The sequence below is a fragment of the Aythya fuligula genome, chromosome 14 (genome assembly GCF_009819795.1).
Source record: "Aythya fuligula isolate bAytFul2 chromosome 14, bAytFul2.pri, whole genome shotgun sequence".
NCBI classification, from domain to species: Eukaryota; Metazoa; Chordata; class Aves; order Anseriformes; family Anatidae; genus Aythya; species Aythya fuligula.
Window position 1 is genome coordinate 19,447,532 of NC_045572.1, and position 104,495 is coordinate 19,552,026.

General features: G+C 46.7%; 1 protein-coding gene across 4 annotated transcripts; it reads right to left on the bottom strand.

Annotated features, from left to right (window-relative positions):
- Positions 1-555: 555 nt before the first annotated feature.
- Positions 556-96,026, bottom strand: PPP2R2B (protein phosphatase 2 regulatory subunit Bbeta). 4 transcript variants are annotated; one of them, XM_032196714.1, is made up of 10 exons: positions 95,855-96,026; positions 95,640-95,717; positions 25,996-26,093; positions 24,271-24,436; positions 22,113-22,225; positions 11,376-11,553; positions 7,933-8,097; positions 3,096-3,265; positions 2,861-2,952; positions 556-2,089 (listed from the first exon to the last, which is right to left on the bottom strand). In XM_032196714.1, exons 1-10 carry the CDS (start codon positions 95,862-95,864, stop codon positions 1,810-1,812), a joined length of 1,350 nt encoding a protein of 449 aa, XP_032052605.1. In that variant the 5' UTR covers positions 95,865-96,026; the 3' UTR covers positions 556-1,809. The 4 variants fall into 4 exon arrangements, with proteins under 4 accessions (XP_032052605.1, XP_032052603.1, XP_032052606.1 ...); XM_032196712.1 differs by lacking the exons at positions 95,640-95,717; positions 95,855-96,026 and adding an exon at positions 90,691-90,910; XM_032196715.1 differs by lacking the exons at positions 95,640-95,717; positions 95,855-96,026 and adding an exon at positions 63,347-63,515.
- Between the last annotated feature and the right edge of the window lie 8,469 nt (positions 96,027-104,495).

Genomic DNA, 104,495 nt, shown 5'->3' on the forward strand with positions numbered 1-104,495 from the left:
CATCCTTTGTAGTAAATTTATAAGCCAGTGCATATTATTTTTCCCCACCTTGTACTTATCTCTTTGAAGAAGGCAAATGCTCCCTGCTCCTGCCCTGTGCAGGCTGGCTGGGTGGGGGCAGAGTGTCAAACAGCACCAGCCCAGGGACTTGAACCACATCTTCCTCTCCCCCCAGAGAGAGAGAAATGCCAGTCCCAGCCTCTATGCATTTTTTTTCCTTGTGGTACCTATGTTCCTTGACTAAGTGGCAGTTAGTCTCATTTGTAAGGTGTAAGAGTTGGTAGGTCCTTGCAGAAACTGCTTGAAATCCCAATCGTGCCTTATGAAAGAGACTGTCTATGAAAGAGACTCTCTAAAGAGTGCATTTTGTCCTTAAAAATTTGTGTAAACTTCCTTGCAAGGATGCAGGCACTGGTGGGATGCCCACTGCCCATAGCAGAACAGATGCACAGCAGGGTTACCCTTATGGATCCATTTCTCAAGTGACAGTGTTGATTTATTTTTTAATTGACTTTATTTATCCTTTTGCTTTTTGTTGCAGGAGCAGGTTTCAGATTGAAAATTCTTTAATTCTTTTTTTTTTTTTTTTTTTAATTGAACAGTTGCTCAAGTAAATGAAGGATCTGAACACTCTTTACAGTAGAAAGGGCAGCCTTGCCATGCAAAGAGGAAGAGTGATGTTTTTATTATTATTGTAATAATAATTATTATTATAATGTAGGACCATAGACAGCCTCTCTCTGAAGCAGTCAGCTGCTAACAGCAATATATGGTTGTATTGTTTTAGAATGTCATAAATTAGCAACATATACTTTATCTTAAAAACAAAACAAAACAAAAATGGAATAAATAAATAAATAAATTAAAAAAGAAAAAGAGAGAGAGTCACAACATGCAAGAACTTAAACTAGAACAATTAAAAATGACCAAAGCAAAATACAAGAAACACAGAAAAAAAGCGCCCAGGTTCAATTTGGTTTGCAATCAATGCATTTTGGAAGCATCATTTATAAAGGTATTTCGTATAGCAAAAAAAGGCACCACAGTATCTACAAAGCCAAATCCTTAGGAGAGTTTCTGTGGGGTGAAGGCGGAAGGCAGCAGCCTGGTTAGCGCACACATCTCGTGTGCAGTGCCATCCCTCCTCCTTTGAGCCTGTCTATTGCAAATCTGAGCTTTTCCATTTTATGTTTGGTTTTGCTGTTGCTGTTGGTAAAAATATGAAGTAAGAAAAAGACAAATGTGAAAAATAGCAAAGGGGACAACATTCTGCTCTTGCAAAATAACAAGTGGAACATTTCTAGGATAAAGTTTTAAAAAATCCAAACGGGCTGCTGTAGTTAAAACCCCAACCACACAGTCCTACACACACACACACACGCACAACCTCCCTTTCTTTTCCCGCTGCAGCTGACGCGATACCCCACACTACTGTATTACCACGCTTGAATCAGCAGACAACTACAGCCATAGCCATGCCACCAGAGGACACTGGGGTAATGAAAGCCTAAACATTCCCAGCCTGCTCCACGTTGTCTTAGCTCGCGACTCACAAGTAAAGGAAAACCTGGTATCTACTCGGTGCGCCCACCCACTGCCCTAGGTGTCAGTGAGTGGCGGATAGTGAAGCTGGTTTGCTTGCCCCTGCACAACTCCTATATGCAGAGCAGTAATTAAACAAATGAATAGGAAGGAAAAGGGAAAGAAAAAAATAATAAAAAAAAAGAAGAAAAAAAAGAAAAGAAACATTTGAAATCTTGTGTTTACTAGTATTCAGTACATGAGATTCCTAAAGAATAACTTATCCTCCTAGTTAACCTTGTCCTGGAATATATACAGGTTATTTGTTGCTGCCACAGCAATGATATTTTCTGAAGGGTGCCAAGCTGTATGCAAGATCTTTTTGCTGAAGTCCAGACTGTCCACACTAATTTCGTCTTTTCTCCGCTTGCCGCCCACGCAGACCTTGCGGGGCTTGAGGATAGCCCGGGGCTTGCTGTTCTCCCGCGAGGCCTCCAGCGTCACGTCGCGCTTGGTGTTGCGGTCGAACATGCGGAAGAAGTTGTTGTAGGAGCCGGTCATGATGACGCTGGGAGGAGGAGGAAGGACGAGTCAGCGAGCGCGGCTCCATCCCTGTCCCCACGCACCCCTGGGCTCTGCTCTGGCCGTGCCGGGCCCCGCTGAGCGCCCGGCCATGGACACCGCACCCCGCGGTCAGCGCCTGCCCCCAGGACGTGCCGGCGCCTCGTGCCGCGTGCCATGCCAACCGGTTCTGGTTCGGCCAGAGGAACCAAGCGTTTACTCGCATCTCCTCAAGTCTTTCCCCTCCTCATCTGAGGGAATATTAATACCAAAGACAATTTCGTTCAGGATAATAACTCATATTGGGATCCCTCCATATGAGGATATTTAGCTGGCCTGAACCAAACGATTTTCACAGTTTTTTAGAGGCAAACTGCCTTGTGACTACAGGCATATTGAATATCCAGAGGTGTAATGAGGTTTAGATTAGATTTTGAATTTGGGCTTCAGGCCAGTTGTGTCTTGCTATTTGCTTTGATGTTACAGAGAAAATATCACAGCGCTCCTGCAAGGTCAGCTGCTCTTGGACATTTTCTGCTGCCTTGGATAGTGTGATTTCTGCATGGGTAGCTCTCAGCCCCAGACTGCTGATATCTGGAGCCAAATACCTCGCCACATCCCCTTGCACCCCACTCCCAAGAGCAGGCTGGGCGCAGGCCCCGTGTCCGGCCGCCTCCATGTCAGCAATGGCGACGCAGCGCCGGGGCCGCCAGTGCCAGCGCCCGGGAGCAGGGAGGAGCCGCTTGGGGGGGTCCCGCGCAGCCCCGCCGCCCCTCACCTGTCGGAGCCGTTCCACACACACTCGAACTTGTCGAAGATGCAGTCGTTCTCGTACAGCGAGCACAGCTTGCTTCGCAGGTAGTCGTGGACCTGGTGGCAGGGGATGGGTGGTGAGGCCAGGGCCGTGCCTGCCTCCTGAAGCAGTGCGGACGGCAGGACGCTCCCACCCGTCACGGCGTGCGGTCCCCTTGCTGCCAGCCCCGGCTGTGCCGGAGGCAGTGCTCCTCACTCACCTGGTACGTCTCGATGGGCCGGTTCTCCATGTTCAGGTCCCACACTTTGACGGTTAGATAGTCCCTGGTCATGATGTACCTCCCACTGTGGCTGAATTTGACATCGGAGATCGAGGAGATGATCTCAGAAAAGAACGACCGGTTACTTGGGTCTTCAGGCTCCTCAAAAACTGCAGGAGAGGAAGGGACAGGTCCTGACATCAGCGGTCCCTGCGAGACCTGCTGCCCTGCCTGGGATAGCGGGTGGGAGAGCAGCGCCTGCAGCACGGGGACGCAGCTCCCACTGCTGGGCATGGCATAACACAGGCAAACATCCATATTTCACAGACTTCACATGGTGCAATTGAAGCTCCTTTGTTTCTAATGAGTGCAATAAGCAGGAAGGATCATCAGAGACCCATCTATCAACAACACAGTAGAAGCCCAAAAGATTTAGAGCTTAGCATGCCTATTCTCTCTAGAAATTAATGTGTAGCATAACCAAAAGTCAATGTAAATATTTTATAGCCACTGCAACCTACAGATTTCATCTGATCGGTCTTGAATAAATAATAGTTTTAACCGTCTGAAGGATATCACTGAAGTTCCAAATTCAATGCATTTTCAAATTCAATTTCAATGTAACATGTATGGCTTAAAAAAATAAACAGAGATGCATCAGCACAGAACTTATGCGCTCGGGGGAGCTCTGCCTAGTCTTCTCTTTCCATCTCTACAGACCCCCTTACTACCTCAGCATTAAAGAACATTGCCAGTAAGAAGGAGAAGCTCCTCCTGCTTCATTTCTGTACTGGGAAAACAAAGCAGTTCCCAGCCATGTTAATCCAACTTTTGCCCCAGCACTGACACTGCTACAACAGCCTCTGCTGCATCACCTTTTTGTTCTGACCCACTCATACCTAGAAAAGGAGAGTTTGTGAGGAGCCAGCCTGGCTGCTCCGTGAGCCAGGGATGGGCTCACCTTGCATGCCACACTGAGCACAAACGTTTCCTTGGTTTTATTATCCCCTAGCTGAGCCCTGTGCTACGGATGCCTCAATTCTTGAATATGGTGGAAAGAGTGCCTGAAGTGCCAGTATAAATGATCTGTCTACAAATCAGAAATGGCAGTCCCCGCAGCAGGACCCAGATTTGGCTCTTTTAATCACCAGCAGGAAATCTGCTGATACATCAGGTTTTTGCTTGATCGTTTGTTTTTAATTAGAGAAGTAACAACAAGAGAAAATAAATATCTTTGGCAGTCTATGGAGAGCATCCAAATTCCATGACTTGTCTTCACTGTAACCATTACAGGTTTTCTCATACCAGGCCAGTTGCTTCATGAGGCTTTTTTAACAGCTGCATCGTTTTTGTCACAGCTGTACGCATGTGAGCTGTCGTCAAGGCTAGAGGTGTTAAATTTATAGTCCATGAGCAAGAGGAAATTATTGCTGATATTGTAGAAGTAAAAAAGTTAAATTGCAGATTTACGAACAAACAATAAAGGCCTCAGAGAATGAGCCCAAGAGCTGGTGGCAGCAGCAAGACGAATGAGCAAGAACAAGAGGGCAGAGCCAGGAACAGGGACGGGAGCTGATTTCTGGCTCCAGGCAGTGCAGCACACTTCTCCTGGCCTGCTGTATTTTCCACAGGCCTCACTGCTCGTCTGCAGTATGAGGCCATGACACCTGCAGCGCTGAGCTACCAGAGCCCAGGAGAGGTTCCAAGGCACCCCCGGCTGTCGATGCCCGAGCACCTGCCCGGGAGCAGCCCTTGGCCAGAGGCACTCTGCTGGGGCAGCCTCAAAGCAAACAGTTTCTTTTCACTCAGCAACTAATTTAACCGCTCATCATTAAATTTAACACCAATTTGAGTACTGTCTTTTCTTTCTCACTTCTTCATTTAAACCCTAATCATGGCAATTAACCACGCATACTGGAAAACTGAAAGCACAGCAAGGCCACACAGGGCACTGGCACCGCGTGCAGCCCCGGTCCCGGCCGTGGGCAGGGTGTCCCCGCAGGGCCGCAGCACCCGGTGGACATGGCTCTGGCCCTAACCACCCCTCTGCTAGGGGCAATGAGCAGCCAGGTGGAGGTTTCGATTTAAAATGAAGACAAGAGAATATTGCAAAGGCAAAGAGGTTTCCTGGCTTGCTAAATGAGCTCAGGGTGGCACACGAGGCTTGCTCTTCATCCCCCTGGAGATTTTGCACAATCGGCTAGTTAATTTTTAGCTCGAGGTCTTGCCAGGCTTATTATTCTGTGCAGCAGGACATCATTAGCTGCTGTGTGGGGCTGGGGGAAGGAGATGATTCGTTTCTGGGGGGTGACACCATCAGCTCGGTTCTGCACCAGCTATGTGCCTGCTGCTTCAGTCAAACCCAGCAGACAAGGGGAGCTCGTTTCCACTCCCAGAGCCTCAGTCCTGCACAGGATTAGCTTCACCTATGCAGAGAAGTGAGGTGTCTCACATGAGATCAGAGCTCTGCGCTCTATTTATGCAACTTTTTTCCTCTATAAAATGCTTAGGTGAAAAACTAGGTAAATAGAACTCACTGCTAATAGGAAAGTGGAAGTGAATGTTTTTTCTTTGCTGGAGCCTGAGGTGGAAACCTGACAGTACAGTGGAGCAGAGCTTTCACAGGAAAACCCAGTACTTTCCTGCTTCTCTTGCTTCAAATTAAAAGCCAAAAGCCCACTGATAGTTCACCTAGGCACAAAATTCATCACAATCATAATTGAGGAAAAGCTACGCTGGTGCAAGCAGAGAAGCCAGTTTTGCTTTCTACCAGAAAAATCAACTTTGCAGTCCAGCCTCAGCCCAGAGGCACAGGAACACTGCAACCATGGCCTAAGGACAGAAATCGCTAGTCTGGTGCCAGTCTCTCCCGAGTAATTCACTTTTCTGCCTCATTCCTCCTGCCTGCAGCGAGGCAGCAGCACCCATTTCTCTCCCTCACAGACAAGGTGCAGATTAATGAAGTGCTCCTGTCCAGGTGCTCTGAGTGCCCACGTGGACAGGCGCAGGCAGGATCAGACCCAGGGTCCCCGTCTGCAGAGCACCGAGGGGCCAGGCAAAGGCTGGCAGCCACCAGGACAGGCAGGGCTGGGGGAGCAGTATTTTGCTGCTCCTCCAAAGGGTTTTGTGTGGCTTTGCTTCTTCTGCCAAGGCAAATTCAGGCTGCTGAGCTCACAGGGAGGGTTTCTGAGGCACTAGTTCTGTGGTCAAGTTGCAGCAAAGGAAAGCCAGAGCTCCGATAAGCGGTGCTGGCAGCTTTCAGCCATCAGCCTGGCACTCAGCTGGGTTGCTGCTGTCCCTCACCCCTCGCAGTGCCCCAGCTGCCACCTCCTGCTGACTGTGCAGGGAGCCGTGCCCGGGCCAAGGCTGATCCCAAGCACAGATGCTCTATCCTGTGTGTGACGCCTAATGGGTTTTTTCCTCCCTTTTTCACATGGCTCTTTAGAACAGAAAGACTTTTGCTAGTATCTCCAGCTGCCCATGAATTCCAACCTCCCTTTTGGCTTCCTGTGGCACTTTGGACAACTTGAGAGGTTTCTTTGTGCACAAACTGCCCATGGAGTTACCCCTGCACCAGACCTTCTTAATATTGTAGCCCACCACTCTTTAAATCCCCGAGGAGCAGACATTTATATGTAGAAAAGGATATTCTCCCATAAGATAGCTACATGGCTGGAGGTAACATATAAAATGTCACAGCTAGCAGGAGCCTCAAATAAAATGGGCAACCAAAATTTAGTAAGAGAAGCACATAAGTAAAAGCTGGCCCCAGGCTGCAAAGTGCATCTACCTAAATAAACATGACTGAGATGTGCAGTGCTATATTTTGCATTTTTATTAAATATTGACAGTTATTAAATATTTCCATTGGAGAATTTGCTTCAAAAAGCCAATGTTGCTTTTCATTTTGAACTGTGATGAACTGTCTCAATTTCAACTCACACATCTGCTGAACTGCAATTGACTGAGGCTGATGCTTCAGAGGGATAGAAGGAAATCAATATGAAAATGTCAAGGGAGAGGTCAAACCGAACTTGTATTCACTGTTGGTTGGTGTGTTCACTGAGGACTAAAAGCACCCAAACAAAGGGAAATACCATGTGAGGGCTTCTGCCACTGATGTGTCAGGAAAAGGCATGTCCTTTGCCCCTTAATTGTACTCTGATTCCTGGCTAGGAGCTGTCACTGTAGGACTGCGAGACACAGTCGCGAAACCCAAGAACAGAAGGGTGTGTTTTGCTCAGTATTTGGGAAAACAACCATTCTGTATTTTCAGACCTCCAGACAATAATGTAAGCTTTCCTCTCTGTCTTCTTTACTTCAGTTTAAAAACAGGTATCAGACTGTAACCACAGCTCAAAAGCCGAACAGCAATAGCTGGTGTGTCATTCCCTACTGCCTCTGCCAGAGGCCTGAATCTGAAATACAAGCCAGGTGCTCTCTGGATGTAGATTTCTGGCACTAGGCTTCCGTTAGTTGCACCTGGTTTGTGTGTGTCATTCCTGTAACATCACCGTGTTTTAGATGCTTCAAATCTCATTAATTTCCCCCAAGACATTGGCCATTTTCTGAAGAAAAACTAGTTTTAGCAGGAACCAAAACGCATTTGCTGCTTCACCAGCAGCTGCCTTGTCACGTCTGCCACGGGGGAGGACAAGGAACGGACTCCCTGGCTGCCCTGCTTCCTGCGGATTTTAGGGGGCTTTTTTGCACTGACGCAGGCTGCCTCAGCAACGCTGGGACAGGGGGAGCACAGCCCTGCGTGCCCCGAGCACACAGTGACCATCCCTGCTGATCTCCGCACTCCCTTTTTGGGCCCCGGCCCGGCCGTACTCACACTTGGCGTGGCGGTCACAAAGGGCGGAGGTGCGCATGTCGCACAGCCGGATGGTGCCTTTGCTGCTGCTGTAGACAAAGGTGTTGCAGTGGTGCGGGTGGAACTCAGCGGCAGTGATCACCTCTGTCAGCTCCTCCATGTTGGCCGGCTTGATGTCCACAATGTCTGGCAGGACGAGTCAAGGCTCCTGGCACCTGCCGCTGACCTCTCCACACCAGCTTTTTCCATCCCCTGCACAAACCCTGCAATCCCCACAGAACAGCGCTGCTCTGCAGTGTGTCAGCACCACGGCTCCATGGAGCTGATGCAGCCAAACACGCACTGCAGCCGCTCCTGCCTCCTGGCATCCACCCACTGCACGCTGATGTCCCTGCAGGCCTCACCCCGTGGGGATGCTGCCTGCCGACACCTCAGCTTGTGTCCACTCCCAGCCCTGAGCCCATGCTGAGGGCTCCATCCCCCTGCCCCCAGCCCCAATCGGAGCACTGGGTGCATGGAAAATCCTGTTCGTTCCCGTTATCTGCCTGCATGGAGACTGCGGCTCTTGCCCTGCACGGCCGGGAAGTGCTGACTGTCCTCTCTGTGTGGACAGGCACAAGGCTGGACCCCGATGAATTCACCCTGGCCAGAATAAACAGCTTGTATTGCAGTGTCTGGGCAAAGTGAAAAACCCCACTGAAAGCAACTGAGGGAAGGAAAACAAAACCCAGATGACATCGACAAGCAAAACAACAGACCGGGGTGCCTGGCTGGGGCTGCACAGTTTCTTGGCTCAGTAAGATAATGGCTGAAAGCTGAGCCACAGACCCCATCCCTGGGCCCTGCAGCTGGCCAGGACGGGAGCAGCCCGTGGTGCTGTGGAGGATTCAGATCACAGAATGACAGAATGGCCAAGGCTGGAAGGGACCTCTGAAGACCATCCACTGCAACCCCCTCACCTACAGCACCTTGCGCAGGATGGCATCCAGGCAGGTTTTGAATATCTCTGGAGAAGGAGGCTACACATACTCTCTGGGCAACCTGTTCCAGTGCTCTGACACCCTCCCAGTAAATAAGTGCCCTCTCATATTGAGCCGAAACCTCCTGTGCTTCAGTTTGTGCCTGTTGCCTCTCATCCTGTCACTGGACACACCTGAAAAGAGTCCAGCTCCATCCTCTTGACACCCTCCCCTCAGAAATCTATGTACATTAATGAGGTCTGCCCTAAGTCTTCTCTTTCCCAGGCTAAACAGCCCCAGTTCTGTCAGCCTGTCCTCATATGACAGGTGCTCCAGTGCTCTGATCATCTTTGTAGCCCTTCACAGCCCAATCCAAACACCCAGCAAGGGGCAATTTACCCACTGTGCAGGGAGTGAGAGAAAAGAAACGGCACCTTTCATCACCCCCTGGAAAGCAAATTAAGGCCGTGCTGTTCCTGGCAAGATGAAGACGTGAATTTCTCAGTTGTGCAGGGGTGATGTAGCAAAGTGACTAGAGGAAAATCTCCATCTCCTGCGGAGGAGAGGGCAAGGACGTGTCAGCAAGAGGGGGGCTTCCTGCCTGCTACAGGAGGGGCAAGTGAACCTGGTGCTCACTGCAGACACTGTGCATTCCTCCTAGCCCACACCGCAGGTCGACAGCAGAGCCTGGATTAGAGCTCAGACCAGACCTGAGCCCAGTGTGTGGCATTACAGGGCAGTAAACTGCCTCTCAAACTGCTTCAGGTCCAGCTCTATAAGCACTGGTAAAGCCGGCTGTCGCTGTCATGCCAGGCAGTGCAGGACCGCATTGTGTCACAGTGCCCCTGCGCTCCCACGCAGTTTTGTAGCTGTCCTGCACTCTGATCTGCAATAACCCTTTTACAACAGCCCCGATGCTTTGCTAAGCAAAGGTTTCAAATCACATCGAATTGTGCAGCAGCTGTTTGATGTGCACAAAGTTACAAAAATCCAACCACAGGACTATGTCTTCTCAGCTCTCAGGGGCTGGATTTGGTCCTGACCAGCAAAACCCCAAACCAGCAATGTGCCCTTCCCCACACGGTGCTGCTGTGGTTCTTCTACCCCAGAGCTCACCACAGTGCCCGCAGCCGATGCAGCCTGGCAGGGCTGGGCACAGCTGCACCGGGGACCCCCAGGACAGTGCTGCTGTGCCGGGCAGGGGGGCAGCATGCCAGCGGGACAGGGCATCTGAGTGGACACTGCTCTGGCGATGACTTTCCTCCATCAATTCTTAGCAAGCATTTTGGGTGCTGCACTTCCATCTTGCCCAAAATCCCTCAGGCCATCTAGACTTCCTGAAGTTTTACCCAAATCCTCGCCTTATTCTCCAAAAACCAGCACACACTGCAGCACTGCTCAAACATACAGACTTTGAGCCTCCACCAGCCACATGCCTGTGACTGCTGAAATCCTTTCCAGCTGCCTAAATTTGCCACATGCCCTAGGGATTTCTCAGCAGAAAACACTACATAAATATCACTGATGATTAGTGTCCCATTGTTATTATTTCTGATGCAGCTGTTACAAGGGTGACTGGCACGATCTCATTTGTGTGACTGTGAATGGCGGCCTGTCACCCTGCTGCAGTATATAATGGAAACAGTGCTATTAATATTTCCACTCCTCGTCTCCCCCAAGGCATCTGTCTTCTAAATCACCTGAGGTCTCCCCTCTCTCCCTCCCACCCCCGACTCAGGCCCTGCAGGCAGAATTCGACATGGTGTCACACAGCCTGGGAGATGGCAGGGGTGCTGCCTGCGGCGCTGCACAGTGCAGGGGGGGCTGGTGGGATGGGTGAGCACCCCAAACACAGCCTGGCATCCTGCTCGCAGCAAGGCTGAGCCCTGGCAGAAATGAGGGACATGCCCTGAAAGTCACTCCTGGGAACTGGGTTTGCCAGAGCTGTGCACCAGGACACCGCTTGGTGTGGCAGAGCACCGAGCGCCTGAGCCCCGTGAGCCCATCCCAGGCGGTGCAGCTCCAGTTCCAGCTGGGGCCTGGGCATGAGCCAGGCTGTGCCACCTGCACAGTCACTGTCAGGGCAGATGTGGCAGGAGCTGGACCCTCACGGGTCCCTGCTCCACTGCTCACCTTCACCAGCACCTGTCTCTCCACCCAGCCCCACACCGGTGCTCCATTCTGCTCCCGCTCTTAGGTTTCCATCCCACCTGCATGCTCTTCCTGGCAAGAAACCAGGTAGTCAGCAGTAATAAAATGGTAATGAACAGGGTTTGTTATTAGCAGTCTTTCGTAAAGAAAATCGTAATGGGTTAAACCTTTACCTCGATCCTCCCTTTCCTCAGTAAGAAATAAGCTCCACATCATGCCCTCAGCACCAGCCCCATGATTACAAGCCGAGAAGCTGGCAGAGGAGGAGCACAGGGCCACCACAGGCAGCCCTGGTTGTCACCCAGGGGTCTGCCCGCTGGGTCCATCCCACATGGAGGGGGCACCAAAGGATACTGAAACTCTGATTCGTGATTTCAAAGTTCCACAGGTTTATCCTCAAGTCATCTGCCGACATGTAGGTCTCATAGTCGCTGTTGACGGATATGGAGTTGATGTGGTATGTGTGAGCGTTGGCGAACACCCTCCTGGGAGTGGCCTCCACCATCAGGTCCATGGGCCTGAGCACGGGCACCTGCGGGGTGGGAAGCAGAGCATCAGCACGGGGGCATGGAGCTGCGGCTGGCCACGCTGCACCCCACCCTCCTCATAGCACTCTCACCCAAGAAAAACAGTGACTTTGTAAGAACATGAACAGAAGGGAAAGCCAACACAAAAGCCTTTTGTTTCTGGAAAGCTGGTGGTGGTGTGGCTACATTTTGGTGAGGCAGCAAGAGCCAAGTAAACCAGATCTGTTCTGCAGCAACAATTCCTTCTGTGGCCAAAGAACAACAACGTCTTTGTTTTGTCACTCGTAAGTGGAATTTGAAATTCCTGGCGTGTTTCTAAGAGAAGAGTAGTTTTTAAGAGCCAGGTCAGCACAGATTTTTCTTTCAACTTTTCTGGATTTGCTTCACAGTGAAATGACAGAGGTAAGATGTGAGAAGAGATGGAGAAAGTGAATGCACAGGGCAGAGACATAGAGAAATGAAGAAGCAGAGCTTTTAGATTAATAAGCACAACTTATGTAAACATCAGGGGATGGAGAGATGCAGTCAGAAACAGCATATGCAAGGAACAGTGTAAGCAACCACTTCAGACATAATGTTCTTAAGGCAACTTAATGCACTATAAAGGTGTCAGTCTGTGCTCCTCTTTGCCAGTAAGCTATTCCCTCAAGCTACTTCATTACGGTGTGTATTATCTGTGTGCTGCCCAAAGAGATTTCCCATGGCTGCAGAGGTGGGGACAGGAGTGTGACAGCCAGATCAAGTGACACTAGAACATAGGAACTGCCAGCTCAGAGCCTGAGCTTAATGTGATGAGCCTGCTTTCTAATTCAGCCTGACATATTCAATGATGCACCGTTTGCTGTTGAAGGACTTTGCTCAGCCATCTGGGGACATAGGTTCACATTTTGCTCAGAGACTACAGGAAATGAGCTCTCATTAAGACCGTCAGAAACACTATGGTTTTGCAAAGGGAAAGGGCTCAACTGTTACACTGGGCCACTCTGGATGCAAAAACAAATATGGCAAAAGCTTTGGTGTAAGATTTCACTCAGCATGACCACAACGTGCAGACCAACCACGTCTTGTGGTCAGACCCCTGACAATGCCCATCCCCAGAGTAACACTGCAGCCAGGGCTGCGATCCAAAGGAACAACACAAACTGGGGCTGAGCAAGTGCCCTGGTGGTGATCTGCAACTTCCACTGAACCGACGTAATTATCTGCCTGTTTTTTATGCGGCTAGCTACCTGCAAACACATTTTTCTTGAGATAGGAAGCTAAGGTAATCTCTTCAGGCAACAAAATTCTTCCCACCTTACTTCAGAAACACATGCCTGGAAGTTGTTTTCACTGAGTAAAACCCCCCAAAATGAACAAACCTGGCCATATGTGAGTATTTCATTATGTCAAGATTTCTTACCTGCTACAGTTGTGAGAACCTGCACTTAAATATGGAAAACAGCAAGTGTCCGTGCCTCTTTTCAACATGCGCAGTAAGCTTTTGCTTAACTGTACCAACAATGAGTATTTAAACCTGCAATAAGCATTTAAACCTGAAAACACTGAAATTTCAAGGCAGGAGCAGCTGGGAGCACACACTGGTTCAGGGCTTTCATCCCATGACAGCAGACATCTTGCAGCAGAAGGAAACCCAGCAGCTCTCTGGATGGTTACAGACAGAAAAGCACAGCACGAGGGTTTTCCAAGAAAACTCAGGAGCAGGAAATCCAACCCTCTAATTTTGTTCAACATGAAAGTGAAAAGAGCTTCTGCTCTTTCCTTCAGGAAGAGTTAAATCCACAAAAATTGTAACGAGAAGCTGCTAGCAGAAGAATCACAGGTAGAGAAAAATCTTCTGTCTCACCCGTCTTCTGTCCTCTCATTTGCCACCATGGGATTTTTCTCAGCTGCATCCTCCCTAATGCGCTGTCTGGTCAGAATTCAAGGGTCTCCAGAAATCTGTCTCCTACCTACCCCGGGACCCCTTCCCACAGGCTGGCAGACACCCCCATTACATTTCTGCTTCACTTACAGCACAGGAAAGGAGACAGTGGTCTAAGGGAAGATCTCCGTGGATTGCTCCACATGCTACTGCGTGACACTGTCCCGGGCCTACACCACAGAAAAGTGGAAGGCAGTGCATGGCCCGGGACCGCAGCATTCGGTGGCTGTTAAGGGAAAGTGCCTAACAAAACAGTGCCAATGTGGTAGCAACTGAGCAACTGAATCATGGGGTTTGGGGGTGTTTTTTTTTTTTTTTTTTAAGCATGCAGAACCCAAGCTTATATCTGTCTGAACCACTGGCATCGTCATGGCAATCCTGAACAACAGAGAGAACTCCTAAATGCATCCCTTCCTCAATTACAGAACCAACCTGCAGGGCAGTATCTGGTATTATATATACCCATTATTAAAGGGTAATTCAGTGTAACAAACCGCATCAAGTACATTGAAAGGCTGTCAAATAAAATAAACCACTAATAAATTAAATTACTTTCTCTTTTCTGGAAGGGGGGAATGCCAGTCATTTTTCATTTTAAAAATATATGTCTTAATTTTTCTTTTTCTGCCTTTGAACAGGCACCCCCTGCAAAAAGAGCAGGTCCCACCCAGCCAATACACGAGCCACTATATTCCTCTCTCTTGTCTGACGGAGGCTTCCCCTTTCCACAATTAATGAGGCACTAATCCTCCCTTGAGCTGTAAAACTCATTTTCTTTGTGGCTTGGTGCTGGAGGTGCAGCACAAGCCAAAGGGGCCTGAGTGCCCCGGCCCCTTCCCACCCGCCACCGCTGCGTTTCCTCCCACCACATTCAGCCCCTGGTCAGAGATCACGGTGCAGTTAATGAAGTGTGTGCAATTGTTGTCATTCTGCTTTGTCCCCTGGTCTCATCGGGTTTCCTGCTTCTGTTGCATGTTCTGTCGGCTGGCACCAAATACTGCCTGCTCCCGGGGGAAAAGCCTTGTGGCAGAGCTCTTCCTTGTCGTTCATGGTGCTGTGACAGATGTGGTCTGAAAGCATGCGGAGATCCGGTGCTTCTGAGGAAAACCTCATCCTCTGCCAGAGCTGGCATACAGTGCTCAGTCTTTTCAAAACACGAGTCAATAGACAGGGAAAAAGGCCCAACTTGCAGCTCCCGGTGTCCTGAGGTCACGCTGCCTCTCCCAGACAGCAGCCCCCCTCGTGCCAGGTCCCAACTGTCTCCACTGCTTGGGGCAGGCCCACGGCAGCCCCAGCAAAGCCCTACACTGAGGCTCGTGGCTGCTCCTAAAGGGACATCAGAAGAAAACTGAGGCAGGAAACCCTCTGCAGAGGTATGTTCTCACTATACAAGTCTCCACAGCTCAGATGGAGAATATTTAGAGGTCCACAAATTCAAAGAGGGTGAAAGCTGCTGCCCTAGCCAAGGGGCTCCACCATCTCCACCAAAGCACTGTTTCCTTGGTGGGAATGTCTCCTCATCAGATGCCGAGATCCAGATTTGACCCAGAGAACTCCCTGCTGAGTGCACAGGACCCGCAGCACGCTGGCCTGGCTGCGCCGTGGCTACAGTGCTGATTTTATTGCAATTCCCACCCTGATCCTCTCCGTGAGCACGACAGCACCGCTGCCGAGTGTGGTGCTGGCCGACCTGCCGGCAGGGCAGATGCCGTTCACATTCCTCACGCGCGCAGGACAGCCTCTGCCTGTTGCAGCTGAGCCGCAGCAGTGAGGGCAGCCAGCGTCAGCTCCACTCCCCCGGCGCTTTGCTCTGCCACCCTGCGCACTGCGCCAGCCGGCAGGATTTGGCCAAGCAAGATTAGTCACAGCCGAAGCCCAGATTAACCCCAGCCTTAGGTTTATAAGAAGGAAAATGTAATCCCGTTACTGGCAAATCGCTGCAGTGCTGGCTGCTTGGGGGTAAATCCTGCCAGGTACTTAGCCTCCTGTCACAGCTAAGCCCCTCTCAGAATATGCTCCCTGATGTTTATTTTTTACCTCCCAAATGCTCATATTCTGTGCTGTCAGCACCAGGAATAACTGGCCAACACTATTTGCAAATTAATGTTTTGCAGACAAAATATACATCAAACACCATTTTCATGGCAGACTGACAATTTCATGATCTTCAGGACTTTGTCTTGTTGGACTCTCCCCATGACACATGAGAAGATTCTTTCCTGTGTGAAGATAAACCTGCTATCTAATTACTAGCCCATGTAGCTGATAGAGCTCCTGGTTTCATCTGTTTTCCCTAGACATTTCCGTCCCTGCTAAGCTTTACCCTAGCACTGTTTCTTCTGTTGCCTGTTACAGAGTGCTTTCCATGCACCAAAATGCCAGCACAGGCTTCCCACCAGCCAAAGATCCCCTTCCTGTTCACGGGTCCCAGTGGTACGGGCTGCCCCAAAGGGACTCAGGTGCCAACTCAGGGGCAGAAGGGGGAGGACTGGAGTCACTAGGGTCTGCAGCTTGGGGCATGTTCTCTGACATTACTGCAGTCCAAAGTAGCAAAAATTTAATTTCCCTACATTTAGCCTTAAATTTGATGTCTAAAACAAACTGGAGATACTGGGTGCAACTTTTTAATCTCTTTTCTTGTATTTCCCCTTGGGACAAGGTGGGTTCAGTGATGCCACCAACCTCAGAGCTGCAGCATGCCCCCCATCAGGTAAAGCGCAGGAGCCATGCAGAATTTCCACTTTCGAGTTCCTGGTAATGTGTGCATGCCTGACCCCCTTTCCCTCTCCAGCTGCCCAGATGAGATGAGATGAGTCCTCGGACTCTGCTCTCCACCAGCGTGGCCATGGCTGCAGCTCACACAGCGAGGTTTGCATTCATGAGCGTGCTCAGCGCAGCCCAGCCAGCCTGCTGGAAGGAGCCTTGTTCTGCTCAGCTACTGCTGCGCCAGGGAGGCTGCGGGCACGCCGAGGGCTGCAGCACCAGTGCTGGATGGGGACACGGTGTGGGACTGGATCTGTCTGCTTGCTGAGCTCTGCTCACAGGCTGGGCTCACAGCCCCGCACTGAGCTGTCAGCCACCAAGGCACTCCCGAAGATCGCTGCCCATCAGTCCCCACCTTGAGGCCCAGGACAGAAGGCAGCAGGACAGTGGCTTGTGGGCAGAGGCCCCAGCTGTGATGGGAGATGTCCTCATGCCAGGCCAGGAGGAGCCGAGTGCCCTGCAGATCCCATGTGCCCCTGGTGGGAGCAGCACCCAGCAGCTCCCCTCCATCATCCACCCACCATCACTCACACGACCCCACCGCGTGGTCAATCCACCCCAACACCACCTGCCCCAAAAGGGGACCAGTTCAGGAGGAATATTTTGTGCAAGTCTGACAGCATTCATAGCAAACGTCACTTCTTGCGCATCCCAGATTTCCCCTTCTTTGTTTATTTTTATAGTGTCATAGGATTCTTTTCTTGTTTGTAACTGAGAGTCTGTCCCAGTTCCATTATTACATGTCAGGATGACTTTCACCATCTGTACCTAAATTCTGAAATAAGAATTCAAAGAACAAACAGAACATTTTTTTTTCTGAAGTTAAAAATCCTCAGCTCTTATTCAGACTCCTTAAGAGTTACATTTCCCTTAAAGATGTGACTGTTTACAGTAGTATTTTTTAACTTATTTCTCCCACTCAAGAAGGGCCCGTATCAGTCAAATCTCATCTGACAGTTTACAATTTTCCTACTTTCCCATGGAGAATTATGTAAAAGCACAGTTCTGTTAACAAACACAAATTCAGAGTAATCTAAACCCGCTTGATAATTCTGCCCGGCACATTGTTTCTACAGTACGTCTAGACAGACACCAACTGGACAATTGCTGTGGAAAAAGGGATGAAAAAAGAATCTGAAAGGTCAGTCCTGGTCATCAGCATTCTGAAGCAAGTTTACTAGTATTAAACGGATGAATAATGAGATTACACCAAAAGAAAGAAAGCACCTAATGACCTAGGAAGAAGGAAGAGTGAGATGGGCAGCGACAGCCAGGCTGCTCCCTCTACTCTGCAGGGGCTGGAGGCAGGACCTGTGCTGGTGGCATGACCAGGGGCACTGCAGGAGTGGCCTAAAAGGATATTCTTTAGAAATAGCTTCCAAACAGTACATCGCTGTGTCTTTCACTTGCACGCCTGTGCTGGTGCTGCTGTTGGATATGCTATCTGCAGCCAGCTGGGGTGCCAGCGGGACAGGGAGTACACACGGGTTAGCAGTGCACCTCTGGACATTCATGGTCTGTCTGGGCAGCAAGTGCTGTCCCCCTCTGCCTCAGGCATGGACAAAATCCCATTTGAAGGGGAGCTGAAGACTTTTTGATAAAGTTATGCACTGCTGGCGACATCTGCAATGCCTTTATCCCTTTCTTTTGGTATCACACAGAAAATAGAGGCAATGATTCCCGTATTGCAAGCCTTCTTGACATGTGGTGCACCTTGGCTTTCTCACTGGCTCAGAAGCTAATCAGAAGCTTATCTCCCTGCATACAGTGATGAGCTGCCTGCCCCTGCAACCTCCCCCACACAACAGAGGACACCGTGTCTTCCCTCAGAGACACAGGGCCCTGGCACTCTGTGCGTTCAGCCAAGGCCACCCTGCAAAGATCACTTGGGAAGCCCCTCCTGAGATGCTGTTCTGCAATCCCACCCTCACAGAGCTAACCCTCTGGGACTTTGCTGGGACTCAGAACAGCAATTGCCCATTTCTGAGGAGGTGGGCACATGCTGCACGGACACCCACCGTCCTCCTGAGCAGTAGTGCCAGGGAGCCAGAGGCAGGTGGGGAAGACGTCCCTGCAGTGTTCGGAGTTCAGCTATTAAATATGAAGGCAGCACTAGCAGCACAGCCTGCTGCTTTTTATTTATTTATTTACACAAGCAATGTGAAAATCAGACACTCTTTATTATGGAATGAGGCCCAGCAGCTGTTTCACCCCAGACGGTTCCCCCAGTTCTATTCATCAAAGCCCCAGCAAGCCCCCTACTGAGCACAGCAGCCAGGATGTGCACAGCCGTGCCCCACAGGGAGGGCATGCACACCCCTGCTCCTCTTCACTCTGCCTTGTACCGTGCGGGGATCAAAGCAAACACACTCCCTATTTAAAAAAGATTTAAGCCTTGGATATTATTTGTGTTAATTATTTCCTGCAAACATCCCACAGCGCAGGTACAACTGTATGCAGAGAAGCACTTGGAGAGCTCTCTGAAGCTGTTAATTTAGGCTTCTACACAGCTCAGTGGCCGAAGGGCTACAGCTATTAGACTGGGGGCCTATCCAAATAAGCAGAGCTCTTTTAATGACTGCAAAAGCCTTACTTCACACTCTGAGCAGAGTTAAATATTCCTTTTGCATTATGTGGGTTAGAAATTCCTCAGAGAACAATGCTCATCAAGTAAATTTAAACCGTTACGATGAATGGGTGAGAGATGATTGCAGCAAGGTGGCTTTAAAACCCTTTTTTGCTTGTCTGTGGTTGAAAATTAAACTGTGGATGGATGCAGCTTTACTCCAAAAATGCGAGTCATCACAGGACAATTAAAGGTCCAACATGCGCCAAGCTGCAGCAAAATCGTTAAATATGTAAATATCTGTCTAAGTAAAATCATCAAAACATTAGCTCGAACCAGAGTTGGCTGAAGGCTCCTCTATTTTCCATCCTTAGGGACAGAAGACATTACAGATGCTGATGCTAATACCTGTAATACCACGCACTTCCATCCTGTTTTACCTCTTCCTATTGCTGCAAAGCAGGAGCTTTGGGGGCCAGGAGCTGCAGAACTGCTGCTCCATACACACCAGAACCAGCACAGGGCCTGCAATGGCACCAGCACATGGCACGAACACAAATTACTTAATGATTTATCTAAAGCCTCACCTTTCTCTCACAGACAGTGCAAATGATTCACAATTGAAAAAAAAAAAAAAAAAAAGAAGAAGCCAGAAAACAAGCATAAGTGAGAATAGAAAAAGCCACTGACAGACCTTTCCCACCAAGGAGTCTGGTGTGGGGTCAGGAAGGCTGCAGCAGGGCTGGGAGGAGGGTGCCTTGGCCACAAAGCCCCGTACCACGCTGCCCGGGGCTGGACCTGGCACCAGCCACACCTCAGCACTCCTGCTCCTCCTTGGGGACACCGCTCCACGTGCAGGCAGTGGCAGGCAGGCTGGAGCTGTGATTTAAGGTTGAAGGCCTGCAAAGGATGCCCAGACTGATCTCTGGTTCCCCCGCAGCCCTGCGGTCGCCAAATCAAATGCCAGGATGTGGTCAAATGCAATCAGCTAACACCAACAATCAATAGCACAGATGAGTATGACGATTATTTATTTTCATAACTGTCACCTGCCAAGGCATCGTTACCCTCGCCTGGCCGATTGAGCGGCTCCCAGCCTGTGGGGCAGCGAGTGCAGAGGCGCCAGGAGCGGCTCCAGCAGTGATGGCCCTGACACGGGGCCAGCCCCATGTGCCCACACCCCCCGTGACACAGCCCTGCTCGGGGCTGGCTGCTCCCGTTATGCCACTAACCCATGCCAGAAAGGTGGCAGAAGCAGCAGCAGGACAGCTTCAAGACCCTCCGAGTGACACCAGAGCATCAACAGCTGCCTTGTGCAGGTAGAAGAGCGGCTGCATGCAGACGAGGGCCCTGTGCCGGCCGCGGGCTGTGCTCCGCAGGCTGTGCTCCCCGCACTCTGCGGCCAGCTGGAAGGGAGCCCAGCAGTGGCCCGCAGAGACAGAGCCCTGGCCCCTGGCACGTGGTGGGCCACGGGCACGGGAGGCGAGGCAAACATCTGGGGTGCACGGGGCACTACGAAGATGATGCTGAATGCCAGCCCAAAATATAAATCCTTGATCTACACCAAAATACGTCTGTTTGCTATTCAGGCCAGTAAGCATTCTGGATATTCAGCCTTTAAGAAAAGTCAAGGAAACTTTCATAATGTTTTTTCAAAAGGTTTAGAGGTTTCATTTCAAAATGTCAAAACTCATTGTTTCTATAATGAAATATTTCACTTAAGATGTTACATTGATGTTGTGTCAATTTTAAAGCAGTTTGTGCAGGAAAGAAAAGAAACAAGCATCACCTTTACCCTGAACTCGGGCTGCTCTGCTTCCCCCAGAAATTCAGTGTTCTTAAAGGATACATTAGAAATAAAAATAAATCAATATTAAAAAAAAGTAGCTTGTGAGAATGTTGGCCTGTCATTTTTCATTTTGAATTGTTTCCAATGGGCTGTTTTGGGTGCTCAGGAGACCCTGGGCATGGGGACAAGGGGAGGCACCAGCACCGATACCAGCACCCACCAGTGCCCACTGCAGAGCTCAGCACAGGCGCCAAGACCACAGACCCAGGAGGAAGTAGGACCTGCACTTTCTCTGTAAGCCCAGGGCTTTTCAATGCATGTAGACAGAGGAAAAAAGCAGTAACCACAGTAAAACCCCTTAACACTTGCTGTCTTTTTACAATCCACCTCCCATCCCGCTCAGCGTTGGTAACTACAGCACCAGCATCCAGATCCCAAGTGAAGTCCTCCAGCAGGCTGTCTGGGTGACAGTGTATTAATCTGGAAATGCTGCCTGAAGCATGACAGCAGATTCATATATACATGAAATATACGGTTTTCCTGCTCTGTAAGGAAAAATGCCTGCTGGCCCCAGGAGCAACTCAGTACGGAGGCGAGAATTAACTAGCTGTCTGGGGTTCTCAAAGGCTTAATCTGCAATGAAACTGAAAGCTATAAAAGTGAGCCAAGGGTAATCATACCAACAATTTTATATATATATAAATACAAAACCTGAGTACTTAAAATGCAAATTCTGACAGGATATTAATAAATGACAAGCTAGTATGGCCTGATTAATGCCGTGACAAAAATACTGAATATTTGGAATTTCTACACCCACAGGTTAAAGGAGCAATTTTCTGTTTCTGCCCTGAATATCAAGCAGAGGGGGGCGAGGCTTCTCCCAGCTGTCAGAGGGGCACCTGCTCATGACAGGGCTGCTCCTGCAGGGCACGGGGCTACGGGGTCTCTGTGCTGCCTGGACCTGAGCAGCCGGAGCTCCCGGAGCACAGGCAAGCTCTGATTGAATTAACGGGCCACGCACTGCCTCCGGCCAGAGTTGGCTCTTTATATGCAAATTAAAGATCAGAAGCAGACACAGCACGGCAGCACTGGGAGGAAGAGCAAATTTACTGGCATGCTGCTCTCCAGGTGCAATCATCTCCCAAGGCCCAGAGTGCACAGCAAGCCCAGAAGATGAGAACTGCAGCATTGCTGTGCCTTCCCTCTCCAGAGCTCCCAAACATGGGAGCACTCCCAGGGTGCAGGGATGGCTGGTTTAATGGGTTTTGTGCATGCATCTCCCTTGCAGTAAATGGAAAACGTAGCCTTGGGTGTTTAGGAGGCCAGTTTTAATCTACATAGGTTGGCAGGAAAATGAAAAGCGACTGAAACAGCAGCCAGCACCCCTGCCCTCAGAGACCAATCCCACCAAGGCAGTGTGGTGTGACTGGTACCGCTGTACACTGTAGCATTGGCAGTCATATTTTTCCAAGCCCATAAAAGAAAGATTTCCTGGCAATCCTGGTCTGACTTCACTCACCCGCAGTGTGGTAATCATGGAGGGGTCTCGGAGGCGTCCATCTTCATCCTTGAGGTTGTATCCCTCCGGCCTCTTGTCTCGCTCACTGACTTTCCACAGCTTCACAGTTTTATCTGGGAGAGAAGACAGAGTTACGCCTGGCTGCTCCTGGAGGAACATCTGACAGGAACGGCAAGGCCATGTCAGTTGGCTTCCAAGTTGAAAGTCTGCTACATCCTCATCTTTAACGTACTGGAAGCAATGCAGTTACATGGAAAGAAACCCTCCCAGAAAATGCAACTGTCACCATGCCACCTTACCCTGAGAACTTTTGTTTTCATACTCCTGCTGGACAACAGCTTGTGCACTTACTACATACGTAAGAAAATTATTGAACAAAAAAATAGAACCATCAGATGAATGTACAAATAATACAAAATGCGATTTCCCAAGGCAGGCAGCCTCAGCAATTATGCCTTGAATGCTGGTGTTTGACATATCAAGTGATGGGGTCTCGCTGAGCCCTGCACGAGGAGGTGACGAGGCACTGGCTATGACAGCAGGCCCCAAGCGGCGCAGGGAAGCTGGGCTGCGTGTCCCTGTGGCCGGCAGTGCCGTGCACACCTGCCCAGCTCTGCTCTGTTGCTGAGCCGTGTGTGCCTGCATGCGCCCATCTCCACTCGCCTGCACGCCCAGCCCGCCCCTGACAAAACACACAAGGAGGGGTGGGAGCATCCCCAGGGCTACCCTGGTTTAGGTTAGCCCCATCGGGTATGGGGGCCACCAGGCACAGCAGTGCTGTTGCTGCTACAGGGTGAGTACTGGGGAGCTGACAAAACTCATTAGGCACAGAATGCTTCAACGTACGTAATTTTGCTTCTAATGTAGTTTAAGCAAGAAATACAGCATGGGAAGAGCGGAACAGAGCAATAGATGACTCAAGGCTAGAGGCAAGCTGGCAGATACAGCAGAATTCTGAAGGAGCAAGTCCTTGGGAATGTAAGCTCTCTCTCCTGGAAACTCCCAGAGCAAGGTGAAGTCACGATATAATTTACTCAGAAGTCACTTGTGACTTTCCCCATCCAGAAACTGAACCAACTCCAGCACCTATTACTGACTCTGAAAGCAGCCCTGATTTCCCTCACCACCAGTGCCCCACCCTGTCCCTTCGGGCATCCCATTGATCCTGCACCACAAAGTCCTCCAGGCGGTCTTTACACTGAATGATGGTGCTTTCTTTCCTCTCTCTTGGCAGACTTCATCAATAGTTTATCATCACTTCCATCAGGTTTTACACACACATCATTCATCTTAATTTTCCCCTTTACACAGCAATTGTAACTGACTGCCATTAATTTTGTTTTTATTAACCCACTTTACTTCAGGGTGCTTCTACATATAATGTTAGTTTAAGAGTAAGAACAAAAAGAAACAGCATAACATGGGAATATTTTACAAAGAGCTGTTTTGATAACCTGCTAGTATATGAAACACCATTCCAAATGCAAAGATAATATCCCTGTTAATCAAAAAACTATTTAAAAACTCAATTAACAGAACATTATGCTCTATAATTAATCTTCATTGCATTTCGATGATTCTCCCCCCAAATGAGTTTAGTAAGTCTTTAAATTTTATTATAATGATCAATAGAGTCAATTCTACAATACAAAGTAAGTTGGTTATGGAAGATAATTAGACCCCTCCTTTTCCCCTGAAGTAATTAAGTCACATCCATCTTAAGGTCCTATTCATCCCAAGTAATATTCCTGGATCCTCCTGATATTTATCTGAACATAACACGAAACTGCTGAGCTGAACGCAAATTCAAACAAATCATCTGTGTTTTTTTTCTTTAAAAACCACCACCACCCCCAAAAACACAAAGAGTTCCCAGGTTCCAAAAACCAAAAAAAAAAAAAAAAAAAAAAAAGTCAGCAGTGGGAAAAGATTCACTCCTTGCAGTGAGTGAAAGCTGTGAAATAAAGACAAAAGCTGGTGCACGAGAATCAGACTCTGCCAGAACACTTTGGCCAGGTTCCTGTTACCCTTTTTATATTGGTGTTTGCTGTGAAGTGAGTCAACATTTTTAAAAAAAATATATTTCTCCAGCAGAAGCCTTACAGAGAAGCTCCCTCTGCCTCTCCAGGGCTGGGGAGCCATGGCCATGGTCACATACCGTTGGTGGAGAGCAGGAAATAGGCTGCATTTTGCTGTGGGAGCCATCGTATTTTATTGATCTTCTCTTCTATCTCCAAACTCTTCAGGTAATCGAACTCTGGCTCGTGGCTCTGGAAAGTGCTGTAAACATTGTATTCTCCCCTGCGGTGGGGTTGGTTTTTGCTCTGCAGGAAGGGGGATAAAGAGAAATTTAAGACACGGAGAGGAGAAAATATTCTGTTGACTCTCTTGTCCTCCAAGGTTGTTACACAGTGAGCACCTCACCGCAGTGACAGGCAGCAGCTCAGGTGAGAAAGCCAAGCTGCGACCCGCGCAGCACCCTCCTCCCGTGCCAGATCCAGCACGCTGGCAATGCCAGGCTGGGGCACTGCTTTCGTGCTGCGCCCACAGCAAGCAGAGCCCCCAGGCTGGTCACCTCCAGGAGAAACTTGTATGGAACAACGAGGGCTGACAGCAAGCCAGCCCCAACCGGCATGCTGAAACCAGTGCCAGAGACACCAACGGAATTGCTCCACTTGCACAGGATAAGGAAAATCCACCCCACAGATGCACAAATATAAAGCAAGAATAAAACAACCATGGAAAGGAGACAATCTCTGCAAGAATTAATACTGTATAACATGGCTCAGTGCTCAGTCTCACAAGGTATTGTGTATCTCCAAATCCCATGCAGTGAACCTTACAGCATCAGGCTCTGAATGGGGCTGAGGTAATTAAATGACAACTATTGTGCAGATTAACTTCCCGCACGCAAATGATGCATTTGGGTTGCTAAAGTCCCATTTGTCTCCACGAGCAGAGTGGAGTTTCAGGGCAGGAGGTGAATGAAATATATCCTGCATGATGTTAGGAAGTGGAAAGTTCAACAAAAGCGGTAGAATAATAAAATGAGAGATAAAGGAGAAATACTAATGGGAAGGCAGATGAAGTGTCTATGCATGTAACTCTTAATCTATCCGTTCATCCAGCATATACAGAAACAGTGTGGACATTACAACTTTGAGAAAAATTTAAACCATCATTGGACAACATTTTTAATGTCCAGGCCTCATTCATCGCTTTCCACCTTCAGAAACCACCCACAAAGGGAGCTTTGCTTCTGTCCAGGTCAGGCTGTGAAGCACCGTGTGAGCCACGCCAGACCCACTACCCTGGACAGCCGTGGAGATGCAGGGGGACCTTCCAGGCTGCCAGGGCCCGTGACAGCTCCCCTTCGCCAGCCACGTTTTGTGCACAGCTGGGCCACCAGTACATGCAGCAGCCTTTTAGTCTCACACTGAGCACCAAGTGCAAATGTGACTTCTGCAGGAATTTGGACAGACTGTGACCTAAAACTTTTAACAAAGAACTCAAAATTTCCTCCAGGGATGTGTTTTGGAAGGAAAAAGTGATCACCGATCCAACTATGCTTTCCTCAGGTTCGGGCAGTGTAAAGGGTGTTGCTGGAGGGATTTGTGCTCCAGTGCAGGGCCCCCATGACAAACTCAACAAATACCCCAAAGCACAGACAGGTAGAACACCAGCAGGAACAAAAAACGATGCAGGAAATGCCATATGTTTTTTTAGGGCGTTTTACAAGATCCTGCTTCTGATAATAGTCACTTTTTGGTTTTGAGTCTGCCAGGAGAGAACTGAAGTTAAGAGTGACACATACGGATTAGGAAACAGCAGGAAGCTTCTTTTAAAAGAATAAAATGGGCATTTTGCATTCACTCGCACTTACCTCCTGCTCACGCTGAAATATTACAACCCGACCCCCCTTGTCCCCTGTTGCTAGTAATTCTCCTGTGTGGTTGAATTCAACTGTAGAGATAATGTCAGCTGAAAAGAAAAAGACAAAGACAATTTAAGTAACTGTAGACTGGCTTTTCACAGTCGTCTAAAAGGCGCCATTCCCCATGCAGCTAAAGGCAACGTGTGGTGTCAGCTCTCTGTCTCCCCTGTGAAATTTCCTTAAGCCTCAGGTTTTCTGTTGTATACAGCAATGGTCACAGAATTTTGGAACTTCACTGTCCGGAGGGGCATGACCCCAGGCCTGACCTGACTCGGGGCTGCTTCCCACCCCTGCTGTGCTGGAGGCTGGGGGGGTGTGGAGCTGGGACCCCCGTGGCACAATCAGGAGAGCTGCCGCAGCGCGAGGGGACCAGGCCCCGGGGGACATGGCAGCGAGCAGCGCCCGGCCGGCTCCTTACTGTCCTCGCCTGTGCATGCTGGGCTGGCACCGCTGCCACCCCTCCACCCTCGGGCTGCGGGGCTTCACCTGCAGAGAGAGGGGGCGTGCAGCAGGTGAGGACCCCTCACCTCTGCCACCCTAACCCACTGGGCAGAGCAGCCTGAGGGACCACACTGATGGTGCCGCTTTCCTCTGCGCACTGCTGAATCTCCCTGGGTCCATCAGGACCAAGGGAAGCGATGCCTTTCATTCCTCCTTCATCCAGCAGCCACCGTGCTCTCGCCATTCACCTTCCCCTGGAGCAGGGCTGGTGCTCGCTGTCACCACCAGCACACAAAACTCCCCCACAGGGGCAGGTGCGAGGTTACTGCAAGGGCAGAGGCGAGGAACCGCTCACAGACCTGTGGCTTGTAAACGCTTTAATCTGCAGCATTTACCCTTGAGGCAAAGCAGGCAGGAGAACTGCTAATGATTGGATTTATTAGGGCTATTTTTAGAAGGATGTCAGAGGTTAATTCTGTGGCAATTATTGCCCAACTGGTGTCACTGACTGCCTTCAAGCGCAGCAGTCAGCAAACACAAAGCAGGGGTAGGGAAAAACGAAGGCAGCCTCAGGGACCCAGTACTTGGTGCAAGATTGATTTTGCAATGAAAGGCACTTAGTTATTATAACAGCCAGCTCATTTCTGCAAGGAAGGCTGACAGAATTTGCATTTCTATTCCCTTCTCATTTGCCCATACTCATGGGTTCATACAGCCTGCAGACGAAGCCTCCTGCACCCCTCAGACGCAGGCAGACCCCGTGTGCTGGCGGTGTGGGCAAATAAGTCTGCGTGTGCAAACGCCTGTGTGTGCAAACACAGCCACTCAGCCAGGCCACTGGTCCTGCCTGGACTGCCCCTTCTGCACCCTCCAGAGCACTCCGGCACCATAATGGCTCTCTCACTTATTAGCTGTGCCATGTGCCAGTGCGAGAAATACCCAAAACACACAGCCTGAGCTGTTCCTTCTCCCTCCTGTGATCTTTATCCTTCTTGAGCGCCCATTAGAAAGTCACCATAGCAGATCAGAAAAGACAAGAAGAAAAGGACATAAACGCAGACTCAGAGACTGGCACAGACTCCTGCAGCTGCTGCCAGTGCTCAGTATGGCCCGCGCCTTCCACGCCACCCACCGCGAAACGATGCTGCGGCTGTGGCAGCCCCATGGGGGTCTCAGAGCTCTGAGCTCCCACCAGCAACCACACAGCCCAGGGCTGCCTGCCAGCACAGCAAGTGCTCCAGCTGCTTTGCCCCTTGTCTTGGACTGGAGCAGCCTGACAACATCGTCATACCCACGTACATTACTTCTGCCAAGTTGCAGGCCTAATTCCTCCGGGCTTTATATCCCAAAGTCCTTTTAAAGCTTGCATCAGTCTGAACAACAGTGATGAGAAAACACTCAGCCGCACTTTAACAATGCAGTTGTACAAAACTGTGAGTCTTCAGGCTCCGTTGGATGGCAGATCTCCTCTCGTGGATGGCTCCATCCATAACTGCAACCCTCAGCCACCCTGCCACAGCTCCAGGGTAACAGAGATACCGGGGATCTTCATAAACCCTTCAGAGTGAGCAAATAATTTCTGGTGCTGGCAGAAAGAAAGCACCACAGCTACATGCTCCAGCCCCCTGTGCAGCCCCACAGCCACGCGCCCCATGCTGCACTGTGTCCATCCAAGGATGGTGCCAGAGATGCATGTGAGGACCAGTGGGTGAGAAATTTGGGGCAGAGACCATCTTCCATTCATTCACACTGCCCACCACTTTATGTCTTCAAGGGGACATCTCACTCACTCCCTGGATCCACCCTGCCCTGATGATGTGCACAGAGCCCACCACATCTGCTGAGCTGTGAAAGTCCAGATGGCAGCAGGCAGGTGAGTAATGAACGCCATGCTGCTGCTATTAATTTTCGTTCCTCTTCCCCGTATTATCCCATCTCTCCAGCATTAAGCATATTTCTAATGACATGCGAATGCATTCTGAAGTTTGTCTTAATTCATTTACAACATTTGGCTGCTGTGAATAGATTAAGGAGACTCTTTCCCTGCAGACAGAGGTGTCACTGTGGAGACAAAACCCAAGGGGGCTAGTGGTGAACATTCCCACCTGAACAAACAGAACCAGGGAGTGCATCGGGGCTGAGCTGTCTGCGCTGCACAGCTCTAGGTGAAGCACTTTGTCCTCTTGCTTGGAACCATTCAGCCTCAGCCTGCACTTGCGGGTAGCAAAATCTGCCAGGAAGGTTTTAACCATCTGTTAATAACATTAATGAAAGTGTTGAAAAGCATTGCCGAAGGGCCAGACTTTATTCTTTCTAGCACTGGTGAAAAGCCAGGCTAACAGCAGTAGAGTTGGCTGCACCACCAAGGAATGATAATATCTGTTAAGAATTTCAGTGTTTTTGTGGTTAGTGTCAAGCTACTGAATGGCTCCTGAGCTTCTCCAGATGCACCTGTTATTCCTCTCTTGACTGGGTTTGAATTACCGGTTAAATATAATCCTCATCTTCCAACTAGAAAAACAGGTCGTGGAAGGTTTTTGTTTGTTTTCTTCCTTTTCTGGTTTTCCTTAGGCAATACAATCTACACATACGTAAAACCTCTGGTAACAGATCACATCACTGCCAACAGGTTTACAATGCATCAATGTACCAGCTAAGGTGATGCACAGCCCATTACCATTTCCACCCAACACAGATCAGAAGCAACTAAGAGACCCAAGGTGAAAAAAACAAAAACCAAAACAACAACAACAAAAAACTCTGATCTTTCAAAGATTTATTGGAGACTTGGGTGGGGGTAGGTAGGAACAATACTTGCAAAAATAGCTGGGTTATCTGACACCCTCTACACTGCAAAACTGAGCTAGATCCAACAGCCTTTTCCAGCCTCGAGTTACCCTCCTGCACGATGACTTGGACAGGAGTTAGCCAGAGATTTAACAATGCAAGGAAAAAGTGCCAAGCATCCAAGTTGGGCCCTGAGAGAGAATCCAGAAGGGTTTACGGAAAGCAAAGCAAAGGGTGTGGCCAAGTGCCCCCACATCCACATAGCGCGGTGCTGGAGCCTGCAGCTTCCTGCACCCCTTCTACTAGGAAAACAAATCTCTCTGGTACCACCCACCCACTTCTGTCATCTCAGATTTGCCTGACTGATAGGCCGGAGCTGCAAGGATCCATGAAGTTCTTTGGATGAGGGAAGCCTCTGCAAAGAAGCTGTGTTGAAGCAAGGAGCTTACAAAGGAAATCAGTAAAACTTCAACAAACAAAACATCCATCTGATGTAATCTCTTTCATACAGGCACCCCACCCAGTGAATGCCTCCCAAAGGACAGGAGGGGAGTGCATTTTCAACATGTGTTAAGCATTGACAATGATTACCTAGACAGGGCACATCTCACCCATGCTGCTATAAAATCGGATGGACTTGCTACAAAATTTGAGGATCCTGCAGAATCAGAAACCAACCTGCAATTTCAGAGAAGGGATGCTGAGTACAACAAATGTAAGAAAAACATATCCCAAAAGATGTCTCCCGTTCTCACATGCAATTGCATCCCTTGCTGCAGACAGGTCTCGCAGCTAAAATTAAATGCTTAAGCACTGAGAGATTTTGTGTTTGGAGCCAAATCCAGTTCAGCAGCTTGAGGTAAACCCTAATTCAGACAGAAGTTTTCATTCATGACAGTTTCCAGTCAGCAATGTATGTAACAGGCACACTTGTAACACTAGTTTCCAACTACCTGTCCTCTGCTAAGTACTTAGCTCCCCCCCTCCCCAGCCACCCCTTTCTCTTTCGGGGCCAGCATCCAAACCCGCTGCCGTGTGCTCGGGCAGCCCGCAGGCCCAAGGGCAGCCCAGCAGCTGGCCCCAGCACTGCTCCCTGTGCCCTGAGGGTGCACTGGGCCTGCTGCAGGGAGGACAGGGAAGGAGCTCCCGGGATCCCTGTGGAGCTGCCCGCGGGTGCCCGAGGACACCTGAACATCAGGAACACACCCCGAGCAATAGTGAATAGAGAGCACCTGAGGCCAGCTGGCACGTGCCGAGCGGTGCAGGTGAGTTGGCCCCCGGGGTGGTGAGTGGCACCACAGCGTCCTCACCGAGCCCCGTGTCAGCAGCAGTGTCACCCAGAGAGTGCTGGGGACAGATTTAGAGCAGATGCTGCTGCAGCAGCCCAGGACCTGTAAAGGTCACACAGAGCAGTGTGAATGTGCACCTTACACTAGGAGGTATTTTTTTCCTTCTAAAATTACACCACTGAAAACGTACTTGCTTTGTGCTATTTAATCTTCTCCATCACCAGCCACTGGTTTTAGGTCACTTGGTTTTTCAAGGAATTAAAGTAACTTTCCTGGCTGCAGTGAGACGTTCTTCAGACCACAGCAGCTACCTGATGGGGGGCCAGGAGCAGGCTCCCTGAGCCAGGAAGCTCGCTCCTGCCCACAGCCAGGCCTTCCTGCAGCTCAGCAGCAGAACCTGGCTAACAGCACGATTTCATCCCTTAAGAAAATTAACCCCAAACCCGCACTCTCCCTCTTTATGGGAGACGGGTGTAAGTCTGGCTATGCAAACAGTTCTGCACCTGGCATGCCTCACGCTGCACAAGCTGTGGGCAGGCTGCTGAAGGGCTCTGCTCACCGCCCGGCACCAGCCCCATCCAACGCCCACCCACAGCAGTGGGACCTCTCCACGGACACAGGTGGGCTCACTCCTGCTCTTCCTAAACACCCCTGAGCAATAACTGCAGCCCAGCATTACATGGGAAAACACCTCCCACGGGAAAAAGGAAGGAGCTTTAAAAAGATTAAAATGCATCAGCAGGGTGTAGCACCAGACCCTCGTCAAAGATGTCTCGCGGCAAAGTTGTGGCCCCGGCGCAGGCTGGCTGGTTACAGGCTGCTGCCTGCCAATCTCCTCCTGCGGCGCTCGAGACAAGACCAGGCAATTATTTATTAAAATTCGCATTTATGTGTATTGAAATGATCAATAATTTATGTCCATTTCTCCTAAGGTTCCTACAGTAGTTTTGTGACCACAAAAAGGAAAAAAGCTTCTTTTTTTCTGCTTTTTCATTTCCTTCATCGTCCGCTACATGCTCAGTGCCCCAAATGCAAGGAATTTAAAGAAAACTGTTTCCATGGAGACCCTCCCCTCCGAGCAGCACCAGCCCGCAGCTCTCCCTTTCTGAGAGCATTAATGTTCCTTCACGCTTTCATGCTAAAAATATCGAAGACTGGATTTGATTTTCACTGTAGTGGTGCAGCTTTATCAGAAAAATAGGAAATTTATAATACACACACATGGGTACACACACGCTCAACAGCAGGTTTCCCCCTCCCCCTATTCTTTTGTCGAGTGAAGGCTCATTTTCCAGGTAAAGAGGAAACAAGCCAGCTATTACACAGAAAGAGGGCAAAACCAGAGGGCTGAAGTCAGTGCCAAAAGCTGGACCCCCGCAGCCGCCCACCTCTCTCGTGTGTGTGGGGTCCAGGCACCCACTTCTGGTGCCCTGTCCGTGCTGTCCCACCTGCCCTGGGAGGTGAGGACCGCCTGTGCCTCCCCTCTGCCTGGCATCATTCTCTAGGGCCTCTCTTGCACAGAATTGCTGAGTTTTCACCACTTCTTTCAACGTCTACCCCTTCCCAAGGGGCAGAATGATTTCTGCTAGGGCAGGATGGTGCGGCCCACTGCACATCACCAGCTGTGCATGCAGATTCTAGTCGCACCACAGGGCTGATCCAACGGGCTGCGAGGTTGTAAAGAGGTGCTCTGCGTGGCACAGTAAGCCAAGAAGAGGTTCAAAGCCAGTTAAGACAGGGAAAAATCTGCCTGCATGGTAAGAATACCCTTTCCAGCTGAGGTACACATGTTACAGCAACCCTTAGCAACAAGAGCTTTACTGGATGATCCAAAATTTTTTATTACCTTGTTAGAAACACTTGTCTTGTGCTTACAACACTTAGCACCTGCTTTTGGATGCCCTGGCAGGTAGGCTGGCAGGTGCTGGCTGAGAAGCCCTACCAGCGGCAGCAGCCACACGCTCCCAGCGCGGCAGTGCGAGAGCAGCCCGGAGACACGCGGGGAGTCTCACTGCAAGGGCTCGCAGCGGTGCTGTCACCAGCCTCGTGCTCACTGCCAAAGGTGTGTCAGGGCGCTGTCAGCGTGAGACAGAGGATGCATGAGTCAACACATGATCGTGTCTTCCTTCATTACCTCCGCTCCCGTTTCTTCTGCATCCTCGGGAGTCACACAGCCTTCCTGTGCACTGCTCTTCTCCATCTGCATGGCAGGACTATGACAGACACAGGTATTTTTGCAAAGTTTCATTCTCATGAACTGCAGAGAAAATGCCTTAGAGGCAGGAAGAGCATCACTGTAAGCATCATTATGATAAATTGGCCAGAGCAGCAACATTGTGAATAGCAGAGCTTGCGTCTGAGATCCACAAAAGAGTAAGTCACAAAACTGCAAAATTAGCTATTTCTAATCCAGCAAGACCCAGAGCTGACATCTCCATGTTGCCACGCATGGTTTCCCCCTGAAGCTCACCCATTCTTACAAACACCTCACACAGGCTGCTTATCTGCCCCAGGCCTCCGAGTCCTGGTGCTTGGTCACTGTCACTTGGCTGGGGACAAGTGCGGCAGCTGAAGGCACCCCCTGATTCCTGTTTAAGGGCAGATGTGCCCAGCCTCTGCATCAGACTGTGTGTACTGCCCAAAAAGCTAGAAGTGGTAGTACTCTTAGCAGATTGTTCAAACTGTAATGGAGATGTCTTTGCATAAAATGGTGCTAGATTTTCCTTTCCCAAATGTAAGTGACAAATAGGTGCTTTTTCTGTTACTTTGTTGGACAGACAACAAGCTGGCAGAGCTCTGCTGAAGCCAAAAGGATGTGTCCACCTGCAGTCATGGAAGATCTGAGAGATGCACCATATAGTAATAATCAGCAGATAAAAATGCAGAAACAAAATCTGAAAAAAAAATCCCCCTGGATATGAACCAACACTGGCTATACAGCTCCTGCCAGATATACAGAGCTTTGCTCTCGTTCCTTTCTCCCTCTACTTTTTCATGCACCTACTGGAAGCGCAACGCTTGCCCAACGCTCAGGCAGGACAAGCAGCAAGGCCCTGAGCCTCACCACTCATCTCTGCACCTCCTTCCCCTGTGGCTGCTCCCCCAGAGGGACGAGTCCCTTTTGGGATGGGTGCCCTGGGCAGCCCCATGTCCCGTACCCCAGCGCCCAGTCCATGCCCCATCCACCAAGAGGCTCCTGGGCACAGCGCTGCAGGCTGGGCACTGACCGGGAGCCAGAGCGCTGAGCTGGAGCAGAGAAGTGAGGCCACAAAGGGGATTTGTGACCTCAGCGTGGCACTGGAAGACCCTTTCTTTTCATTATTTGTATAAATCACTTCACTGATGGCACTGCATGCAAAGCCTCCAAATCTGCGGATGGCAATAAATTCAGAAGCACCATAAATAACAGCAAAACGGGTTGCCAAATGAAGAAGGATTTAGATCATTCAAATCCCAGGCTGAGTTGTCAAATCCAGTTTAACGCTGATAAGAGTGGGATAACAGCTCACTGCAAGCACATCCTGCCCATCCCAAGGCAGCCCCTCCGTTAATGGGTAGATAACAGAGATAACAGGGTATTTTAACAACCCTGAAATACACAGGATGTTAGCAATGAGACCTTCACGCTGCACATCAGAGCTTTAAACAAACCATGAGTTTTGAAGGAGAATTGTGAAAATACCAGTGTGCAGGCTTGAACACTGAAAGGCTTTTCCAAAGGAGCAACAACATTCTTCCAGTTTTGTATGATTTACAAAAGGGAAGGGAAAGAAAACAACACTCAAAACAAACAAAACCCAAGCCCCACATGCAAAGAGGCAAAGCATGCCTTTCTGTCACAGCATCAACTGGCTGACAAATTGAGAATGTTTTGGGACCAGAGCCTCCACGAGTCCTTACAACAAAGACTTCTGTGTAAGGAAATTGTGGGTACTCCTGGTCACTTCATGGACTTTGAGGTTTCACAGGTCCCATTCACCTCTTCTGGGGATGGCCAGGGCTTCTCGGAATCACTTCCCGTGAAATAAAGCAGGGCACTGGGCAGCTCTGAGAGCCCTGCCCTGCACAAGAGCTCCATCGGCTCCAGGAATGCAGAGGGAAAAGCCCTTTCCAAGACCCAAATCCTCTGCTACAAATCCTCTGAAGCTTTCTTAACAGCCTGTCAAAAATGCTAAGGAGGAACCAAAAGAAGGAGGACTTCAAGGCCTCTTGGCTACACAAAAGATGGGCTAAAAAGAAAATCACAGGCAAAGCTATGTGGAAGGCAGACAGGGACATGCCCCCTGGTGCCACCCACATGGCGCAGAGTGCAGCTGGCAGGGTCATGTGCGGCCAGGCCATGCCATCAGTCCTCCTCCAAACTGTGTGGTCTCCCACAGGGGGCAAGGGGGAGAAAGGGAGCAGGACGGCAGAGGTTAAACTGGGATCTAATGGCATGCAAAATCACATGTGATTGATCTGCATTGATTTTTCCCTGCTGAGGGGAATGATAGCCTGGCAAACAGAAATCAATTCCACTGCATTAAGCCCAGTAAGAATCTGGTATTATCAGCAAAATGCCCCGAAACATTATTACACGCCAACAAAGCAAACCAGAGCGCAGCACTTGGCGCACAGCGTCTGCACCTGCCTGACCTCTCAGGGCGAGCCAGGCGGGGCTGCGGTGAAGGCGGCACAGCAAGGCTCTGCAGCTCGGCACAGTGCAAGAGCGCCTCCAAATCCTGGGGAAAATTCTGACCCATTTCTTTCCTCGTAGCAAGTCCTGATCTCCCAGCAGCTTCAGGGAGGGCCGGGCGGGATGCTGAGCTCTGCAGTCTGGGTACGATCCTGTCACGATGTTGGAATGCTACAGAGCTAGCAGCAGCTGTTAATCTTCCCCAAAATGGAATAAATCTCCTAGATTTAAATGCTAAAAATACTGTCACATTCAAAATTTCTCTGCCCTTGTTACAGCAGAGAATAATTTAGTGCTACCGACCTAGAATAAAGAATTTTCCATCTGGTAGCTCCTCCAGTGCCTCTCTGTAGCTTTTTTTCACCACAGTGCCTATTTCAAAGTGCCTAAAAGAAAGAATTCTAAGACTTCCAGACAGCTCCCTCTCCATGGCGAGAGCACAGGATCAGAGCACCCGGCTCCCCACCCAGGCCTGCCACGGGAGCATCTGGACACTTCTTGGTCATGGGTAGGAAGGAATGAGAAGACAAGGAGGTGGTCTGATCTCCAAAGACTTTCTGAAAGCTTGTAGTACCCAGAGACATCGCTGGTTGCTGAACTCTGAGCAGCTGACCCAGGAAACAAGTTCATGGATGTTAACCTGGATGTTACCTTACCTAGCACTTTGTGCGTGAAAGCTCCTTGTCCTCAGGAGGAACACAAACTGCTTTTCTAGCAAGAGCAATGTCGCGCTGACCACTACTGCAAACAACTCTGGTTATCATTACATACATGTATACTCCAGATATTGCCTCGCAGAACTAGGAAACCCTAATACATGTTAAAAATTTTGTTAAAATACTATTGCAGCAAAACAGTCGGTGCATAGACACCAGGATCAACGTTTTGCCAAAGCGCTCAGTGTGCCACGCATTCTGTCTTTCTGGTCATCTTGCTAAAGCCATCTGTTAGCTTATCAGTAAAACCTATTGATTTTTTAAAATTTTAATTAGAAGTACCCAAATGTCATCTAAGTGAGTTAAATTTGGAAGCTGCAAGCTTTCCTCTCATGCACAGCAGCTGTTTTCAGCTTATGACTGAAATTTATCATTTTGCACTGATGTCATTCTCTGTTCCTCTTTCATTACTCCAGTTTGAAGCGTATGGAGCACTCATCCTGGATGAATGCAGACAGTATAACATGCGATAACTTTTACAGAGATTGCCTCTCTCAAGTGACATTTCTAATAGGGCACTGACATTGAACATTCAGTACCTAGCAGCACTTACAGAGATTTGCTCCATTAAAGATCAGAAAATACAAACACAGGGACTGATATTAACAATTTTACTAGTGGATAAGTCCAGGCATGGGATGGTTAAACAAGCTGCTAGGGATCCCAGAACAAATATCCACCACGTGGGTTACTTAGCTCAGAATTTCCCCCATCAGAGATTTTTCTGTTTTTCACCTCCTTCCCATTTTTCTCACATCTAAACAATGTCATGAGCAGCAGGCACCTCATGTCAGATTTCTCACAGGATCCTCCCTTGCCTGCACGGCTCCTCTGCCTGTCCACAGCTCCCCTTGAGGTCTGCCATCATGGGGTTCCCCATGACACCTCACAATCAACTTCCCTCCTGTTTCATGCTCTACAGATGGTTTCCGTAACAGCTGTGATGATAACAGATGGTTCACAGGAATAAGGCAGTGTGGTGCTGAAAACAGCGCGACCTGAGTGTGTGAACAGGCACATTTCAGATCTCAAGGCCTCCAGGCTGGGCACTTAGATGATGGATATCACAACTGTTCACTTTCTCACCAGTTCTGGAAGCAAGACTGCTTTGCTTTCATCTCCTCTGAAGCTTCTGGGATCAGACATCTCATCACCAAAATGCCACTGCTGGCCAAACGTGCACGTTTGCTTTTCAGGGGTGTTCCAGTTACAAACTGGAGGCTCTGGCTCCCACCAGGTGTTGGCCAAGATGCTCCATCCCCCAAATTGACAAGCCATAAAGAAGTGACACAGCCTATCTCTGTAGACTAACTACAGCAAAGAACAAAGCTGAAAAAGGATGGATGGCCTATTGGAAGTGGAGACCTGTTCGGTTAGCATGGACCAACTGCAGCATTCTGATAAGGAGGTGAGGAAAGGAGAGCATCTGCTTGTCTGTCTGTGTGCGAGGGACGTGGGGATGCAGTGTGGAGGGAGAACAGCCGGTGAAACACAGGGGTCCCAGCATCCACAGGGGAATGGGGAAAGTCCAACAAGGAACATATCCAGTGTATGACAAACACCTTCTGCACGGAGCAACCCTCTGCTTCTCTGCCTTTCAAGAAAGACTGTGTGGCAGCCACAGACTTTAGAGAGCACTAGTTTTTGAATGAATATGCTTAATATCCCAATTCTGTGCTTAGGAGGAAGTAAACACACTAAAGCTACATACGGACTGTCCCTTGCATTTGTTGCCTAGAATTGAATTTAATCAGCTAAGGAAGGCTTAATTCAACATCTGGAGCTGTATCAAGCAGAGGAGCACCTACAAGGGTTTCCCTCCCATGGGGCTCAAGCTGCAGTATCCCTGGGGTGCCAGGCAGTGCTACTTGAAGCACAGTGCTGCAGGAACTTGGTCTGAAACAGCCCAGGCCTGAGCAAAAGCTCAGCCAGGGCCACAATGCTCCCCCAATAGCACTGGCATCTGCCCACAGGTGTTCTGCTGCCCGTAGCTCCCTGAGCACATCTCCAGCCTGCTGCTGTGTCCCCTCGAGGGGGCACAAACCCCTCCTGAAGCAGAGGAAAACCCACGTTTGCCCAGGAAAAATGTGACAGAGCCCCCGCAGCTGGCCACTCCCCAGGACTTGGATTGGAACTCGTAATTAACTGGATTTTCTGCCGACTTTAACATTTCTCTCAATGGAAGCTGAGTGTCTGTGCCATCACCTTCAGTCAGCCTCTGGAAGAGCTCGTCTCACGACATTTTCCATGCAGTATTTTAATTAAACCTTCCTTTTCTCATCTCAGAGTTAGGCTCATTAAATGATGTTCTGAGCCACTAAAATGAATTGATTAAAAGTAATTCGTGAAGCAGCTGAAGGAGATTATAACTACAAATGAGTTAATCTGTGGAACTTTGCATTTTTTGCTTATGTTGGTTCACAGTGTGTGTGCACATACGTTTCTGTACCTCATAACACTCAGCATCATTTGATGTCATGATTCAGAATATGTAACAGGCACAGCCCCTGCAAAGGCCTGTCCAATTCAAACACAAAGCAAACACAAAGCAGACAGCAGCTAACCAAATTAAGAACGTGCCTATGTGGTGCCTGCCAGCCACAACACCATACAGCAAAATCAGAAGCAATGCAGCCTGAGGAGGTCAGAAGGCATTCATGTGTTTGTTGTGTGTGCTGCTTTCACCCTGGAAAACTCCTACTATCTGTCTGAGTAAGAAAGTATCGTGTCTCTTGCTAGTAAGTAGCAGGGAGTAAAAAACAAATAAACCAAAACCAACCAACCAATCAAAAACAACAACAACAAAAACCCAACAATGTTATTATACGTGCAATTTATAAAACATACATTATTTTTTGAAACTGATCATGACTTTCCATTTCAAAAAATACACACCTGTTTGTACTCTCTTTTCCCAACTTAGATAAGGATCCAGTACACAGCTTAAATACATCCTCATGTTTGCCCAGAAAAAGGTACAACCTTACTTATTTCCCTGCATGATAAATCACTATTCAATCTGTATCTGAAATAGAGAGGTCATGGTCATGCTATTTTTGGGATCTGATAGGTTGTGAAAATAATAATTCATCTTTGACATGAGAGAACTAGCATCTTTCAGCTTAAAGATATCCATGGTTGGCAACCCAGCTAGGCTGCTAATCATTATCATCATCCAAAAGAGATACATATAGCAGACCTCTGACAAAACCTTTGATAATACACAGCCAAGGGGAACCCACTGGTCGCTCTCTGGTAAAGCCCTTTCATTAGCACAAAACCAGCCTGTTAATTTTACCGTGAGTTGAGAGTGCAAACAATCCGGATTTCAGAGAGCTGAAAGAGGAAATATCCTCTGGACAAGCCTGGAGAGCTCAGAAGATTCCCCGGCTCTTCTGCTGCTGCTCACCGTGAGGTGAGTTATGGGGACAGCTTCTGTGGGTGCCTCCAGCCTGGAGGCAGAGCCGGGCCCGCAGCGTGCTCAGCGGCTGACCCACGCCACGAGGCTCTCCCCAGAGCACCCTGCCCCATGGGCCACCCCACACAGCAGGCACGTGTCCATCCCCGGGGGCAGCTCAGACTCCTCCGCAGGAGCCAGCGGCCGCCACATCCCACTGGTGCGCTGCTCCACCGGGTACCAGCACAGCCGCGCCTTGCAAGACAACAAATTCGCTTACAGGCCCCGTGCTTTCCGTTTTAATTAATCATTGCACCGTGGACTCTGTCCTCTCCGAAGGAAAATTTCATTTGGTTTTCATTTTAATCTATCTTTAGTGGAAACAGGGCAGACAAACTTTGCTTGTTATCAGGGAATAAACTCCAGGATGTAATAAGCTTCCACATGGAAGTATGGACATTCGTTAGATCAAATGAAAATGCGCTCTCAGTCAGATGGGATTTAATTAAGTTGATTCTGACAGGGAATTAAAGATCTTTGCTGGGAGCTGTTTCTGGTGTCGAGGGCTGTATCACTGAAGCTACACACAATGCTTCCTGAGGTGGTATTAGTACAAAGTATTTTGGACAAAATTGTTAGACCAAAATAATTTTGATGTTATTCCTCTGCCACAGTGCAAGAATCAAAGCAGCAGCTTAACCTCGTTGTTCCTGGTGAAGTCTTACCATTAACACAAAAAGTTAATTGAAGTACACAGAAAATTGACTTGTTCATGCCAAAACAAGTGACAAATACAGAAAGAAATACTGAAAATGTTCCTGCTGTGTGAAGTTAAGCAGTGGCAGAAAGTCATTGCTCGTATACATGGTGACCCCTATTTCAGATCTGCATGCAATCAAACATGTCAACTCACTTTTAGCAAAATATCCAGTTGTCACTTTACTTGCTATTGGAAATCACATATTTACTATTCATAATTCTACTCAAGCAGAAGTCCCCATCTCCTTTCCCCCATTACACTACTCCCTCCAACAAAAGTAAAGGAGGGAGCAAAAGGGAGAAAGCTCTTGCAAATTTGGCCTCTCCTGCACTGGAGCTTTTCTCCACCTCACACTTTGAAAATTTCCTACAGAAAGCTGACTCTAAACCTCTCCTGTACACCACGTCCCGCCTATCAAAGTCACTTCATTTACCTCCTCCTATTGCAGATAACGAAAAATTTAACCTCTTGCAGCTACCAGAATGCTTATAATCTTCCATGGTGACTCACAGTCTTGGTTCGCATTGCAGAAAGGTTTCCCAAGGATTTCTGCTTTGTGTTGGCAGTTTCTGTTCACCAAGCAAGGTGCTGCCTGCACACACACAGCTGTCTGAAACCTGGCTACATTGCCTCCTGCTGTCTCAGACAGCTTCATTCAAACACAATAAATAAACCAAAAGCAGCACTGAGAAAGCTTCAAATAATTTCTTCCCTCGGGAATCTGGGAGTCCATCAGAAAACACTTCTGGTTTGCTCCTTTTGGAAACAGTTCAGAAACGGCCATGGAAGCACTCACGCCTCCTGAGCTGACCTCTCCTGATGCAGCTCGCCACCACCACTGCCCTCAGCACCTGCAGAAGCCACTGCACTCCCGAGGACCCCGTGGAGAAGCAGGGTGCCCCATCCCTTCCAGCATGGCTTGGGCAGGCACAGACGATGAGTGGACTCCTCCAAAACTCCAGCCCTCAATCCACCCAAGGAGGGGGGGGCACATCCCACCCTTTGCTGCTTCTCCCTTGGGACCCTGCTCCACAGAAAAGCAGGAGAACACCCACTCCTCCAGCTGTGGCTGACCCCTGGACCACAACCCACCACCATGTTGGGCACAGGGCTGGAGCCCCCATGGCACTACAAGCCTGGGCATCTCACATCACTGACTTAGGACCTGTGTCAGACAAAGGAGCAGCTGCAGCAGCTGCTCATCCCGCGATCAGCACATCATTATCACTGCTGTTTGCATTGCTCAGGTTTAAAGACTCATGGTGGCATTCAGGTGTGTGCGAGATGAAATTTAATTAGTAATTTCTGTGGAGACCAGGCCTATGGCAAGTATTTCCTTTGCCATTTTCCACAGAGATCTTTGGCTTATAAATGTTTCAGGCCTTGACCAGCCACAGGCCCATACCAATCTGATTTATAGTACAGACTACAAGGCTTTCACAGCATCACCATTGAAAACACTTGTTTTTTACATGTCTTGTTTTTTTTAACTGTGCACTGACAGACAATATAAAAGGTAATTTCCTAAGAGTTAGGGTCTCATCACAAGCAAAGGCAGAGAACTATTTCTCTTCTATTGCCCATGCTTTGTTTCAACAAACCTTTTGTTACTGGTGAAGAGCATGACTCTATAGCACATATATCATAGGAGAATGGAGTGACATCGACCAGCTACAGACAGGACAGGAGCAGTGCAAGTGTGAAATGTGACCCTTATCCAGCAAGAGCTGGGCTACAGGGTGACAAGGGTCTCAAGCACACTTGGTCAGCATCGCACAGGCATGGATTTATACAATATCCAGCAATTTTGACTGAGAACGCACAATGACAAACAACTGTCTCATAGGCCACTTTTCTAGAAATGACTTACATGTAGAGCTCTTGCAAATTATCATCACATCACCACTGTGCAACAAGAGCCAGGCACCCGTCTCTACTCTCCCTTGTGTTGTTGGTGAGAAAGCAGATGTTCAAATGTTACCAGATGTTAGGCAATGCTGCCTTGTACGCCATCCAGGGCCTGCCTGATGCGCATGGCAAGGCAAGACGCTGGGCTTCCCTCCCCTCACACTAATACAACTGCCAGTGGAAATTGTCAGAAAGGGAATTAGGACTTTTGACCAAGGCCATGTACCAAAACCCATGGCCAACAGACTTAAATGGTGCTTTAACTCTGAGTATCAGACAGCTTTGGTTTGGAGCTCGTCACCCAAACATTTGCAGCATCACCCACCTTCAGTAACTCCAACCTCCTCTACAAGCCTCACCCAGCCTTCCAAGTCTGGCAATGTCCCATAATACTGATGAATATGATTCGGTCTCTCCTACAGAGAAGGATTAGCACCAAAACCTCATGCCTCAGGTACAACGACGCAGCGTGGCACACAGCATCACCTGAGGTCAGGAACACGGAACAGCACGTTTCTAGTGGGCCACTGATGAACCACAAGCAACAACCCATCATACATGTACACTGATGGGTTTTGCCTGCCCGGTACAGGCTGAATCAAACTGTAACACTTTGTGTAGACTTCTGCAGTGGCAGTGACAGGAGAGCTCGTGAACCAACAAAATATTTTAACATTCTGATGAAATTCTCTTGGAAGGAGGTCAGCAGGCGGTCTCCGAGTCTGTCTGTGCACACGCATGGTGAGACTGCACTTCATCCTGGGGGCAGAGCCAAGGGTGGGACAAAGAGCAGTACAATGCAAAATTCACCCACGGCCATCCCAGGCAACTGCAGGACACCTCATGTTCCAACACGCACAGACGCAAGCTGAGGGCAGTGATGTGGATTTTAGCAATTGTGCTGGGAAACCGCTGCTCACTATAATGAAAATCTGGGGATTGCTGAATACAAAACAGACAGCAAACACAAACTGTGCTGTGGGTTGTGAACACATGTTTGGGCTTCTTTCAAAAGGGGAAAAAGTGAAAATGCTAATTAACCTCAGTTGTTGGAAGAACACCCTGCAGAAACGTGACTCAGAATGGGTCACAAATCATAAAATAATAATAATAAAAAAGCCACAATACTCTGGGGACATTAAGTGATTACAGAGAGTTGTTATTTGGCTGATTTTCACACTTCATTAGCATATGCATAATTTAACAAGTGAACATGCTGAGGGCTGGCAAGACATAAGAGCCCCTTTCTCAAAACACGAACTGTAAATTGGGGTGGCCGTGGTTAGATTTTTTTTTTTTTTAAGTAATGGTGGAAAAGCAACAGACATCAATTGCAGGCCTTCAGCAGAAGCAACTGATCTTCATCTACCAAGGACCAGATAAAAAGCTGCCAAGCAAAAGATGGACTACTCACCTTTGGAGCAAGGTTGTAACATAGCATAAAACATCCAGTTTTAGATGGCTCTGAGCTACTTCGAAGCAGCTTAAATAGAATTAGATAAATGTAGGTGAAAGCTACACAGTTAATTTGTGAGATTCTACCCAAAAAAATGTATGTGTTCTGCCAATTAATGAGGAAGTTAGTATTTAAGGACTGTGCCAAGTGAACAGCCTGTGTTAGTAGGTCTCATTGCTCCAATGTATAGCTCCTACTTTTTGCAATAGCAAAACAGCACTTGTAATAATTTCCAAGCCTTTAATTGTGGGATGAAGGAAATGATTTTTTTTTTCATGACAACGTTTTGCATGTAATTTTTTTTTTAATTAACAACAAAATTTCTCATCAGGATTTCACCCTAGAACTGCCAAATTCAGGCTCACCTTTGAAACATGCCCAGCTTCAGGAGGAGTTCTGTCCTGTTGCAAAGTAGGAACCTTTCAGATTTCGATGCCAGCTTTGCTGTTGCTGCAGCCCTGCTTGCTGCACTGCTCCCACATCTCCAGTCCTGGTGAGCTGCAGACACATCTCCAGACGCAGCTCAGCACCATGTGCACCAGGGGCCAACTGCACCACTGGCTATGCAGGCTTACTTCCATGGCTTAATTGCTGCAGTAATTAATGAGTTTTCTTTGGCCTGTCAGTCCCCAGGAGCACTGCAGCCATAATCATGGGAAGAGAGAAAATCCATCTGATGCCTTAGGCCTCAGACCTGGAAGCTGGTCTACAAAAACCTGAAACATGGGAATTGTTTTGGAAGGCTGGAGTTAACCCTGCTGCTGCCAGCAGCCCCATGCTGCAGAGCATCCCTGCTTCCAGCCATGGCAAAACGCTCAGCTGCAGCCAAATGATGCAGAGACTCCAAAACATCACCTCGCATTAGGTGCCTGAAGAGCTCCAATTAACAGGGACACCACCCATGCCAGCTCTATTTCAGACATGCTCTGGCTCACCTTGCCACCTCCGTGGCTGTAAGCAGCCCCCAGGCCACAGCGTTGCTGGGAGCAGGAGCACCGACCGTGAGAAAGGGGCGAGGAAGCCCTCCCACTACCCACAAGCATTTTATTTTCCTTTTTGTGGCTTAAAAGCCGAGACCCAGTTTATTAACACCTGTTCTTCAACCCTCTCCAGAGTGGTCTGTCTGATAACCAGAAAGGGAATCTCACTCTAAATAAAAGTAGAATATACAAATACACCTTAATTGCCCAAATTAAACAGCTGATGGCAAGTACCTGGCAGCATCCAGGTACACATATGTGCTTGCTATAAGCACTAGATTTTGATTGGTCTAAGTTCCAAGAAAGGTAAATGTTAATGGTTGCTTGAAGGTTTTTTTTTTTTCTGACTTTTTCTCTTAATAAATATATAAGAAATGTTATGGCTATGAAAGAACTACTGAGTTTCTCCATCAGATGAAAACACAGTAATATTTGGATGGTGTTTAATGTTGTTTTGTTTTTCTGCACATAAATAATCACGAGAGAGAATGCAGTACTTTGAAGTTGAACTTAGGAGTATGAGCAAAGCTACAGTGAGGGTAATAAATTATGCAAAACTATTTGTGCTTGGAATGTGAATGTTTCAAGATGATGCAAATAGGCACTTTCTGAACCTCTTCTAAAAACCCAAAGAAGCCTTGGGACCAAAACATATGGTTCAAGTCAGCCACCCATAGCAAGCTTAATGCTTCAGCCAGCCAGCAAGGATTTGGTCAATTAGTTTATTAATGTGTTTATGCAAACACAGAGGAAAGGAGTTGGGGAAAGTCTCCTTGATTTTTCTCTGTCTAACTTACTGAGCACCACAGCGCTGAGAAAATGTTAGTCCAGAATGAATTTAAAGGAAACTGGGCAGCTAAAACTATACTCACAGACAGTACTGCATGACGCCCAGGAGAAGACTAACGAAGAAACATGAAACCAGCACACGGCATGCCTCTTGACCATCAGGCTCAGCTGTCATTTCCCAAGCTTTCACAAACCAAAGTGCCAGGACATGGTGGTATGTCCCCAGCCCCACCTTTTACCTCCAGCTCCACACCCAACCACAGAGCTTCTGTCCATGAGCAAACCCTGAGCTTGCTGGGCTCTGCCTGCTCATGTGAAGATCTCAGCAATTTAGAGGCTGATCCCATGACCAACTGAGAACGTGTTAACATTCACATGTGAACATTAAAGAGGAGCACAGCAACCCCCCTGTATGTCTTTAGGAGAGCAAGACAACGCCATCAGACTGATGGGGCTTGATCAGAGCTGTGTTTCAGCAGGGGTCAAAGTGAACAGGCAAAATGGTCCCTTGTGACTTTGAAAGCCTACAAAATCTTTAGAGGAAAGCTGCTGTATCGGTTACAGTTTATTATTATATATCCTTGGCTCAGGAACAAGAATATCTAATTATACTAATTGCTTCTGATTTGGGAAGGGAGCCTTTACACTTGGACGAAGGTGCCTATAAACAACAGAGTTTCTACTGGTTCAGGCTGCGGGTCAGGTTTTACGTGCTCTGAGAAGATTAACTTTATTCCTAGTGAAGAATTTAATTACAGGAAGTGATTAGCCAAGTGCTCCCAGTCAATACAACAGCAGTACAAACCACTCAGAAGCGTGTGTTTTCTATTACATGGGAAGCCAAAGAATGGTGAAATTGTAGCAAAGCCATTTGGGCTTAAGTGATACCAGCAAGACCTGGATCTCTGCAGGCCAATTACAACACGCTGACTCAAGCAACATTCAGCAGGGATGGAGAGGGGGGAAACCAATAAAAAGACTGCAGGAGACTGAAACTCCATTTTAAAATACAGGAATAACGCCATTTTACAGGGTTCTTGTTTTCTAATTGCAACACTGCAAAAATCAATGACTTTTGGAGAGTAAAAGAAATGCACACGGTGAACTGCTTGTAAACCCTGCTAGCCAGAAAGCAATGCTTGACGATAAACATACATATTGTTTTCCCAATTTTTTTTGGAGCGGGATGGGACAAGAGAATGGCCTGGATGTTTCCGATGTGCTTTATCACTTTTCACTACAGGTTAGTAATTGTACCAGCAGATATCCAATAAGGAAGGAAAACCTGTAATTAAATACACCTAACACAGCCGTCCAGTCTCCAAACTGCATTGCCAACAGCATAACAAAAGGTAAATCTAAGTCTAGCCAAGCCTTTGTATTCTCACACCAGAGGTAACTGAATGCAATGTCTAAAACAAGCTGCTTTTCTTCAGGGGGGAAATGCAGCCCATGCTCCTCTTAAGAGGGGCCAGGAAGGAGCCACCTTGGCAGCATTATGTGCAGCAAAACAAAACGTCCCAGCTCCAGCAGATCAAGCTCAGCGTTCAGACATGGCTGTCTGAAAGGCAATTCTGCAAGTACAGCTGAAGGTAACTGCACATGCCAGAATCAATGCCATGTGGTACCTGTACCAACTTCATGGAATTAGTTTTTCCAATCACCCTGCCAAGACGGGATATTTCCCAACAAACCATTCCCAAAAGCTTAATCTAGATGAGCTATTATCATCCACTGGGATTTTCTTCCCATTTAATGAATCCTATCTTATTCTGTCATGCTAACTTTGCTGAAGAAGCCAGTCACAGTCAATGGATGAGTGACAAAGCATTTGCAGAATTCATGTGAGCCCCAACTCCCAACAGGCAGCTCGTGGCTTGTCTGCCAAAGGTGTGCCCTGTGTGATCATAAACCTGCGGTGACCTCCGCCTGTACCACCTGGCATGAAGCAAGGCTCCTGGAAAGATAGGAAACAAATGAATCCTGAGACAAACTTTTAAAAATGGAACTTAAAATCTCTCTTTGCAGGGGATAAAATTGCTGCATATTCATCCAAACGAGACAAAAGGGACAGGGTTTGTTGAACAGTATCCAACACCTGATGGAGAAGAGCTAGCAAGGACAATAACACAGCGTGTTTTTCTTGTGCTAAGTATCGCCTGCATTATTCCAAGGCCAGCACGTGTGCTGGAAAGTTGTTGCTGGACCATGACTCAGCGGTCACTACCTGCAGACACAGCTCTGCACCCATAACTGTGCAGTGGCATGTGGGGGTCTAGAAGTGCGATGGTTTCCTTTGAGGGCCTGAGACTGCATATGCAGGGGGGGAAAAAATAAATCTTTTTTTTTTTGGCAAATTCTAGTCCACCAGATTTCATCACCTTGTCAATAATTTTGCACGTTGTCAGAAACAGATTGCAAGGAAAGAAAGAGGTTTGGTGAGGCAGTCACTTTCCGAAGACAGGGAAGAATCAAGAGAACAAAGTGCTGCAATAAGTCAGGAATTCAGCTCTGCAGTGGTACTTTAAACCAGGCCAAGTTTCTTGTCTGGATTCATGATGAACATTTATAGCCAGTTAAGTGAACAGCTGCATATTCATCAGACTAGTTGTATTATTACCTTGCAAACATAAAAGTCATGAAGCAGAAAAGGCAGCTGTGGTGTCCCCCCCTTGCAGAGGAACACAGGTGCTGGCCATATTTGCTGCGATAAATACTCCCTGTTGCCAGGCCACAGTAAATAAGCATAGTGAACACTTTGGGCAAGATCACAAATCACTGTGGTAGTGGGAGCACCCGTAACAACCCAGCCTCCATTTACTGGGAGGGATCTGTGCTGTTCTGCACAATGATGCTTTCATGAGGATGACACTGCCCCCACACAGTGGCTGGCAGCACAGAGCAGGAGAGTCCTGAGCCCAGCCCCAGTGCTCAGGCACTGCTTCAGCAGAGCTGCAGAGACCTCACCGCCAGCTCCACATTTACACAAACATGCTGTGCGCATGGGTACATGAGCACACTTGTGCCCATAAATTCAGCTGGCACCATCAAGTATCACATAGCAGTGCAGTCGGACCTCTGTACCCAGAATGGGATGCTGTGCCCAGCCCAGCAAGTACAGATGGTGCAGGTCTGCACGCCTCCTGGCCAGAGGGACACGAGCATCCCACTGCACCCCCAGATAGTGCGAGGAAAGGTGTAATGGATCTAAAATCAACCTGGCGATTTTAACCGCAGGCTTCTCAAAAGAAAGCAGAGCTCTCTCTTAATTAAGGACACAAAGTCTTCAAGAATAAAACTCCAAATCCCTGCTGGTTTCCAAGGCTGCGTGGGTCCTTGGCAAGTGGAAACACCAGACGTGAGCACAGTTTGGAGCAATTTCTGGCAGTTTCTCTCTCTAAATACGGCTCTATGCAGAGTCCCTTCTCTCATCTCTGAGGGAGTTTTCCATTTCACCATGCACTGCTGTGCTGCTGCTTCAGCCATCAGCAACTCTGCAGTGGGTGCACTCACCTTGTGAAGGGATGGAGAGTTTAAGGAAAGGTTGGACGTGGTGCTTAGGGACATGGTTTAGTGGGTGATATTGGTAGTAGGGGGATGGTTGGACCAGATGGCCTTGGAGGGCTTTTCCGACCTTAATGGTTCTATGAAAAGCTGCCCCCATGTTTCTTCCAGGGTTGGGATTTGACCCGTCAGAGAACCTAAGAGGTGTGTGAGCCATGAGGATGATGGTGGGTTCAGAAAGCCTTGGGGGTGTGCCTTGAACATGGCTCCGGCCGCAGAGGCCATCCGGGGCACAGCAAGCGCTGCATCTCCCAAGGGACCAGTGCCTGACCAGCACGGCTGCGGGACCACAGGCTCTCTGAAGAAAATGCATATGCAAAATGGAGACTCCAACAATTCTGGTGTGCAGTGTGCTCCAACAGCGAGGCGCGATCACACCTCTCACTTCATCTGCCTACGTAACCCCAGCTCCCATCTGCTGCTTCTCGCAGCGCCGCGGCCCCTCTGCAGCCCCTCCCTGGCACTGTCGCCTGTGCACGGCCCCGCAGCCCTGCTCCCACCTGCCCGCGGGGTCTGCAGCTCCTGCAGCAGCCACCAGTCCTCCGCCACCCCTCCTCACTGCAGGTGCTGGCACCCACATCCAGCACCTGAATCCCCAGCAAGGCTGTCGTGCTCAGTGCCCAGGCCATGGGGCCGGCAGCAGGCGCAGCAGTGACACGCTCCAGCAAGCCTCTGAGCAACACACACACACGCCCCTTCAGCCTCAGCATTTGTCATATTTGCAGCCACCAGCACTGAAAAGGACCAGGGTGCTGCTGTGCCCCATGCGTGACCGGTCAGTCAGCACTGCCTGGGGCTGCACACACCCATGGGGCCAGTGTTCCCACCTGTGCATGCATCACAAGAATTTCACCTACCTCAACCAAGCTTGTCTGAATTCATCATTAACACAGCAGATTCGTCCTACTTACTAACCCTTCCGAGCATTTCCACATTGAGGCAGTATATTCCTTCTCTCCCTTTTTCCTACTAGCCAGTGCCAAATCTGGCAAGCAGGAGAACATTTACTAATGGTAATTACAGAGGTACATGCATACAGTGAAATGTGCGTGTACATGAGACGTTAAGTGAAGTGACCAACAACTGTTTTTAACTGTAAGGGCTGCTGGATTCGCAGCTGCTTATCCCCTGAGAAAGGAAGGTGCCAGAAATGCTTGTGTATCTCCTTCTGCCTTTCCGCCTCCACCTGCAGGTAAAATATCCCTGTCAGAAAGGGAGAGATGGCTTCTAGTTTTCATACAGAAAACCCTCGTGCAGAGAGGGCAAGTTGTACTTTATTTGGTTTTAGCTGTTACAGGAGAAAGGCAACGAGTCCAAGCCCTTGACAGCCTTGGACAACCCAGACAAGCTGTAGCCCAACAGCTCTCCCATCCTGGTGCTGCACAGATCCCAAGCAACATCAGGAATGCAAAGCCAAAGGTGTTGGGACCAGGCCCTCCCATCGGTATTTTACAAACAGCACTGAGTACAGGGTGCTGCAGCCGAGGCCATCACACCAGCTGAACGCATGGCGATGGGACGTGCTGGTCCGCAGCTTCATGCAGAAACTGGGGGCCACATTTGGCCCCGAGAACCTAAATTAGCAAGCCTAATTGTATTAAGTACCACACAGCGTATTGCTTCATTTGTAATGAGTTTTAGGCTTCAGAAGCTCAGAATCCCATCTGCAAGAGCAGACTGTTGCAGTATGCAGCTATTAATAGCCACTGGTACACACTTCCAGCTGAGGGACACGAGGGGGGAGGAGACAACCAGATGGAGGTAACGCATTAGGGTGACACAAAGCCAAAAAAAAGGATGATCCGCTTCCCCACGTCCTCAAACACATCTCAGTATTGCAGCAGGGAGCAAACAACATGTCACGTGATTAACTCATAAACGTCCTAATTAGGGAGTTCTTATGTTACATCAAATGTCCAACGATTACAGAACCTCACCGTCTCCTCCAAAGAGCCAGGCACAGACAAGGTAACGTGGCAGGCTTCAGTTCTAGTCTCGAAGCAGTTCCCCAGTCCAGCAACGCATCTCGGGCCCACAGGCACTGCTGTAGGAACCAGGACCCCATTGCTATGAGACTCCCGCTACATTCTGCACATGGTCCTGTCTCAGCAGGATGAAATCACACTGTGGGGCTAGCGACTGCAGGAACCCACAGACCAGAGATCGTAGCAGATGCGGGGGTGGAAGGACACCTCCAGAGATTAGCCACAATTCAGCAGTACATCATTGCTTGGAGACATGCATGTCCCAATTCACTTCAGTCTCTTCTAAAAAAAATAACGATTTTTTGCAGAAGATAATTGCTGTGGAGATGCACGCAAAGATTTTGATGGGTCCATGCAATGGGACCCTGGCTTCTGCCAAAAGAACAAGCAAACAAACCATGGAAACCCTGGATACCTGCATTATTTGTATCCTCCAGCTGAGAGTATTTCCCCTGAACTGATCTTCACAACCAGAGGCAATCACAAGCAGACATCTGGCACACCATTCCTGCTAGCCAGAAATTTTCAGTGGGGAACCAGTTACAAAGCAACACTGCTCCTGCTGTTATTATAATTAAGGGTCTGTCAGCCTGCTGCAACCAAGGCCAAGTTTATTTAGGGACTGCGAGGGAGGGCTCTCAGAAACCTCCTCTCTCATTCTCCCCACCTCATCCCACAGTCCCACTCAGAGGTGTGCTCCCACTGACAGCCTGCCAGACAGGGTCAGAGCAGCTGTCCACAGCTGCCAAGGTCTCATCCATACCAGATCACATCTCCTCTTCTGGCAAAGCAAGAGTCCTCCGGTATGGAGTCATGAAATAATCTCTCATAAGAGGCTTCTCCTACATGTCAGGCAGGTGGAGGTTGGTTGATACACCTAGGTTCAAAGAATTCATTTTAAACTCATTCACCTGTAAGTGCACAGAAAATTCAGACACAGTGAGAAATGCTTAGCTCCCTTTAGGCTCAGATACAACTCACGTGAATCATGCAGCCCGTGAAAACATTCTGCACAAACGCATTTCCTGCTGTAGGTGGCTGGAGGACAACAATCCCATTCCTCTGAACAACCCTGTGCTCTTGGTGGGACAAAGACCAACCATTGCCACAAGATCCATTCCACTCCCCCAGGACACCTCCTGAGCACCCAGGAAGTGGGACGGTGACAAAGCCTGGTAAAGAGGGAGCTGGGCTCTCAGCGTGGCCCCACCGCAGCCACTTCAGAGGCTGTCAGTGAGCCTGAGCACAGTGCACACATGCCCCGTCTGCAGGCAGTGCCCAGCGGGGCAGCTGTGACCAGGGTTCCTCACGTGCCTCGAGAGGCACACCAAGCACCTGACGTTATGGACACCAGGTCAGGCAGCAACAGAGTGAGGGTCCCAAGGAAACAACGCTCATTTTCTTGCAGTTTCATGGGGGATGAAACAGCCCACACCTGCACACTGCTGCTCTCAGGGCACTTTCCTGCAAGAGGCCAGGCTCCATAGTGGTGCCGTGTCCCTGAAGCACCACTCTTAGGGATGGGCACTCTTCCTGACAGTAGGTTTTTCCAGGAGCTGCACCATGAGCACCAGAGTACAAGCACTCCCTGTTCTGCACCATCTATCCAAGCAAGTTTAATGGCTAGGAGCCAGGTGTTAAACAAGCTATAGCTTCCCCCAGGTGCTGGTTGGCATCTGGCTCCCATCAGTCTGAGCTCTGCGGTTATACAATTTCATCAATGTTCACTGAAGACAAAGCGAGTCGGAAGGGCTGGCTCCTTCGCGCTCTCCTGACCTCGCTCCCCTTCTCACTTGGTAAAATTTACTAAGCCTGTGAGTGAAGCGATCTGTCGTGCTTGCCAACATTGCTCATCAGCTGCTAACTGCTACAAGGCTCACACAGGAATGAATTGTCAATAGCAGGTACTCAATGTTTGGTCAAATGCCTGCGTTTGTCAGGTTGCTTTTCATCAGTCAGATTGCTTTTCCTCCACTCACATAGCCCAACAAAGGGAACACAAGGAAACGCCTAATGACTAACCACCAAGACTGCACTGCTCATTTCAGGAGCCCAGTAACACAGCCACACGCAGGCAGGATTCTGAACGCAGCCCTTGCACTGAGCTTCAAGGTGGCCACGCAGTCAGGGGCTGTCAAAGCAATACCCAGAGCATCGGCACCTGGGCACCAGAGGCCCCTCCAAAGCTTGCTGCCAGTGCTCTGCCACTCAGGGGCTCAGGAAGGAGCAGCACCACCTTGAGAGGTCCAAGCACCACCACAGAGCGTGGCCAGGGTGCTGCTAAGAGCGGTGCTGGTTGCAGAACTGCTCTGTCTGAGGCCATGCATTAAATGACAACTGAAATACATTTATTTTATTATCAATGTGTATGTCAATGTGGACTTCTGTATTAAGTATAAATGAGATGAAACTCAAAAAACAGACAATCCTGAAGTCTTCAAAAGCCTACAAGACCTTGAAAAATACTATACTTGGGAAACCATGTGCATGTGGCTGGAATCACTGAAGTTACAGCCGAAAGCGCCTATTTCAGGGTATGGCGCTTTTCCTGTTTCCATATTTCTTGGGGAGCTCGTTATCAGTATTTTTGGCAGCTTCCACTTCAATACCCCTGCACTAAAATGAGTTGCAAATCAAACCAGGCAGCCAACAGAATTTTTACATTAAACTACAGAATTATTTAAAATCCCCTTTGAGGATGTTATCACAGGGTTAACACCCACTCTGGCTTCAGATAATATAGCAGCAATAAATGGTAATGTGCACTATGGAACATGATTTATTTTTTGCTGAGCAGGCTTGGCATCTATAAATCTCAGCACTCTTAACATTTAAAGTTGTTATTCCAGTGACAAAATAGACATGAGGGAGATAACAGTCTTTATCTCCATTAACGTTTATTGTTATTCTGAGAATATGGATACGGACTGATCCAAGGGTAGGAAAATCACAGCAATTTGTTTGCATACTCGGGAAGCTGAGATAATGGTTGTGTTTTATGACTGCACTAGGGAGTCAACTGAAATGCAGGACAGAGGAGATTGAAATGGGAGATTAGTTGTCTATTTTGGTTTCTGGTTTCTATTTTGGTTACCTTTCCATTCAAAGGATCTGATTTAGCGTGGATTTAGGAGAGCTGGTCCATCACACACTACTGAACAGCTGACTTGCTGCACATAAGCAAGTGAGCAAACAGTTTTTAAAAGAAACAAAAAGGCTGCACAGCAGTTCTGTGCAATGCAGACAGTGTTGCAATGGAGGCGGGATCATTCTGGACATACCAGCTGTCTGCAAACAACTCTCTGACCTCTCCAACAGCCCTGGTGCCTGGACCCCTGTGGTTCCTTTAACCTCCCAGGAGGTTGCAATAAAAAGCTTCTAATGTACTTGGCATTTTCCTCTTTCCAAGGTATGTACTGCACCTCAAAGTACTACAACATCCTTTGTAAGCTGACCCTGAAACAAAGTGAGCTGCAGCTACAGTGAGGGTTTGAATGCAGAAACCTTAAAAAGTACAAGACTGAAAACCAAAAACACAAAAAAGCCACAGAAATCACAGACACCTCCCCAGTCCTGGGATCTACCTTGCCACCGAGAGCGGCAATTCCTGCTGCCCAGGCATTGCCTCCTGAAGCATCAGCTGGGGTGTCAAAGCCCCATTCCCCAGCAATTCTCACTCACGTTAGCTGCACACCGAAATGCAACAGAAAGGCCTCAATCCACCCCTCAGCACACTGCACCCCAGCCTCCCAGAGCAGGGGCTCCTCAGGACATTTTGCTTGGAATTGGTGCAACACAGAGGGGAAGCGAGGGGCTCTGTGGTTTCCTCAGTCGCATCCCGCTGTGCTCCACAAAGGTGCCAAGCATCCCTCTCCCTGATCCAGCAGGCCCTCCACCCCGTGGCACAGAGCCGGTGGCTTCCCCAGGCATCCTCCAGAGCAAGCAGCATCAGGCGCTGAGCAGCACTGGGCACCATGCAGCGCGCTCCTCCAGCCAGTGCGAGGAACCCGTGTACGAGCACAGCAACCCTGCCTGTGCAGCATGGAGCCAGGGACCAGGTCAGGAGGACCAGAGAGCTTGGGAGAAGCCTGAGTTTGACAGAGGGAAGGAGTAAAATCTGTATTGCTCATAGGAACATCTTCAACAAACGTGCAAAGCTACCAGGTATGTTGCTGCCACCACCCTGTTTCACCTGCTCGTCCACATCACGCCTAGCAGGAGGGGCTGCAGCTCGCTCAGGTCAGGACCCAGCTGTGCTGCTCTGATTGTCACGGGCAAAGTGAGAATTCATCTGAAGCAGTTAATTGCTGGATACAACTGAAAACCTGGCCAGGAATGACACAAGGATGTGAAGGACAACAGTGCCCAGGACTCGCTTCAGTCACCTGCACACTGAAAGAGGTCCCACCAATTTGTCTTTGCTTGCAGAGCTGTTCAGAGGCCAGGGAAACAGCACAAAGAGAAGCAGGACCATTCTGCATCCCTTCCATGGCTGCAGCTGCCATTGGAGAACAAAACCTTTCAAAGACCCTTGAAATGTTTCCTCTCAAGAAATCAGGCTCACAATACATCAGGAGAAAAATAACAACCAGCTTTGGAACAACTGCTCTGAATGCAGACATTGACACTAATGGCTCAGTTACACCTTTGCTGGGGAGGACAGCATGGATGCAAACTGTGCAAAGCATTTCTGACAGTATATAAACAATGCAGCGTGTCCCCACATCTGGGTTCTGGCGGGGAGTTGGAAGGCGTACCTGCAGCACAGCTCGTACCCTCACACAGAATTGTTCCCAGGGCATTTGGGAAATCAGACAGCACGCGCAGACCAGGTGCCACAAAGCTGCATGCCGCAGCGAGCCACAGCCCGGCACCAACCACCCAGCAGTGTGCCAGCAGAGCTGGGTGCGTGGCCCCGGGCTCGCAGAGATGTTCCGTGGAGCAGCCGCTGCCCGACCCAGCACACAGGACTCCCACCAGGTGCCCATGGTGGCACTGGCCAGCAGCCACACTGCACTCCACTGCTACGACCCAGCGGGTTGGCAGACGTACACTGGCTGGGGCCAGGCACAGCAGGCTCAACAGCCGTGGGTTTGCTCCTGCCTCGGTGCCCCTGCGGCAGGGCAGGGATGCCAGCAGCTCCCTGACACATGGGGAGGGCCAGAAGCAGCTCAGGTACAGCCGCACAGCAGCGCCCGTGCATGCAGGAGGATGCCGGGAGGCACAGCAGGGCTCTGCAGGGGCACCCAGAGAAGCCGTCCGATGCTGGGGCGCCTGATGCCCGGCTCCAGGCCCTCACGGCACCCCTGGCCCATCCCATCCCAGCACCGCCCTACATGCCCTGTGGTACCCAGCCCCACACCCGCCCCAGCCGCAGCTGGATTTTTGTGCCTGCTCAGCACATCGGGATGAGCGCTTTCAGCTCCCCGTTGCAGCCACACAGCTGAGATGGGGAGGAGCGGGGAGGAAGCAGCTGCTATTTTTAACCTGCCTGATCAGCATCCTGCCACGTCAACAGGAACCTCAGCTCCGCTGCGCATGCTGCTCCACAGGTCTCACCTCCGCGCGAGACAGCACATGCCTCTCACGGAGGCTGCAGGAGTCGCCTGCCCACACCTGCCGGTTTCCAGCAACTCAAGCAGCTGGAACTTAGGTTTGGAAAGGATCTCTCCCACAAATGCCCCTGAGAGGGGAATGCATCTGCTTCAACCCCCAGCTTTTAGGCCAGGAGGTAGCTGATGGTTAGCTGGTCTGCCACAACACTCAGCATCAAGCCCATGCCACCTGCTGACCTTCCCAGCCCTGAACCTCCCCATCTCTTTGGGGAGGAGGCATTAAAGCCTTTATGGGTCTGCCAAGCCTTCTGTTCACAAAAGTGACCGCAAGAACATGAGGACCTGAGCAAGGCCATTCTGGGACAGATCAAAGACATTTACTCCACCATCCCATCTCCAACAGACACCAGGAGATGCATGCACAAGGTGCGCTTCCACTGCTGTTCTCCCACCCTCTGCTAAAGCTCAGCTCAGGGCCTTCCTGAGCCAGAGGCAATTTCTCTGGGTATTTAGCAAATGTTAACAGCTTTTATGACCTTGCCCAGCCTCTTCTTGCAGTCACTGTCCACAGAGGTTGAGTAAACCATGGGAAAGAGCTTCCCAGGTTCCCTCCCCTTTACATCACTGCTGTTCCAGGGATGTTCAGAAGTTTCCCCAGCAGAGGTCCATGTGCCTCTGGGGAAGACCACAGCCCTGACACAGCCCCAAGCACACAGCTACAGGACAGAGCCCGGGAGTACGAAATGCTTTGCATCACCTGACAGCCTCTTGGCAGCTGACGACACAAGCACATCGAGGTCTCTCAGACCTGGAAAGACCACCTGAAGAGCCCAACAAGCCCTGATGGAACATCAGAGACAAGGGATCGCTGCAGAAGCTGTCCAGGAAGTGAGCATACCAAAGGGAAGGTGCAGAACAAGGGCAGGCACAGAGAGCTGGGACAGAGGAAAGCCACTGTGCCACCCCCCACCCCACCACCACTTCATGAGCCCTACAGCCCCAAGCAGGAACCCAAGGGTCAGGCTGTCCCATGCCAGCACCCCGAGATGTGCCGTGCGGGCACCTCAGAGAGCCCTGGACACCCGGTGCTGGGCCCCCAAGTGGCCAGACCTTGAGAGCCGCAGGGGCTGGGGAACTGCTGGGCTTGAAGGTCACAGCTCCACATCACTGTCGGTGCAGCACGGCCATTCCCAGTGTCGGAGGGAGCGGCTCCTGACCTGGTGTCTACACAAGGAGCTGGGAGATGCCAAGCCACGTCCCCTGCAGATAGGTGCCAGCCTGGAAGATGCCACCACCAGTGGCTGGAGCTCCCACAGCCCATCTGCACTGGGTCTGAGTTGCATCATTACCTGCTCCCAGTCCTCCCAGTAATCCTGGGATTACAGAGTCTCCAAGCACATCTATTCTCTCACTAATCCACGGATTAAAGTATCCCAAGCAGGCTTTGACGCAGTACACTACGAATGGCTGAGTTACATTCATCCCCCCGCAGTGATCCCTGGATTAGACAGAAGGAGACACGTCCACAGGTCCTTCAGACCAACAGGACCACAGGCACAGGGAGGGGAAGGGGAGGTCTAAATAAAAAATATCTGTATAAATAAAAAGCATAGGGAACAGGGACATGTTTCATAATCAAAGTACTTATGTGATAAAACTACCACTTCAAGGAGGTTCCTGGATTAATCAAATCCCAATCCAGATGATCCTCAAATGGCAATTAACATCATTTGCTACAACTAAAATACCTGGCAGCTCTCAGCTTGAACCAAGCACGTGGTGGGAAAATGCCTTACTTCATGCTTTCAAGGGGACTATACATAGATGGAAAAACAGTCACTGTCACCACCACAGAAAGCTCTTAGCAAATTGACACTGAAAGTGAAAAAGCTTTTACGTATCTAGCTCAGCAAGCCCCAGCCAGCCCCAGCAGGCAGGCTAATCTGCTTCTGAAGTTCTGTCAGTGCAAAGAAAACGCATCAGCTCGCCCCTGGCAGCCCCCAGCTGCCCCTGCACCACTGGAGGGTGGGGGGAGATGCCCTCAGAGGCTGAAAGTGTCAAGTTTTAATGCACAGATTGCTTCTCTCTCCAAAACAGAACAAAAGAGCCTGATGTGCGATACCGAGGAGGATGCTTACACATCTGGTGGCTCCTAGGTCCCCAAAGGCGACATCAGGGTGCTGCTGGGGGCTGTCATGTACAGGTCTTTGCGAGGCTGCCCCTCAAGGGCAGAGAGGTGGGCACCTGGCTCCCTCCTCGAGGAGGGCACACTCACAGCACGCATGACGGCAGGCCAGGGATGAAGGCAGTATGGGGATGACAGAGTGGCAACGGGGTTACGGCTGGGAGTAACGAGATTAAACTAGGAAAAGGAAATGAAGGCTTAATGATAGATTTCTTAATGGCAAATCTATTCAGTTTCGTAAGCACAGTTCAGAAAAATTAAGGACAACACAAGGGCAAGGCACACGGGCAACAGGTACCACAGCCCTCTGGCCCGGCAGCACCCCATGGGGTCTGCCCCGGGGACACGCGCACTATCGGCACCCGCTGGAGATGGCAACTCCCTGCGGGGGCCCCGACAGCCCCGCGACGTGGCCGGCCGCAGAGCAGCCCACACCATGGGACAAGGCCCTCCCACGTCCCCCAGCAGCACAACCACATGGCCACAGGCTGCACCCAGGACCAGCCACAGGCAAGGCCGCATCTTGTCCTCAGAGCTCTGCTGGACAGCGAGCGTGTCAGGGAGGTATCAGCGCCCGTGTCTCTGGACCTGGGGTCATTGCGACAATGCTTACAATTGGAGTGCATGCCACGGAATGCATGCTGCAGACCACTTCTGCACCTTGCCTGGTGCCTGCAGCATGGGGGGAGAACCCTCGCCCGGAGCAGGTTAATGGACATCTGGGGCATGAGGGCACCTCTCAAGCCTCATAAAAGTTTCCTGCACATTGTACCAAACCGGTGGGAAGGAGCGTCTCCAAGTAAAAATGCAGCTGCGGCAAGGCCAAGCTCTACAGGCTCTCCACAGGTGGAGCCCCGGAGGACATCCTGCAGCACCAAAAAGGGTTCAGACAGAGCTGGGGAGGAGGAACCCATCTCCGCCAGCAAGACGTCCGAGGGGAGATGCTCATCGCGGCCGTGCCGCCAGCCAAGCCGCAGGCAGCAGGGGGGCAGCACCAGCCCAGTGGTACCCACAGCCCTCCTGCCCTGGCAGGGACCCATGTCCCTGGGCCCATGCAGCGCCCAACAGCCCTGTTCCCACGAGGGACACTGCCCTGCCACGGACGTGGACATCTTGCAGAGCGGGACACAAACACTGCCGGTCGGTGGGCGTGCTGCAGGTCTGAACCGTGACAGCCGCTGCTCCCATCCCACCTGGACCCACCGAGCACAAGAATAGCCAGCATAATTCTCATTAGGGCACAGAGGGGCATTAGCACTGTTCCTCCTCTGCTTGGAAGCACTTGACCAACTTTCAGCCATAGAAGGGGCTCAGAGGACCACCAGGTGGACAGCAAGGCTACATAAAAATGGGTCAACCCCCTAGTTTGAAGACTTTGGGAGACTGATGTTCTGGGCCAAGCTGCTGGAAACAGTCCAACTTTGGGGTGGGGGCATGAAGAGCCCTTCAGCATGTCTAGAAGTGGAAGCTGCTCAAGCTGCTTGCATTCAAACAGCCTTGACTTGCTCTACTTCCAACAGGGAACTCAGCAAAATTGCGAATGAAGATGGATTTATGCAGCAGAACAAACCTAGCACATTTCCAAAATGTTTCCCCCTGTGAGACTGCCCATTCTGAGGACAGGCTGTGAGGTCCTGGGCCACCAAACAAGCTCCAAGGCATTGCCCTGGGGTGAACTGTGCGGCACGACCCACCAGGGATATATGTGCACTGCATCTCAGCAACTTAATATTCCCTGGCAACTAAAGTTGAATTTGTACAATGGATACATTTCCTTCATTAGCTGTACTTCTGAGCGTCACACAAGAACAAGGCATTCAAGTGTGTGCTTTTGAAATACCATCCTCACCCCACATTTGCATAAAAATACCAGACCTATTTAAGTGACAACACTTCACTAAACCAAATTACATAACCCCATTTACTTCCTCAGTTGACACATCACAGACACCTTCATTTCCAAAGCAATTCTTTATCTTCTGAACAGACTTTGGAAGGATTTTTAACAAAACACGGGTTACCAACCAGATCATTTTAGGAATATGCTGCTTTCACATTTAGAAAAAAAAAAAAAAACTGGAACAAAATTTTCTTCCTTAATTATTTTTCCTCTACACCATACTAACAAGCTCTACTGCTCCAAAGCGCATGGAGCCTGTCTCTAGCATAACAACTACATGGAGAATGAGAAGTCCTGTGGAGCATGAGGTGAAATGAAACTCCTGGCCAATACTCAGCCATTAAATATTCTCATGTACCTCCTCCAGTTAAGCAACAGAACAGGGATTGCTCTGACTCAGTAGGCTGCCTACAAACATTTCTGGCTATTTCATTTCTATGGAGAGGATTGCTGTCATTTTTTAGTACGATGAGCTAGGCTCTTCTGAAAGTTCCAGTGCACAACTTGGGGAAATTTACATGGATTATCAGACAGACCAGATCCGAAAGGGCAGGCTGGAAAATCCCCTCCTAGTGCCAGAGGCTGAACTCACTGCAGGCTCAACTCAACCCTTCACCCTTCCCAACCAGGAAAACCTTAGGTCAGCTACATTCCCATTTGTTATTTGCTGCCTGCTGCAGCTGCCCTGTTATAACACAGCAATGCAAGTTCATCCTGCCCCGGGGCACGGAGCAAGGCTGTGTGCCAGCTGACTTGGCAGTGCGGATGCTCGCCGTCCTGGCTGCGCTGCCACTCTGGAAGCCCCGGCTCGCGCCATCCCACCCAGCACAAGCGTCCCTCACCCGCACTGGCTGGGCTTGGCCAGGCCAGCACTGCTGCCCTGCGCCCGCCCGGGGCCCTGCCCTGTAGCTCAAGGCACGCAGGGCCAGACCAGGGCCTGGGTGCCAGAAACCAACCAGCACTGGGGTGTCACCACCACTGCCTCTGCTCCTCGTCACCTCTCAGCGCTTGCACTTCAGCTACACACAAGCAACACCAACTTGTGTGTGGGCTTCTTGTGTGGCTCACCAGGCATCCAATGTTTTCCATTACTATATTAAGCTGAGTATCTTTCTGCTAGATAAGTCCCCTTTAGTGATGTTCTGGAGTCATAAAATTCCCAAGATCAGGTCATATGTTAGCTTTCTCTACAGCCTTTGGAGAACGAAACAATAAGAGGAAGACTATTTGGCTACTAATTAAGCCTATCCAGCCTCTCTAGTGTGAAGGCTGCCTTCTGAGTTTCATGTATGCTACTGGGAGAATAAATAATGCTGGAGGGATGGGGGGCATTGGCTTTCTTCTACAGCAATCGCATTTTTCTCCTGAGGGAAGGAAGCAAAAGAGGCTGTGACAGAACTGCTGTGAAGCCAGTAGCACTCCAGCTGTCAGAAGGACAGCGGAGGCAGACACTGCCCTGTCCCTCCATCCCTGCCAGCATGGTGCAGCCTGCCTCTTTGTGGCAGTCTGCGGCGCCGTGTGCAGCTCACAGCTCACTTTTCAATTCCTGAGCTGAACATGGCCACATCATCTCCTCCACTCCTCGAGCCATTACAGGAAGTTCATGTTCCAATGCACCAGTGGCCAGGCCCTATGTGCTCAGCTGGGGGTGTGACACTCTCCATGTCTAACAGTTTTGGCATCTCCTCACCTCTGCAATATACAACTCAGGATACACATTTCTTCATGCAAAGGCTTGTAGGAAAAACAGCCCTAAGACAACTAGTTAATTTCAGTAATGACAATTACACTAGTATTTATCATATTTTCTGACCTTTCAACACCTACAGTCACAGGCTACTTGCAGAAGTCACTAATACAGTCATAATGAAGCATATTTTGAATTGCGACTCCTTGCCCGCCTCGCAGCCCTCGAGCCCTTCCATTTAGCACAGCAGCCGTCACAAGCACTCACCCTCGCATGGCAGCAGCAACATGGGTGCTTTGTTGCAGTCAGTGACCCCTCTGCTCTGTACCGGCCCTGCAAGAGCTCTTCCCTGCTCTCATTTCTCAGCGTGGAAAACAGAGGCAGCAGGACAAGGCAGGAGGAGCCCTGGGCTCACCTGGCTCCCAGCGCCAGCCATGCCCCCGCCATGACAGCGCCCCGAGGAAACAGACACAAGCCAGCAATAAGCAAACACGCTTGGGGATCGCTGAAAAGGAGCAGGAGCAGGCTGCAGGGAGAAGCTGGCTCACACTCACAGGCTCAGCTCCGAGCTGTTCCTGGCAGGGGCCCCAGCCCCACTGTCCCCACTTCAGCTCCCTGGTAGAGGAGCATCTGCTGCCCTTCCCGAGAAGCACGGAGACTTCGGGTGTCTCGGGAGCGCAGCGAGAAGAAGGACCGGCACCGATCAGCAATGCAGCACGGCCAGACCATTCGCTGCAAACGCGCAATTCTCTGACTCGCATACAACTGCAGGAGCAACGAGCCAGATTTTGACTTCGGGTCTCGTAGCATCCATCCACCGAGGGGCAGAACTGGCTGAAACCTGGGGGTCTCTCGCGTATCCAAGATGTCAGACCTCACCCGCAACGCCGGATCCGGAGAGGATCGCGATCCCAGCGGGAGGGCACGCCGCGAAGGTGGTGGAAATCCACCGGGTCCGGCGTTGCTGAGTCACCGGAACGGGTTAACCGAAGGCACGGCCCGGCCCGGCACGGCCCGCAGCCCCCCGGGAGGGATCGACCCCGCGCCCCCCGCCCGCTCCTCCGGCGGGGAGGGAGCCGTGCCCGGCCCCGAGCCCGAGCCCGAGCCCCGCCGGGGGAGGCCCGGGGGTGATGCCGGCGACGCGAGCGGCGCGGGAGGGGGCAGGGGAAGGCAGGGATGCTGCCGGGGGGCGGCCCCCACCTGCTGCTGCCGCCCCCGGCACTCACCTTCCGTCGCATAGCTGTGGTCTCGCAGGAAACTGCTGTTGATCTTGCGGGTCTCAACGTCCTCCTCCATTGACGGCGGGCTGGCGGGCGCGGGGCGTCAGCAGCCGCAGCCGCGGATCCATCATCCCCCCCCCCCCGCGCCCTGCTCCGCGGCGGCCGGCCGCGAAATGCGGCGGCGTGGGGGGGGCGCAGGGGCGGTGGAGCCCGCTGGCTCCTCCCATACGGCACGGCTCGGATCAGCACGGCTCGGCTCGGATCGGATCGGAACGGATCGGATCGGCGCCGCCGCGCTGCAGGGCGCGCCCCGTCGGGCACGGCGCGGCCCCGGCCCCGGCCCCGTTCCCTGCCCCGAGGATGCTCCTGCCGCGGCGGAGCTGCCGCCTGAAGGGACGCTGGGGCCGGGAAGCCAGGAGGGCGGAATCGGAGAATCACAGAATCAATCATCTAGGTTGGAAGACACCACCAACATCATCCAGGACGGCCCCGCGCGTCCCGAACACAAACGCCCCGGCGGTCCCACAGCCCGCGCACAGCCGCCCCGGGGCTCAGCTCTCACAGGGCGCCGCGCCCCCGGCCGTGCCTCTTGCCGCAGCCACGGAGGGCGGCGGGGATGCTCGGCCGCCAGGGACGTGAAGGTCAGCGCGTGGCGGGGCACCAGCGACGCCTGGAGAAGAGCACGAGCACAGGAGCTGTCAGGGGAGCGAGGGTCCTCATTTTCAGCACACACCTTCGAAAGGACGGGCTGTATGCTGGACAAGACAGCTGGTGCACTCAAAGGGAAATATTGCTTTTTGGCAGGGTTTTGTGTCTGGGTGTAGGCCTGAAGGAAATAAGCCTTGCCACTGACCAAGCCACTGGCAGAGGGAAAAAAAAGTCACAGGGGCGATTTCCCCTGACTCCACCTCTGTTAGCTGCCACAACCAAACCTGGAGGTAAAACCCACGCATCATGTTGGTACACAAGACCCAAGATATTGCCAGCAAGGCAATGATGCGTGCCCTAGGAACCAGTGGGGGGAACAGACACGCCTCTATGCTCTCACACCAGAGCAACCACCAACCCCCAGTGTCCCCTCTGCACCCAGCTCTCTCCCACACAGGCTGCTGCTGATGGGATGCAGGTGCACAGACACAGCCTCCTGCAGTCCCTGAGGCCCTGGCCAGGTCATTCACCTGTGCTAGATGCCACAGGGCATGGGGACAGGCCCCAGTGCAGGCCCTGGTGCTCCTCTCCACTGCGTGCCCAGGGCCAGCGCAGTGTCCCCAGCACTCTACAAGCCACAAGCCCCCCACAGCTCCACCCCAGAGCTCGGTGCAAGCCTCTGCAGAGCGTGGCTCCAGCACTGCACAGGAGCTGCCTTGGCAGCTCAGTGCCACATCAACAGGGAGCATCATTGTTACTGGGATCAGAGGGAAAATAAGGGATGCAGAAGGAATGGACAAAGATACTGGATTACACTGTAAGATACAGCGCTGCCATTCAATATCCCCTCCTAACCGTAGTATCATAATTAAAATCTCATTGGCAAGGTGCATGGCTTTATAGCCTGCATTATTCTGCTGAGATGGCCCTGCCTCCTGGGAAGCTGCTTATATTCAGGGGAAGTGCAGGAGACAGCACTTCCAAGCAAGAAGGCTCAAGGACTCCAATGCATACATTGCATGTGCAGGGCTGTGCACACCACTGCAGCACGCCTTTTGAAGGACCACGTGGATCCTCACATGAGCGCTACTGCAAGACAGGGGAGAAGCTCTTTCTGCCCCATGTCATGACTTTGTTAGGAAAGGTGAATTCCCAGGTCCTCAGCTGCCTGGCTCCCCAGGACCATTTCTGACTTGCTTTTATGTGAAGGCTGATACCAGGTGTTGTAAAACTGCACCTCAGAGAGCCCTGGCACTTACTGATACGCATATGTAACTTCATGGATTTGTCAGCCAACCACACCACAGGCCTTTCATTAATACTTATGTGACAAGCCATCAGCACCTCTCAGACAGGCCTGAGTCTGAAGTCCACATGCCCAAAGTCTTTACTGAATTCTTTTGGATTATGAGTTCCTTAGATAATCACCAGGCACATTTTCAAATTAGGCAAATGTGGTGTATTTGTGGCTGATGCTGTTCTCAGTTGTATGGGGTGAGACACACAGGTCAGTGTGAATTCACCCGTGACAAGGCACAAGACCTGGCCATGGTTTCACAGTAAAGTCCAGTAATGTATTTACTCTCTCACAAGCCAGGAAGCATTCATATCATACATTAAAAATAAATAAATAAATAAAAAATCCATGTTGCTGATAACTCTTTGTGCTGTTGTACACATTGCAGCAAGGGAAGGGCACATGACCCAAACACGGCACACCATGACTCAGAACCACTGCTGATCCTGGGCAGGACAACTGACACTTCTGCGCCTGTATTCCCCTACACATACATCTCCTACCTGTAAAGGGAAGATAATGGTACTAGCCTCCCACAGTAAAAAAAGAGAAGGAAAACAAAGACAGAATACATACCTACACACACACACACAGAGGAATCTGATTATCTCTTCCTATGATGTGCATTTGCCTGCAGGTGTGAACTTGTTTGGTTACTCACACTCTGTGTAAGATACAGGAGCAATCTAGCTTAAACAATCTCAACTCCAGAAAAGAAAAATAGTCTTTTAATAACCAAATGTTAGTGTTTTACATCCTCCCTTCAAGTCTTAGGATAATATGTCTCAGTCAAAAGGCCATACCCAGTTGAATAAAAAACTCCTGCAATGCTTATGAATATTATTATGAAACAAACAGAAACCAGCAACTTCCTTCCCTTTCTTTTCAGCAGGCTCTCTTCAATGTATTTCTATTTTAACATGTGCCAACTCTGTTCTCCTTTATTAGAAAGATTATTCTCACCATTGTGCATACATTATAATTATGAATTTGTAAGTTCTGCAAAGTTTTTCAATACACCATATCATTTACATGTAAAAACATCCACAAGCCACCTGTTTGTTATGCAATGTGCATAGGAGCTGGATCATGAAATCCATTTATTCTCAGCTTTTTAAAATCCAGGAATGAACCTTCACAATAACTAAAAGCATTAGCTGTCCTAAGCAGGAATCCATTTGCAGATTAAATTCACCAAAGGTCAGCTTGTAGCTGTCACCGTTTTCCAACCCCCCAGGTGTCAAAGTATATAACATGGTAGACATCTCTTGAAGAACCAGGACACTTTCCACTCCACTGACTTTTGCTTCAATTAGAATAGGTTTAAAAGCCCCTGTGCACAGGTTTCTGTGGGACCTAAGCAGTGTATTAATAATAATTGAATCAAACCTCTGATTTTATTCTCAGTATGAAACTTGCATGAAGAGCTTCCTTCACTTCACTTCATTTATTTTTACCTTCACATCCATCAGCACTAAATCCATTTTCCTAATTACTAGTCCAGGTTAGAATGCTAGCTTCATTTTTTTTATTATTTTTTAACGGTTTAATACGTTATTAGTTAACAAATTTTCTTTTAAACTTGTAAGATTTCTATTAACTTTGCTCGTGCCACAAATATATTATTTCCATTCAATCTATCTTGATAGTCATAGTGCAAGTCCTCATTTCAGGCACCAGTGGGAAAACAGGAGTTGATCAGGAACAAGGGCCTTTCACTGGGAGCCCATCACCATCAGCGGTTAGACAGCCACAGCGGTCACCCTACAGCCAGGAGCATCGGATGACCTCCAAAGAAACAACCTCCTCCGCCAGCCGCTGCCAGCTTCACCACTCGCTCAGCACCTCTGACTGCAGCTCTGAAGCCTGTCTGAAGACCCTGCACTTGTCCCTGCTGCACCGAGAGCTGTGCTGCCTGAAGCTCCCAAAGTCTTGAAGCAACACCAGGCCCAGCACATTGGTGGATCAGCCCAGGACTGGAGACACAGAGAGCAGCTCAAGGACCTTTCCTTCCAGAGGACCACAGACATTTGAGCACTTCACAGAAAAGGATAAATACTATTCCCAGCATACAGAGGAGTGCTTAGACTAGTTGACACTGCTTGTTTACGGCCCATGGACCTTGGGGAAGACCTAGAAAGGGCACCAGATGCACTGCTCTACAAAACCCATTTCTGCCCAGCACATCAAAGACATGCAGTGCAGGTGAACACCTCGTGCTGGACCTTCCCTTTTCATCTGCAGACCCAATGTTGGATGATGACACAGTTACTGGACAGCATGCTAATCCTTTTACTGTTAATAGGATTGTGAAGCTTCTTGTGGATCCCTCATTTTGTGCTCTGAAACCATGCCTTCATGGTTCTCATGCAGTGCACCAAAAAACACACCTATGAACCTTAATTTAGAATGACTTCAAAAAGAGCAATAATTTACTGAATTAGACAAAGATAATGAAATTTGGGAAGTCGAGTTGCACATAAAGTGTATGTTTCAAATCTCCCTTCACAAGCGACACAGGGTCAGGACCTCAGGGCAGAAAAGGAAAGAATCAGTTCATTGAATGCAAAGTAGGTAGAGACTTCTGCCTCCCAAAGGTCATAAGATAAATTGATTTGCTTTGCTTTCACCCTTGCTATGTGTTATTACTGGTACTCATTGTACGTGATTAACAGCACACCAGTAATGAGCACTGTCACATCCAGCCACGGCTTGGGGATTATCTGCTCTTGAAGTGTTTTCTCACGTATCTTGAATTAGACTGACCAGTTGCTGTGACATTTTAGCAGGCCCTTCTTAGTTTTTACCCTTTCCCTACCATGTATTTTATGCCAGGGTCTGAAGAGAGCCTCCTTTTGGCTAGTTTACTACTTTTACCCTGTTTTCAACCAGCCCCATCCAGTGCCTATTACCAGTGCTTCTCACTTGTTTTTTTTTCTTGACCAAAGCTCTGCTCAGCTACCTGATGGTTGGATGGTATAAATGCTTTCCCACAAGCTGCTTTGTAACTGTTGCTCCAGTTATGTACATGCAATAGCACTCTACACATCTTTAACACTTTCTGCTACTTTTCACTCTTGGGGGCTGTTACTTAATTGAGATTCCCTCTCTTCGATGTCACACAGTGCAGGCGCTATAATCTCCCCCTTGCACGACACGTACATACAGTAGGTATCTTAAACACAACCTTGGGGAACACCTTTGTGTTACCAGCATTACAATAGTGCCTATTATAATAATTACATTGCTTTTACAATTACTTTGTACATACAAAAATAACTACAACTGAGCTAGTGAGACACTTTTTTTCAATGCAAATGTATTATGTAGATGTTTCTTAAACAGGGGGCCTTGATTATCCACTGATTATTCCACAGCAACGTGACTTATTTTTCTGCAGCTCAAATCCCTGTTATGGACCTGAGAACAGTCCAATGCCACTAGGTGCCACAGTGATGCCATAAGCAGCACAGCGGCCTCACGTAGGTTTGGGTGGATTTCACACGTTTCAGAAGGCAGCAGACTGCTGCATGGCTGTGGCGCAGCCCAGCACTGGATGCTAGTGGTCAGCCTGCTTGGCCACGTGTGCTCTTTAGTTCCTACCATTCTGGATTTCCACAGATAGGGATAAATCCTACCACCAAGAGAACTCTTCAGTGCAATTGCCCATCTAGGCAGATGCCACTCCATTTTTACAGCCACTTGGACCATTGTCACTTAGTTCCCTGTACGAAACATTTCTCTTATCAGTGTCTTGATCCTGACCAAAACCAGTAAGGAGGTAATGGGTCCGGCTCTTGGCTATGTCAGTGAAAGTCTGCAGAAATGCTCCTGAAGCAAAGTCAGTGTATGACTGCAGTGGGTGGGACACCTCATGGCTGTCATATTTTAACTGTGGAATCTTTCCCGCAGTATTACAAAGATACTACAAAGAGCTGAAAAATAAGGAGAAGGGGAAAGACTTTCATGAGGAAAGCTGAGCTCCTACCACTGCACAAAGCACTGCACAGCTACCAGGAGACTTTTAAGGATGCAGTAATGCCTAGAGAAGAGTGGGTTTGGCTTTTGCTTCCACTTCCTGTGTTAGCACAGCACCCAAGCCAGAAGTTCAGTGACTCTTGTATCGCACCTATGTAACCAGAGGCAGCTTGAGGTCATCACTGCTGCTTGCCCCCACTTCTCCCCACACCAAGGGAACAGCCCCAGTACTGCACTCTTTACCAGGGCTGATCCACTGCAGTACCAAGTGAAACAGCTCCTTGCAGAAACATGGCTCTTCATCCCTAGCCTTCCCCCAAAAGCTGTTTAGAACTTTGTACAGCCATCTCATCTGAGACAATGCTGGTGGTAAGTTTTCAACACGGGAGGTTGATGTCAAACACATCTTTTCTAAAGCCAAAATACCTTCATTTATCCAATCACTCCTTATCATGCAACAGATCCCTAACTGTGAAACTGAAATGCAGACAAAGCACTTCCAGGACAAACGTAAGAATTATTTCTTCTTTTAAATTATGGATAATCTAGCCATAACACACATTTTTTCTATATTAGTATTAAATTATGTTATTGAAGAACACATACAGTAGACCCAAAATGGAATGAGAATATTTCATGAGAATCGAAGACTTCAATGTCCTTTAAAGGATACAGTGTGAACTCTATCACATGTTGCTCACATCAGAGATATAATTAGCTTAAATACTTACACAGTAAATAGGATTTTCCATTTCTCAAGATTAAGGCCACATGCTATAGCATCAGTGCACTAGAACTAGTTGAGCCTAGTTTTATCTAAGGAATAAGTTTGTACTTGAGAGCAGTTACTCTGAGCAGCGTTACAAATTAGGCATTCTGTTGTGGTTGGGGTGATGTTTTTGTTGTTGGTTTGTTTGTCATTGTTGTTTTTAAAAAACTTCAATAACAAAACCTGCTGCACATAATAGTGGAACAACAAAAACTGATTTGTCTGGAAATAGCATTACAGGATGCAAATACTGAAGGTCTTTTGGGACTTGGAACACTATATACCACGTGTGCAACCAACATACACAGTACCTTGTAATGCATAAATACTGGCTCCTTGCCCCAAAGTGCTTTCAGTCTACTTCAGTGAAACATGACACAAGGGATCAAAAGGATGCAAGATGATACTGGAACATTGTTCATAAGATAAAGATTATAAGAGGTCTAAGGCTGAATAATTAAATCTAGTGAGCACAAAATGTAAAAATAAAGACAATATTTTGTTTCTTGGATTTCCCCATTAGTTTACTTCCAGTTTGTGGAGACAAATCACTATTTTAATTCCACTGTATTGTACAGTGATACGATTCCCAATATGCTTTAGGTTTGGTCATCATACAGGAGCATCTGCACATGCATTTGAGTGGAACAAATAATGTAAAGTTATATTGAAAGATAATCAGATGATCTTCAAATAGCTGCACACTTCAACTGTGTGCACCCTCCTTTATCCACTGCTCACAAAATGTAATGAATACAGGCTGCGTTTTTCCACATGAACTTTAGGGACTGGATGCTGCAGGTGTGTATTCATGTGTCAACTGGCTTCCAAAACCCATTTCTCATTCACCATTCATCATTCTCCTGCTTTAAAAAAAAAAAAAAAAAAAAAAAAAAAAGGTCATAAAGCCTAAAAAAAAAAAAGTCATAAAGCCAACGGCCAAAAAGAATTCCACAGTGTGAAGATGACAATCACACATTTTAATAATAAAGAAAACAGGAAAGCTACCAAATCTACCAAATAGCCAGTAGTCTGTAAACTGCTTAGCCATCAGCTGTGTGATCAGAAGCAGCAAGAAAAGGAGAAACTGGGATTCATCTGAATGCAGAAAAAAAGCAAAGTTTGTCATGTAATGTATTTATATAGAACACTCAGATGCTTCCCCATGTATCCTGGGATGAGATATTATTTGTTAGAATGACTACTTAGCATTTAAATATGCAAGACTTTATATAGCCCCAAAGGTGGATTTTATTTGAAAGGATGTATGCTAATAGGAGACTCCAACACATCTAGGTCATTTTGAATCGTATATCCTGAACTGCAATTACTCCACTGCCTTCATTTAATTTGAACATGGAATACATCAAAAAGTAATGAAATTGTGGTATAAATTAAACTTGGCTACCCACGTCTTCTAACAAGCACAGCAAGCTTTACAACATTGCAACACCTAGCGCTAGGACTATGACTTTATAAAAATCATTCTTCTTGTCCTTAAATGTCATCTAGCAGCAGAAGTGAGTAGTACACTTGGATACGGCTTAGTCATCCTTATAAAATTGAGAGCACACAGGCTAATCAGTCAGATAGGATTAATTCCCCAAAGAAAATTATACTGCATGTCAGGCAGAGTTTTGACCAGTATAAGGATTAATTTAAGTTCTGCAGGCATAAGAAGGATGGTTCTCCAGCCACTCTGGTGGAAAACACAACATTGGGTAAGGTAAAAATAAACCAACTGCTAGCTGCAATACTGAAAGCCAGACAACCTAGATAGCCTGTTGTACCTATCTGCAAGTTGTTATCTACTTGTTGATTATTTCAAAATTCAAAGGACTTTACAAATTCTTAGCAATACTCTAAAAAGTTAAAACAAATATACACCATGCTCCTGCCTGCTGATAGCCATTTTTTTCCCTCAGCTGTCTCAACAGAAAGATAAAAAGTCTATTGGCAATGTACCACAATAAAATAAAGTTTGAAATTCAGTTCAGTGCTGGAAAGCTAACACAGCCCCACTCACACTTCATTTAACACAGAATGTATTTTAAGCACAAAACTATTTTGGTATGGGAAAAATCACAACAAGTCATCATAACATACTTTGATTCATCCTCCTCTTTGGTACTGTAAGGCCACGTTGTTCTACGAGAATGGCTGAGTTGTCACAGAAGATGACAGCTGTGGCATTTAGTGTGCATGTGAACTTCCTGCCAAAATATGGATGAGTAAAGAAACCAGTAAAGGAATGCACTCGAAAGGAAAGCAGCTCCATGCCTTAGCACTGCATACTGGCAGGGGTGAAGCCAAACAATGAAGCCAGTCAGCAAATTCAGCCGTCCATGGCTCCTACGGGCACATGTGGGCACAGATACAGCCCTATCATTTGTTCCCATGTTTTCACTTCATTCATTCTCTGGGAATGCATGAAATCCAACATTTGAGTTCTGCGATTATCTACCCCTGATTATCTGCTTTTGGTGCTGTACCTCTTCCTCAACAGGACTCCAATAAGTGCTTCCAATAAAGATAACGGCTTGGGGAAAATGTGACATTTAGACTGATTGGTGTTCCCACATATTTTACATCGTTTAGAGCTTTGTTAGCCATGAGCATTGGTAGCAGGAGGGACTGTTCTTTCATAAAGGAAAAGTGAATCCCTCTTTTTCAGAGTCCTAGCATGAGGTTTGCAAGTGACTGAAGTCTCACCTGTGAAACTCAACCTTGCAGTTTTCCACACTGATCTGCCACCCTCTCACTATTTCACAGGACAAGACTGCTTATGTTTATGTTCTTGCCTACAGTTGTATCACAATAGCTCTACAAAATGCCTGCATTCCTTGGCATGAGAAGTTTTCTTTCCCATATGGTACTCAGTGTTTGTACTGTTACACCTAGATTTCTACTTTTGGAAATCTCCAGAAGGAAAGACAGGATGTGAATATTAAATAAAGATATAAATGCCCTGGAAGAACATCACAGAGAGGATAAATATAGAGAATGTTTTAGGACATTGGCCAGGTCTATTCTCTCCTTACACTGAGACACCAATTTTTAACGAGAGAAAGTAGAAATTGCGCTACTAGAGAATAATTACAAGCAATACCTTGAGACCACAAAAAAAGACAGCATGGGGAGCCTTAGAAGTCTTGTACGACTTCTCAAAATGCTAACATTGTAAAACTAATATTTGTATGTCACTAGTTTTTACATCTAATCTACCTCATGTCATTTGATAAAACAAACCTGGAAAATAGTTAATTAATAAAAGATATCACGTTATTGTGCCTTATTAACGTTCATATAGTAATTACAAAAAACACAAATCCATCTGTTAAGTAGTCAGCAAACAAGACAAATGACTGTGTTATGTTAAACAGATTATAAAATGCCTCAGGGAAGGAAATCTAATAGCCCTGACCAAATCATGAATCAAGCAACAGCCTACTCTACCACATGGGTTACACATGAACATAAATACATGCATGTGCCCATACACAGACTCACCATACTCAAAGCCATTTCCTGCATTACATATAGTAACAATGTAAGCAATGAGGTCAGAATGACATTATGTATAAAAGAGTCTACGTTGAAACATGATAATGTGATCATTAAGATTTTATTGTCCTTCAAACAAGGTATTTCCTAAAACAGACAGCTATTCCCACCAAGATGAGACTGAAACAATATGCAAAGTAACATTAAATCCAATTGCCCCAGTCCATATGGGAATACAGTTACTTTAATCCAATTTAACAAACAAAATTAATTTTATTCTTGTCATGTTTTTAAATGATTTCTGAACATTTAAAGGAAGCAACATTCTTGCATGAAGAGTAATTGATTCATTAGCATGAGCACCAACAAACCATTAGTACGTTTTCTGGACATTCAGCATAGTACTGAGGCATAAAAACACTGAGCACACTGTTCTTCATTCCATACATGTTTGAAATTGTATGCCAGTTTGTACATAGTCTTGCCACAATTATTCACCTAAAACAAGTAATTGCACTAATTAAAGAAAAAAGGCATTTGAGTAGCGCATTTCATATGGTTATCATGAGTTCCCGTATATCAGCAACCCATTCAACCTAACCTGTAGCAATACACACCAGTACTGCTGCAGAAGGATGTCCTGAGATAAGAGATTACATACCCAGCTCCTCCCCAAATAGCCAATATTAGCTCCTACGGGTCTTGGTTTCCCATGTGCTTGCTCGAAACACTTCCCATGCTTCATCTCTCTTAGCCCTTCCACTCTTGATTCTCACACCTGACCACAGTCACTTATAACTGACTGAGAAGTCTATTTTATGTCTATCCACACCCCACAATACATCTGCTAACAGACTATAGCAAAGAGGTTACAATTTTTAATTATCCTGACACCGAAATTTACAAGAATAAAATGAGGGTATAACAGCAGTGTTTTCTTCACTCCTGCCCTCAAAAAATGCACCAGAAAAATATGGCCACAACCTTCTATCAAAAATATTCTCCATGGGTTTCTCAGTCATATATGCATGAAATTTCATCAGTGTGAATTTGGTGACTTTTAAGTTTAGACAATCCAGAGTGTGATGTTAAGCACAGAAGACCTGACTGTCCATGGGGACTCTCCGGACGGGAACCCAGCTGCCTTATTCCAGCAAGAGACATGTCAGTCCCTTGTTCTTAAGTTGTTTCTGTTTTTCCTAACTGGATTATTTGATTATTTTTTTTTCCTTCAATTATTCTATCACTTAAGACTTCTGATTAACAGTTTGGACAGCAAGAAGCCTAAGCTGCTATTGAGTTAAGCAGTCAGTTAGCTTGTTACAGTGGAATAACATCTAGCTATGTGGCAGCAAGTCAAAAAATGCACCTTGACGGTTTCTCTTCATGGGTTACTGCAGTGGTTTTGTTGCCATCTGCTTGTGTGTTGCTTTATCTTTCATATCAGCTGAGGAACATTGAATTTAAAAGCAGAAACACAGCAAAAATAAAAGGGAGCCTTCTGATCAGTACCTGCTATTGAAATCAAGAATGGCCACTTTGTTTTGTTCTGAAATTTCCTCTTCGGGCATGTTACTTAGAAACCAGGTTAAAGAAAAGTAATACCAGTTTGTGCAACTGTATTGACACCCCCCAGCAAACAAATACATCTCTCCAACCAACATGTTTCATTAGCAAAAAGCCCCTTCCTAGCAGGGTGCAGACTGCACCCTCTGGCTTGCACATGTGCAGGCTGCTGCAGCTGCAAGATCCTTTCCAGTGCCAGTGCTTCCATAGCCCAAGTCCCTGCAAAACTGCTCCTGAGCCTCTGCAACAACTGCCAGGGAGAAACAGACAAAAACAGCTCTGGCTTTTAAGACTGTAATCTAGTCTGGACTGAGACAAAACCTCTAGGAATACCCATTGCAGGTGAAAGTCCAGCCCCTGGCATGGCCAGGATCAGGTACCAAAGGCATCTCAAGGTCACAGCCTTGCCAGTTGTGCCATTTGCAGAGGGCAAGCCCAGCCTCTATGCTTAAGGAATTAAAAAAAAAAAAAAAAAAAAAAAAATCAACGAGCCACAAAGGGAAGGGATTTAACACTGCACATGAGCTGCCACAAGTCAGCTCTGCCCTGGGAATCATCCCCAGGCCCTGCGCAGTAGTGTGGCCCCCAGCTCCCTTTGCTGGAGCAAGCCTGGAAGCCTGCAAAGCTGCCCCCATACCCTGCATGCTCTGCAGCCCCCAGGGGGGCTGACCTGAGCACTCAGGGAGATGCCTGCCACCCCCGACACCACAAGAAAGAAGAAATGCAGAAACTGCAAAACCAGCCTGGAAGCGCACCAGCCCTCGCCAAACCACACTGCAACACCGAGCACTTGGCACACCTTTCATACTCAGCACACGGCAAGCTTCCAGCCTCTGGCTGGCAAGATGAACTGACACTATTTATTTGGGTGAAAATACCACTTGTCTTTAAGGTGCAGAATTGATTCAAGGTATTACTAGAACAGAAGCTTGCACGGAGGGAATTTCCGGTACATTTTATATAAAGCATAAGGGAGCAAACACAGTTTAGAGATTTTCCTGAGGAAAAATAAAAGTTACTTGGAATGAAGAAGAAGGAATGAAGCCAGAATTGAGCACACGCATACCCAGAGGCCACTCAGGGCTGATCTCTGACTTGCTCAATGTCACAGCTTCCAGCTTGATACAATCACGTGCCTTTTACTGTGGAAAGGGAAAAAAAAAAAAAAAAAACTTGTCATAGTAAAAAAAAAAAAAAAAAAAAAAAAAGTCTAACAAAGACAAGAAATCAAGAGATGCTGGTCCAGTTCCTGATTCTGCCATGGATTTATTTTGTGATAATCTTGATCAAGTTGATTATCTTTCAGACAATAGAGACTTTGTGCCTAAGACACAAATAAGCAGCAGCAGAATGCTTGGTCCACATCCATGGATCAAAGATTTACTGCCCCAGGATGGCCAAGTCCCTCCACACTCACTGCACATCACAGGTGATTGGGGGGGTGCATTTACAGTGCCATGTAAGTACCAAAGTACCAAAGTACCACATACTATTTTAAATCACTTTACAGAAAGATGAAAATGTGTTTTACAAAAAAGGCACTGCTTGTTCCATAAAATTCAGCAACACACATTTCTTCTCGCTCTGGCTTAATGCCCCAGCTCACATCTGCTCCCAGCAGACCTGGTGTGAGTTACGGCAGCGACCGCTTCCCAGCAGCTCCCCATGGGCAGGCACAGGGCTGGGCTAGAAGCTGGGGGTGCAGCGCTTACCACCCACCTCAGCCTCCTCAGCACACCCAGACCTCCTCCGGGGTCGATGCACGTCTCACTGCACACTGCTGGCCATTAATCAGTGCTCAATGACAGCCCAAAGTCATTTCAGTTTTCATAGCACTGCAGCTCAAACCTCATGGTGTAAACATTGCTCAGACAGTGACTGGTTTAATAAGATCACGGTATTGACTGATTTCTACTTAAAGACAAAAAAATAGAGATGTTACAGTAGCTAAATCACTGTGACAGAGTCCACAAAAGAGGTATCCAGGTAACCAAGGTAATGGAATCCCTAAGCAGAAGAAAGAAGAAAATAACAGACTGATTTCATTAACTGTTAGAACTCAGGAGAGAACTTGCAGGTAGACAGATGAAGAAGAAAAGTATTGGGGAAAAAAAAAAAAAAAAAAAAGCAAGAAATTGCTCAGAAACCCAAGAACATCTCCTAACACTTAAAAAGATGACATCCTGATTAACAGTAATTACCTCATCCATTACATCTCTGACTGGAAGCATGCAAAGCCCAGCATTGCTTTACTCGAACACCTGCCCAGCTGAGCTCCAGCTCCTTACTGCACTTGCTCTTAGAAAGCTTTCATCCTTGTGTGCATGAGAAACACATGCCAATAGATTCAGAGAGAGAGATTTCCTGCTCACTGAGATGATCAGCTCATGCCCAGCACATGGGGAGATGTGACATCTCCATCTTGTGGCTCTTTTATAGTAACTTCTAGGAGATGGGTTTTGTGGGATTCAGTGAGTTTCTAACGTGGAGACACCACACAGAATACACCCACCATATTATCTGCACCAGACAGCTATGCTCTGCTGGGGTTGGCCTGAGTCATATCTACTGTATTTATTTTTCAGCTACCTGAATGACTCCTCCAGGCTGTGCTCCAAGCCAGGTGTTTAACTTGAAAATTACTACAATCAGCAGACTAACCATTGCAACCCCATCCAGAACATGCTTAATTTCATCTCCAAAGCATATGCCAGAGTTGCATATCACTCTGGGTTAAGGGATGAGATACCCTCAGAACACAAAAAGGGAGCAGCTCAGCTCTGTGCAAGGTGACAGCTCTCAGACCGGGGCAGCAGGCAGCCAGCTGCGATCTCAGCAGTGCTGCTGCAAACATGGAGCACCTGCTCCAAACCAGCAGGAAGCCACGTTTGGCACAGTGAATGCTGCCAAACAAATGCACGTGACAGCAGACTTCTCCCCTACCGTTCTTGACTGTTCCTATGGCTTTCTCACCATTTCCACCAAAAAAAAAAAAAAAAAAAAAAAAAAAAAAGAGGCAATGAGATGTACCCCTTACTAAATATTTTTAAATAAATGTTCTAAACAGCCAAATATGTTGCTCTGAAAAACTAGGATATAATCAGCATGGGTTTATGCTGACTCCTGCCTTTATCAAAGGCAGCTTTATCAAAGCTGACAAAGCATTTATTTCCCAAATATAGCAAGATCAGTCTATGATTGCCTGTTCTTCTTTTATAATCCACATTAGAAAATCATTTAGAGTATAGCATCGTGGTTTTTTATATTGTTGTAAAATAGTCACTGGTGTAATACAAACCTTTCACAAAAAGAATATGGTCTTGTATATTGTAATTACACTCGCTCATCTTCACCACAATATCAAAACACGTAAGTAATTTCTGAAACTTTTTTTTGGTGATCTTGCTTCAGCAAAGCCACCTGCACAGAAGAGGAAGTTTAAATCTCAGACTATTGCTTTTGTGAATATTTTAATTGAGTGAATATACTTGGACTTGTGGCCCTTCTTGCACTCTGCCAACACAGTAATTTGAAATTCCTAGAGGGGTTCAATAGAAACAGCACAAAAATGAAGAAGCTTCAGTCTATTATTGGGTATTTACCATCTAGCTCTGCCAGCCCAGGATAGTAGCTAAGCGTGCCTCTAGCTCTTATCATAGTCCCTGGGCCGTAACTAGGGTTAGTGCTGAAGGTTGGCCTCCATGCTGATGGGGAAGCGTGCCCTCACTGCGGGGCCACTGGGCAGGAGAGTAAGTTCAGCAATCCTGCCAAGGCACAGGACCATGATGTTGTGGTGAGAAAAACAGAGACGACTTCCCTGCTTTTTCCTTACAGGTCAGTCACCCTGACCAAACTCACCATCCTGCCTTCCCCAAAAGTTCTTCACTGCATTTCAGTGCACAGAAGGAGAAAATGGATCTGCAGTGAAGCACAGACTCCCAGCCAGCTGCTTTTCCTCTTTCTAGCTGAGGTTGCAGGGCTGCACAATCAGGTCTCTTCCGAGTGGGAGGATGACAGAAGGTACCTTTGTGCTGATTTGAGGGCTAACTAAATATAGATGACACAGGAACACTGGGAAGCTACAGCTGAATCCATCTGTAGTGACATAGCAGAAATATTTCTAGAGCCTTGGAAATACGCTCTTAACTGTGCTCCATGTTGTTGGAGCTGGTTTGACGTGTAAGCTTGCAGGAAGCATTAATACTAGGCAGCCAGCAGACCAAAGGTTCCAGTGTTTTTTGTTACAGTCTCTCCTGGGCCTGGCCCTCCTCCTGCATGGGAAACCTCTGCTTTTGCCCAGCCCAGTGAGAAGACCTGGTGGAGGACTTCTGCTGCCCCTCCCCAAGGAAGCCTCCTCCCTCAGTGCCATGGGGAAGGAGTTGCAGGTACCCACAGCCCGGCACCAGTACTGTGTTGTTCCTCCTGGAGACACCAAGAGCTTGAGTGTGGAATTGAACAGTGAATGAAGCACAGAGGAATCATCCAGAACACTTTTTCTCACTTTCAACTCTCTGCCCATCAAAATTCAGCGTATTAAGGAGAGAGACTTCAAGCTGAGTTCCTAATGACACACTAACATCTTTCAAAGTGGCTTGCACACTTTTTCCCCCCACTGGAAGTGCTCTAAGAGTATTACCATTCAGATAAAAAATATCTTCCTTCATTCTGTGGTAAAAATTATACTGAAAGTATATAATTACAACTATAAAGCCCTGTATCTGTGACAGCAGCAACAGCCTTCTTTCTCTTTTATAAATTCCTGAAGATAGTACAGGACAAAGTAAAAGCCTGTAAGAATATATATATTAATAATTATTTTTTTTCTTTTCCACCCCTAAGAGGCCTTGACATGGGCAGAGGAAGAAAAAATGCAGAGCAAATGCAATTGCCACAGCCAAGGAAGTATATTTCCAGCTCCTGAGTTATTGCAACAAAAATGCAGGTGCACCAGCCATCCCTAATGCAGAAAACAGATCCATCTGCACCACTGATTTGTCTAAATACCAATAATTGTACCTGGCAGCTCTGGAGCTGGGCACCTTGCCAATTCGTGAGCAGCACAACTGCTATTAGAGCCCCCCATCATATCCTGTTTGGGCAAAGTTGATCATTTCATAAAAGAAGTTCAGGCAGGGCCCTGCTCCTTTCCTTTCTCTCTTCCTCTTTCACCACGTCTGGTGCTAGGCAAGAGCTGCCTCTGGTACCTCAGAAAGACACAGACAGCACTGTAACTCTACAAGAGTAAACACAAACGAGTAACTGGAAATGGACATAAAAGAAACAAGGCCTTAGGTCCTCTGGGAAGAGAAACTGTTTTCATATACTATATTTCATGTTGACACCGTGCCTAATATTTTGGATAGGGAATTTGCCAAGCTACAATCCATTTCTTAGTGGCTGCACAAAATTAACTTCAGTTATTGTCATGGAAAGAAAAGAGCAGGTGGTTGGATTCCTGCATGTGGTGCAAATTCTGATAAACATAACCTTCCTCTAATCTCAGTTCCTGATGTTCTTTTCTAAAAAACAAGGGTTGATAAAACACTTGGACAGAAATTAAAGAATTGCTAGATCAGGGAATGCAATTACTGTAGAAAGCTCAATCTTAACTCAGTGTTCTCCTCCATCAGCATTAAACTAATGGCTTCTCTTCATGTAATTAGAGACTATTAGTTACACCAAAACATATCTCCATACATACACAACGTTACTGTATCTCTAATGCATATACCATTTTGTAGTATTAAAGCTGCTTCTATTATAATGTACGCAGGTTTTACGCCAGGGTAATTCAGGACTTCAGTGAAGCTCCCAGCTGCTGGTGCCTGATTAACTCAAGTCAAAGCCACGAGAATGACTCACCAGAAAAATAAACACGCTTGTGGTACGCACATTGGGAACAAAACTGACATACCAATCCTAAAGTATAATATTCATCATAATACTTAAGATAACACCTCCAGAACTGAACTAGTACAAAATTGGCCATTATAGGTTCACTGTAGGCCAAGGCCTTTGGCTGTGGAACCCTGCCATCTCAAGAGCACTCCAGAATCCAGACCAAGGTTTGTTCTGCAAAGTGCCTCTGCAGAGGCAATATGGAAGAAGAGAAGAGGACACAGAAGTTTGCCACTGCTCAGTTTACCACCTGGTTCCATTTAACTGATGGTTTAAACACCCAGGATCAGAGGCTTTAAAACACTTTAAACAGCTGCCACATACTCTTCCCCTTCACTTTGGTATTGCTGTTTCTTCCAGAAAATTGGCCTATTCCACAGATCTTAATAAAAAGAGAACTTATTATCTGTGGTGACTTATAGAGCATATGAGTAAACAATTATTATTTTTCACATCAATTAATCAAAAACATTCCAGAGGCTAAAATCTCAGCTTATAGATGCTTCCTAATGTAAAGTTTAATTTTAAGGTGCCTCTGGCTGAGCTTTCATGTTAAAGACCCCCCTAAAGTGATAGCCCCCTAGCTTATTCAGCACACCTTTGAGCTTTAAAATCAGTTCAAACAATAAGTGATTAAACACCCTGGCCTTCACATCTCAGCTACTGCCTCCAAAAATGCCAATGCAAAGGTTGGGCACAAACATAAGTGTAAAGAAACAGAGAACTCTTAAAGGCTTCAGAGAAAATTTACTTCAAGGATACTTGAACACAGGAATTGCTACATCCTTTAGTAGCCTTTCTGAGGCCAGGTAACCATTCGCACAAGTATTCTGGGAATTATTATAGTCTCAAAAGTTTTAATTTTATAATAAAGTCATATTTTGTTCTCTGGATGACCCTGAAATTTGCAAGTATCAAGACATTCAGGAAATAGCCTACTTAAAAATTGGTTTCATTATGTAGTGTATTTTTTTTTCACTAAAGCAGTGTGTCATTTTTTGCTAAAAGTCAGTTTCATAAACTGCTTTGATTACTCAAGTGTGTGCTTATTGCTCACCTTGTCATTGAAAATTTTATAAATCAAGCACTGGATAATGTAAATATTTAGTATTAATGAGTTGAAGGTGAAAGTAATCCTAAAGCAACAGATGAACTCCCTTTAATTTATCCCATTAAATCAGCCAAGTTAGCTCCAGAGTTCTTACACCAAAGCAGATGCTTTATGACCTTTTAGAGCTCAGCCTTTGTCAAAATAGTGATACTGAATACAGACCACAGGATAGACACTTGTAAAATGTATTTGTGTGACCTAGAAAGATGAACAGAGACCCTATACTGCTGGCAGGAGGAGAGCTCACTGCCACCGACAGAGCTCCCCACATACCTACATCTGATTTGTGAGCAGCAGTGGGCACCACGTTGGGACTGGCCTGACAAAACATGCAGCACCCTGGTACCCCCCTTAGGATGACTCCAGCAGGCTCTGCCCTCTCTGAGAGGGATGAGAGACAAAGACTTTCTGTCCCCACACACCCAGCGGGGGGAGCAGGGCTGCTTTGCAGGCTGGCACCCACCCTCTCCACGCACAGACACTGCCCTGTGCTTCTGCTGCAGCTGCGGCTCATGCATAGCCCTCCCTGGGCACGGGCACCAGCCATTGTCCAGAGGCCTTAAAAGAAGCATTCAAATATATAATATTTATCCCATTGATTTATTTTTTTATTTTTACTTTTTAATCTGTTTATTCAACTGCCTTTTCAGTTCTTTCCCCCACTCAGCTCTTGAGCACTATGGCCACAGATGTTTGAACAGTGGCTGCTCTGCACTTGGAGCAGTTCACCAGGGTGACTGTTCAGAAGGAAAAAGAGCTGCAGGCACAGATCAGGACCAGTGGCTTAGAATAGAAAACGTTTGAGCTGCATTATTAGAGCGGCCACTGCTGGTTAGCAGTGGTGACAGCAGAACACGTGGAGCCCCCCCAGAGGCCTGTTGAAGGCAGGTGACAAAGTGCCTCCCAGCCAGCGGCTGTGCTGGTGATGTAGGAGGGTACCTGTGTGTGCCAGCGTGGCACAAAGGACTCAGAGCTGCTGCACATCTCTCTCTTTTGGGACAAGCTCCCACTACAGATCCCAGAGCCACCCCAGGAGCCCAGCCTGCACAGCCACCATGCTCAACTCTGTGCCCGCTGGGAAACCTGGACCAACTCCAGCAACTGCACGCAGCTACAGCAGATGAAGGTACCTGCGGAGCCTACCTGGCCACTCCAAAGAGAATCCCTTGTCTTGGGCTTGCTTTCTGATTGCTTTTTTCCTAAGCGTTAACACTGCAGGGCTTACCGTGCACTGAAAATGACCCCTGGAGGAGAAGAAAGTAGGGAAAATGACAAAAGTTTTACTAAAGTTTTCAGGAGGGTGAGGAAGGCTGATGGCATAACATCTAACTAGCCTTTGTTTCTCAACGTCTAGGGTGCCATCTGACATAGCCATGACCGTGCATGACAAACAATATTCAGTAGCACAGGAACTTATGACTTCAGCCAGAATTCCTCTATGGTGCCTAGAAAATTGGTCAAAGTAGGGGGACAGATTCATATAAAAGCACAAACGGATTTTGAGCTAACAGCCATTGACCCACAGGTCATAACACTAACACATGAGCAGGCTGGAATGCAGTAAACATGCAAGATATATTCTCTGCCAGGGACCGATGATGTTCTTAGCTACAGCACCAGTTCCCTTCCTGGCTATTCCGCATTAAAGGAGAATAAAAAAGACCAGCAAGAATAAGAGAGTTCAGAAAGTTTTGTCTTATGAATTTGACTGAACAAGATGAAATACATTATGATAAAGCCAACGCTGAACAATTCTTCTGCAGACTATGTAGTGAAGACTGAATATCGCTTTAACTTGCAGATAAGCATTGTTAGCAATAAACAAACTTTAAGCATAAAAACAGCTCAACACTAGAACTGATTACCTACAAAGGTAATTATCTGGCATCCTTTGAGGTTTGACAAGAACCCATTAAACGTAGCTACCTCACTAGAATCTGTTGCAAAGGTGAACTAAGAGACCTCCCAAGCTCTTACCAGCCCTCCAATCTTTTATCACAGCTCTGTGTTTCCACATTAACTGCAATAATTCTCTCTTATTATTGTTGCTGAAGTCTAGAGAGAAGCAATATAACTTGACAGTTTTCTCCTGTATATTTCCTGCCATTCAAAAAAATCTCAAGTTTATTTATTAACTTATTGCTAAATTACAAGGGCCTATGGATCAGCTGGATGGGAGTAAGATTCCAAACCAAATCTGCCATGGATGAAGATATTTTATAAGAATCCCTGTACTACATCAATACTACCAGTAAGTACAGTTAATCCTGCTAGGTGACTCTCAAGGGACTTCTCAAACCATTTTTTTAAATTCCCTTCAAAAACACCATTATGAAGTTATCTTCTATTTATTCATTATCTCCTATCCATGTTTTCTTCTAGCCCTGCCCCAATACTTTGATCTCAGGGCAATGTGGAAAAATCCAGACCGTTGTATCAGCAGTCCCAATGAGTATAGTTCAGAATAGGTAAAATATTAATAATGCCATCTCCCAGAAAAGCCATGAAATGACTAATTTAATAGAAGTGCCAGATACCAGCTAAGAGGGCAGTAACTGCAACCATGATGATAACGTAATAAAGACAGTAGAGAGGTTAACTAATGAGACAGACCCAGATAATGCTTTGTGGTAATTGTATAGCAAAGACTTTGTTTTCCAATTCTGCAGCTGTGATTCATGAGGGTTGTTTGTTTTGTGTGTGTGTGTGTTTTTTTTTTCTTGCCCACTTGTTATTCTCTAACATGAGTCACATTTGTACTATTTCTCCCTTATCTGCATTTGACAACAGCTAAGATTAAGCATGGCAGGGTTTCCAAACCCTTCATTACCAGTGGTGGCTACTCCTTGATTGTACTGCACAGAGAAGTCTGCTTTACCCTTCATGTGCATCTCAGTTTTGGGTATATTAGAAGTCTCTTATTTGTATTTTTTTCTATTTTCCAAACAAGTAAAGGTCTATCCCCAGTACAATGTGACACTGTCTCCCTCCTACCACACAAATAAAAAGAAAACTAGCCGGTATAAAAGTTCCCTATTAACAATCACAAACCTTGTGCTTGCACTTCTACTAATCATAATGTATTACCCCCCAACTTTTTTTTTTTTTCCAGTAAGCTCTTTGATTTAGTCACTCTAAGTTATTTGTACAAATAAAGAATGTGCAGGCATGAGATGCAGAGTAATGCCACACTCCTGGTAAATTATTCAAATCAAGAAAAATTGAGATTTGTTGGTGCAGAGCAAACACTAAGTTTATTGCTTGCATCAATACTGCTTGTGCCTACTCACAGCACCAACTGAACTCCAAACCTTTGTCTTAACTTCTTCACATGTGTTCAGGAGATACCTTCTTTAGTTAGTTTGCACAAGTACATGAGAAATTTAAGGAAGTACTATAGTTTCATATTACAATGTTATGATGATTAGAGTTGATAAAATAATATAAAACCTATAGTACATATTTCTTCTGAGCCTAGTTTGAAATGATTTTTTATATATGTTTTAAATTGCTTTGTTCAGATTTTTAGGAGGTATTTCTATAGTATTGCAGTATTAGATTTACATCATTATTATTCTGCTACAATAAAAAACTATCTAGACTGTAACAGTAAATTCAGATATCAGATGAAGTCTTTCATATGAATCATTTACATTTTAATCTTTTAATATCAATTGCAGTGTTAGTGAATGAACAGAAAGCAGACCCATTTTTATTGCTTGCAGATTTGTATCTGCACCAAACTAACACAGTGGTGCACTAGGATCATACAACTGCAGCAAAGAGTGGCTACACCCAGCACTGCCAAATACAAAGTGATTCCAGACCTCCTACCAGCTCAACCAATGTCAACCCAATTGGAAAAAGTTTGGAAGTTACTGAAGATGTATGCAAGTTGTTGGTCTGACTGTCAAATGAATAATGCAATTAAAGATCTCCTAAGCACATTAACAGGTTTTAAGGTTAAGAATTAAATATTATGTCTAAACTTCAGTTGAAGCATTCAAAAGAATTAGTACTTCTACAGAAAAGCCAACTTTCCAAAACTGTGCTCAGAAAAGAACACAGAAATACATTCCTATTTAAGTTCTGGAAGATAAGCATATGTATGACTAAAAGTTTGACAATTTTGACCTCAGAACTCATTTCCCATCTTTGTGCTTGCTTCCTCATCTGCAGGAAAGGATATTGTTTTTGTAATTCAAAGGCATTTTTCCTGAAAGTTACTTAGCTAAGGATTTAAACAATCTTTGATATCCTTGGGTTGAACATGTTGAAAAAATAACAACAACAAAAAAAAGACAGTTTTTGAAAAAAAAAAAAAAAAAAAAAGCAGCAGCTATTTTGATCAGTGCATTTGTATTTATTCTGAAGTGATTTATTTTGTGAACACATACCAAGTTTACCAGATGCTGCAATCCATCCACAGTTGTGAACTAACATGAAAATAATATATGTAGTTCTGTTAAGGTACTAATCACTCTAAAGTTTAACCCTTTTTCAGTAAATAATAAACATTAGAAGTCCACAGTGCACATTCCATATCAAAAGATATTTGGATAAATTTGCAGTGCACACACCACCATGAGAACAAGGTAGAACCAAAGAGTTGTTTTGCAACTTAGCAGATCAAGAAATGCTTTTCTACAGCAATATTCCTCACTCAAACGCAGTTCAGAATGAACATAAAGGGTCCAAAAGGTTGACTCAAATTCTGTCAAACTCTTACTATTCAGTCAAGCTACAGGTTTCTAGGTTCAATGGGACAAAATGAAGGCTTGGCATGCACTGGATTCTACACCGTTTACTTCACAAACCCATTAGAGACATCATGGGTCCTGCACGAACCTGACAGAGGAAAAAGCTGGTTCTGCTCTACAGGAAAACAGCATGCTGTGATGGTTTTACAGTACACACGCCCCTTTCCAAGAAGCCATGTCTAACTGTCAGACCTCCATCCAGACAGAGCAGGCTTTAGAAAGGTGTTCAGAGGAAAACCTTTGTCAGGAATGGGTAAGTACCCAGAGTGACACACTGAGGTATACCACTGCCAGGCTGAATGACCAAAGCAGCCTTTTCTGTTTGACAGGCTGACATCCTGTTCATTCTGTCTGTTTTTGGAGGAAAACCTGGCTGAAAGACTTGCCAAGGGTGTCCTGGGCTCTGTGCTGGCCTGTGCAGTATCTGAATCCACTGACTGTGGCATCACATCTTCCCCCCATAAACAGTCCCATCCATTTGTGAATGTTAGTGCTCCATTAGAGCAAGCCAGAGATACCAAAATGCAACTTCATTAATCCAATGTGTAGGTACAAGCACTAGATCCTGCTCTGCTGGACATTATATACAGAGCGTTCTTGTCCACCCACCTGGATGCCATCCTGTGTAAGGTGTTGTAGAGGATCCTGCTCAGCAGGGGGTTGGACTAGATAACCTTCAGAGGTCCCTTCCAACCCCAGCCATTCTGCGTTTGGCCTTTTTAGCCACTCATAGGACTGAAGGAGGAGAAACACTCTTCCCTGGATTGTCTTCTCAGTTCTGCTAGCGATTTAGCCTGTAACATAGCCATTTAAACTCTCCAGACCTCAGTTTAGCCCTTAGTTAATTATATGCATCTGATAATTGGTATGAAAAATAGCTCTATAAAAGTTTTTCTTTTTTTAATGTATTGTTTGCAATGGATAAGAATAGATAGCATGCCAGTGTGCTATTCTTTCTTGATTTTTTTTTCTCCTTTTTAGTACTCTCATATGACCTCCCCTAAAACAATGAGGTCCACTTCTCCATTGAACAACTTATTCCAGTAGAGCAATCAAAAAATTGCTTGTTTAGGATATCTTAAGGAGCATTGCCTTAGGACAAAGTCAAAATGAAAACAAAAGAAACTTTCAGAGACTTTTTTTTCAAAGAAAGAACTCCAGAGTTAGTCTGAATTGTTCTAAGGAGAACAAATTACCCCAACAGATTTCAGATGAAATTAAATAAAGCAAGTCCACACTGTCTGCTTAAACTGAAACATAACCTAGATAGATATAATAATTTAGCCTGGAGTGTCATCATCTAATGCCCAGTCCCGCCTGCTTGATCCTTCCACTCCATATCTGCAGCCTGATAACATTCTCAGTCAAGCAATCAAGAGCCTAGGCAAGGTACTCCCCACCATGCCTCTTTTTAGATAGATCCACACATTGGGCAGAGATTGAAGCCAATCATCTCAAAAAACAATTGTGAGCGTACATACCCACACTATTCATCTGGATTTTCACATTGTTCATGGATGAGGTTGGTATTTCAGTCTACACAGTCTTAAAATAGCCAAATAAGTATGTTGAAATTTGAGTGAAGGGAAGGTTGTTTTTCCTTGTTAAAAATCAAAACAGCTACAGCTTTTATAACAGAATTTCTGTTTGTTCACTATATCGCGTTTAACCATTGTTCCTTCTTTTGCTTTTATCAGGTTTACAAATTTATTTATTTATTTATTTATTTTTTGGGGGGAGGAGGAAATCTTCTGTTCATTGAGGTAGCTAAGACACAGAAAGGATAAGACTATAATTATTTCTGCTGTTTATGAGCTGTAAATTCAACATTGGTGTTCAAAGAGAGTAAATAAGACAGGCTAAATAAATCAAGCTGAATGTCAGAATTCATAGCATCTTTCCCAGAAAACAGGTGGCTCAAGTGGAGATCCTGCAAAGACATGGCACACCTGAATCACATTCAGATGCACAACATATGTATATTGTATATCAAGTTAACAGTAAAATCCTCATCAGATGTCTCCTCTCTCCCCTTGTGTTCATCTTTGTCTACACAAAACTCTCTCAGACACAAACTCAGGCCATGGACCTATTTGAGTATAGAGAGATCTGTTCCAGAGCTGCTTTCAAGCTGCTAATTCACATGCCCTAAGATAGACTATACATGCAATTTCTTGTTTGCCACAGCTGTCCAGCACCTCCCCAGAGCCCTCCCTCTTGACAGAGAACTTGCATCATGATTTAACTGAAAAGAAGATGCAGAGCAGACTCTTCCTGAAGATCTACCCCCCTTCCGAGAGACACTCCCCCACGTAGGTGCAGATCAACAGCCTCATTTATACACCAATTTATTTCACAGGAATCTTTTAAGTAAATAACTGATAATAGCATGGTGTCAAGTAGTCATTGCAATCACACAGGACGGCACATGGCGCGCCGCTCAGAAAGGAAAAGGGCTCTTGACAGAGGTATCTATCCTACATACGCTGCATTAAAGCTGAAACATCTTTCAGATGTAGTGTTTTACCAAACACCACAGAGAAATATCTAATTCAACCATCAAAATTGAAGACTTCTGAAATACTCCAGTGTGTGAAACACGGAATGCATTTCAAGGCACCCATAAAAATAGTTTCACTTGACAACAGTTATTTACAAAAAGCAACATTAGGAACTCTTCTTAGGACCAAAATGCAAATACCCACAAACTCTGCCCCTTTTCTCTATTATCCAAGCCTTTCACAACAAGGAATTCAATACTTAAATATTAAGAATACTCTTGACAAATTTTCAAGGAGGAACAAAAAAAAAGAGTTTAAAGACTTAAGTTGGCTCTGAATCCCTCATCTGAGTGGTTAAAGATCCCTATAAACCAATTGGAGAATATTTATGATTAAATCCACTTTCTGGTACCCTGAGCAAAGACAGCACCACGAGGCTCATCTTCAAGCACAAGACAGCACACAACGTCCACAGAGCAACATTGGCCAATATCTATGTGTAGCTTAAAACAGGATTTGACTCCTAATTTCTTCTTAGTACCTTGGGTATGGGTAGCACCACGTAAAGAGGGACTTGTCAGTGACTGGGTTTATCTCCCCATACTAACTATGGCTAGGGCAAGTGACAGAAAGTGCTGTGACTAGGTCTAGGAAAGTAGCATTGATCCTGCAGCCCTGTTGGGAACTAACTAGATGGTTCACAGAACTGCTGATCGTTCACACGCAGCACATGTGCATGCAGTCATATCACACCAGATTATACATTAGCATGAAAAAGGACTCCCTATGCGAGAAGCGTCACTGAAATCTCAGCGAGATGTAGACCTGATACTTTGCATTCCTGCCCACCAAACACCAAGTTCAAGCGCTGTCGTAACACCCCATTTATCCCAAAGAGCTGCACAGCTGTTTTGCTGAGACCTGAAAACAGGCTTTACCGAATGAATGAAATAGCACAGACAACCAAATGCAGAAACTGCAGGAAATTATTTTTTAATTTTCTTGGAAATATACAGATGAATTAAGAACCCCAATTACAAACTACATAAACTTGTAAAGCAATAGCTAGAAAGTCTTCCCTTAAGCCAGACCTGCTGCTTGCTAGTTTGCAAAATTAGCGCAGACTTGATAGTAAAACAAGTATTCACAGAAACAAAATCATTTTCTGCTAAGCCTCCGAACGCCTTTTAAGCTTTCTGCCGCCGTTTGAGCCTTCTCCTGCGATCAGCAGCACCGGTAACAGCCGCTCCCGCTGCCGGCGGCCAGAAGCCGATTTCTGCCGCCGCGCCCCCCCCGCGCCGCCCCGGGCAGCCGGTACCTTCCGTGTGGCAGCTGCAGGACAGGATGGAGGTGGCAGGCCTGAAGATGTACGACAGGTAACGAGAAAAGCATTTCATCTTCCGAAAACGGTAATTAAAAAAGGGTAAGAACACCATGTAAGGCTAAAAAAGAAAATCACTACAAATAAAAGCAAAACTTGCGGCAAGCCCGCCTCAAGCCATGAGGATCGTTCCGGTTTGCAGACGGCCTACATGGCACGGGCAGGGGCTCGGGCTCGGGCTCGCCGCGGCGGCTGCCCGGCGGGGAGAGGGCCCCGCGCTGCCGGCCCGGCGGAGCCGCCGCGGCCCCGGCCCCGGCCCCGAGGCGGAGCGGCGCGGAGCGGAGCGGGGCCGCGCTGCTGACTCAGCCCGGCCGGGCGGCTGCCCCCGCTCGGCCCCGCGCGGCTGCCCGGCGCCGTTCCGCAGCGCCCCGCCGGCCGCCGCTCGGGGCCCGCTCTCGGGCGCATCGCCGCCGAGGCTGCGGGCGCTCCGGAGCGGGCGGCCGGGGAGCCCGGGGCCGTCAGCGCTCCTCGGCGCCGCGGCTCGCCCCGTGCAGGAGCGAAGCCCAGCCGAGCGGTTCCCACACCCGGGGATTTCCACGGCAACGCTGCTTTCCGAGGACGCGTTGCCCCGGCGGGTCAGAGCAGCCCGAGCCTGGCAGCTTCACGACAAGTCTCGCTCAGCCCTCCCGCATTCCTAACGTATTCTGAGAGCAGGGAGTGACCAGAAGATGCGAAAGAAAAAGAAAAGAAACGCAAAAACCCAGCACCACACTGGGAAGCCACAGAATACCAGTTGAGCCGTCCAATAAAAATGCCTTTTACTATATTCTGGACTTTTCTGTAGCAGTGCCCTTAACCCACACTCCCCAGTACCCAGTCAGACTTGTGCTATTTAAGTGAAGGAGTTTTAAATCAATCTTTCTCATGTTTTCTGCAGCTGCAACACGGTTTTTAAGGCAGAAATATTTCACAGCTGAGTGCACTCCAAACTCAGCACCCACTCTGGAGCAGCCTGCTCGGGTGCACGTAGTGGAAAATATCATGATATCAAGAGGACAGCCTGGAAGGACGTAACATGATAGTTGCTGATGCTCAAGTATCTTGTTTTTCTGATGTTTAATTACTCTATGGACAAGTATTTTGTTTTAGGACCAAATCACTCAACACTGTTGCCTTGTTGAGCACTGAGTCAGTTTGCTGTTTGGTTTCATCATCCCGCTGCAGTCTAATCTTGCTGTCATTATCAGATGACAGCACAACTGTGTTTTTACTGGAGAGATGCAAAGCACCTGTGGCAGTGAAGAGAGAAGCTTTTCATTTCACTTTAATCTCTTTCTCTTTATTCAAAATACCCTCTCTGGACTTGTAAGGAAAACTGCAGGTCTGGGCTGCAAGCCATGCAAAGCCTTCCTGCTTAGGGAGGAGAGCTCACTGCAGTTGCATCACACAAAAGTGAAGGCTGCAGATTAACTACTATTGTGAATCACAAATCCATTCCAGCAAACAGGTATGAAGGTAAAAGAGACAGGATTTTATGAAGCACTGTTCATGGCAGCAGCTACCTTTATATGTTTGTATATGTACCTCACAGTCACATTACTGAGTTTGTGTAACTTGCTGTGGTAGCAGAGGGATAGAAGTTTATTCCACCCCTGGAACTTAAATAAATTGTGTGGTATTGACCTGTCTCCTGTTTCAGGAAGGGAGAATAAAAATGACTGCCAGTCCAAATCCCTCAACTGACCAGAAAGGGACTCTCTTTGCCTCTGTGCTTAAGAGCCCAGAAAGATTTGTCCTAGCTCTGCTTCCTTGGTCACTCTCAGAGCTTCAGGAGGAGGACTACATTTCTTCCTAAAACCCTGTATCTCTCTTCTCTTTATGTCTGTCTTTTTAACTGTATCGATCTATCTATATGTGTGTATATATACATATATATATGGATACACACACATATATATAATCCTTGTAGTTTCTGTCTCTACCATCTAGTTATGCAAGCAGATACATTGCAGTCAGAGGTTATTCCAGAGGCTCTGGAATAAGTTCTATCCACACAGAGCTGTGCATTCACTTGCTTAAGGTTTACTCAGAAACTCAGAATCAGCTTGAAATAGAAGCCATATCTGAGACCTACATGTAGGACTGAAGTCTGTAAATGCTATGCCTCTCTTCCATATTGATGTAAATAGCTCCCATTGTATGACAGGAAAAAAAATATTTTTTCCACTTGAAAGTAGATATGAACATTCCCCAAGAAACAGATTAATTCCACCTCATTAAAATCATGTACAGAAGAAGGGCAATCATTATTGTGGCTTTGATCTATTTAAATATTTATAGTCAGTTTTTATGTTCCATTAACAAACTGAGTTTCATTTCACATGCAAAAACCAGGATATTTATTCAAGCTCAATTAGCAAGCAACACAGAAATGAAACCACAATGTAAGAACACAAGCCAGGCTCTGAATCAGCTTGGTGAGCCTGCTAACAGTCATGCAACATTTAGATCTTTCATTTGGAGCTATTGTTTATACCTTTGGATGATATGGCAAGCACAGACAATTGGAAGCAGATGTAATAAAAATCTCAGGTGCACTGGAAATGGCTGTTGGTCACAGCAGCTTGCTAGGACCTGATGATATTCCAGACACCAGGTAAAACATCTGACTGCATTAGGATCATTTTAATCTAGCCATTACTGTTTATGCGGCATTTCTCCACTTGATAACTTTGCTGTATATATGTTTTACACCTGAATAACTTAATATGACAAAGATTGAAGTGCTGAATGCCTGCATGCCAGTCATAAAGCCTGCACCAACTGTATGGTTGTATTCTCACAACAGTAGTAGTTCTACACTGCCTATCTTGAGGCTCAAGCAAACTAGAGGAAATTTGACCTCTTAAATTTGCACAAATCTGGTGTCTATACCTGATTGCTAATTATCATTACATCAAAATAAGGCAAGATCTCTAAAACTGGTTTCCTGTTAGTAGTAATGAAATATAGCCAAAGCAGTGTGGCATACCAAAGAGAATCAGCAACATCATTTACTTCACATTTAACATTGAAAGCACTGTGTTTGTTAGAGCAGCTGAAAGATGTCCCAGGCCTCCCATCTATGCATAAAAGATCTCATTCATCCAGACAGTTGTGTTAGAGAGTTAAAGAATCCATTAAATCACTGGTTTCATCAGGACAAGCACTACACATTATGATACCATATTCAAAGACAAGGAAAGCAACAAACAAGAAAAGAACAAAATTATAAAGTTTGTGGGTATCTCTGTTTGTGTAGGCTTATGTGTGCATGGAAAAGAGCAAGCATACAGAATTATTCTCTGCAACATTTTAAAGGCAGAATGACACTGCATCCAGCTGAAGTAGGCAGGCTTTTCTAAATTTAAAGATGCAGAACACCATAAACATAATAGTAGCATCTCCTTTCAACTTACTGTACACAGCTTCAGGCATTCCAATCATTAATTAAATTGTAAATTCAGGATGCTTCGATGTTAACCAGAGTCCTGAAAGTCAGAAATGTGCCATAAACACTAGCATAAAGCTAACAAGTTAAATACAAACTTCTGGTAAAGTGGAGGCATCTGTGATATCAACATACATTTATGGTACAATTTATGTATATGTACATCTGTACACATACATGCCCATATTGTCATACAAACACAAACAAAAATGGCATAACAGCCGAAAACTCAAACCCATATATAAAATGTTCTCCAGAACTTTCTGCTCAGTCACAGTGAGGCCATTTGTACATGTTGATGAGATCTGAAAGACCAATTTGACTTTTTCCTTATGGGTTTCACTGAATATAGCCTTTAAAGTATTATCTATTAGCTTCTTCTGTTCTGTGACTCCAAGATACCCCAAGAAAAAATTGCAGGAGCCTTTCCTTGCCATCATGTCTCTGGATTACTTCAGCTTATAGCCTTTAGTTGATTAGTGCTCTGCACATAGGAAGACAGAATTTCACCATTGTTTATCTGGCCACTCTACAGCACAAAACCATTGCCTGTACTGGGAGGGTTAGGAGAAGAGGGATGTGATAGAGAATTCAGTTATCTATGAGGGTTAAAGTACATACAGGGAACAAAATGTGAAATGGGGGGAGAAATAAATTAATGGATTAACAATCAATGCTGTAAAAGAATGGAAGATGAAAATAAGAACATGTAGGAAAATACCCAGCATGAAGCTAAACACAGAGGAGTGATCCTATAGGAGGAACAGAATAACATGAAAATATTCAACTTTAAGGGCAGGAAAATTGAATGGATTTATTTCTTATCAATTGTCCATGTTTTTTGCAATCCACGTGTTGGCTAAACACAGAATGGGTACGCTTGCAGAAAGAGAAATGTCTAAGTGATTTAGGAACACAAATCACTCTGAACGTTTCTGGGTGTGAAGGGGGATGTCTTGGACTCATAAATCCCCCAACCACCTGTGCTAATTCCTCCTACATAGATATCTATCTGTGTAAGTGTGCACAGTGCAATTTATTTTAACTCCCAATACAAGAATAAGGAGCAAGTTAATACTTATGTCACCCAGAAACAGAACCCAACTGATTCCTATAAAGGATGTTATGGTGGGAGAGGCTGTCTCATAATTCCCTGAAACATTCATGTAAATAAAAGCTCAAAGCCAAGGAAAAGTTATTTTAAAGACTATTGATACTGTTAAACCAAAATGCCTTCAAACAAATATTTCAAGCAATAGCTAATATTAGTTATTCATCTCTTTAAATGCACAAATACATAATGAAAGCAGAAGAGAAAAAAACTGTAACTTGTCTCTTTGCCAGCAGTTTCACCCAACAGCATGCATACAAACACCCTGCACATTGATTGAGGCAAGAAGTACATGACAAACAAGGTCTTCTGATCACGGCAACAAAAAAGGAAAAATAAACCTACCTTCCGTCACCCCAATATCAATAGTTCCTTTTACTTGACTAAAGCACCACAGTACATCCTGCATGAAGTTTTCAAATCCTGCCAAGGAAACATGCAGAAAGAAGATAAGATGTGATCACTTTTGTATGTAGCTTGCCCTTTTTTAAACACACAAACATATATAAATTGGCACATAAATATCTGCAATCCCTGCATGAAGAGAAATATTTTCTCACCTGGTATCATTCTTCCATATAAAATGCAAAGCTAACGCTGCAAAACTAAGAACATTACGCCCGCATTATGAATTGCCCGTCTGTCTGTTTTCTCCATACCATGTTAGGGCTATTTCAAAAATGGTGCAATTGGAGTCAGTCCCCTCTACATCACTGGCAGCATCGCAGAAGAGTCAGGAGGCCCTGTAGTCACAGCCTTTGTCACAGCCTCTCTTCATCAGAATGCTAATGGCCCCAATCATTTCCATCGCTGTTAAAGAGAGACTGAAACAGACAAAAGGATAACTACTGCTACTATGATTTTTTTTTTAATTTTTTATTTTTTCCAGTTTATGGACAGTCTAGTTATAAACTGCTAGGTAACAAATCCCATCAGAAGCCGCCTTACAGCATGTCAGAATATCATCAAAATTTGCCTGGAATCAGAAGGGCACTATAGTTGCTTTAGAAGAATACTACAGTCATATCTATTAGAAGGCACATTAGTAAGCTGTAGCTCTCTCACATTTTCGCTGCTGTAGTAATGCTTTGTTAAGACACTGAGAGAAATTGGGATTTTATCTACTGTTCCTCATTTTCTTGACAGCTCAGCAAAATTTGCCTTTATGTAATGCAGCTTTCACTATAACACAAAAAATCCACAGCCTCAAAGGCTGTGGACAACTTGCTTCCTTTTATCCAAACATACATTTTATCTCAAAGCACTTGCCAAACAAGAAGAAAGAAGCACAATGAAAGAAACTGGTCAGTAACAAGTAGTGTATAATGCTGACATGCTGAGCATCAGGGTTGGAAAGCTCAGCCACTTGAAGCTTCTCTCTGTGAAAGAACAGTTTGGTAAAAACATTTGAGATCCTATCTATTTCACTTGTCACTGTTTACATGGTAGGAAATTTACAGTTAGGATCAGTTCCTAGCACTTTCAGACATGGAAGTTTCTCACTGCCTATAAAATAATGATATATTGCCAGTAGGAAAAAGTACCGTAGTAGAAATGAGGAAAAGATTCAGAATTCCTCTGCATTACTAATGCACTAGTGTAACTCTCTTGCTGGATAACATCCAATGTAAAGTTTAATTTTTTATATATATATTTTAATGTTTCATTAATTTCTTAATTCTCAACAGAGAAATTTCGTAGTTTGAGGGTAGACTCATTTCCCAGAAGAAAAGCTGTTTTTTAAATCAGAAGATAGGAGGTCTTCCAGATGTTTACACACTTATCGAAACATGAAGGAAAAACAAATTTTAAAACTACAGAGTTGTGGGTTCCTTTCCTTTCCTTTCCTTTCCTTTCCTTTCCTTTCCTTTCCTTTCCTTTCCTTTCCTTTCCTTTCCTTTCCTTTCCTCGCATTTCCTTTCCTTTCCTTTCCTTTCCTTTCCTTTCCTTTCCTTTCCTTTCCTTTCCTTTCCTTTCCTTTCCTTTCCTTTCCTTTCCTTTCCTTTCCTTTCCTGTCCTGTCCTGTCCTGTCCTGTCCTGTCCTGTCCTGTCCTGTCCTGTCCTGTCCTGTCCTTACTTATTGCCAACATTTGTCTTTCATTTAGCTGTGGTTTTAGCTGGAAGGTGTTGTGTACAGCTGAGTGTTAGTGTATGTGAAGGGAGTTGCAGATCTTGAGTAGGTTGTCAGCGACAGTTGTCCATGCAGAAAGGGAAGCCAGGTAGCCAGAGCTGAGCTGTGTGCAGTGTTCAGCAAACGCAGGCCAGGCCAGGCCAAATAGAGGAACTTTCCTAGCCCCAGCAATGCCTTGGCAGTCAGATTTCAGAGGTACAGTCTTGACAGAGAGGGAGAAATGGCACTGGAGTCCTCTCAGGTGGTCTGTCTGGTTTCACCATGACTAGATTTACCCTTTAGGGAAAAAAATATAATGCTGAAATGACTTCCTTTCACAACGGACAGTTTTTCAGATTGCCACGAAGATGACTTTTTCTAAGGGAGTATTTTTCCCTGGCTCATGTTTACTAAGACTTCTCCCTGAAGGATAGGAGGGAGAACATTTTTGCAAGTTAGTTCATACAAATCAACAGCTGTTATAGCATTTTTTTCCCCTGGAGATTTGAAGTGTGAGTTATAAAAACTGGAAAGCAAACATGGCAATTAAGCCCATCTGAGACAAGAATATTTTTAAGTGTGTTTTTCTTTGTATGATCATGACAATAATAAGTTCACTGATTCTCTAATCTAAGCAAATCAGTAAAAAAAAATACCTCATTTTCTAATTATGGTGTTAAGGTTTATGTCATCATTATTTCCTTATTGTTTATAAGATTTTTACTATTTATTGGTTAGACACCGCAGGAACACTGTAAGGGTTAGACTCTCATATTACTTCAATAGTTATCATTTGATAGTGTATCTTCAAAAGGCTCTGTTTTTGTTCAGTGAAGAAGTCAATGACTTGCTGTGTTCCTAGTTTCTTTAATTTAAGTTACAGAGTTTTGTGTGAGAGTGGACATGAATATGTGCAGTAGGAGTTGCCAAGCTCCAAGTTAAATCTGCCACATCACCATTACTTCTCCTGAATAACTACCAGATTTATATGTTTTCTATGTATTTCTGAATAACTACCAAATTTTCTTCATGTTTTCAAAGCATTTCTCATGCTCAGCTGCTGCTGAAGATGTGCATAAACGGTTTTGTGCAATAGGGATGGGAAGTTGGATATCTGAAGACTTCAAAATGCTAAACACCTACAAAAGAAAAAAAAATTATTTCATTATATAAAGTCATGAGCACATGATGATGCAAACTGTTTTTACAGCTGAAATGTAACTGTCTCACACATGTCCAAGACATTGAGAAAAGATCTCAGTTTGTAATCTCTCCCTCCAATGGTACAGCCTTCTCTCTTCTCTAACAATTGAATTCAGGCAGATATATTAAAATGTGCCTGAATAACTGATCAACATCTTCTTAGCATTCAAGTAATCCCTATATGGTTGGATGTAAACTTGCTGGGAGCTTTGCTGTGAGCCCAGAAATAATACAGATAATAGAGCTGGTTAAAGATGTGCCAGCAAAGCCTTATTAAACACTTCCAGGAACAACTTCCCTTAATCCACAGCAGAGCCTTGGAAAAAAAAATTGTCATCAAAATGTATCCCTGAAACCTGGTCATGCTTGGATAGCACACACTGCAGAGGGTGTGACAATCCTCTCGCTCTCACGCCAGATACTGTGCCTGAAATGTCCGCAGCTATCTGAGCACTCATAGCCCCAGGAGGACTGCTTTGGAGGTCATGGTCGTGGTCAGACATTCTGACAGCAGCTTACTGTAAGTTGATGTCTGATGTTGAATCACAGAGGGGGAGTTTGTACTGAAGGAAATAAATTCAAGGGAAAGCTGTGAGGGGAGAGGGAGATGGTGAGGATGAAATAGCTGAATGCAAGCAATGGAAAGATTGAAGTTTTCTGGAAGCTCTGTAATGCTTGTTAGAGATCAGATGGAAGGTTCAGGAAGAGCAACAATACTCACATCAACATGCTATGCAGTTTTCAGAGTTCTGCCTAGAATCTTCCCTTTTATAGATATCATTTTGCCCAGCAGCTTTTGCCAGGACTTGTTCCTGTCCTCAGTCTGGTAGTTTTCACATTAATGCCAGGGATCATTTATTCCTGCTTTGTGCTGGTAGTGCTGAGAGCAAGCAGACAGGCTTTCTTAGCCCTTGGTACCTCCTGGCTCCTGGAGGACAAGTACTACGATATACAAACTAGGTTGGAAATACAGCCTTTAGTAACTGAGTTCGCATTTGATGTGGAGGACACATTGATTTAAGGAATGCTATCATATTTTTTGTGCTTTACTGCTGACTTCAACCAATTCCCTGTGAACCATGTAGAGTTTGTATGCTACCCATCTTCCATCTTCTGTAATTCTTGGACTTGTTTCTTTTAGAACACCAATTCTTGCTGGGAGATGATTTCACTAGCAAAGTATTGTGATTATGATGTATTTAAAAAAAAAAAAAAAAGGAATTTTTATTCTAAGGAGTTGAAGAACTCCTCAAAATCAAATGTGTCTGGGGAAAAGCTGCACATGAATATTGAATGGTCTTCTTATGTCAGCTGCTAACTGCATTGCATTCAGTTCTGTAACTAAATGAGTCATGAATGCTGTGTAACAGTGGGAGAGCATCTATTTGAATTGACAGTCTATTGATGCTGGTGGGACTGGGTGATGCACGCAGAAAGAGAATGTTCCCCCGTGTGTCTGAGAGGGATATGTAGAAGTTAAAAGGAGGGGAAGTAGCAATAATTTTACTTTCCAGCCCACCTAAAGACTTGTGATGTAACCATAAAACAGAACTGACTTTGGCGTGCATCTGTTTTCACTGCTGTAAAACTGATCTCAGTATTTATCAGAGTAATTGTTAATTTTTTAGCTCCTTGGAGAACTATTACAAAATCACTGATTATTTTTTCCCACACAGTTATTCATAAAGTGTTCATTTCTGTGGACACATATTTAAAATTTATGTTTCCATGCTCTGATTTTTTCCCTACTTTTTTTTTTTTCAAAGAGCAACCATTATAAACATTTTTTTTAAATCAAGAAAATGAAGATTAGATGACGTTATGAGGTGAGAGAGAGAGAGAGAGAAATACACTGAAGTGGATTTCCTTTCATATCTGTGCATATCAGAAAACAGACTCAAATTTTTCCAGATATAAGTAGGAATGGCCTGTGCAAACTAGAGGAAGGGAACATGTGTAGCATAACCTACTGTGCAAACAATGCTGAAGTTAAGAGAGCCTAAAGTGAGAGTGCTAGGATTCACATGTTAATTAATCTTGCATTTACTGTTTATGCTCCACCAAAGAGAGATGTGGCTTTCAGGTTTATGGACTTAGTACTGGAAACTTAGGAAGATATCAACTGCATCTCAGCTGTAACCCTCATTCAGGTTCATACACACAGATATATTGATATTTGAGCAACCTGATCTAGTGCTAGGTGTCCCTGCCCAGGTCAGAAGTTGTAGAATTAAATGACCTTTAAGGTCGCTTCTAACCCAAACCATTCTATGATTCTATATTAATAAGATTTCTGGCAGGATTTCTCATCTTACGTGTGTCCAGTAGGCACTGCTACCTGCAATAATGCATCAGGAAGAACAGGAATCAAAGAAAACTACTTGAAGATGATATCCCACTGGAAAACATTTAACCACAGCTCACACCAGAGAGGTTAAAAACGTTCCAGGACTAAAAAGGTCCCAGGTTTTGCCTGCAGAACAGCATCATGATGCAGCAGTAAGAGCTTGTCATATGTGTATTTTCTGAAGGGTAGATGAGGAGGAGAAGCGAGAGTGCTACATGATGCTCCTCTGTAGACCTCAATATGTGAAATGTACCCTGCTAATACACAGGACATAAGCTTGTAGTCTGAGTGGGACACCATCTGATATATATGATTTTGTATATTTACATTTCCATTAAGGGAGAGGGAGGGAGGAGAGCTAGAACAGGTCAGGGGATTGGGGAAGGGAAGCAATCCTGGCTCAGGGTCAATAAAAGTTCTGTAGTAATTCTTTGCATTATGTTCTCTAGGAAAAGTGAAATCATATTTTGAATGGTGTGCTGGTTTTGGGTTCTCCCTGGCTCCCTAGGGAAGTATTGTCATGAGAGTCATCTCTGATCTGCAGCAGAATTAAAGGTTTGGAGTCTGGGATGCAGGAAGCTGCAGAGGCAGCTGTTCAGTCCTCCAGCTTCTGCTCAGAGCTCCCCTGGCAGTGTGCTCCACTTCCATGATGGGTCCCCTGGGATGTCACTGCTCATCTGGGACATGTGTTACCCAGCATGTCTGTAAAAGCCTGGGAACTTTATCAAATGATGCATTTTAACTTGCTATATTACCTTATACCCAAAACCTCCTCTGTTATGTAGGCTGGAAATAAAAAAAATAATAATTATTATTAAAAAAAAAAAAAAAAGCAATCTGCAAAAGTGGTATTGGTAGGGTTTCCTGAATGACAAAAGTTCACAAGTGAAAAAAAATATTGGTACTATTTTTGCCATAATGGCATTTCTTTCTCTGATGGCTGCTGGAAGAGGGAGCATTGCAGATTTCTTTTTATTGGGGGGGGAAATAAAAAAAAAATAATAAAAAATAAAATTAAAAAAAAAAAGTTAACCTTGCTACTACATTAACACTGCAGCTTCTTTTGTGCTCATGTTTCAGGTTAAAGGTAGTTGAAAACACATATGGAAAATGTGATGAACTTCACCATGATTTCTTACAATTCTGTCACAAATCAAAACTAGAAAGGCAAAGAAGCCTCCAGTCAGTCTGATTCCCCTCTTGGAGATACTGGAGTAGAAAACGGCACTTTGCAAATCAGCTGCTGTCTCTCTGTGAGGATCTGTCGCTTTCAGATTTGCTGCTTGACTCTTATGCTTGAATAACAGACCTGCCCTGGATTCTCCTCTCATGAAGTACTATTTACAGTGCCACAGTGACATGAAGCACAGAGCTGCATCTGTGACCCCCAGCTGCCTCGATCTTCTGTGCAATGTTCATCGCTCTCAGCAGCACCCTACACCCCCAAGGCATTTCTAGAGGTGGACTATTTTGACATTTGAGGCTGAAGTTAGTAATTGTATCTGTCAACTATATACTAAGAAACTCTCCAACCCCTAAAAGTTGGTGGTTTTTTTCATTGTTTAGTTTATCCATCCTTGTATAGAGCTTTCCAAAGCCTTTTGCTCAAGAAAATGTGTGATGTTGGCACAGTTTCACAGGATGTGCTGAAGACAGTGATGTTTTTGTGCGGTCATACTCAAAACTGTGTCCTAGAAGAAGGCGTCTCCTCTCAGGAGACTAAGGATTTTGCTTTTCTTTAGCTCTTTTTTTTTTTTTTTCCCAGCAAATCCTGCCTCTGACGGCTTCCACAGACCCTTCAGAGGAGCCACCGCGCTCCTGCCCGCTTTGGCCGGGCGCGCCGACACGCAGCGGCTCTGCGGGGACCCCTGGCGGCGGCGGGGGGGCTGCGGGAGCCCTCCGCGGGGCGACAGCTCGGGGAAACCCGGTGAAGATCGCAACGCTCAACCTGCCAGCTTGAGGCTCGGCTGGCTGTGCGTGCCCGTGTCTCTGCCTTTGAACAAGCGGCCACCCATGAGAATTGCAAAGCATTCAAAACGCCTCTAATTCAGTAGAATTTGGGTGCTCGTGAAAGTGAGCCCGCTTTAACCGTAAGATGCCAGCAACAGATACCCAAATCTGATGTATAGAGATGCTAAATGCTAAACACCACCAGAGAGCTACAGATGATATACGGATGCTGATTAAAATTTCAGTTATTTTAGGGCTTATGGTTACAGGTAATATATACAGTAAATGAGGCTGAACTTGTAAGCCATTTCTAAAAATAAGTTTATTACTTGAAAACAAACAAACAAACAAACAAACGTAGTTGGCTGAATAGTTAAAACTAGAAGAGTTAAAAAATTCTGTGGAGATAATTGGGTGTTTTGCTCTCTTGGCCTTTGCAGAGCTTTTGGGGTCTGTCGTGTGCAAGGCAGCGGGTGAGAGGGGAAGGATTTTGGTGTGCCACTGACATCACAGAGCACACTTGATTTGTCGCAGACTTTCAGAGAAGGGAGACCAGCTTTGCCTCTTCTCCGTTAGAAGGCACCAGAGCTCTACCATCGAGAGCAGTGTTACTCCGGTGACACCAAGCAGGAGGGAAGCTGGCAGTGGCTGTTCTACCTCGCGCCACCTGCATCACTTCCTGAGTTTCTGCCTGGTGTGGCTCACACAGGCATGTCCCACTGCCGTCTGCTCTCCACGCTGAAGCCTCCAGAAAATTCATTTCTGCTTCCCAAATCTGATGTGCGACCAGGAGCCCACCTGGTTCCCTGAGACGTCCTTGCACAGTGGGAGCCTGCAGTGGGGCAGGGTTTCTGCTGCTGCTGCTTGCCTGAATCCTGACCTCCTCTCAGTTGTACACTCTTGGGTCTACTTGCTGAGACGTGTTGGTTTTATTATTGTGAGTCAGTTATAAGAACCCTGCGGAAAACCTACACAAACGATTCTGACATCAGCTTTGAAGTCTGTTTTGGAGATGTAGCTGGTAGGTACACAGAGGCTAGGTGGTAGCTTCATTTGCCTTTCAGGCAAGTAGTTCTCTAGATTCAGCAGTGACGTTTCTGGATCTCATATAGATAAGAGCATATATATCTCATATATAAGAGCAAGCCTATTTCCAGCATTTTCCTCAAATTTTGAAGTTGGACAAATGGGTGTCACTAGAAGTGAAAGAAGAATGTAAGTCTGACTGCAGATAATGGGAAAGAGAACAGCACTTCATTATTCCCTAACTTGTCTGTACTCAGTGCCCCTTTTTTGTGCAGTAGGTTCGTAGCATGTTACATAGGTAGGTGAATTAGTTCAGTAAATGGATGTCTGCTTTTGGAACAAAGTCTCTTTATCTATTCCCACTGAAAAAAATAAATAAATAAATAAATAAATAAATAAAAAGCTGTGCTTAGGACATGTCTCATATTTTTGAGTTGACAAAATAAGAAAGCTCCATTTCTTTCTTAAGAAAACCGCAGGATTTTTTTTTTTTTTTGCATTTTTTTACATGTGCCCTCTTTTTTTGGAGATTGAGCATAGTTCCACTGAAGGGGATTAGGCTCTC

Bases quoted from the DNA above. Each gene is read 5' to 3' on its own strand.
- PPP2R2B (XM_032196712.1), bottom strand. From the start codon at position 90,808: ATGGTGTTCTTACCCTTTTTTAATTACCGTTTTCGGAAGATGAAATGC. The intron at 22,226-24,270 runs GTATGTGACCAT...CTTCTCTCCCAG, and splicing joins TTTCCTGCTCTCCACCAACG to ATAAAACTGTGAAGCTGTGG. The intron at 11,554-22,112 runs GTGAGTGAAGTC...CCCACCCCGCAG, and splicing joins CCATGATTACCACACTGCGG to GTGCCCGTGCTCAGGCCCAT.